The sequence below is a fragment of the Hyla sarda genome, chromosome 9 (genome assembly GCF_029499605.1).
Source record: "Hyla sarda isolate aHylSar1 chromosome 9, aHylSar1.hap1, whole genome shotgun sequence".
Taxonomy (NCBI): domain Eukaryota; kingdom Metazoa; phylum Chordata; class Amphibia; order Anura; family Hylidae; genus Hyla; species Hyla sarda.
Genome location: NC_079197.1, coordinates 173,723,228 through 173,862,836, shown reverse-complemented (window position 1 = coordinate 173,862,836; position 139,609 = coordinate 173,723,228). Strand labels below are relative to the sequence as shown.

General features: G+C 44.2%; 3 protein-coding genes across 22 annotated transcripts; 2 read left to right on the top strand and 1 right to left on the bottom strand.

Annotated features, from left to right (window-relative positions):
* Nucleotides 1–26,866: 26,866 nt before the first annotated feature.
* Nucleotides 26,867–36,430, bottom strand: POLR1G (RNA polymerase I subunit G). The gene is made up of 3 exons (XM_056540747.1): nucleotides 36,293–36,430; nucleotides 31,648–31,777; nucleotides 26,867–28,328 (listed from the first exon to the last, which is right to left on the bottom strand). The coding sequence occupies exons 1-3, from the start codon at nucleotides 36,297–36,299 to the stop codon at nucleotides 27,950–27,952; spliced, it is 516 nt and encodes a 171-aa protein (XP_056396722.1). The 5' UTR covers nucleotides 36,300–36,430; the 3' UTR covers nucleotides 26,867–27,949.
* Nucleotides 36,431–36,464: 34 nt separating this feature from the next.
* Nucleotides 36,465–66,239, top strand: LOC130291659 (HAUS augmin-like complex subunit 3). Of its 14 annotated transcripts, none has more exons than XM_056540698.1 (8): nucleotides 36,564–36,683; nucleotides 44,060–44,177; nucleotides 49,602–49,716; nucleotides 50,568–50,613; nucleotides 50,693–51,586; nucleotides 52,326–52,753; nucleotides 64,870–65,086; nucleotides 65,978–66,239. In XM_056540698.1, exons 4-8 carry the CDS (start codon nucleotides 50,599–50,601, stop codon nucleotides 66,191–66,193), a joined length of 1,770 nt encoding a protein of 589 aa, XP_056396673.1. In that variant the 5' UTR covers nucleotides 36,564–36,683; nucleotides 44,060–44,177; nucleotides 49,602–49,716; nucleotides 50,568–50,598; the 3' UTR covers nucleotides 66,194–66,239. The 14 variants fall into 14 exon arrangements, with proteins under 14 accessions (XP_056396666.1, XP_056396677.1, XP_056396663.1 ...); XM_056540699.1 differs by lacking the exon at nucleotides 36,564–36,683 and adding an exon at nucleotides 40,919–41,145; XM_056540691.1 differs by lacking the exon at nucleotides 49,602–49,716 and having other exon boundaries at nucleotides 36,465–36,598.
* Nucleotides 66,240–71,151: 4,912 nt separating this feature from the next.
* PPP1R13L (protein phosphatase 1 regulatory subunit 13 like) lies at nucleotides 71,152–135,282 on the top strand. Of its 7 annotated transcripts, none has more exons than XM_056540677.1 (12): nucleotides 71,152–71,288; nucleotides 118,442–118,533; nucleotides 123,363–123,484; nucleotides 123,635–124,271; nucleotides 124,475–124,567; nucleotides 124,648–124,733; nucleotides 129,487–130,359; nucleotides 130,668–130,805; nucleotides 133,723–133,856; nucleotides 133,932–134,098; nucleotides 134,182–134,378; nucleotides 135,080–135,282. In XM_056540677.1, exons 2-12 carry the CDS (start codon nucleotides 118,479–118,481, stop codon nucleotides 135,116–135,118), a joined length of 2,541 nt encoding a protein of 846 aa, XP_056396652.1. In that variant the 5' UTR covers nucleotides 71,152–71,288; nucleotides 118,442–118,478; the 3' UTR covers nucleotides 135,119–135,282. The 7 variants fall into 7 exon arrangements, with proteins under 7 accessions (XP_056396652.1, XP_056396654.1, XP_056396653.1 ...); XM_056540679.1 differs by lacking the exon at nucleotides 71,152–71,288 and adding an exon at nucleotides 71,392–71,408; XM_056540678.1 differs by lacking the exon at nucleotides 71,152–71,288 and adding an exon at nucleotides 115,053–115,194.
* Nucleotides 135,283–139,609: the final 4,327 nt, after the last annotated feature.

The following is a 139,609-nucleotide window of genomic DNA, read 5'->3' as shown; positions in this document are numbered from 1 at the left end:
GACAGCTCCTCATGTATATATATATGTATATAGAGAGACGGTATGACAGCTCCTCATGTGTATATATATGTATATAGAGAGAAGGTATGACAGCTCCTCATGTGTATATATATATGTATATAGAGAGAAGGTATGACAGCTCCTCATGTATATATATATGTATATAGAGAGAAGGTATGACAGCTCCTCATGTGTATATATATGTATATAGAGAGAAGGTATGACAGCTCCTCATGTGTATATATATGTATATAGAGAGAAGGTATGACAGCTCCTCATGTGTGTATATATGTATATAGAGAGAAGGTATGACAGCTCCTCATGTGTATATATGTATATATATAGAGAAGGTATGACAGCTCCTCATGTGTATATATATGTATATAGAGAGAAGGTATGACAGCTCCTCATGTGTATATATATGTATATAGAGAGAAGGTATGACAGCTCCTCATGTGTATATATGTATATATAGAGAAGGTATGACAGCTCCTCATGTGTATATATATGTATATAGAGAGAAGGTATGACAGCTCCTCATGTGTATATATATGTATATAGAGAGAAGGTATGACAGCTCCTCATGTGTATATATATGTATATAGAGAGAAGGTATGACAGCTCCTCATGTGTATATATGTATATATAGAGAAGGTATGACAGCTCCTCATGTGTATATATATGTATATAGAGAGAAGGTATGACAACTCCTCATGTGTATATATATGTATATAGAGAGAAGGTATGACAGCTCCTCATGTGTATATATATGTATATAGAGAGAAGGTATGACAGCTCCTCATGTGTATATATGTATATAGAGAGAAGGTATGACAGCTCCTCATGTGTATATATATGTATATAGAGAGAAGGTATGACAGCTCCTCATGTGTATATATGTATATAGAGAGAAGGTATGACAGCTCCTCATGTATATATATATATATATGTATATAGAGAGAAGGTATGACAGCTCCTCATGTGTATATATGTATATAGAGAGAAGGTATGAGAACTCCTCATGTGTATATATGTATATAGAGAGAAGGTATGACAGCTCCTCATGTGTATATATATGTATATAGAGAGAAGGTATGACAGCTCCTCATGTGTATATATATGTATATAGAGAGAAGGTATGACAGCTCCTCATGTGTATATATATGTATATAGAGAGAAGGTATGACAGCTCCTCATGTATATATATATATATATGTATATAGAGAGAAGGTATGACAGCTCCTCATGTGTATATATGTATATAGAGAGAAGGTATGACAGCTCCTCATGTGTATATATGTATATAGAGAGAAGGTATGACAGCTCCTCATGTGTATATATGTATATAGAGAGAAGGTATGACAGCTCCTCATGTGTATATATGTATATAGAGAGAAGGTATGACAGCTCCTCATGTGTGTATATGTATATATAGAGAGAAGGTATGACAGCTCCTCATGTGTATATATATGTATATATAGAGAAGGTATGACAGCTCCTCATGTGTATATATATGTATATAGAGAGAAGGTATGACAGCTCCTCATGTGTATATATGTATATATAGAGAAGGTATGACAGCTCCTCATGTGTATATATGTATATATAGAGAAGGTATGACAGCTCCTCATTTGTGTATATATGTATATAGAGAGAAGGTATGACAGCTCCTCATGTGTGTATATATGTATATATAGAGAAGGTATGAAAGCTCCTCATGTGTGTATATGTATATAGAGAGAAGGTATGACAGCTCCTCATGTGTGTATATATGTATATATAGAGAAGGTATGAAAGCTCCTCATGTGTGTATATGTAGAGAGAAGGTATGACAGCTCCTCATGTGTATATATATATATGTATATAGAGAGAAGGTATGACAGCTCCTCATGTGTATATATATGTATATATAGAGAAGGTATGACAGCTCCTCATGTGTATATATATGTATATAGAGAGAAGGTATGACAACTCCTCATGTGTATATATGTATATATATAGAGAAGGTATGAAAGCTCCTCATGTGTGTATATATGTATATATAGAGAAGGTATGACAGCTCCTCATGTGTATATATGTATATATATAGAGAAGGTATGAAAGCTCCTCATGTGTGTATATATGTATATATAGAGAAGGTATGACAGCTCCTCATGTGTGTATATATGTATATATAGAGAAGGTATGACAGCTCCTCATGTGTATATATGTATATATAGAGAAGGTATGAAAGCTCCTCATGTATATATATATATGTATATAGAGAGAAGGTATGACAGCTTCTCATGTGTATATATATATGTATATAGAGAGAAGGTATGACAGCTCCTCATGTGTATATATGTATATATAGAGAAGGTATGAAAGCTCCTCATGTATATATATATATGTATATAGAGAGAAGGTATGAAAGCTCCTCATGTATATATATATATGTATATAGAGAGAAGGTATGACAGCTCCTCATGTGTATATATATATGTATATAGAGAGAAGGTATGAAAGCTCCTCATGTGTATATATATATGTATATAGAGAGAAGGTATGACAGCTCCTCATGTGTATATATATATGTATATAGAGAGAAGGTATGAAAGCTCCTCATGTGTATATATATATGTATATAGAGAGAAGGTATGAAAGCTCCTCATGTGTGTATATGTATAGAGAGAGAGAATGTATGACCGTTCCTCATGTGTGTATGTATGTATATATATATATATATATATATATATATATATATATATTTAGATAGAGAGAGTGAGAAGGTATGAGACCTAAAACATATATATAAAGAGAGAGAAAGAGAGAGTTATGAGGGAGGAGATATACACTACATGGGGCAGATTTATCATTAGGTGTCTATTGTAGACACAGATCTACCCCTTTACACTGCTTGTCTAATTTACACTCTTGCTCAAAATTTACAAACGTTGCGCACATCCTTTGATAAATTTTGCGCAAATATAGAAACGCCCCCCCCAACCCCCTCGCTCTACCGTGCACTCCTTCTCTACCGCACACTTCACAGAGCTGTGGCATTTTCCCGCGGTACACTGCTGACATACTTAGAAGTGCCGGAGCAGCAGTGTGCGCCAAACAAAACTCTGCACAATAGTAAAATCATAAATCTTTATAAAGTACACAGAATGTCTGGGTTTAAAAAATATGTAATTTTGCTAAAAAATCTGTCCCCTTACCTTTATATCAGTGTTATACCAACGAGAATGCCTCCAAGTGTTGCAAAACTTGGCATGCTGGGAGTTGCAGTTTTACAAAATCTGGAGGCACCCTGGTTGGTAAACACTGTGTACATGTACCAGAGCTGAGTGTGTGGTCATGTACATGTAGCAGAAATTAGTGAGCGGCATGTGTAAGGAACAGAGCTGAATGTGTGATTATGTGTATGCATGACCACGCACATACTCAGCTCTGCTGCATACACACAGTCACACACTCAGCTCTGCTGCATACACACAATCAGCTCTGCTGCATTTACATAATCACACTTTCAGCACTACTACATACACACAATCACACACTCAGCTCTGCTGCATACAGACAATCACACTTTCAGCTCTGCTGCATACACATGTTCACACATATACATAGATCTAACAGCGGTACCTCCTTCTCCCTCCCTGCACATACAGTGTATTCTTACCTGCATGGTCACCATGGTTACACTACACAGTTGCAATCTCCTGCACTCATCATACACAGTTGGAAGTTTGAACATTCCACCTCCTCAGTCCTCATAGCTGATTGGACCACCAGGTTTTACTGCAGTGGTCCCATTCAGCTCCGCTGAGCTGCCGGGAAGTATTTCTGGATATTTTAGACCGGTTATCAGATTTGATTAGCGTGTCTAATGGATTGATACCGGGCATCACCGCGAAGAGTGAGGTCCGGTATTAGCCAGGGGTCACGGCCTCTCCAAAGTGCGGGACATTACAGCTATTACTGGGGTGATCCCGATCCCGAGCGAAGTTTTACGCGACCTCCGTGCAGGTTTAGTTTTGCGTAATTATTTGCGCAAACTTTGAGTGTCTATACTAAAAACACGCAGTTGATAGATTGAGGTACACTGCCAAATTAATATAAAAAATTACGCCTCAAAAAAAAAAAACACGCAAAATGCACAATTTTTTTTAACGCAATATAGAGCCTGAAAACAGTGTATATATAATGATAAATCTCCCCCCATGTGTACATACACGATACCATATGTTTCACAATCTCCACCATAGTTCATCTCATAGATGTTGGATGGGGTTGAGGTCCGGGCTCATGTTCTTCCTCATCAGACTCCCCCTCATGTCTTCATGGACCTCGCTGTGTGCACTGGGGCGCAGTCATGGGGGGAACAGAAAAGGGATGAACCCAAACTGTTCCCACAAAGATGGAGGCATACAACTGTTCAAAGTATCTTGTTATCCTGTAGTACAGTGGGCTTCATACGGTGCATACGGTTTTGAATGGGAAGTCTATGGGCACGGTTTTCTGTACGGTTGAATACGTTTTCTTTATGAAAGCGTATGCCGAAACCGTATAGCAAAATCGTGGTGTGAACCCACCCTTAGTCGGACCCCAATGCTGTATTCTGCTGCAGTTTCGGGACCGTCCTCCGTCTGTTCCTCGGATTGGTTCCGCACATCCTTAAGACCTGGGGCGTACCTAGTGCCTCCCAAAATATTAGATTTTTTAGGCTTCCATCTGTGTATAGCGCATTCTCCTTGAAGTTAAATCAACTGGTGTCAGAAAGTTAAACAGATTTGTAAATGACTTCTATTAAAAATTCTTAATCCTTCCAGTACTTATTAGCTGCTGAATACTACAGAGGAAATTATTTTCTTTTTGGAACACAGTGCTCTCTGCTGACATCATGACCACAGTGCTCTCTGCTGACATCTCTGTCCATTTTAGGAACTGGCCAGAGCAGCATGTGTTTTCTATGGGGTTTTTCTCCTACTCTGGACAGTTCTTAAAATGGACAGAGGTGTCAGCAGAGAGCACTGTGGTCATGGTGTCAGCAGTATCCAGAAAGAAAAAGAAACACGCAAAACAGCGCACACCCATAAATATCAAAAAGTACTCTTTATTAATACATGAATCAAAAAGACAGACAAGATTCTTAAAAACATTTAAAACAGGCCTAAAGCAGCCAAAGCACAAAACAGGGTGAGCTCCCTCAACAAAGGAACCCCACCCAGGGCACCTGCCTATTACAGTACATCAATATCGTCACTATGTCATGCAAATAAGCTACCGCATAACACTATATTCATCACAACAGCCCATATACAACCTGTATTCTCATGTAGCAAGTAGTGGTGAAGTGACACAGGACGGTTAATGGAGGTGTTACCAGGCAAGTGCCCCCCTAAAGACCCCACGCGTTCCGTTGCCCGTCGGCAACTTCCTCAGGGGTGATGTCAGCAGACAGCTCTGTGTTCCAAAAAGAAAAGAATTTCCTCTGTAGTATTCAGCAGCTAATAAGTACTGGAAGGATTAAGATTTTTTAATAGAAGTAATTTACAAATCTGTTTAACTTTCTGGCACCAGTTGATTTAAAAAAAAAAAAGTTTTCCACCGGAGTACCCCTTTAAAAGGCGCAGCCACAGCACAACTGAGCTTGTCGCTCAGCCAACATCGGCTAAATAGATCTAGTTTAGTGGCCAGATCTGTTTGGCGGCCTGTGCCCCTAAACCCCCTGGGGGTGCCGGTTCACCAATCATACCTCTGCTTTGGATACACAATTGAATTATCAGCGGCAGGAATTACTGCTCAGCACTCCAATGATTGATTACGTAATTACGATCCCTATCGTGGGTTCCAGGCCTGGCTAGCCAAGACCAAGGCAGCAACTAGTGCTAATGGCGCAGGAGTGGACACAGTATGGGTAAGTGTGTTTTACACAGTGGGGGCACACTATATAACTAATTCATTTATGGGGGCACAGAGCATAATAATTCCATATTTAGGGGCATATATATATAGTATATATATATAGTATATATGTGGGGGCATAGGGTATTTAAATCATTAATTTTTTCAGCTACAGTATAAAATAAAATTTATTTGTGGGGCAACAGTGTATTATAATGGATTTCAGGGAGCACTGTGTTTATTGAATCGCAGGGCTATGGTGCATATTATAAGAAATCTCTGGGGTGGTACAGTTTCAAGGGCTACAGCATTTGGCAGTATTATATTCAAAGGGTGCAGTATGTGGCAGGGTTATATTAAGGGGGAATAAAGTGTGGCAGTATTATATTGAGAGGGCAGTGTCTGGTAGGGCTATATTGAGATGGCACAGTGTATGGCAGGGTTATATTTAGGAGACAAAGTGTGTGGCAGGATTATGTTCAGAGGGGACAGTGTGTGGGAGGATTATGTTCAGAGGGTACAGTGTGTGGCAGGATTATGTTCAGAGGGGACAGTGTGTGGGAGGGTTATATTCAGAGGGTACAGTGTGTGGGAGGGTTATATTCAGAGAGTACAGTGTGTGGGAGGGTTATATTCAGAGGGTAAATTGTCTGTTAGGGTTATATTCAGAGGGTACAGTGTGTGGGAGGGTTATATTCAGAGAGTACAGTGTGTGGGAGGGTTATATTCAGAGAGTACAGTGTGTGGGAGGGTTATATTCAGAGGGTAAATTGTCTGTTAGGGTTATATTCAGACGGTACAGTGTGTGGCAGGATTATGTTCAGAGGGGACAGTGTGTGGGAGGGTTATATTCAGAGGGTACAGTGTGTGGGAGGGTTATATTCAGAGGGGACAGTGTGAGGCAGGGTTATATTCCTGGGGTACAGTGTGTGGGAGGGTTATATTCAGAGGGTACAGTGTGTGGCAGGATTATGTTCAGAGGGGACAGTGTGTGGGAGGGTTATATTCAGAGGGTACAGTGTGTGGAAGGGTTATATTCAGAGGGTACAGTGTGTGGGAGGGTTATATTCAGAGGGGACAGTGTGAGGCAGGGTTATATTCCTGGGGTACAGTGTGTGGGAGGGTTATATTCAGAGGGTACAGTGTGTGGCAGGATTATGTTTAGAGGGGACAGTGTGTGGGAGGGTTATATTCAGAGGGTACAGTGTGTGGGAGGGTTATATTCAGAGGGTACAGTGTGTGGGAGGGTTATATTCAGAAGGGACAGTGTGAGGCAGGGTTATATTCCTGGGGTACAGTGTGTGGGAGGGTTATATTCAGAGGGTACAGTGTGTGGCAGGATTATGTTCAGAGGGGACAGTGTGTGGGAGGGTTATATTCAGAGGGTACAGTGTGTGGGAGGGTTATATTCAGAGGGTACAGTGTGTGGGAGGGTTATATTCAGAGGGAACAGTGTGAGGCAGGGTTATATTCCTGGGGTACAGTGTGAGGCAGGGTTATATTCAGAGGGTACAGTGTGTGGGAGGGTTATATTCAGAGGGTACAGTGTGTGGGAGGGTTATATTCAGAGGGGACAGTGTGAGGCAGGGTTATATTCCTGGGGTACAGTGTGTGGGAGGGTTATATTCAGAGGGTACAGTGTGTGGCAGGATTATGTTCAGAGGGGACAGTGTGTGGGAGGGTTATATTCAGAGGGTACAGTGTGTGGGAGGGTTATATTCAGAGGGTACAGTGTGTGGGAGGGTTATATTCAGAGGGTACAGTGTGTGGGAGGGTTATATTCAGAGGGTACAGTGTGTGGGAGGGTTATGTTCAGAGGGTACAGTGTGTGGGAGGGTTATATTCAGAGGGTACAGTGTGTGGGAGGGTTATATTCAGAGGGTACAGTGTGTGGGAGGGTTATATTCAGAGGGTACAGTGTGTGGGAGGGTTATATTCACAGGTACAGTGTGTGGGAGGGTTATATTCAGAGGGTACAGTGTGTGGGAGGGTTATATTCAGAGGGGACAGTGTGAGGCAGGGTTATATTCAGAGGGTACAGTGTGTGGGAGGGTTATATTCAGAGGGTACAGTGTGTGGGAGGGTTATATTCAGAGGGTACAGTGTGTGGGAGGGTTATATTCAGAGGGTACAGTGTGTGGGAGGGTTATATTCACAGGGTACAGTGTGTGGGAGCGTTATATTCAGAGGGGACAGTGTGAGGCAGGGTTATATTCCTGGGGTACAGTGTGTGAGACCGTTATATTCATAGGGAAAATTTTGTTATATTCTGTTGTAAAATTCCAACTTCCTGCATGCTCGGACAGCCTTCGGCTGTCCGGGCATGCTGGAAGTTGAAGTTTTGCAACAGCTGGAGGCACCCTGGTTGAGAAACACTGCTTTAGATTCTGCAGTTTGACTTTGTCCCAGGCCTGGCCGGACGCCCAGTAAGGTTCTAGGGTGAAGCTATAGGGCTCCAGTATGAAGCCTTCGGCTGTCCAAGCATGCTGGAAGTTGGAGTTTTGCAACAGCTGGAGGCACCCTGGTTGAGAAACACTGCTTTAGATTCTGCAGTTTGACTTTGTCCTAGGCCTGGCCGGAAGCCCAGTAAGGTAACAGGGTTAAGCTATGGGGTGCTTTACAAAACCTTCAGCTGTCTGGGCATGCTGGGAGTTGGAGTTTTGCAACAGCTGGAGGCACCCTGGTTGGGAAACACTGCTTTAGATTCTGCAGTTTGACTTTGTCCTAGGCCTGGCCGGAATAAGGTCCTAGGGTGAAGGTATAGGGTTCCAGTACAAAGCCTTCAGCTGTCCGGGCATGCTGAGAGTTGTAGTTTTGAAACAGCTGGAGGCACCTTTGTTGGGTAACAACACTGCTTTAGATTCTGCAGTTTGACTTTGTCCCAGGCCTGGCCGGATGTCCAGTAAGGTTCTAGGGTGAAGCTATAGGGCTCCAGTATGAAGCCTTCGGCTGTCCGAGCATGCTGGAAGTTGGAGTTTTGCAACAGCTGGAGGCACCCTGGTTGAGAAACACTGCTTTAGATTCTGCAGTTTGACTTTGTCCTAGGCCTGGCCGGAATAAGGTCCTAGGGTAAAGGTATAGGGTTCCAGTACAAAGCCTTCGGCTGTCCGGGCATGCTGAGAGTTGTAGTTTTGCAACAGCTGGAGGCACCTTGGTTGGGAAAGACTGCTTTAGATTCTGCAGTTTGACTTTGTCCTAGGCCTGGCCAAAAACCCAGTAAGGTCCTATGGTTAAGCTATGGGGTCCTATACAAAGCCTTCAGCTGTCCGGGCATGCAAGAGTTGTAGTTTTGCAACAGCTGGAGGCACCCTGGATGGGAAGCACTTGGTTAGTTCTTGATAGGGACAGTTACTGTCCTCTCATTGTTGCCATATAACCTGATGCCCATCCACACCGGACTATAATCTGTTCAGACCCATAATAGTGGTGTCATTGTATTTTTCTTTTCGTTGGCTTTTTAGGTGAATTTATAAGTGAAGATTTAGGTTGATAAATCGGTTTCGTGGTTACTCACAGGGAAAGAGGACAAGACACATGGTGAGAAGGCTACATGCCTGGAGCTGGTGGTGGAAGAACAGGGCTGGTAGTACACACGCTCGGCTCCACGTGTGTCGGGTACAGGAGGAGCGGCACAGTGAGTACAGTACAGAGTATTAGTCATAACATCCTCGGGGAGAACTGTACTTTGTGTACTGTACATCCAGAGGTGGAGCCTCCGCACTGTACTCTCACACACCACACAAACACCCTGCCAGAGCGAGCGGGACGCGGAGAGACTGCGGCTCACAACTGGTAACTATACTCCTTGTATTCAGACTATATACGAAACTATACAGCCGCCATGTACTGATCTTATACACCAGGGCACCGCCGCTGTATACTCTTCTCCTCGTTCCCTGGTGGTAAAGGGAACGACGTACTCGCAAAGTCGTTTCTGGTATTTAATCCAGTTTTCTAGGACCGGTTCTTTGGCAGCTTTCCACGTTGTAAAGATGATTGTTTGTCAGAAGGTTCACCCGATGACTGTGACCTCTAGTGATCTGTCGGGTTGCCTAGTAGCGTTGCTCGCGAATATTCGCAATGCGAATTTTATTTGCGAATATCGCATATTCACGAATTCGCGAATATAGCACTATATATTCGTAATTACGAATATTCGTTTTATTTTTTTGTTTGTTTCTTTTTTTTCACAGTACACGTCACAGTGATCATCCCTCTCTGCTTCCAGCTTGAGTGGTGTAAAGAAGACTGTAATACTACTGTAGACTGGTGTGCATATTCTCGCATATGCGAATTTTCGCTTACGTTAATTTTGTCTATGTTAATTTTCGCATATGCTAATTTTCACACACGCGAAATTTTCACATATGCGAAAATAAATCGAGAATATTATGAATATGCGAATATTCGTCCATATATTCGCGAATTCGAATATGGCCTATGCCGCTCAACACTATTGCCTAGTAGCAAGCATTCAGACCACCCCCTCAGCACCATCACAGGTGACCCCAGACATGTCCTCCAGACCTAAACCGCCATACCATACACCTGGGGCTCAGGGTAACAGTGTAGAGCGGAGAGGTGAAGGTTTCGGAAGAGTTAGGGTAGTAGGGTATATTGGTGGTCCCCAACCCAGTGTCCAAGGACCACTGATATTTTTAAGGTTTTATCACTTACTCCATTGGAATAGAACAGTTTTCCACCGGAGTACCCCCTTAAGTTACTCCATTGGGACAAAACAGGTAAAAATTCAAAACCTGGAACGTTGGTGGCCTTGAGGACAAGGTTGGGGACGTCTGCTCTGTAATCCCTATGCCAGTGTTTCCCAACCAGGGTGCCTCCAGCTGTTGCAAAACTACAACTCCCAGCATGCCAAGACAGCCTTCGGCTGTCCGGGCATGCTGGGAGTTGTAGTTTTGCAACAGCTTGAGGCACCCTGGTTGGGAAACACTGCCCTATGCCATGGAGACCACTATGGATGGATCCAGTTTTCGAGTGTCCCAGTGATCCCCAACCTAGTCCTCAGGGCCCACCAATATTCCAGCTTTGAGGACTGTGTCAGGGACCTTTAGTGTAGATGAGAGGTGAGGGTAGGTAGACACAGAGATCTCTGTTAGTCACATGTTCTGTAATATTCGGGGGGTTCTTGATATCTCCTAAATTGACACATCATCCTCTCAGCTTCCCATCTGCAGACATGAAGTCCCCTCCACCAGGGAACGGACCTCCGAATGGGAAGGAAGAGAAAAGTGTTGAGCCGACAGCAGAGCAGACACAGAGCGAAAAGGACTCAGGATACTATGGTAGGTGGCCATTTTATCTTCTACATCAGTGGTCTCAAACTGTGGCCCTCCAGATGTTGCAAAACTTCAACTCCCAGCATGCTCGGACAGCCAACGGCTGACCGGGCATGCCGGGAGTTGAAGTTTTGCAACATCTGGAGGGCCACAGTTTGAGACCACTGTTCTACTTGATCCACTGCACCTGATCACCTGTTAACCAACTATCTAGATCGGTGGTCTCCAAACTGTAGCCTTCGCAAAACTACAACTGTCTGGTTGCCCGGGCTTGCTGGTAGTTGTAGTTTTGCAACATCTGGAGGTCCACAGTTTAGAGACCACCGATGTAGATAGTTGGTTGACAGGTAATCAGCCATTTTTGCCATGTTTGTAACTCTTCTTCTTCCTAGAGCAGTGTTTTCCAACCAGGGTGCCTCCAGCTGTTGCAAAACTACAACTCCCAGCATGCCCGGACAGCCTTCGGCTGTCCGGGCATGCTGGGAGTTGTAGTTTTGCAACAGCTGGAGGCACCCTGGTTGTGAAACACTGTCCTAGAGCCATAACCCTTTTATTATTATTCCCACATACAGGTCATATGATGGCTTGTTTTTTTCAGGACCAATTGTACTTTTTAAAGACGCCCTTCATTTTACCATATTTGTGGATTGAAATTGACAAACAGTTTTTCAGATTCTGAGGGATTTCATTTTTGCGCCATTCATTTCGCAATGACCATGATATGTTTTCTTTACTCTGCAGATCAGTACGATTACAGCAATATCTAACAATATAGGTTTCGTTCAAGGGGTTATCCAGAAATAGAAAAACAGAGCAAATTTCTTTCAAAAACCGCTCCCCGTCTGTCTCCATGTTTGGCGTGGTTCTGCAGCTCAGTTCCATTGACGTGACTGGAGCTAAGTTGTAACACCACACACAACCTGGAGACAGATGGGAGCAGTTTTGAAAGAAATTAGCTCCGTTTTTCTATTCCTGGATAACCCCGTTAAGTTTTACTGCTTAACCCCTTAAGGACTCAGCCCATTTACGTTTTTTGCACTTTCGTTTTTTCCTCCTCACCTTCTAGCGCATTCAATTTTGCACTTGTTTAATGCGTCACCAATTATACTTTGTAATGACATCACTTACTTTATAACATAATTTGCGTAGAAACAAAAAAAATTATTTGTGGGGGGAAATGAAAAAAAAAAAAAAAGCCATTTCGCAACTTTTTAGGGCTTCCGTTTCTACGCAGTGCACTTTTTGGTAATACCACCTTATCTTTATTCTGTAGGTCCATACGGTTACCCAATTTATGTAGGTTTTATTTATTTTACTACCTTAAAAAAATTATTACTACATGCACCAAAATTGATACGTTTAAAATTGTCATTTTTTTACCCCTATAACTTTTTTTATTTTTCCGCGTATGGGGCTATATGAGGGCTCATTTTTCGCACCGTGGTCTGTAGTTTTTATTGGTACGATTTTTGTTTTGACAGGACTTGATGATGTATATGAAGTGACCAAAAATGCACAATTTTGGACTTTGGTATTTTTTAACGTGTACGCCATCGACCGTGCGGTCTAGCTAACCTTATAATTTAATAGTGCGGCAATACCACATATGATTATTTTTATTCTTTATTACATTATTTTATTTCAAAAATGGGAAAAGGGGGTGATTTAATCTTTTAATAGGGAAAGGGTTCATTAACTTTAACCATGTAATCTTCTGATTGCATATACTGATCAATGCTATTCCATAGCATAGCACTGATCAGTGTTCTCGACGCTCTGCTGCTCTAGCCTGCTGAGCAGGCCTGGTCAGTAAATTGCCGATCAGACAACGGAGAGGCAGATGAGGACCCTCTCGTGGTCCGGTAAGCTGATCGGGACATCGTGATTTTGTCGCAATAGTCCCAATCAGCTCCGCTGAGCTGCCGGGATTCTTTCACTTTGGTTTTAGACGCGGCGACCAACTTTGATTGCGGCGTCTAAAGGGTTAATGCCGGGCATTGGCCCGATTGGCGGTACCCAGCATTAGCCGTGGGTCCTGGCTGCCCGTAGCAACCGGGACCCACCGGGTTTAACCCGTTCTCTGCTGGTGAGAACGGTTTAAACCCAGTAAACTTGACCAGGGCGTACAGGTACGCCCTGATTCCTTAAGTACCAGGACGGCAGGGCGTACCTGTACGCCCTGCATTCTTAAGGGGTTAGACCCCTAATGTATGCCCTGCACCCACTGTATAAAGCACACTCAGCTCCGGAGCATGCTTAATATTCGGTGGATCCCGGCTGCTATCAGCAACCAGGACCCACCTCTTATACCAGACATCGCTGATTGGACCGATGTCTGGCATTAACTCTTTAGACGTAATAATCAATGTTGGTCGTGGCGTCCAATTGAAGGAAAAATCATTCATGGCTAGTTCAGGCAGCTGATCAGGAGCTCCACTTAGCGGAGAGGATTGGAGGAGGTCCTTTACAGTGTTCCGCCCCATCCGATCGGCAATCCAACACTTCAGGCAGCCTGTAGTAATGGAGTGCTGATAACACTGATCAATGCTGTTCTATGGCACAACATTGTTTAGTAAATGCAATCTATGGATTACATGTAATAGTCTCCTAGACTATACTAAAATATTGTGGAAAAGAAATATAAAAATAAATGAATAAACCCCTCCCCTAAAAAAAAAGATTGAATCATCCCTCTTTTTCAATAAAATAATGTAAACAAAAATAAACAAACATATAGGGTATCGCCGCGTGGGGTAATGTCTGAACTATTAAAATATGTTACTGAAACTGCACAGTCAATGGCGAATACTTTAAAAAAAAGTCCAGAATTTCTGATTTGTGGTCACTTCATATACCATAGAAAATAATAAAAAGTGATCAAAAAGTCCCATCAAAACAAAAATGGTCCTAAAGAAAAATTGAAGATCACAGCGCAAAAAGTGATCCCTCACACATCACCCGTATATGGAAAAGTAAAGGAGTTATAGGGGTCAGAAGAGGACAATTTCAAGCATACAAATTTTCTCACAAAAAGTCATAATTTTTTCTTTAAAGTAGTAAAATAAAACCTGTATAAATATAAAATATAATTAAAATCGTATAGACCTGCAGAATACAGATAGAGTAATTTTTACCAAAAAGTGCAATGCGCGGAAACGAACCCCCCAAATAATTTTTTTTTTTTTTTTACCGTAGATTTTGTGGTACAATGAGTGATGTCATTATAAAGTTCAATTGGTGGCAAAAAAAAAAGCCTCATATGGGTCTGTAGGTGGAAATTTAAAAGCGATATAGCTATTAGAAGGAGAGGAGGAAAAAAACAAAGTGCAAAAATGTCTTTAAGGAGTTAATAAAATTGTATATATATATATATATATATATATATATATTATTCTTGCAACCACCCTATTCTGACCCTAGTCCTTATTCTTCTAGGATGGGATGTGACAAAAAAAAAAAAAGATGAATTCTTAATTTTTTTTTAATGTTTACTAATGTTATGTTTTAATAGTTTGGGTATTATTGCATTGTGATATATGCTAAATAAATACAGTCATGGCTGTAAATGTTTGCACCCCTGACAAAAAGCTGGTTAAATATTGGTGATGGAACGTGATCATGGAGGCAGCTGGTTACATATTGGTGATGGAACGTGATCATGGAGGCCGCTGGTTACATATTGGTGATGGAACTTGATCATGGAGGCAGCTGGTTACATATTGGTGATGGAACGTGATCATGGAGGCCGCTGGTTACATATTGGTGATGGAACGTGATCATGGAGGCCGCTGGTTACATATTGGTGATGGAACGTGATCATGGAGGCAGCTGGTTATATATTGGTGATGGAACGTGATCATGGAGGCAGCTGGTTATATATTGGTGATGGAACGTGATCTACAAGGCAGCTGGTTACATATTGGTGATGGAACGTGATCATGGAGGCAGCTGGTTATATATTGGTGATGGAACGTGATCATGGAGGCAGCTGGTTATATATTGGTGATGGAACGTGATCATGGAGGCAGCTGACTACTTATGGTGATGGAACGTGATTATGGAGGCCGCTGGTTACATATTGGTGATGGAACTCTATCATGGAGGCAGCTGGTTACATATTGGTGATGGAACGTGATCATGGAGGCAGCTGGTTACATATTGGTGATGGAACGTGATCATGGAGGCAGCTGGTTATATATTGGTGATGGAACGTGATCATGGAGGCAGCTGACTACTTATGGTGATGGAACGTGATTATGGAGGCCGCTGGTTACATATTGGTGATGGAACTCTATCATGGAGGCAGCTGGTTACATATTGGTGATGGAACGTGATCATGGAGGCAGCTGGTTACATATTGGTGATGGAACGTGATCATGGAGGCAGCTGGTTACATATTGGTGATGGAACGTGATCATGGAGGCAGCTGGTTACATATTGGTGATGGAACTTTATCATGGAGGCTGCTGGTTACATATTGGTGATGGAACGTGATCATGGAGGCAGCTGGTTACATATTGGTGATGGAACCTGATCATGGAGGCAGCTGACTACACATTTTTCAAGAAAATGAAATATATCTCACAGAAAAGGATTGCAGTAACACATGTTTTGCTATACACATGTTTATTCCCTTTGTGTGTATTGGAACTAAACCAAAAAAGGAGGAAAAAAAAGCAAATTGGACATAATGTCACCAAACTCCAAAAATGGTCTGGGCAAAATGATTGGCACTCAACTTAATATTTGGTTGCACACCCTTTGGAAAAAATGACTAAAATCAGTCGCTTCTTATAACCATAAATAAGCTTCTTACACCTCTCAGTCGGAATGTTGGACCACTCTTCCTTTACAAACTGCTCCAGGTCTCTTATTGGAAGGCGCCTTTTCCCAACAGTAATTTTAAGATCTCTCCACAAGTGATCAATGGGATTTAGATCTGGACTCATTGCTGCCACTTCAGAACTCTCCAGCGCTTTGTTGCCATCCATTTCTGGGGGATTTTTGACGTATGTTTGGGGTCATTGTCCTGCTGGAAGACTCAAGATCTCGGACGCAAACCCAGCTTTCTGACACTGGGCTGTACAGTGCGACCCAAAATCCATTGGTAATCCTCAGATTTCATGATGTCTTGTACACATTCAAGGCCCCCAGTGCCAGAGGCAGCAAAACAAATGCAAAACATCATTGAACCTCCACCATATTTCACTGTAGGTTCTGTGTTCTTTTCTTTGTAGGCCTCATTCCGTTTTCGGTAAACAGTAGAATGATGGGCTTTACCAAAAAGCTCTATCTTGGTCTCATCTGTCCACAAGACGTTGTCCCAGAAGGATTTTGGATACTCAAGTTTTTTTAGGCAAAATGTAGTCTTGCTTTTTTATGTCTCTGTGTCAGCAGTGGGGTCCTCCTGGGTCTCCTCCATAGTGGGGTCCTCCTGGGTCTCCTCCATAGTGGGGTCCTCCCTGGTCTCCTGCCATAGTGGGGTCTTCCTGGGTCTCCTCCATAGTGGGGTCCTCCCTGGTCTCCTGCCATAGTGGGGTCCTCCTGGGTCTCCTCCATAGTGGGGTCCTCCTGGGTCTCCTCCATAGTGGGGTCCTCCTGGGTCTCCTGCCATAGCGTTTTATTTCATTTAAATGTGGACGCATAGTTCACGCTGACACTGATGCTCCCTGAACCTGCAGGACAGCTTGAATACCTTTGGAACTTGTTTGGGGCTGCTTATTCACCATCCAGACTATCCTATGTTGACACCTTTCATAAATTTTTCTCTTCCATCCAAACCCAGGGAGATTAGCTATAGTGCCATGGGTTGTAAACTTCTTGATAATGTTGCGCACTGTGGACAAAGGCAAATCTAGATTTCTGGAGATGGACTTGTAACCTTCAGATTGTTGATATTTTCCGCAATTTAGGTTCTCGTCTCCTCTTTCTGTTGTCCATGCTTAGTGTGGCACACACAGACACACAATGCAAAGACTAAGTGAACTTCTCTCCTTTTTATCTGCTTTCAGGTGTGATTTTTATATTGCCCACACCTGTTACTTGCCCCAGGTGAGTTTAAAGGAGCATCACATGCTTGAAACAATCTTTTTCTCTCCTTTTTCCACAATTTTGAAAGGGTGCCAATAATTTTGTCCAGACCATTTTTGGAGTTTGGTGACATTATGTCTAATTTGCTTTTTTTCCTCCCTTTTTTGGTTTAGTTCCAATACACAAAGGGAATAAACATGTGTATAGTAAAACCTGTGTTACTGCAATCCTTTTCTGTGAGAAATACTTCATTTTTTTGAAAAATGTCAGGGGTGCCAACAATCACGGCCATGACTGTATATACATTTAAACTGATCTACATTTATTTTTAAACAATTTTTTTTACACTACTTGAATTCCTCCAGAAGACATTTATAAGCAATCTTTAGATTGATTTTACAGTTCACTGCCATACTATTGTATGTATGGCTATACTTAGGATAGGGGATAAGTTGTACATCCCAGAGTTATCCTTTAAAGGGTAGCTCTCATCAAAAAAACTTTTGATATATTATAGATTAATGTATGCAGAATAACTTTACAATTGCATGTTATTAAAAAATATGCTTCTTTCTATTTAATTTTCCACTTTGAAGAAATGACCACTAGGGGTCTCCCTACCAGTCCTGGCAGCAAGCATTTCAGACTCATGCTGGAGTCCTAAACACTACGAGCTGCCAGTCTGCTTTGTTCGCAAAGGAGAACACTCAGAGCTGCCAGCCTGCTTTGTTCACGGCCTGTTTGGCTGTGAACAAAGCAGGCTGGCAGCTCTGAGTGTTTAGGACTCCAGCATGAGTCAGAAATGCTTGCTGACAGGACTGATCAGGAAAAATACAATAGAAAGAAGCATATTTTTCATTAACATGTTATTGGAAAGTTATTCAACATTCATTAATCTAAAATATATCAAAAGTTTATTTGATAAGAGGTACCCTTTAAAGAGTACCTGTCATGATCTCGTTAAATGTTATAATCCTCCCAGGTCACTGCCCCCATCATGATAAACCAACCCCCGCCTTTATTTTTATTATTTTTTAGTTTTCTGCCTTGATATTGCTCTGTATTTTTTGCTCAGTCTCAGTAAGATTCATAGACTGGGAAGGGGCGTTCCCCAGCAGGCATGACATCATCTGAAGCCATACAGGGGAGAACTTCCTCCCTCACTCTGCTACACACAGCCCAGAGCAGTTCAGTGTGAGATGAGCTATGATTGGCTAAGGCTGCAAACTACTGTATGGCTGTAAATTGATAAAGAGTAGCTCCCACCATCTGTTTTTCTTTCTGTCCCTACCTATTGGTAATCTATCCCTAACCCCCTCCCGGCCTTTAAAAAAATTTGTTATACCTTACAAATGGGTCTTCTTGGGCTCTTCTGCTTTCCTCTACCGGAAGCCGACTACCCCAGCAGGCGCGATGTCACTGACCCTTGCTGGGCGCCGACTTCCGCCCTCACATCATCTATGCTGCGCTCCTGTCGGAAGCGCGCATAGATGAACAGCGAATAGCACGGCAGGCTGCTCTGGGGTCTCCTCCCTGTTTAGCAGTACATGTGTTATCCAGGGAGGAGTATAGGAGTAACCTGTCGTGCAATATACAACTGCCGAGATCCAGGACCGTACTAATGGAGCCTCAGCACGGCACTGATATAGTGTGCATGTGCTGTCTCCATTTCACTTTTCATGCCGGGGGCGGGGACGGGCTGCGCACGAATCCAGGGAGCCAATGCGCACAGCCCCGGCCTTCACTGCGCAGGCTGACTGAATTAGGACCGATTGCCCAGCTGGCATTGGTCCTAATTCACTCGTGATTTCATGGCTGCAGCCGGCCACTAGGAGGGAGACCCCTAGTGGCCGGTTTTCAAATGTAAATTAAACCATTTTAAGCCAAGAATTTTTTTTTAATCTATATTAGAGATATGTTGTAGTACATAAGTACTACAACATATCAAAAAAAAAGTCGATAACAGTGCCCATTTAATTCGGCGATCTGCAAGTAGAGTCTGCCTGAGGCAGGCAGTACAAGATGATCTCCTTATGACAGGCAGGCCAAGGCCTGCCTGTCATAAGGAGATCATCTTGTACTGCCTGCCTCAGGCAGACTCTACCAGCGGATCACTGATTTAAGTTTTTACAGCCATACAGTAGTACAGATAGAAGGCCTTAGTTTACTCTGCATGCAAAACTGCCCGGGTCAGACTAAAGCTCGATGGTAGCGCGCGAAAGATACAACTGATACCGGTCACATATAGATAGCGCTCAGCTCCTGGGGCATGCAGAGGGTTAAAACTTCAGATGGGGCCATCATAAGAGGTCCCAACTGGGGCAGCTCATGTGGATAGTGCCAATGGCTCCTCTGGGCTGACACCTGAAGCTCGCAGGGTTGTCGAATAATCTTGGGTTACAAATCCATGGAATCTTTCAAAGAAGCACTCTGAATTGTTTCTGCTTATATAGTGCAGTACAGGTTATTATTAGACAATAATGTAGAGGTTCTTGTGTATGCCTTGTGCCTACCTGTTTTAGCTGATGTAGCAGGCATGAGAGACTTAATACTGGATGTAAATCTATCACTGAAATTATTTCCTAATGCTGCCTAAATTTCCCACAAATCCTCTGGCTTTGCAGAGAGAGAGGGTAGAGTCTTATCACTGCTATTCACCTAATGAGATCTTCCTAATCATCTGGCTAGAGTCCAACAATCAGAAGCCTAAACTGCGGAGTCATAAAAGGGTTGGGGTCAGTTCACACTGTGTAGTTTTGATGCACTCTCTTTTTCAAAGTGTGTATATATATATATATATATATATATATATATATATATATATATATATATTATATATATTCCCAAGAGGAGGAAGTAATTTGATCTGTAATCATAAGGGAGGTGTTTTATGAAAACTGGAAGTCTTTAGCCCAGGGCTGGGACCAAAAATAGGCCTCGCCCTTTTGGACTAAGCAGCCCATTTTGGTCATGGGTGTGGCTATGTGAAGGCGGAGCTACAAATGGGAGGGCCTAAAGTCAATCATAGTAGGATACATACCCGGAAAATATATTTATAGTAGTAGATCCCCTTTAGGTGGTAGTAGCAGCAGCCCCCTCTGGGTTGGAGTAGGAGTAGCACCCCCCCCCTTTAAGGTAGTAGAAGTATCAGCCAACTTTAGTTAGTACTAGCAACAGCCCCCTTTAGGTAGCAGTAGTAGCCCCCCTTAGGTGGTAGTAGATATGGCAGCTCCCTTTAGGTAGTTGTGTCAGATCTCTTTAGGAGGTAGTAGTAGCCCCCTTTAGGTAGTAACTAGAGAGGAGCGAAGTTACAGTGATTCGATTTGTCACGAACTTCTCGGCTCAGCGGTTGCTAACTTTATCCTGCATAAATTAGTTCAGCTTTCAGGTGCTCCGGTGGCTGGAAAAGGTGAATACAGTCCTAGGAAAGAGTCTCCAGCCACTGGAGCACCTGAAAGCTGAACTAATTTATGCAGGACAAGTCATCAACTGCCGAGCCGAGAAGTTTGTTACGAATCGAATCACTGTAACTTCACTCATCTCTAGTAGTAGTACTGATGGTGGTAGCATCCTTTAGGTGGTAGTAGTAGTAGTACTGATGGTGGTAACATCCTTTAGGTGGTAGTAGTAGTAGTACTGATGGTGGTAACATCCTTTAGGTGGTAGTAGTAGTAGTACTGATGGTGGTAACATCCTTTAGGTGGTAGTAGTAGTAGTACTGATGGTGGTAACATCCTTTAGGTGGTAGTAGTAGTAGTACTGATGGTGGTAACATCCTTTAGGTGGTAGTAGTAGTAGTACTGATGGTGGTAACATCCTTTAGGTGGTAGTAGTAGTAGTACTGATGGTGGTAACATCCTTTAGGTGGTAGTAGTAGTAGTACTGATGGTGGTAACATCCTTTAGGTGGTAGTAGTAGTAGTACTGATGGTGGTAACATCCTTTAGGTGGTAGTAGTAGTAGTACTGATGGTGATAACATCCTTTAGGTGGTAGTAGTAGTAGTACTGATGGTGGTAACATCCTTTAGGTGGTAGTAGTAGTAGTACTGATGGTGGTAGCATCCTTTAGGTGGTAGTAGTAGTAGTACTGATGGTGGTAGCATCCTTTAGGTGGTGGTAGTAGTAGTACTGATGGTGGTAGCATCCTTTAGGTGGTAGTAGTAGTAGTAGTAGTACAGATGATAGTAGCATCCTTTAGGTAGTAGTAGTACTGATGGTGGTAACATCCTTTAGGTGGTGGTAGTAGTAGTACTGATGGTGGTAGCATCCTTTAGGTGGTAGTAGTAGTAGTAGTAGTACAGATGATAGTAGCATCCTTTAGGTAGTAGTAGTACTGATGGTGGTAACATCCTTTAGGTGGTGGTAGTAGTAGTACTGATGGTGGTAGCATCCTTTAGGTGGTAGTAGTAGTAGTACAGATGATAGTAGCATCCTTTAGGTAGTAGTAGTACTGATGGTGGTAACATCCTTTAGGTGGTAGTAGTAGTACTGATGGTGGTAGCATCCTTTAGGTGGTGGTAGTAGTAGTAGTAGTACAGATGGTGGTAGCATCCTTTAGGTGGTAGTAGTAGTAGTACTGATGGTGGTAGCATCCTTTAGGTGGTAGTAGTAGTACAGATGGTGGTAGCATCCTTTAGGTGGTGGTAGTAGTAGTACTGATGGTGGTAACATCCTTTAGGTGGTAGTAGTAGTAGTAGTACAGATGGTGGTAGCATCCTTTAGGTGGTGGTAGTAGTAGTACAGATTGTGGTAGCATCCTTTAGGTGGTGGTAGTAGTAGTACAGATGGTGGTAGCATCCTTTAGGTGGTAGTAGTAGTACTGATGGTGGTAGCATCCTTTAGGTGGTAGTAGTAGTAGTAGTACAGATGGTGGTAGCATCCTTTAGGTGGTGGTAGTAGTAGTACAGATTGTGGTAGCATCCTTTAGGTGGTGGTAGTAGTAGTACAGATGGTGGTAGCATCCTTTAGGTGGTGGTAGTAGTAGTACTGATGGTGGTAACATCCTTTAGGTGGTGGTAGTCGTAGTACTGATGGTGGTAACATCCTTTAGGTGGTAGTAGTAGTAGTACAGATGATGGTAGCATCCTTTAGGTAGTAGTAGTACTGATGGTGGTAGCATCCTTTAGGTGGTGGTAGTAGTAGTACAGATGGTGGTAACATCCTTTAGGTGGTAGTAGTAGTAGTAGTAGTACAGATGATGGTAGCATCCTTTAGGTGGTGGTAGTAGTAGTACTGATGGTGGTAACATCCTTTAGGTGGTAGTAGTAGTACTGATGGTGGTAACATCCTTTAGGTGGTAGTAGTAGTAGTACTGATGGTGGTAGCATCTTTTAGGTGGTGGTATTAGTACTGATGGTGGTAACATCCTTTAGGTGGTGGTAGTAGTACTGATGGTGGTAACATCCTTTAGGTGGTAGTAGTAGTAGTAGTACTGATGGTGGTAACATCCTTTAGGTGGTAGTAGTAGTACTGATGGTGGTAGCATCCTTTAGGTGGTAGTAGTACAGATGGTGGTAGCATCCTTTAGGTGGTGGTAGTAGTACAGATGGTGGTAACATCCTTTAGGTGGTAGTAGTAGTACTGATGGTGGTAGCATCTTTTAGGTGGTAGTAGTAGTACAGATGGTGGTAACATCCTTTAGGTGGTAGTAGTAGTACTGATGGTGGTAACATCCTTTAGGTGGTAGTAGTAGTACAGATGGCGGTAGCATCCTTTAGGTGGTAGTAGTAGTACAGATGGTGGTAGCATCCTTTAGGTGGTAGTAGTAGTAGTAGTACTGATGGTGGTAACATCCTTTAGGTGATAGTAGTAGTAATGATGGTGGTAGCATCCTTTAGGTGGTAGTAGTAGTAGTACTGATGGTGATAACATCCTTTAGGTGGTAGTAGTAGTAGTACTGATGGTGGTAACATCCTTTAGGTGGTAGTAGTAGTAGTACTGATGGTGGTAGCATCCTTTAGGTGGTAGTAGTAGTAGTACTGATGGTGGTAGCATCCTTTAGGTGGTGGTAGTAGTAGTACTGATGGTGGTAGCATCCTTTAGGTGGTAGTAGTAGTAGTAGTAGTACAGATGATAGTAGCATCCTTTAGGTAGTAGTAGTACTGATGGTGGTAACATCCTTTAGGTGGTGGTAGTAGTAGTACTGATGGTGGTAGCATCCTTTAGGTGGTAGTAGTAGTAGTAGTAGTACAGATGATAGTAGCATCCTTTAGGTAGTAGTAGTACTGATGGTGGTAACATCCTTTAGGTGGTGGTAGTAGTAGTACTGATGGTGGTAGCATCCTTTAGGTGGTAGTAGTAGTAGTACAGATGATAGTAGCATCCTTTAGGTAGTAGTAGTACTGATGGTGGTAACATCCTTTAGGTGGTAGTAGTAGTACTGATGGTGGTAGCATCCTTTAGGTGGTGGTAGTAGTAGTAGTAGTACAGATGGTGGTAGCATCCTTTAGGTGGTAGTAGTAGTAGTACTGATGGTGGTAGCATCCTTTAGGTGGTAGTAGTAGTACAGATGGTGGTAGCATCCTTTAGGTGGTGGTAGTAGTAGTACTGATGGTGGTAACATCCTTTAGGTGGTAGTAGTAGTAGTAGTACAGATGGTGGTAGCATCCTTTAGGTGGTGGTAGTAGTAGTACAGATTGTGGTAGCATCCTTTAGGTGGTGGTAGTAGTAGTACAGATGGTGGTAGCATCCTTTAGGTGGTAGTAGTAGTACTGATGGTGGTAGCATCCTTTAGGTGGTAGTAGTAGTAGTAGTACAGATGGTGGTAGCATCCTTTAGGTGGTGGTAGTAGTAGTACAGATTGTGGTAGCATCCTTTAGGTGGTGGTAGTAGTAGTACAGATGGTGGTAGCATCCTTTAGGTGGTGGTAGTAGTAGTACTGATGGTGGTAACATCCTTTAGGTGGTGGTAGTCGTAGTACTGATGGTGGTAACATCCTTTAGGTGGTAGTAGTAGTAGTACAGATGATGGTAGCATCCTTTAGGTAGTAGTAGTACTGATGGTGGTAGCATCCTTTAGGTGGTGGTAGTAGTAGTACAGATGGTGGTAACATCCTTTAGGTGGTAGTAGTAGTAGTAGTAGTACAGATGATGGTAGCATCCTTTAGGTGGTGGTAGTAGTAGTACTGATGGTGGTAACATCCTTTAGGTGGTAGTAGTAGTACTGATGGTGGTAACATCCTTTAGGTGGTAGTAGTAGTAGTACTGATGGTGGTAGCATCTTTTAGGTGGTGGTATTAGTACTGATGGTGGTAACATCCTTTAGGTGGTGGTAGTAGTACTGATGGTGGTAACATCCTTTAGGTGGTAGTAGTAGTAGTAGTACTGATGGTGGTAACATCCTTTAGGTGGTAGTAGTAGTACTGATGGTGGTAGCATCCTTTAGGTGGTAGTAGTACAGATGGTGGTAGCATCCTTTAGGTGGTGGTAGTAGTACAGATGGTGGTAACATCCTTTAGGTGGTAGTAGTAGTACTGATGGTGGTAGCATCTTTTAGGTGGTAGTAGTAGTACAGATGGTGGTAACATCCTTTAGGTGGTAGTAGTAGTACTGATGGTGGTAACATCCTTTAGGTGGTAGTAGTAGTACAGATGGCGGTAGCATCCTTTAGGTGGTAGTAGTAGTACAGATGGTGGTAGCATCCTTTAGGTGGTAGTAGTAGTAGTAGTACTGATGGTGGTAACATCCTTTAGGTGATAGTAGTAGTAATGATGGTGGTAGCATCCTTTAGGTGGTAGTAGTAGTACTGATGGTGGTAACATCCTTTAGGTGGTAGTAGTAGTAATGATGGTGGTAGCATCCTTTAGGTGGTAGTAGTAGTACTGATGGTGGTAACATCCTTTAGGTGGTAGTAGTAGTACTGATGGTGGTAGCATCCTTTAGGTGGTAGTAGTAGTACTGATGGTGGTAGCATCCTTTAGGTGGTAGTAGTAGTAATGATGGTGGTAGCATCCTTTAGGTGGTGGTAGTAGTACTGATGGTGGTAGCATCCTTTAGGTGGTGGTAGTAGTACTGATGGTGGTAACATCCTTTAGGTGGTGGTAGTAGTAGTACTGATGGTGGTAGCATCCTTTAGGTGGTGGTAGTAGTAGTACTGATGGTGGTAGCATCTTTTATGTGGTGGTAGTAGTAGTAGTACTGATGGTGGTAGCATCTTTTATGTGGTGGTAGTAGTAGTAGTACTGATGGTGGTAGCATCTTTTAGGTGGTGGTAGTAGTACTGATGGTGGTAGCATCTTTTAGGTGGTGGTAGTAGTACTGATGGTGGTAGCATCTTTTATGTGGTGGTAGTAGTCCACAGAAAGCATGGCCTCTTCTCCTCCACTTGGATGTCAATCATCTGTGAACCAGCGTGATATTTGAGGGGGGGGGGGGGAGCGGACGATGGACTTCATTCCCCTGTGTATAGAGGGCAGGAGGGTGATATGTCCTCCCTGCATGGTGGACAGGAGATCACTGTATCTTACAACCACTGACCACACTCTACTTACAGACAGCAGCTCAGAAAGCCTCAGCTCGGAGGAGACACCATCAACAGCCACCAGCATGATCATCACCACCACAACCACCCACCCCCGCTGAAGGCCCTCAGACACAGACGGCGGACGCTCCCGTCTACATCCTCCAGAATGTCGTCCTCAAAGAGGTAAGGAAGAGAAGAGGAAAGAGATGGACAACAGAAAAAAAACAAACCCTGAAAAATGTCCAATATAATTTATTCCATTTCACTCAAAGGCAACAAAACCTGAAGTGTAACTTAGAGGAGGAAAGACGTTCTGCAGAAGCAGCGCCCCTCTCCTGCCCATGACCACATCTTGTATTACAACAGCTGGAGCGGCCTGGATAAGCTGCAGTACTGGAGGAAAAAACAGAGTCTCTAGATCAGTCAACGGCTGTCTGGGAATGCTGGGAGTTGTAGTCTTGCAGAGACTCCGTCTTTTCCTCCTGCTGCAGATTGTCCACACAGTATGAGTCAGGCCACGTTACCCACACAGTACAATCCCCACAGCAGGTAGGCCACGTTCTCTACACAGTTTGGGCCCCGCCAGCATTTAGGCCACAGCAGTCAGTTCTTTATACAGTGTGGGCCACAACAGCATTCAGGCCATGTTGTCCATATAGTGCGGGCCCTATAGCAGTTAGGCCACGCTCTCTGTACAGTATGGGCCCTACAGTATTAAGGCCACGCTCTCTGTACAGTATGGGCCCTACAGTATTAAGGCCACGCTCTCTGTACAGTATGGGCCCTACAGTATTAAGGCCACATTCTCTGTAAAGTGTGGACCCCCAGCAGTCAGGTCAAGTTCTCTGTACAGTGCAGACACCACAGCAGTCAGGCCACGTGCCCCATACAATGCAGACACCACAGCAGTCAGGCCACGTGCCCCATACAATGCAGACACCACAGCAGTCAGGCCACGTGCCCCGTACAATGCAGACACCACAGCAGTCAGGCCACGTGCCCCATACAATGCAGACACCACAGCAGTCAGGCCACGTGCCCCATACAATGCAGACACCACAGCAGTCAGGCCACGTGCCCCATACAATGCAGACACCACAGCAGTCAGGCCACGTGCCCCATACAATGCAGACACCACAGCAGTCAGGCCACGTGCCCCATACAATGCAGACACCACAGCAGTCAGGCCACGTGCCCCATACAATGCAGACACCACAGCAGTCAGGACAGGTTCCCCATACAGTGTTGGCTCCACTATAGTTAGGCCACGTCCACTTAATTCAGGCTTACAGGGACGGTATTCTGTTTTATGATTTTACTGTCGCCCTGGTGGCAATGTCTTCATGGATTGTCTACTAACTTTGTTCATGTTTCCTCCTTTCAGCCTCACGTCGTCCTCCTCCTTCTCCAGCCTCCTCTGAAACGCCATCGAAAAAGAGTCTCCCCTTCCTCCTACCTTCCCATCCTGCGCTCCTACCCCAAGATTGCTCCACGAATAGCCCCTCCGAGCCCCGCACCCGACCCTCCTAAAGACACAGCCCCCGTTCCTTCGGGCTCCTCCAAAGTGTGTAAGCAGCAGGCGCCGCAGCTTCTTGAGGTCTCGCTGCGCTCTTTGGCTCTGCTGCGCCGGACACGAGAGACTCAACGCTCCATCTGTGAACTTAAGGCTCACACTATACTGTACGAGAGGGCACTGCAAGGTGAGGAAGGGGGATGGGAGCGACTGCGGAAGGCCATGGAAATAAGCGGAGGCTACCGGAAAATTCCTCCACCAGTCAGCGCAGACAGAACAGAAGAAGCAGGCGGAGTGCTGCCGGACACAGCCGAGGACTCCGCCATGACCACGGGAGACTCCGCCATGACCACGGACGACACAACTCCTACAGAAGAAAAGCCACAGACAGAGGAGAATGTGACATCACCAAAGAAACCTATGACATCAGAGGAGACCGCGCCATCACCTGACAGTGACACTGAGGAAGCAGCATGACCCTTGACCCCCCCATGGGGCTGTGCCCCTTGCTTTGTACAGTTAAGACTTTTATAGTATATAAACTTTATTTTATGGACGCCCATCGCTCTCTATCGCCCCCTCCCTGGTGCAGGAATGAAGTGCTGGTTACAATCTGTATCTGCTTTGTCTCATCATAACATCAATTTTATCAGAATTGTTTGATTGGGTTTTTTTTGTGCCCATGTGACCTATATAATCTGAAGGATCAACGAGTCCTAGTGGCCAGTTTAGGTAGTGCAGGCTATCTAACAGTCCAGGTTTAGTCCTCCACAGTTTCCTCGTGGCGACGTTTCTTTGCTTTCTTCTTTTTCTTGCTGCTCCCCGATACCTGGGGGTCTTTTCTTTTTGCTTCACTGACACCGAATGGACGATATCGCTGCTTCAGTCCCGGCGGGATGGTTAAAGGTGGCCGATCCGGGACACTGTGAAGAGCCGAGTGGTCTCCATGGGCCTCGGCCAAAGTGATGACACCCTGTAAAGGAGCAGTCGCCACCAGCTGGTCCTCTGAGGGCCGCAGAAAGGCTTGTAGGGGGAGCGCAGTGCCGGGGGAGGACACCATGTGGTAATACTTCTTCACGCCGCCATCTTTGATCTTCTGCATTTTGGAGCCGGATAGTGGGAAACGATGAGAGTCAAATCTGAAGACAGGAAGAAATGACAGTGGTTACTACCCGACAAGGTTATTGACAGCACACCGCCATGATGGCATGTACCCCCCACCCCCCCTAGCATGTCTGCAAGAAAACCATGAGCGCCACCTGCAGGATACAGGGTGTAATGATCAATTATCTGTATAACAGAAGCATCAGCGCCACCTGCAGGACACAAGAGGTGATAGCGAAATGATCAGTATAATAGAACCATCAGCGCCACCTGCAGGACACAGGACATAATACCATAACGATCAGTATATTAGAGCCATCAATTCCACCTGCAGAACACGAGGTAAATGCTTAAAAGGGAATGGGTCAGCCTTTTATTTTTTTAATAAATAAAATTCTATCAAGATAAAGCATTTTAATTATGTATGTTATTTATTAATAAAGTGTGTACAGGGGGCTGCCATTACTGTAGTCTCTTTGTGGTGTGTCACTTCACAACACCTACAGTTGCTTTATGGCAGGCACAGGGCATAAGAAAGTTAAAGGGGTACTCCGGCCCTGAGACATCTTATCCGCTATCCAAAGGATAAGATGTCTCACCGCGGGGGTCCCGCCGCTGGGGACCCCCGCAATCTTGTATTCGCCACCCAACTGTTTGAGATGCACGCCGCGGAGCAGCTCACAAGCAGCCGGGTGTCGACCACGGGGCCGGAGTATCGTGACGTCATGACTCCGCCCCCGTGTGACATCACCCCCCGCTATGCAAGTCTATGGGAGGGGGCATGACGGCCGTCTCGCCCTCTCCCATAGACTTGCATAGCGGGGGCTGGGGGTGACGTCACACGGGGGCGGAGTCATAATGTCACGATACTCCGTCCCCGTGGTCGTCACACGGCTGCTTGTGAGCTGCTCCGCGGCGTGCATCTCAAACAGTTGGGTGGCGAATACAAGATTGCGGGGGTCCCCAGCGGTGAGACATCTTATCCCCTATCCTTTGGCTAGGGGATAAGATGTCTCAGGGCCGGAGTACCCCTTTAAGAGAGTGTCTCATAGAAAAGCATTGACTGCTTACTGCACACGTGCATAGCACAGATTAGGTGAAATGAAATGGGGAGCCAGCACCCGAGGAGCAGTGACCTATCAAGAGACATCTAGTCTGTCTTTACCTCTCTTCAGACACCAACAAATTGGTGACAGTGGAACTGAAAAAACTACAAATCCCCTCCCCCCCCCCCTTTTCTTTTGCACATAGAGGAGTAAGGTAGATGGGCGAGGGCTAATTTGCAGCAGCCAGACAAGTTCCTTGCTTTCACCAGATTCCTCTTGTTAGTTTGCTCTGCTGGTCAACAGTGGGAGATATGACAAATTATTATTACATTTTTCATATTTTGTGACAAATAATATTTTTTTAATACTGCCAAAAATATTTTTAAAAAAATGTTAAAAAAAAAAATATTTAACCTCTAAAAATAAAAATACAAAAATAAAATAATCACATTTGGTGACACATTCCTTTTAATGAATGGTACAGTAAAAGCATCAACGCCACCTACAGGAGGTAATAGTGTAATGATTGGTATAATAAAAGCATCAGCGCCACCTACAGGACACAGGATGTAATAGCATAATGATCAATGATTGGTATAATAACCATCAATCAGCGCCACCTGCAGTACACAAGAGGTAATTGCATTATAACCTGTATAATAAAAGCATCAGCGCCACCTGCAGTACACAAGAGGTAATTGCATTATAACCTGTATAATAAAAGCATCAGCGCCACCTGCAGTACAGAAGAGGTAATTGCATTATAACCTGTATAATAAAAGCATCAGCGCCACCTGCAGTACACAAGAGGTAATTGCATTATAACCTGTATAACAAAAGCATCAGTGCCACCTGCAGTACACAAGAGGTAATTGCATTATAATCGGTCTCAAAAGCATCAGCGCCACCTGCAGTACAGAAGAGGTAATTGCATTATAATGGGTCTCAAAAGCATCAGCGCCACCTGCAGTACACAAGAGGTAATTGCATTATAATCTGTATAATAAAAGCATCAGCGCCACCTGCAGTACACAAGAGGTAATTGCATTATAATCTGTATAATAAAAGCATCAGCGCCACCTGCAGTACACAAGAGGTAATTGCATTATAATCAGTATAATAAAAGCATCAGCACCACCTGCAGTACACAAGAGGTAATTGCATTATAATCTGTATAATAAAAGCATCAGCACCACCTGCAGTACACAAGAGGTAATTGCATTATAATCTGTCTAATAAAAACATCAGCGCCACCTGCAGTACACAAGAGGTAATTGCACTATAATCTGTCTAATAAAAGCATCAGCGCCACCTGCAGTACACAAGAGGTAATTGCATTATAATCGGTCTAATAACAGCATCAGCGCCTCCTGCAGTACACAAGAGGTAATTGCATTATAATCTGTATAATAAAAGCATCAGCGCCACCTGCAGTACACAAGAGGTAATTGCATTATAATCTGTCTAATAACAGCATCAGCGCCACCTGCAGTACAAAGGAGTCAACAGTATGATAATCAGTAAGGCAGTGTTTCCCAATCTGTGTGCCTCCAGCTGTTGCAAAACAAACTCCCAGCATGCCCGGACAGTCAAATGCTGGGAATTGTAGTCTTGTAACATTGGAATACACTGCGTTACTTGTAGAAAACAAGCACATAATGATAAATTTACCAGGCGGCACGGACAGACCAACAGCAGAAGGTCCATCCCGGGATCCGCTGCAGACTATCTCTATGGGTACACTGCAGGATACATCAGGACACTTACCGATAGGAACACAGCTTTACATGGATTCAGCGCCACCTGCAGGACACAATAGTGAGCGCAGCTCTGGAGTATCACTGCATGTATAATGGTTATGCTCGGTGGACGTACTGGCCCCTAATTTACTATAGTGAAGCTGCTTTCTGTATATTGTGTTCCAGATTTTTAAGTGCACGGCAAAAAAATAAAAAATTTGTATATTTTTTGTAATGCTTCTACCACTCTTTCCCAACCATGGTGCCTCCAGCAGTTGCAAAATTACAAACCCCAGCATGCCCGGACAGCCGAAGGCTGTCCGGGCATGCTGGGGGTTGTAGTTTTGCAACAGCTGGAGGCACTCTGGGCATGCTGGAGGTTGTAGTTTTTCAACAGCTGGAGGCACTCTGGTTGGGAAACACTAACTTGACAAATTCCGGGTACCTGGATGAGGACACTAATGACTGACACCCAAATAATGACGAGCCCCTAAATAACAGATGGGGAAACCCCGAACAGGACTCCGCCATAGCAGACACATCCCCCGCCCCCCCCCCCCCCCCTTCACCTCTCAGGGGTAAAGTCCACCGGGGTCTTGATCAGCCAGAACTCCGTATCTGGTTCCAAGGTCACCGCCCCATCACAGCTCGCCACCGGGGCAAAGTCCAACGGGCACCGGAAGCTGCAACAGCGACCACCTGAGGGACACAAAGATGATCAGTTCAGCGATCAGACACAAAACTCAGTGATTCCCAAACACGGGGTCTCTATCTTTTGTACAACTACTCCCAGGATGTCCAGACTGTCGCTGGCCATCCGGGTATGCTAGGAGTAGTAGTTTTATCACAGCTGGAGGCACACTGGTTGGGGATCACTGCTCACACTACTCACCCCAACAGTTGCCAGCACCATCCTCATCCACAATCACCATCACCACCATCCTCCTCCTCCATGATCACCACCACCATCCCCCTCCTCCTCCTCCTCCATGATCACCAGAACCATCCTCCTCCTCCTCCTCCTCCATGATTCACCACCATCCCCCTCCTCCATGATCACCACCACCATCCTCCTCCTCCTCCATGATTCACCACCATCCTCCTCCTCCATGATTCACCACCATCCTCCTCCTCCTCCATGATTCACCACCATCCTCCTCCTCCTCCATGATTCACCACCATCCTCCTCCTCCTCCATGATTCACCACCATCCTCCTCCTCCTCCTCCATGATTCACCACCATCCTCCTCCTCCTCCTCCATGATTCACCACCATCCTCCTCCTCCTCCATGATTCACCACCATCCTCCTCCTCCTCCATGATTCACCACCATCCTCCTCCTCCTCCATGATTCACCACCATCCCCCTCCTCCATGATCACGACCACCATCCTCCTCCTCCATGATCACCAGAACCATCCTCCTCCTCCATGATCACCACCGTCCTCCTCCTCCTCCTCCATGATTCACCACCATCCCCCTCCTCCATGATCACCACCACCATCCTCCTCCTCCTCCATGATTCACCACCATCCTCCTCCTCCTCCTCCTCCTCCATGATTCACCACCATCCTCCTCCTCCTCCTCCTCCTCCATGATTCACCACCATCCTCCTCCTCCTCCTCCTCCATGATCACCACCACCGTCGTCCTCCTCCTCCTCCTCCATGATCACTACCGTCCTCCTCCTCCTCCATGATCACCATCACCACCACCACCACCACCCCCTCCATGATAACTAGCACCACCCTCCTCCTCCTCCTCCATGATCACCAGCACCCTCCTCCTCCTCCATGATCACCCCCGTCCTCCTCCTCCTCCATGATCACCCTCGTCCTCCTCCTCCTCCATGATCACCCTCGTCCTCCTCCTCCTCCATGATCACCCTCGTCCTCCTCCTCCTCCATGATCACCCTCGTCCTCCTCCTCCTCCATGATCACCCCCGTCCTCCTCCTCCTCCTCCTCCATGATCACCCCCGTCCTCCTCCTCCTCCTCCATGATCACCCCCGTCCTCCTCCTCCTCCTCCATGATCACCCCCGTCCTCCTCCTCCATGATCACCCCCGTCCTCCTCCTCCTCCTCCATGATCACCCCCGTCCTCCTCCTCCTCCTCCTCCTCCATGATCACCCCCGTCCTCCTCCTCCATGATCACCCCCGTCCTCCTCCTCCTCCTCCATGATCACCCCCGTCCTCCTCCTCCTCCTCCATGATCACCCCCGTCCTCCTCCTCCATGATCACCCCCGTCCTCCTCCTCCTCCTCCATGATCACCCCCGTCCTCCTCCTCCATGATCAGCACCGTCCTCCTCCTCCATGATCAGCACCGTCCTCCTCCTCCTCCTCCTGCTCCATGATCACCACCGTCCTCCTCCTCCATGATCACCACCGTCCTCCTCCTCCTCCTCCATGATCACCACCGTCCTCCTCCTCCTCCTCCATGATCACCACCGTCCTCCTCCTCCTCCTCCTCCTCCTCCTCCATGATCACCACCGTCCTCCTCCTCCTCCATGATCACCAGCACCATCCTCCTCCTCCATGATCACCAGCACCATCTTCCTCCTCCATGATCACCAGCACCATCCTCCTCCTCCTCCTCCATGATCACCAGCACCATCCTCCTCCTCCTCCTCCTCCATGATCACCAGCACCATCCTCCTCCTCCTCCTCCATGATCACCAGCACCATCCTCCTCCTCCTCCTCCTCCATGATCACCAGCACCATCCTCCTCCTCCTCCTCCTCCATGATCACCAGCACCATCCTCCTCCTCCTCCATGATCACCAGCACCATCCTCCTCCTCCTCCTCCATGATCACCAGCACCATCCTCCTCCTCCATGATCACCAGCACCATCCTCCTCCTCCATGATCACCAGCACCATCCTCCTCCTCCATGATCACCAGCACCATCCTCCTCCTCCATGATCACCAGCACCATCCTCCTCCTCCATGATCACCAGCACCATCCTCCTCCTCCATGATCACCAGCACCATCCTCCTCCTCCTCCTCCATGATCACCAGCACCATCCTCCTCCTCCTCCTCCATGATCACCAGCACCATCCTCCTCCTCCATGATCACCAGCACCATCCTCCTCCTCCTCCATGATCACAGCACCATCCTCCTCCATGATCACCAGCACCATCCTCCTCCTCCATGATCACCAGCACCATCCTCCTCCTCCTCCATGATCACCAGCACCATCCTCCTCCTCCTCCATGATCACCAGCACCATCCTCCTCCTCCTCCATGATCACCAGCACCATCCTCCTCCTCCTCCTCCATGATCACCAGCACCATCCTCCTCCTCCTCCTCCATGATCACCAGCACCATCCTCCTCCTCCTCCTCCATGATCACCAGCACCATCCTCCTCCTCCTCCTCCATGATCACCAGCACCATCCTCCTCCTCCTCCTCCATGATCACCAGCACCATCCTCCTCCTCCTCCTCCATGATCACCAGCACCATCCTCCTCCTCCTCCTCCATGATCACCAGCACCATCCTCCTCCTCCTCCTCCATGATCACCAGCACCATCCTCCTCCTCCTCCTCCATGATCACCAGCACCATCCTCCTCCTCCTCCTCCATGATCACCAGCACCATCCTCCTCCATGATCACCAGCACCATCCTCCTCCATGATCACCAGCACCATCCTCCTCCATGATCACCAGCACCATCCTCCTCCATGATCACCAGCACCATCCTCCTCCATGATCACCAGCACCATCCTCCTCCATGATCACCAGCACCATCCTCCTCCATGATCACCAGCACCATCCTCCTCCATGATCACCAGCACCATCCTCCCCCTCCTCCTCCATGATCACCAGCACCATCCTCCTCCATGATCACCAGCACCATCCTCCTCCATGATCACCAGCACCATCCTCCTCCTCCTCCATGATCACCAGCACCATCCTCCCCCTCCTCCATGATCACCAGAACCATCCTCCTCCTCCTCCTCCATGATCACCAGCACCATCCTCCCCCTCCTCCATCTCCTCCTCCATGATCACCAGCACCATCCTCCCCCTCCTCCATGATCACCAGAACCATCCTCCTCCTCCTCCTCCATGATCACCAGCACCATCCTCCCCCTCCTCCATGATCACCAGAACCATCCTCCTCCTCCTCCTCCTCCTCCATGATCACCAGCACCATCCTCCCCCTCCTCCTCCTCCTCCTCCTCCTCCTCCTCCTCTATGATCACCAGCACCATCCTCCTCCATGATCACCAGCACCATCCTCCTCCATGATCACCAGCACCATCCTCCCCCTCCTCCTCCATGATCACCAGCACCATCCTCCTCCATGATCACCAGCACCATCCTCCTCCATGATCACCAGCACCATCCTCCTCCTCCTCCATGATCACCAGCACCATCCTCCTCCTCCTCCTCCTCCATGATCACCAGCACCATCCTCCCCCTCCTCCATGATCACCAGAACCATCCTCCTCCTCCTCCTCCATGATCACCAGCACCATCCTCCTCCTCCATGATCACCAGCACCATCCTCCTCCTCCTCCATGATCACCAGCACCATCCTCCTCCTCCTCCATGATCACCAGAACCATCCTCCTCCTCCTCCTCCATGATCACCAGCACCATCCTCCTCCTCCTCCTCCTCCATGATCACCAGCACCATCCTCCTCCTCCTCCTCCTCCATGATCACCAGCACCATCCTCCTCCTCTATGATCACCAGCACCATCCTCCTCCTCCTCCTCCTCCTCCTCCTCCTCCATCATCACCAGCACCATCCTCCCCCTCCTCCTCCATCACCATCCTCCCCCTCCTCCTCCATGATCACCAGCACCATCCTCCCCCTCCTCCTCCATGATCACCAGCACCATCCTCCCCCTCCTCCTCCATGATCACCAGCACCATCCTCCCCCTCCTCGTCCATCATGATCACCAGAACCATCCTCCCCCTCCTCCTCCTCCTCCTCCTCCTCCTCCTCTATGATCACCAGCACCATCCTCCTCCATGATCACCAGCACCATCCTCCTCCATGATCACCAGCACCATCCTCCCCCTCCTCCTCCATGATCACCAGCACCATCCTCCCCCTCCTCCTCCATGATCACCAGCACCATCCTCCCCCTCCTCGTCCATCATGATCACCACTGTCCTCATAATTTCCCCTACAATCACCACCACTCGGGACACACACTCCCCGTCACATGGAGCACGGGCGCCGCCATCTTACCCTCCATCTTTTTCCGCCTGTAATGTCAGGTGACGTCACATCCGCTGACAGCGGCGCTAGAGGAAGTACAAATATCTACCTAACAGAAAAGAAAGCGTCACTGACTGAACCTCTAGTATCCAGAGAAAACCCCGCCCACAAATACGTCACACTCCATCTGTCGCTGCTCCAGATTCATCATACTGCTCCAAACCACGCCCCCAAAAAGTCAGCGAACCAACCGCAGCCCGCGCACGTGTAATACACCTCCCATGAGACACGCCCACAACAGCTCCTCACCAGCAGCGGGACGCGATCTGTTGCTCGGTATAATACAGACTGCAGCGCCACCTGCTGGATTATACCTAGATCTACAGTACCTTGGTGGAAATTTGATTTAGGAAAATATAAGGTGTAATTCCTGTCAGAAATCCCGGAGTGGCCGCAGATTCCCGCATATATATTGGTTACTTATTTTGGCTTTGAACATGGATTTTGTGTTCCTGTGTTATGTTAAATTATGTACAGTACAGTGTATACCAGTGGTCTTCAAACTGTGGACCTCCAGATTTTGCAAAACTACAATTCCCAGCATGCCCAGACAGCCGTTGGCTGTCCGGGCATGCTGGGAGTTGTAGTTTTGCAACAGCTGGAGGGCCACAGTTTGAAGACCACTGCTGTACACTGTACTGTACACTTAAAGAGTAGCTCCCACCATCCTTTTTTATTTATTTTTTATTTTTTGTCTGTCCCTGCCTATTGCCCATCTATCCCTCGCTGCCTTTAAATTTTTTTTACTATATAAAAAATGTCTTTTTGTCTACCTGGTAGTGTGCTCACTTACCAGGCAGACTTCCCCAGCAGGCACAACGTCACTGATGCCTGCTGGGGGGGGCCGACTTCCGCCCTTAGTTCACCTATAGAGTGTGCCTCCAGCTGTTTCACCGCTACAACTCCCCAGCTTGCCCTGACATCTATTGGCTGTCAGGGCATGCTGGGAGTTGTAGTGGGGAAACAACTGGAGGCACCCTGTGGTGAAAACAATACGTGTGTTACGGCAATGGTCACAGCTGCTGCACAACCCGCTCCCCTCCCTTCGCCTGCCCGAAAAAAAAGACTAAAGTGCAGGGGGAAATTCTACCCGTGCGAGGCCAGGGAGCCTGCGCGCATCCTCATAGTTCAGAGCGCTCGCTCCCACCTGTCTGATTGACAGGCAGGGAGCGAGTGCAGCCTGACTGAATTCGAACTGATGCCCGGCCGGGATCGGTCCGCATTCATCTGTGACGTCACAGCAGGCGGCAGCCGGCCACTAGGAGGGAGACCCCTAGTGGCTGGATTTCAAAATTTAAATAAAGTATTTTAATTACAAAAAAAAGAATTAAAGTATATTAGAAATATGTTGTAGTACATCAGCACTACAACATATATATATTTTTATATATATATATATATATATATATATATATAATGTTCATGACAGTGCCCATTTAAAGGGTACCTTTCATCAAAAAAACTTTTGCTATATTATAGATTAATGTATGCACAATAACTTTCTAATAGCATGTTCTTAAAAAATATGCTTCTTTCTATTTAATTTTCCACTTTTAAAAAAGTGACCACTAGGGGTCTCCCTACCAGCCCTTTTTTTTTTAATAGATTTCAGACTCATGCTGGAGTCCTAAATCTCAGACTGTATCCGGAACACACACAAACTCACCACTGCTCACTACCAGGGAGCAGTGCTGAGCTTGTCTGTGTCCCGGATACAGTCTGAGATTTAGGACTCCAGCATGAGTCTGAAATCTATAAAAAAAAAAGGACTTGTAGGGAGACCCCTAGTGGTCACTTTTTCAAAGTGGAAAATTAAATAGAAAGAAGCATATTTTTTAATAACATGCTATTAGAAAGTTATTCTGCATACATTAATCTATAATATATCAAAAGTTTTTTTGATGAAAGGTCCCCTTTAAGGGAATGCTGCAGAGTGACCAGGTGAACCCCCAAACTTTGGCCATTATGTAGTGTAGGGTGGAGGGGCTGTTCAGTTGTATTGAGTGTCTAGTGAGGAGAAGGGGGTAGCGCAGTGCAGTACAGTGCTGTGTGGAGAAGTGTGTGAAGAGGAAGCCTAAGGAGGAGAAATCCAAAATCTGCAGCCACACCAATCTCAGGACACCCCCTCGCTTAGGTGAAAGTCAAAGCCCAGCAGTGAGCATATTATTTCAGGGGAAAACATTCTCCTTAGTCAGTCAGTTTAAAGTCTTCACGTCAGCGGGGGCCGCCATTTAATCTGAAGTCTCCGAATTACAAATCCCAGCAAGGCGACAGGCTGTCCCGGTTCCCTCTGCACCAAAGTCTGTACTGTCACAGATCTTCTAATTCCTGCAACAGTAAAGTTAGTTATCCTTAAAGGGGTTCTCCGCTGCTCTTCCTTCCGGAACTCCGCCCGCAGCATCCGGAGGTTTATTACTCCGAACGCTGTGTGCGGGCTTCCGTGTTCGAGGCCGCCGCCTCGTGACGTCACGCTTGCCCCCTCAACGAAAGTCTATGGGAAGGGGGCGCGACCGCATATGTTTGCTATGGAGAATTTCTCCTACTCTGGACAGTTCCTAAAATGGACAGAGATGTCAGCAGAGAGCACTGTGTTCGTGATGTCAGCAGAGAGCTCTGTGTTCCAAAAAGAAAAGAATTTCCTCTGTAGTATTCAGCAGCTAATAAGTACTGGAAGGATTAAGATATTTTTTTTATATAGAAGTAATTTACAAATCTGTTTAACTTTCTGGCAGCAGTTGATTAAAAAAAAAAAAAAGTTTTCCACCGGAGTACCCCTTTAACAGTGCACTGGCAAAGTTAATTTCCCTCTTTTTGAATTGCCCTCTTTTTGAATTACCCTCCCTATTTTTTCAAATAAAATAATGTCAGCAAAAATAATATGTAGTATCGCCGTGTGTGGAAATTTTTTCAAAACGAAAGTACAAGTGCAATTGGTCGCACCAAAAACGAACCCTCATTTTTGCCTGTGAATGAAAAAATATAAAAAAAAAGGCTCCTAAAAGGTGAGGAGGGAAAAAACTAAATACAAAAATGAAAATTGGCCCAGTCATTAAAGGGTTAAAATCGGTGCCCTAGTTTTTCTGGTAATTGTAGAAATGATGTTGGTGTTGAAAGAAGAATACGTGTTTCACGAATTTCCAGGACTGGGGACGTGACGTCACGCCATGCCCCCTCCATTCATGTCTATGGGAGGGGGCGTGACGGCCGTCACGCCCCCTCCCATAGACATGAATGGAGGGGGTGTGGCGTGTTGTCACGTCCCCAGTCCCGGAAACCCAGAGGTTTCCGAAACTGGAGAAGCAGCCCCGAATAGAATGCAAGTGCTGCAGGGAGATCGCGGGGGGGTCCCAGCGGCGGGCCCCCCCTCAATCAGACATCTTATCCCCTATCCTTTGGATAGGGGATAAGATGTTTTTGCCTGGAATACCCCTTTAAAAGTGCTGTAGTGTAAGTCTCTTTACATTACTGTTGTCTCTGACCATTCCCAGATTTTCATGGGGCCAGAGACGATGCATCATAGGTCACATGGTCTCCAGGGGGCGTGGCTTTGCTGCAGTGGGTGGGTATATAGCAGGGTGCAAAGGGATTTAATCAAGATTTAATCAGATTTTAGCTTTTATTTAAAAAAAAGAAAGAAAAAAGAGTCTCTGAAACATGGAAGCTGGAATCTGATTGGTTGCTATGGGCAACTGCACCACTGTTCCTCTACACAAGGTTTCAAAAATTTCTATATTTGTTGCCCAGAGCGACCAATCAGAGCGCAGCTTTCTTTTCTTGAACCGCTCTGGCAAGATGAAAGATCCACAGTTGCCCCATCACCTCCCCCCACCATCCTCTGGCCACATACCGCTGCTGCCACTACCCCATCGCCGCATGGTATCGCGGACCCCGGGAACAGGTAATTATAACACCGGGGTTGGGGAGAGGCGATGGGGCGGCGGTATGTGGGCAGAGGATGGGGGGCGGCGTTATGTGGCCAGAAGATGGGGGGAGGCAATGGGGCAGTGGCAGCAGTATGTGGGCAGAGGATGGGGGGAGGCAATGGGGCAGTGGCAGCAGTATGTGGGCAGAGGATGGGGGGAGGCAATGGGGCAGTGGCGGCAGTATGTGGGCAGAGGATGGGGGGAGGCAATGGGGCAGTGGCGGCAGTATGTGGGCAGAGGATGGGGGGAGGCAATGGGGCAGTGGCGGCAGTATGTGGGCAGAGGATGGGGGGAGGCAATGGGGCAGTGGCGGCAGTATGTGGGCAGAGGATGGGGGGAGGCAATGGGGCAGTGGAGGCAACGGTTATCTCTGGCCGGGGGCATTATCGGCTAGGCAATTGCCGATACCGATAATGTCCAAAATCGTGATTATCGGCCGATAATATCGGCCAAACCGATAATCGGTCGATCCCTTGTCCCGGCGACTATCAGTCACCAGGACCCGTGTCTAATGCCGGACATCACTGATCGCGGTGACGCCTGGCATTAACCTCTGAGTCTAAAGGGAAACTATACCATTCCTGGCAGCTTAGTCGGGCCCTTCAGGACCACTGCGGTGAAATCACAGCGTTCCGAACAGCTGAGAGGATGGGAGGAGGGTCCCTACCTGCTTCCTCGCAGTCTGATCGTTGCTCTATTGCTCCAAGCCTGAGATCCAGGCTGGAGCAGCAGATCACAGAGAATACTGATCAACGGCTGTCACGCCCCCTCATATAGACTTGCATTGAGGGGGCAGGGCATGACGTCACACGGGGCGGAGTCGTGACGTCACGCTCGTCCGCCATTGTGGTCGGGCTCCGAAGCCTCCATCGATGCCGGTGTGAGGTGGAAGCCATACAGGTGGGTGCAGAAGCCAAGATCCCGGGGGCCCACAGCAGCGGGACCCCGGCGATCTGACATCTTATTCCCTATCCATTGGATAGGGGATAAGATGTCTACGGGTGCGGAGTACCCCTTTAAGGACACAGGATGTAAATGTACGCCCTGCACGCTGTGTATTATGGTAATTAAAATGTCGGAAAATGTAAAGAGTTATAGGGGTCAGAACAGGACAATTTCAAGCATATTAATTATCGTACAAAAAGGTATAATTTTTTTTAAAGGGGTACTCCGGTAGACTGGTGCCAGAAAATTAAACAGATTTGTAAATTACTTCTATTAAAAAATCTTAATCCTTCCAGTACTTATCAGCTGCTGTATGCTCCAGAGAAAGTTGTGTAGTTCTTTTCAGTCTGACCACAGTGCTCTCTGCTGACACCTCTGTCCATGTTAGGAACTGTCCAGAGAAGGAGCAAATCCTCATAGCCAACCTCTCCTGCTCTGGACCGTTCCTGACATTGACAGAGGTGGTAGCAGAGAGCACTGTGGTCAGACAGAAAAGAAATTAAAAAAGAAAAGAATTTCCTGTGGAGCACACAGCAGCTGATAAGTACTGGAAGGATTAAGATTTTTAAATAGAAGTAATTTACAAATCTGTTTAATTTTCTGGCACCAGTTGATTAAAAAAATGTTTTCCACCAGAGTACCCCTTGAAGTAGTAAAATAAAAGAAAACTTATATAATTTGGGTATCATTGTAATTGTACGGACTTACAGAATAAAGATAACATGTTTTTACCAAAAAATGCACTGCATAGAAAGGGAAGCATTTAAAAAAAGAAGCATTTGTTTTTTGTTTTGTTTTTCAATTTTGCCCCACAAAAATTTTGTGTATTTTATTTTTTTTGCAGTAAAATAAGTAAATAAGTAAAATAAGTGATGTCATTACAGGATGCGTTCCCACAGGGCGTATACGCAGCGTGTTTGACGCTGCGCAAAATGTATGGCAGCAGCGGGAAATACGCTGCGTATTCCTTGCTCACTATACACACAGGGCTTTCTGGCGGCAGCCCTATGTGTGTAGTGAGTTTTGGAGGCGGGGCCGTGTGCCGGCGTGTCTGTGATGTGCGGCTCCGCCTCCAAAACTCACTGCACACATAGGGCTGCCGGCGGAAAGCCCTGTTTGGATAGAGAGCGAGGAATACGCAGCGTATTTCCCGCTGCTGCCATAAATTTTGCGCAGCGTCAAATACGCTGCGTATACGCCCTGTGGGAACGCACCCACAAAGTACAATTAGTGGTGCAAAAAACAAGTCCTGACACGGGTCTGTAGGTGGAAAATTGAAAGTGTTATGACTATTTAAAGGAAAAAACTAAAGTGCAAAAATAAAAAATTCCTGCGTCCTTAGGGCCATGTTCTAACGGCAGAATATCTGTGCATAATTCTGCATTGGAATTTTACACTAAAATTAAAATTCCAGTTTTGATTTCAATGGGATTCGGCTGCAGAAGGCAGAATTTCCTGAATTCCGGCATCCACAAAAACACTGAACATGATCAATGTTTCTGCGGAGTCCGCATTGGAAGTGCATTGCCGTCTATTGAGCCTGGTGCATTTCCGAGCGGTGTTAGTGCCGGAATGTTATGTTTCCATGCGGACATTCTGCCGTGTGACACCTCAGTTTTCTACAGTGGAAAATTTGCAATAGACCCGACTGAAGTCAATGGGGGAGATTTATCATAACCTGTGCAGAGGAAGAGTTGCTGAGTTGCCCATAGCAACCAATCAGATCGCTGCTTACATTTTTGAAAAGGCCTGTGAAAAATGAAAGTAGAGATTGGTTGCTATGGGCAACTGGGCATCTTGTACTCTACACAGGTTTTGATAAATCTCCCCTAATGTAATCTTCTGCGTATTGTCCCGGATTGTCCTATAAGGAAATTCCGCTGTGGACGATTGGTCGCAGAAAACCCACCATGGGTTTAAACCGTAGGGGAATATCGTAGAAGATCCAGCCGTGTAAACGTACCCTAAGGATACGATCAGACGAGCAGATTTATAGCATATTTTATGCTGCAGATCCGCTGCTGAAGGACCTCCTATATGCTGCCTTTACATGTGCCTGCTCGGAGCGGCAATACACCGCTAGATGCAGACACACTGAAGCCATGTGCGAGTCGCTGCGCATGCGCGGTGTACTCGCACACATCGCGGTGGTTCCACCTGCTCTATGAGCTAGGCCGAGAGCTGCCGCGATGTGCAAGTATACTGCGCATGCATGCGGTGACTCGCATATCGCAGTGTGTCTGCTCGTAGCGGTGTATTGCCGCTCCGAGCAGGCACATGTAAAGGCAGCATATAGGAGGTCCTTTAGCGGCAGATCTGCAGCGAATAAATATTGGCCGAAAATCCGCTCGTCTGAACGTACCCTAAGGGTAGGTTCCCATGAGCGGATTTTTGCAGCGGATTTAGCTGCGGATATGCTGGTGAAGGCCCTGCTCTATGCTGGCTTTACATGTGCCTGCTCGTAGCACAATATGCCGCTATGAGCAGACACACTGCAGCGATGTGCGCGGCTTACTCGCACATCGCGGCCGCTCTCCCTGCTCTGAGCTAGGCAGAGAGCTCCCACGATGTGCGAGTATACTGCGACTCACACATCGCACTGTGTCGGCTGGCAGCGGCGTATTGCTGCTACCAGCAGGCACATGTACAGCCAGCATAGAGCGGGGCCTTCACCAGCGGATCCACAGCGTAAAATACACTGGAAATCCGCTCGTCTGAACGTACCCTAAAGGTGGTTACACAAACATGCAAGACGTGGGATGTGGTATTACATTCAGGATTAGTGATGTCAGGAAGGGATCATATATGGAGGACATGTAGAAGGGAAGGACTGAATCTCCGCTTCTTTTTAATCCATTCCTGGTTTTAGCTTCAAAAACCCCATCACAAAACCTGAATGTGAGAACAGGTGAGACGGGTCCCTGCAGCCTGGAGGACACTGAGTGCGGCCTGAGACGTCCCGGTAGAGGGAGGCGCAGTCATATAAGGTACTTAGGGCCAATTCATTAATAAGCTTTTTTTGGGTGTAGAAAAGCTGCAAAAATGTGCGACTTTTCAGCAGCTCTAGATCTGAAGTGATTTTTGAAAAAGTGGCTAGAAAAAAAACACTTTAGTCTTTTTACTTTGCTGTGGTTGAGGATTAATGAAATCTGCTTTATGGGGGAAAAAAAGTCTCACATTTTTTGCCCAGTGTCCTCAATTAGCGAGCAGGCACACCACGTTTTGCTATGCAGTTCCCGTATATGGTTTCAAGTTAAAAACCGTACGGAACCGTATAGAAAACCGTATGCATTGACTTAACATTGTAAACCGTATGTCAGACGCATCATCCGGTTTAGTCCGTTTTGCGTCTTATACAGTTTTGTCCGTTTTTTTCCCCTGTACCCAAAACCGTAGTCTACCACGTTTTTTGTCTGGGTGAAAAACTGTATTAAACCGTATACATTTAAAAAAATAAAAATAAAATTTAACATGGGAGTCAATGGGAACCGTACAGAACTGTATGTGCGTACGATTCCATCCGGTTTTCACCATCCGGTTTTTGGCTTTGCACAGTTTTTTTTTTTTTCTTGGAATTTCAATCAAACAAGTGGAACTTTATTCAAAATGGAGTGAAAAGTTAAAACCGTATACGGGTTAAAATTTGTACACACGTTTTGATACAGTTTAGTCAGGTTTTGAGGAATCCGTTTTTCATCAAAAACCTGATACGCGAACTGTATTGCAAAAACGTGGTGTGAATGCACCCTTAAAGGGGTACTCCACCCCTAGACATCTAATCCCCTATCCAAAGGATAGGGAATAAGATGTCTGATCGCAGGGGTCTCGCCGCTGGGGACCCCCACAATATAGCATGCAGCACCCACCTGTATCTGCTTCCGGCAGCGCTGGAGGTTCTGGCTCCCGACCACGGGAACGGAAGATCGTGACGTCACGCCCCGCCCCCTCAATGCAAGTCTATGGGAGGGGGCGTGGCGGCTGCCACGCCCCCTCCCATAGACTTGCATTGAGGGGACGGGGCATGATGACACACGGGGGACGGAGTCGTGATGTCAGGTTCTTCCGTTCCCGTGGTCGGGAGCCAGAACCTCCAGCGCTGCCCGAAGCAGATACAGGTGGGTGCTGCGTGCTATATTGTGGGGGTCCCCAGCAGCGAGACCCCTGCGATCAGACATCTTATCCCCTATCCTATGGGTGGAGTACCCCTTTAAACCACAAACCTACACCAGCCCAGACCTGGCTTACAAAATGGCAGCATTTTTAAAAAGATTTTTGCAGGGCAGGTTAAAAAGTTGCAGATCTTTTGTTCTTCTGTTCTTCAGTGAGTGAACTGTATAAAATGGGATACTGAAGTGTTATTTAAAAAATATCCCACACCAACACTGATAAATCCTCCTCCTTTAAAGGGGTACTCTGGTGGAAAAGTTTTTTTTTTAAATCAACTGGTGCCAGAAAGTTTAACAGATTTGTAAATGACTTCTATTAAAAATTCTTAATCCTTCCAGTACTTTTTAGCGGCTGTATATATACTACAGAGGAAATTCTTTTCCTTTTGGATTTCTTTTCTGTCACGACCACAATGCTCTCTGTTGACACCTCTGTCCATGTCAGGAACTGCCCAGAGCAGGAGAAAATCCCCATGTAAAACCTTTCCTGCTTTGGACAGTTCCTAAAATGGACAGAGGTGTCAGCAGAGAGCACTGTGGTCGTGACAGAAAAGAAATCCAAAAGGAAAATAATTTCCTCTGTAGTATACAGCCGCAAATAAGTACTGGAAGGATTAAGATTTTTTTTTAAATAGAAGTAATTTACAAATCTGTTGAACTTTCTGGCATCAGTTGATTTAAAAAATAAAAAAATTCCACCAGAGTACCCCTTTAACCTAAGGCAGTGTTTCCCAACCAGGGTGCCTCCAGCTGTGGCCAAACTACAACTCTCAGCATGCCTGGACAGCCGAAGGCTGTCCGGGCATGCTGGGAGTTGTAGTTTGGCCACAGCTGGAGGCACCCTGGTTGGGAAACACTGACCTAAGTCTATGTTCACATTAGAGATGAGCGAACTTAGGCTGGGTTCACACTACGTTTTTGCCATACTGTTTTCAATCCGTTTTTCTAAAGAAAACCATATGGCAAAAAAAACGGATGGAACAGTATGGGAAAAAGTAAACCGTATGCGTTTTTTTTAACATGGGCGTCAATGGGAAACGCACATGTATACGGTTCCATACGGGAAAAACGTATACGTTTTTACTTTGCACATGCGCATTTGAATCCTAAAGTCCCCACCCAAGACCCCTCCCATTAAAAATGGACAACATTTTCAAAAACGTATGTTTTTTTTTTTTTTATAAAAACTGACGGAACTGTATGCACTTTTAAAAACAGTATACTGTTTAAAAACGCATACGGTTTACTTTTTTCCATACTGTTCCATCCGTTTTTTGCCATGCGGTTTTCTTTAGAAAAACGGATTGAAAACAGTATGGCAAAAACGTAGTGTGAACCCAGCCTTACAGTAACTTCGATTCGTCACGAACTTCTCGGCAGTTGATGACTTTTCCTGCGTAAATGAGTTCAGCCTTCAGGTGCTCCGGTGGGCTGGAAAAGGTGGATACAGTCCTAGGAGAGAGTCTACTAGGACTGTATCCACCTTTTCCAGCCCACCGGAGCACCTGAAAGCTGAACTAATTTATGCAGGAAAAGTCATCAACTGCCGAGCCGAGAAGTTCGTGACGAATCGAATTTACTGCAAGTTCGCTCATCTCTAGTTCACATGATAGAAATTCCGGATGGATTTCCACATCTAATTACGTATTTAATTTCCGCATAAATTTTGAGTCAATACACTTCAATGGGATTCCGCTTTCCCATTCAGTCTTTCTGCTGCAGAAATTCTGCTTTCCACGTAAAGAAAAGTTCTACCCTAAATTTGTGCAGAATTCTGATGCAGAATCCTATTGAAGTCAATGGAGCTTTTTTCTCTCCACCCAAATGCGGATTTTGTGCCAATTTCATGCGGATTCCGGCATGTAACCAAAGAAATGTAAAGAAAAGCCCCATTTTCCGTACACGGAAAAATCATGCAGAATTCCGCGTCCGCATCATTTAGCTGGAATTCCGCATCTTTATGTGGAAATTCAGACATGTGGACATAGAAGTGGGGGATTTATCATTCTCTGTGGAAGGACATGTTTACGATGCAGAATTTCTGAGCAGAATCCAGTATAAAATGTCAATGTTTTCAATGAGATTCTGCTGCACCATGCATACGGCGGAATTTTCATGACGGAAACATCTGCTGTGGAAATTCCGATTCCAGACTCTGCAGAAAGAATTAACATGAAAGAATAAACATCCATAGCAACCAATCAGATTCCTTCTTTCACTCTTAAAGGGGTACTCCAGTGGAAAACTTTTTTTTTTTATGAACCGGTGCCAGAAAGTTAAACAGATTTGTAAATTACTTGTATTAAAAAATTATTTATCCTTCCAGTACTTTTTGGCAGCTGTATGCTACAGAGGAAATTCTTTTATTTTTGAATTTCTTTTTTTGTCTTGTCCACAGTGCTCTCTGCTGACACCTGATGCCCGTATCAGGAACTGTCCAGAGCAAACCTCTCCTGCTCTGGACAGTTCCTGGCACGGACAGAGGTGTCAGCAGAGAGCACTGTGGACAAGACAAAAAAGAAAAAAGAAATTCAAAAAGAAAATAATTTCCTCTGTAGCATACAGCTGCTAATAAGTACTGGAAGGATAAAGATTTTTTTTTTTTTTTATAGAAGTAATTTACAAATCTGTTTAAAAGTTTTCCAAAAGTTATCCTTTTAAGGGTACGTTCACATGTACAGGATCCTGTGCAGATTGGGATCCGAAGCTACAAGCAATGCCGGTGTGAGGTGGAAGCCATACAGGTGGGTGCTGCAGCCGAGATCCCGGGGGTCCCCAGCAGCAGGACCCCGGTGATCTGACATCTTATCTAGAGATGAGCGAACTTACAGTAAATTCGATTCGTCATGAACTTCTCGGCTCGGCGGTTGCTGACTTTTCCTGCATAAATTAGTTCAGCTTTTCGGTTCTCCCGTGGGCTGGAAAAGGTGGATACAGTCTTTCACCGGAAAGCTGAACTCATTTATGCAGGAAAAGTCAGCAACCACCGAGCCGAGAAGTTCGTGACGAATTGAATTTACTGTAAGTTCGCTCATCTCTAATCTTATCCCCTATCCTTTTGGATAGGGGATAAGATGTCTATGGGTGCCGAGTACCCCTTTAAGAGGCCTGCGAAAAATGAAAGAAGAAATCTGGTTACTATGGGCAACTAAACCAATCGCTGAAAAAAATGGACTATCGAGTCCACTACAGCTAAATTCTACCTCAAATATCCACAAAAATTTGCTAAAACTATATAATCTTTATTGAAAATATGACAAAATTACAAAAAGTCCTATAGTAATAAAACTTATAGAAAAGGATGGATCCAGCGCAGAGCTCGTGCAGTAGAAAACTTTATTCAGGTACCAACAAGGACAGGATAAAAGTGACACGTTTCAGCCATAATAAAACGTATATTATACTTTTATTACTATAGGACTTTTTGTAATTTTGTCATATTTTCAATAAAGATTACACTTTTAGCTCATTTTTGTGGATATTTGTGATTCTGTTATGGGCAACTACACTACTCTTCCTCTGCACGTGTTTTGATGCAATGTCTGGACAGACATTCTGTCGTGTGACCGTAGCCCAAATCAAGTTCTTTTAACCCCTGTTTGCCTGGGTGATCCCTTGGGAATTCTTTGATGTAACTGTCCATACATCATTAGAGCTTCCCCAAACAATGAGTCTTCCTCGTCTCCTCCTAAGCGGGGTTGTACTACTCACAGCCACCTGATAAATATATTTAAAGGGGTATTCCAGGAAAAAACTTTTTTTTATATATCAACTGGCTCCAGAAAGTTAAACAGATTTGTAAATTGCTTCTATTAAAAAAAATCTTAATCCTTTCAGTACTTATGAGCTTCTGAAGTTGAGTTGTTCTTTTCTGTCTAAGTGCTCTCTGATGACACCTGTCTTGGGGAAACGCCCAGTTTAGAAGAGTTTTTCTATGGGGATTTGCTTCTAAACTGGGAGGTTCCCGAGACACGTGTCATCAGAGAGCACTTAGACAGAAAAGAACAACCTTAAGTTCAGAAGCTCATAAGTACTGAAATTTTTTAATAGAAGTAATTTACAAATCTGTTTAACTTTCTGGAGCCAGTTGAGATAGATAGAGATATAGAGAGAGAGAGAGAGAGAGAGAGAGAGAGAGAGAGAGAGAGAGAGAGAGAGAGAGAGAGAGAGAGAGAGAGAGAGATCTATAGATCTCTCAAAGTTTTTTTTTTTTTTTTTCCCTGGATAACCCCTTTAATACAAAAGGTGAGGAAGGAATATCTGCCTCAGGAATCTTCTGAGACAAGGACAATCGTACGGGCCAGAGGAAGCGCCTCAGTGCGTGAAACCGGTTGGATGATGACCGATGATGATGGAACAGGTGAGGCGGATGCGTGACGGAGGGGCGGCAACCAGTTTCACGCACTGATGTGCTTCCTCAGTGCGTGAAACCGGTTGGATGATGACCGATGATGGAACAGGTGAGGCGGGGGCGTGACGGAGGGGCGGCAACCGGTTTCACGCACTGAGGTGCTTCCTCTGGCCCGTACGGGCCAGAGGAAGCACCTCAGTGCGTGAAACCGGTTGGATGATGACCGATGATGGAACAGGTGAGGCGGGGGCGTGATGGAGGGTACTCCGGTGGAAAACTTTTTTTTTTTAAAGTTAAACAGATTTGTAAATTACTTCTTTTAAAAAATATTAATCCTTCCAGTACTTATTAGCTGCTGAATACTGCAGAGGAAATTATTTTCTTTTTGGAACACAGTGCTCTCTGCTGACATCCCGAGCACCGTGCTCTCTGCTGACATCTGTCTATTTTAAGAACTGTCCAGAGCAGCATATGTTTGCTATGGGGATTTTCTCCTACTCTGGACAGTACTTAAATTGGACAGAGGTGTCATCAGAGAGCACTGTGGTCATGATGTCAGCAGAGAGCTCTGTGTTCCAAAAAGAAAATAATATCCTCTGTAGCATTCAGCAGCTAATACATACTGGAAGGATTAAGATTTTTTATAGAAGTAATTTACAAATCTGTTTAACTTTCTGGCACCAGTTGCTAAAAAAAAAAGTTTTCCACCTGAGTACCCCTTTAATGATCAATGGGAAATCTCCATGTATGTGTATTTTTTGGATTAAAGCCTACCAGGATGACTGTTGGGTATAAATATGCTAAACCAAATATTGAAAAATCTCTAAATGTAATATATTATCCACTTACTCTGCATCCAGGACCCTGAAAAATCCAATTCTGAAGAATAAAATGGCAAATCAATTAGTGAGTATTGAACTTTTGGTTTATACTGTGTATACATTTATTTTCCTATTGACTTAAGGTTTAATTTCTGTGTTTGTAGGTTCCAGCACCCAAAAAGAGTCTCTCTCGTAAACGGTCCACATGCTTCCTACCAGAACCCCAACATGTACAAGGGTCAGATTTTGTAGAGATGCTACGCTTGATCGGTTACCCAGGGGCCCAGGATCTGAGGGGCCAAGATTTTGATTGGCTCTGTGACAGCAATGATGAAGTCGGATTCTTCCTAGGATGGCTTTGTGATGTGGTGGATGAACGCAATGCTCTAAGCAATGATCAGCTGGAAGCCTATGATACCCTTTTGGAGTCTGGCCAACCACTTTTGGAAGTGGAAGAACTTCAAAATCTCTTCAAAGGGAGTGATAAGGGAGATGGAGAATGGGAGATGGAAGACATGAAGAGTCTGGAGGAGCTGGAAACAGAGCTTCAGAGTTTGAGAACCCTTAAAACACATCGACTACAATCCCGTAACAAGATAGAGTCCTTGGGGTTGACTTTACTCCATAACCGTCTTTCCTTGGAGAAATCTGAGAAGGAATTGGAGAAAACCTTGAGTTGCACCAAGAACGAACTGTCGACTCTAAACTCGAGGTGTAATTTAACTCTACTGAAACTTAGAGACGTGGTAACAGAGCTTGGGCAAAGTCATTCACCCCAGTCCACAGCTAGCATATTTCTTTCTTCAGTTGACTTGGAGGGGTACATACGACTTGAAGACACATGTTGGGAACAGGTAAAAGAGAATGCCAAAGGAATGTTACCTGTTAAAATGGAGGACATGGAGAAACTAAAAAATACCAAGCAAGAAATGGAGAAAGAAAGTGAGCGGGTACGAACAGCTTGGATATCTCAGAAAATGCATCTGAGCATGGCTCTTGGTACCTTAAATGGTAACATGGAGGCCTTGGCTTGGCTTGATGGGATTTCTGGAGAGCAGGTAGGAGACATGTGGTCTTAGAATGGGTGACAACAGTCATCAAGTTACGTTGTGTGATGAAGAGAGAATAGTCCGGCTCTACAAGACTAAGGCTGCAGTTAGGTGACTGACGTGGGTAGCATACGGATTCCCAGAGTAAGATTGTAGGATAAGGCGGTGCAAAAATCCAATAAGATGCGTGAACAATGGTAGAAAGGAGACAAGGACTGCACTCACCACCCACACAGAGTTTTATTGATAGTAGTCAGGCATAACGAGCTGGTTCAAGAGTGGAGGCGGGGGGCGTAACTGGGACAGACTGTTTCACGCTTAGTAGCGCTTCTTCCAGCCGGTATACCGGCTGGAAGAAGTGCTACTAAGCGTGAAACAGTCTGTCCCGGTTACGTCCCCCGCCTCCGCTCTTGAACTAGCTCGTTATGCCTGACTACTATCAATAAAACTCTGTGTGGGTGGTGAGTGCAGTCCTTGTCTCCTTTCTACCATTAGTCATCAAGTTACCATGTTGGATTATTCGTTTGGCAATCCATAATCCATTTATACTTTTAAATATATATATATGTTGATGCCCACAGCTTACAGTAATTTGATGTATCTAGCTTCTGACTTTCCCAATGAAATGTTTTATTCAGCTGACCTAAGAAATGTAATTTAGTCTTCAGGTTATTTATTTTTTTGATAAATCAAGCACTATACTTGTTATATATAGTCCAATAAGAAATTTTCTTTGTTGCATTGTCAGGTTTGGGATCCCCTCCGTCTGCCAATATTAGAAAGACAAGTACAGTCCTTAGAAGTAGAGGTCGAAGTCCTACAGAGGCAGAGGCTTCCTGGCCTGGTGTGTGAGGCTTCACTTGGATTGTGCTTACCTGCCCATCTGGAATGGGTGCAAACAGAACTGCATAGACTGTCACAGGTAGACCAGAGGCAAGCTCCAGTCGCAGAAGCGATCCTCAATGAGCTGTCCCGTCTCCAGTTGGTGGAGTTCGGCCTACAGGCAGAGATGCGAGAACACCGCCAAACTGAGCAAGAACTCCGAGGGCTTAAAATGGAGATGGTAAAGCAATCGTGTGAGCTTGGAAAAAGGTTACTTGGGTCCAGAGATCTAAGGGTTATACCTCCGTGGCTGACACCCCTACGTGTGGACAGCAAAGACCACACAGCAGTCAGGTGAGACTACTGAATATTGTATCCAGCCAGTCTCAGGCTTACTGGGAAATCAACCTTTGCCCTACGTTCTGTAATGTCTTTCAGATACTTCAGTAGTGTGCCCGCAAGTCAAAACTCAGCCCCTATAAAAATCCTTATAAAAACAATATGTACCCCTAGAGTGCAAACTCTCTTCATCCTGGAGGTGGGATACTTTGCATCGCAGGACATATTCAAAAACTTGCTTCGTTTTATTAAGACTCGGGCTGTTTGAAAATCCGGTGAAGTGTACATTGTGGGGGAGATTTATCAAAACCCGTCCAGAGGAAAAGTTGCTGAGTTGCCCATAGCAACCAATCAGATCGCTTCTTTCATTTTTGAAAAGGCCTCTGAAAAATGAAAGAAATGATCTGATTGGTTGCTATGGGCAACTCAGCAACTCAGCAACTTTCCTCTGGACGGGTTTTGATAAATCTCCCCCTGTGTCCTTAGTCTCCACCACCTCTGAGTTGTTTAACCCCTTAAGGACACATGACGTACTGGAACGTCATGTGTCCACTCCCGATCTATAACGCGGGGCCACGGCGTGGCCCCGCGTCATAGCGGGTCGGGCCCGGCCTCTAACAACGGCCGGGACCCGTGGCTAATAGCGCGCGGCATTGATCGCTGTGCCGCGCGCTATTAACCCTTTAGACGCGGCGTTCAAAGTTGAACGCCGCGTCTAAAGTGAAACCGAAAGCATCCCGGCTAGCTCAGTGGGCTGTTCGGGATAGCCGCGGTGAAATCGCGGCATCCCGAACAGCTGACAGGACAGCGGGAGGGCCCCTTCCTGCCTCCTCGCTGTCCGATCGCCGAATGACTGCTCAGTGCCTGAGATCCAGGCATGAGCAGTCATCCGGCAGAATCGTTGATCACTGGTTTCTTATGAGAAACCAGTGATCAACATAGAAGATCAGTGTGTGCAGTGTTATAGGTCCCTATGGGACCTATAACACTGCAAAAAAAAAGTGAAAAAAAAAAGTGAATAAAGATCATTTAACTCCTCCCCTATTAAAAGTTTGAATCACCCCCCTTTTCCAATAAAAAAAAAAACACAGTGTAAATAAAAATAAAAATAAACATATGTGGTATCACCGCGTGCGGAAATGTCCGAATTATAAAAATATATCATTAATTAAACCGCTCGGTCAATGGCGTGCGCGCAAAAAAATTCCAAAGTCCAAAATAGTGCATTTTTGGTCACTTTTTATATCATTTAAAAATGAATAAAAAGTGATCAATAAGTCCTATCAATGCAAAAATGGTACCGTTAAAAACTTCAGATCACGGCGCAAAAAATGAGCCCTCATACCGCCCCATACACGGAAAAATAAAAAAGTTATAGGGGTCAGAAGATGACAATTTTAAACGTATTAATTTTCCTGCATGTAGTTATGATTTTTTCCAGAAGTCCGACAAAATCAAACCTATATAAGTAGGGGATCATTTTAATCGTATGGACCTACAGAATACATATCAGGTGTCATTTTTACCGAAAAATGTACTACGTAGAAACGGAAGCCCCCAAAAGTTACAAAACAGCGTTTTTTTTTTCAATTTTGTCGCACAATGATTTTTTTTCCCGCTTCACCATAGATTTTTGGGCAAAATGACTGACGTCATTACAAAGTAGAATTGGTGGCGCAAAAAATAAGCCATCATATGGATTTTTAGGTGTAAATTTGAAAGAGTTATGATTTTTTAAAGGCAAGGAGCAAAAAACCAAAATGCAAAAACTGAAAAACCTCCGGTCCTTAAGGGGTTAAGTTAATGGGGTACTCCACTGGAAAACCATTTTTTATTTATTTTTTTGTTAAATCAACTGGTGCCAGAAAGTTAAACAGATTTGTAAATTATATAGAGTAGAACGAAGATAGAAAAATGTCCGCACTCACCAAGCCGTATCAAATGATTTGCTTTATTGGATTCTTCAGATATCCATGAAAAAGCATAAGACAAAAACACCGAGTGCAGGGAGGGGGAGCAGCTCCGAACAGGGAGACTAGGAGCAGCTGTCAGGAACAACAGCACCGTTTCGCGTTATTCACGCTTCTTCCGGTTCCTGGTTCTCTGGAATACCTCACAGGTATATATTGGAGAGGGGGAGGGGAATTGTGCACCCGTCACCAATATACTAAAATCCTATAAAAGTGAAAATAATCTACTTAAGGTAAAAACAGAGATGACAGCATTATATCTTGTGTATAAAAAATACCTATAGTTTGAAGATGTTAATTAATTTTATAAAAACGAACTTAGGTCGTTTCGGTCATTTAGACCCATTGGCCCTAGAGCTTTTAATTTTATTATCCACCTAGCTTCACTTTGAATGAGTTTTAGGTGTCTATCTATACCTTGCGGTTGTATAGGAATGTGTTCTATGCCCGAAAATTTCATGCATTCTGATTTACCTGCGTGTACTTCTTCTATGTGTGTAATTAAACGTGTTGCTCCTATTTTGGATTTAAGGGAATAAATATGTTCCCTGAATCTTGTATTTAAATTTCTTTTAGTCTGACCTATGTAATAGTGTCCACAAGGACACGTTATACAGTAGACTATAAATTGTGATTTTAAGGCAAGACAAAACGCTCCTATTATGCTTATATGACTTCTTTACTGACACAGCAGCAACCATATATTGTATATAATAAAAGAAAAAACGTTTTACATATGTAATGCATATAACCATGAAACCTAGGACGTAACCTAGTATGCTATATGGATCATCCAATCAGTCCACAGCCCAGGTAATAAAGGTAATCCACACACAGGTATCTTCCTCTTCTTTGCTGCTCAGCAGTTCAGATAAGTACTCTCTGTTATTTAAAAAATATTTTGTGCCTCACTTTTTCAAATTTTCTCTAATATTTCATTATTAAAAAATTATTATTTTTCATTACTTCTTAATTTAATTTATTTTATTACTTAATTATTATTTAATTTAATTTATTTAATTTATTTATTTCATTCATTTTATTTTGCTATAATCTTCTTTCAGTTCATACATATAATTGTCTTTTTCAAGACAATTTTTTCATATACTGTAATTCCGCCATTTTCTTCCTTGCTTTCATATTATATACTCAACAGTATAATGTTTCAGCATTAGCCTTCTTCTAAATTGATACATATACTTACCGCTGGGGGTTTTTCCACTAACCCCCGTTCTCTACATCTGGTCACCTTCATCCCGGCTTTGTCCCCTGTTCGTTCCCTCGGCTTGCGCCTTTCCTATTCTTCGCATAGCCGCCGCCATCTTAGGTGCCGCTCGAGCGCGTCTCTCGCGAAATCTCGCGATACCCGGCAGTGAGGTGATCTCCTGTCAGGGTGAACGAGATTTCCGTCATTCTCCTCAGAGCGACGGAGCGAGTAGCAGCGCACAGTGACTTAGCGTTACATTGTTACCTCACAACTGTTCGCCATTATACTTTGTATCCTTTTCACTTTCCATTTTAAAAAATTTCTTTCTAGTTTCTCACCTACTGTGTTAGACTGCCATCTAGTGGCTGTAATATATATTACAAGCTGGGGGAAAAAACTTTTTCCTCAGCGTATTACCCCTCCATAACCAATTGACTTTGCCATAAATACAAGTGTATATATGTATGTATGTGTGTAGGTTTGTATATAGGTATATATACATATGGGCATACGTATATATTAGTTAATTAAATTTTTTTTTTCTCAATTTACAACTGCTTGATAATTATTTATTTAATTAATTAATATACTGGTGGATATTATTCAACATTATTGTTTTTTCCTTCACCCTTTCTCACAGTATATTTCTCTCATTGTATACCTACATTCTCTTTATTCTCAACATGTCTGAGGAAAATAAAACTGTATCTGATCCTTCACAGGATCGTATTCAAGCAATGGTGGACGCATCTGTGTCCAAATCGGTTCAAGCAGCGATTGTCACCTTACAAGACACAATCACAAAATCCATGAACCTGGTTTTGGCAAGTGCCACCCTTCAAAACCCCTCAGATTTACCACCCCAAACTCCATCTGACCAATACTGGTCGCCCAAAGAATCAGTCTCTGAACTGGCTAAGGGCTTTAAAGGACCTGGAAAGTCCAAATCAAAGAGAAAACATTTGTCTGTTGATCCTTATTCCAAACCTACTAGATACACTTTAGAATCTCATGCCCCCTCCAAATCACAGGCAAATGACTCCGTCCCTATAAGGGGAATTAACCAGTCAGATAATACTTCTTCCACCCTAGAAGAGGCTCACTCCTCTAAAGGGAAAAAAGTGGACTTTAGATCCAAACCAGACTCCTTTAGAGAGTCCTCATCTGAAGATTCTGATCACTCAGACATTGAGGATGTGGACGATATTTTATATATCTCTGAGGAAGGTGGCTCAGACCATGACGACCCTGCTCTGCAGGACGACACCAAAACAGGTGATTCTAATGACCCCTTTTTCGATCCCTCATTGATTTATCACCCTCGGTCAGGGGAATGGTTACCTGAACCTAAGGTAGCTGAATATCTGGCTATGTGGGTATTTAAATCTCTGGACAAGGCTTCTAGGAGCAAATTAAAGTCAGAGTGCCCCCGCCCATCTCTCCCGCATAATTCTTCGGCCACCCCTGAGTTGGACCCTTTACTCAATAAATTTTTATTTAAGACGGGAAAGAATCCAAAGAAAGGGATCGACCGCAGCTTCAAGGCTTGCCAGGACAAACTTATGGACCTGCTAGGTCCATTAACCAAAATTCTCAATTTGGCAGAACTGGCTTCTAACTCAAATACTTCGGTGGATACCGAAACTCTGAAGGGATGGGCTCAAAGAGCCATATGCTTATTCGGCAATGCCAATGCCGCTCTCTCTACAGAGAGAAAGAGGTCTATTCTAATAGACCAATTTGGCCTCTACGGAGCCACCTAATCCTACTAAAGGATTACTCTTTGGAGACGAGTTCATAAAAGAAATGAACAAATACGTGGGCCTGTTTTCGTCTTTAAGTAAGGCACAGGTCTCTATGAAGAAGGTCTTCTCTCAGAAGATTTTTGGAAAGGCTGGAAGAGGCAGGGGCCGCTCTTCCAGCCGCTCAACTCAGTATAGACCCCAATATAGAACCACATATAACCCACCACAACCCTCCTTCACTACACCCACCCCGACACCATTCTTCCCATACAGGGGCAGACCTTGGCGCGCACGAGGACAACGGGGTTACCAACGATCCAGACCATCTTCAGGTAAGACATGTCCAGTGTTCTTCCCTTCATATCCCATTAGGAGGGAGACTCCTACATTTTTTAACAAATTGGAGTATGATTACATCAGACTCCTGGATTCTAAACACAGTCAGGGGTTATCAAATAGAATTTGTTTTGCCCCCAATTCAAATGTCTCTCCCTCACCCGATCCAATTCTCCATGACAGACAAAGAACTCATAGATCTAGAAATCAAAGATCTCCTCTCAAAAAGCGCAATCACTCCAATCCCCTATCATTCTACAGGTTATCTCAGCAATCTCTTTTTAGTCAAAAAGAAATATGGCGGTCACAGACCGGTCATCAATCTGAAATCCCTCAACAACCTGGTTGTATATCGTCATTTCAAGATGGAGGGAATTCACCTCCTAAGAGATATTTTAATGAAAGACGATTGGCTCGCCAAAATAGATCTGAAGGACGCTTACCTTACGGTTCCAATCCATCCTTCATCCCAAATTTTCCTTCAGTTCCTATGGAACAACCAAAGGTGGCAGTTCACTTGCCTCCCATTCGGCCTATCATCAGCACCTTGGTGCTTCACAAAACTTCTCAAACCGGTGATTGCATTACTCAGAGGTCGCGGGGTTCGCCTTATAATATACCTCGACGACATTCTTCTTATGGCTCAATCCAAGGAACTTCTATCTCTTCACACGGATTGGACTATATCTCTCTTAACCCATTTGGGTTTCCTCATAAACTTCGAAAAATCAGTTCTTATCCCATCACAAGAAATCGAATTTCTGGGTTTTCTGATCAACACCCAATCAACTACCTTAAGTCTTCCATCCAGGAAATTAAAGACTATCAGGAAGGAGATTCGTCAAGTTCTTCGCAAGGACTTGATCTCCCTGAGAACGATAGCCCGCATAGTGGGTCTTCTGGCTGCTTCCATTCAAGCTATATTTCCAGCCCCCCTCCATTACAGAGCTCTTCAACGGTTGAAAATTCACCATCTAAGAGAGGGGCTGGATTATTCAGACGACATCCGTCTATCTTCCGAAGCCAGAGAGGAACTTCTCTGGTGGCTCGTCCACATAGAATCCTGGAACGGAAAAGCGATCTTCCATCCAAATCCGGATTTAATCATAGAATCCGATGCGAGTCTTTCTGGATGGGGCGCTCATTGTGGACCTCTTTCGACCGGAGGGAAATGGTCTCCCTCGGAATCTACTCTACACATAAATTGCCTGGAACTCCTGGCAGGTTTCTTTGCTTTAAAGAGCTTTGCAAAGAATTCCTCAAATTGTTGCATCCTCCTTCGGATGGACAACATATCTGCTGTCCAATACATCAATCATCTGGGAGGCACGAATTCCAAAATGCTTGCAGATTTTGTCAAAGATTTTTGGCATTTCTGCTTGGACAAAAATATTGTCCTGAAGGCAGAATATATACCAGGGATTTCCAATTCCATAGCGGACTGGTATTCTCGTTATCTTACAGACAACAGCGACTGGAGACTTCATCCCCCAGTCTTTCAGAGGATCAATTCTTTATGGGGTCCTTTACATCTGGATCTCTTTGCATCACGACTCAATACCCAACTTCCTCAATTTTTCAGTTGGCGTCCGGACCCAGAAGCGCTGGGAGTGGACGCTTTCCTTCAATCTTGGCCGAGGAAGATCCTCTACGCCTTTCCACCTTTCAACCTTATCCCTCGGGTTCTATTTCAAGTTTTGATTCAGAAAATCACCCTGGTGTTAGTTACACCTCTATGGCCAACTCAATCCTGGTATCCTCAAATTTTAAGTCTCCTCATCGACTTTCCTCGTCTTCTACCAGCTTTCCCTCATCTTCTCCTAGACCCTCAAGGGAACTTTCATCCTTTGATCTTATCCAACCAACTACCTCTGGTTGATATCAGGCCAAACAGACCTGACTTCCAATTTTCTCAATCAACTAGAGACATATTATCAGATGCCTGGGCCCCGGGTACCAGAAAGGCTTACAGATCAGCCTGGGGATTATGGATTCGTTGGTGCAATCAACGGGATGTGGATCCCTTACATGCATCTATTCCCAATATCTTGAATTTTCTTTCTTTTTCATTTGATGAGGGTAAAGCTTACAGAACGATAAATCTCTACCGTTCTGCTATCTCATCAAATCACCCGCCTATTGACTCCATCCCTATTGGCAAACATCCTTTAGTATGCCAATTACTTAAGGGTATTCGATTCAGACGTCCACCTTTACCCAAATATTCAACAACTTGGGATGTCAATCTTATCCTACAAATGTTCACCACCTGGGAGGATAATGATTCTCTTTCTCTTAAACTCCTATCTTTCAAATTAACAGTTCTCCTTTGCCTTATCTCAATCAAACGCATTTCCGACGTTCGTGCTTTAGACATAACACGTAGACAATTTACTCCTCAAGGGGTTCTTTTCTCTATTTTTCGTCGTACAAAAACCAACCTTCAATCTGTATTCTACCCCTCTTTTCCATATCAAGATAAACTATGCGTTGTCCGTTGTCTGCACTCTTACGAATCTAAAACGGAATCTCTTAGACTTTCTTCTTCATCTCAATTACTTATCTCTTTTTGTAAACCCCACGCTCCAGTTACCTCAACCACACTTGCTAGATGGGTTAGACAGACCATGCAAATGGCGGGTATTGACATCACCAAATTTGGTGCTCATTCTACTAGGGGAGCAGTATCTACAAAAATTTTTCAATCAGGAGCATCCCTTTCAGATTTACTAAAAGCTGCCAATTGGTCCTCCGAGTCTACTTTTAAAACTTTTTATTTCAGACCCGAATCTCATGTTTCTATGGTATTATTATAATGTTATTATCATGCATATTTTATGTTTTTAGACACATGATTGTATTTTATATCTAGCTTTAAACTAGCATAATAGGAGCGTTTTGTCTTGCCTTAAAATTGGGAATTTTCCTATCCATTGTGACGGAAAATTTGGATTTTAATAAAGACAAAACGCGAGTATTATCCCTCCCTTTTTGTAATACACCCATCCCTATAACTATTTTGTTCTTTATTTCCGATAGTGCAACAATAACCCATCAGTATTCTTCATCTGCAACCTCTTCGTATGGTGGATTTGATGAGACTACGTCTTCAACGCCTCCGAACTTCGTTCCCTCGTTGTTTTCAGAAGTTTTCATGTTCATCGTCTTCAGTTCTATCTTTCGTGTCTAAGTTAGTTCTTCTACAGATTATCCAGTTCACAGCAAAGAAGAGGAAGATACCTGTGTGTGGATTACCTTTATTACCTGGGCTGTGGACTGATTGGATGATCCATATAGCATACTAGGTTACGTCCTAGGTTTCATGGTTATATGCATTACATATGTAAAACGTTTTTTCTTTTATTATATACAATATATGGTTGCTGCTGTGTCAGTAAAGAAGTCATATAAGCATAATACTCGCGTTTTGTCTTTATTAAAATCCAAATTTTCCGTCACAATGGATAGGAAAATTCCCAATTTTACAAGAAATGAACTGATTAACATTAATAGTATGTCCTCCTAACTGAAAAGATTTCTTTTTTAACATAAATGTACAGAATTTGCAATGTCCACATGGAAAATTTCCATTAGGTGCTTGTTTATTTAGCCAATTTGACTTATTTGTAGTTTCCTTTGCATTTTTTTTGATTGCATCTGATATTGTTTTATTTTTGCGGAAGGTAACAATTGGTTTATTTTTTGCTATTTCTGCTACAAGTGGATCTTGTTCAAGCATATACCAATTTGACCATATTGATTTTTTGATTGCAATATTCATGGGGCTATTTTCAAAAGAAAAAATAAATTTTTTTGAATTGGAATTACCGTATTTTTTCTTTTTTAATTTATTTGGAATTAATAATTCTTAATAAGAATTATTAATTCCAACTAAATTAAAAAAGAAAAAATACGGTAATTCCAATTCAAAAAAATTTATTTTTTCTTTTGAAAATAGCCCCATGAATATTGCAATCAAAAAATCAATATGGTCAAATTGGTATATGCTTGAACAAGATCCACTTGTAGCAGAAATAGCAAAAAATAAACCAATTGTTACCTTCCGCAAAAATAAAACAATATCAGATGCAATCAAAAAAAATGCAAAGGAAACTACAAATAAGTCAAATTGGCTAAATAAACAAGCACCTAATGGAAATTTTCCATGTGGACATTGCAAATTCTGTACATTTATGTTAAAAAAGAAATCTTTTCAGTTAGGAGGACATACTATTAATGTTAATCAGTTCATTTCTTGTAAATCACAATTTATAGTCTACTGTATAACGTGTCCTTGTGGACACTATTACATAGGTCAGACTAAAAGAAATTTAAATACAAGATTCAGGGAACATATTTATTCCCTTAAATCCAAAATAGGAGCAACACGTTTAATTACACACATAGAAGAAGTACACGCAGGTAAATCAGAATGCATGAAATTTTCGGGCATAGAACACATTCCTATACAACCGCAAGGTATAGATAGACACCTAAAACTCATTCAAAGTGAAGCTAGGTGGATAATAAAATTAAAAGCTCTAGGGCCAATGGGTCTAAATGACCGAAACGACCTAAGTTCGTTTTTATAAAATTAATTAACATCTTCAAACTATAGGTATTTTTTATACACAAGATATAATGCTGTCATCTCTGTTTTTACCTTAAGTAGATTATTTTCACTTTTATAGGATTTTAGTATATTGGTGACGGGTGCACAATTCCCCTCCCCCTCTCCAATATATACCTGTGAGGTATTCCAGAGAACCAGGAACCGGAAGAAGCGTGAATAACGCGAAACGGTGCTGTTGTTCCTGACAGCTGCTCCTAGTCTCCCTGTTCGGAGCTGCTCCCCCTCCCTGCACTCGGGTGTTTTTGTCTTATGCTTTTTCATGGATATCTGAAGAATCCAATAAAGCAAATCATTTGATACGGCTTGGTGAGTGCGGACATTTTTCTATCTTCGTTCTACTATATATGAAAGACTGTCTCTATTATTGTCCAGCACCATATACCAGCCTGACACCCGTATATATTGATTGCTGCACCTGCATAGTGGTTCTCTAGCAGTGCCCACCCTTTTTTTCTATTTCTACATATTAAGATTTGTAAATTACTTCTATTTAAAAATATTACCCTTCCGGTACTTATCAGCTGCTGTATGTTCCAGATTAAGTTCTTTTCTTTCTGACTTTCCTTTCTGTCTGACTACAGTGCTCTCTGGTGACACCTCTGTCCATTTTAGGAACTGTCCAGAGTAGGGGCAAATCCCCATAGCAAACCTATCCTGCTCCGGACAGTTCCTAAAATGGACAGAGGTATCAGCAGAGAGCACTGTGGTCAGACAGAAAGGAAATTCAAAAAGAAATGAACTTCCTCTGGAGCATACAGCAGCTGATAAGTACTGGAAGGATTAAGATTTTTAAATAGAAGTAATTTACAAATCTATTTAACTTTCTGCCGCCAGTTGATTTTAGAAGTGTTTTCCAAGGGAGTACCCCTTTAAAGATTGTTTTTATTGGTTGCAGACAGAATATTCCCCCTGTAGTTTCTCGATAGATCCTTCCAGTATGCATTCTTTGTTCCCCAACCTTTGGTGTCCAGCACTTTATTGCCTTTGAAAATGTAAAAACTCCTGGTCATGAGGGATATGTGCAAAAAAATATTTGTTTATGAAGACGGGGCGACATCTGACCAAAAGGCGGCCGGAGCTATAGACCATCACAGCTCCAAGGCCTCTGACCGACTTATATTCATAGACCTGACTTGCAGTTTATTACCAGTATGAACGACACTTGTAATTCTATTGTTGTTTGCTGGTCGGTGTCCTGGTCCTCTGGGGCAGCCATGAAACTTTTACATTCTTTTATTCACCTCGCATTGTGTTGATTATTTATTATGCAAATTTACATTTTCATCTGTCTCCAAACTGCCCGATCCCGTGAGAATGGGCCTTAGTGCCCTGAGAGGTATGAAAAAGGCTTCCGATTTGTTCTATTAAAGGGGAACTCCGGCGCTAAGACATCTTATCCCCTATCCAAACGATAGGGGATAAGATGCCTGATCGTGGGGGTCCCGCCGCTGGGGACCCCCGTGATCTTGCACGCAGAACCCCGTTAGAATCAGTCCCCGGAGCGTGTTAGCTCCGGGTCTGTTTACTGGCGATCACGGGGACAACATGACAACTGTCACGCCCCCTCCCATAGGCTGGCATTGAGGGGGCGGAGCGTAACGTCACACGGGGGCAGAGCAGTGATGTCACAATGTTCTGTCCCCGTGATCGCCAGAAATCAGACCCGGCGCGAACACGCTCGGGGGACTGATTCTAACTGGGTGCTGCGTGCAAGATCACGGGGGTCCCCAGCGGCGGGACCCCCGCGATCAGGCATGTTATCCCCTATCCTTTGGAGTACCCCTTTAATGACTCTTTTAGTTCACTTAGGCTCATTTGTTCCTTTGAGGGTGTTTGCTATTATAAAGCTCTAAAGTATTTCCCTAAGTGTTCCTGTCTCTTTCTGGTTTCTTATGAAGTGGATTGTTCAGGTAGATCCAAAGAAGCCTTCAACAAAACAATTATCGGTGCTCCATGAGGGTCAATGCCAGCATTACACCCCCCCCCCCCAATTCCACTTTTTAAATTGTTCCTGTCATGATACTTGCATCATCTTATGTGCCAGAGGGGCCTTTGGACCAGCGTCACTTTCAGCCATATGTTGGTCTTGGAATTTGTAGATGGAGCAAAAAAATTTGTAGCATCGCGACTGCTTTTGTAATAATGCGTGGATCTTCTTTATGTATTATTCTACTATTATTCATGCAGCTCTTTATTTTGCTGACTTAATAGTCTGACTTTTCTCCTTCCCATCCCCCAAGGCTCGCAGCGATGCTGGAAAACCCATCAAGGCAAAAGGAACTGTTCCCAAAGTATGAAGCTTTACAGCGCCAGGCGTCATCTCTTGTGCAGGAGTTGGCGTCACTGAGCAGCGTCTTTCACGGTTCCCTACCACAAACTGCGGGTCTAGAACAGGACTGTGAAGAACTTCACCAGGCCTTGAGCCGTGGAACACGGAACCTGCAGCTGAGAGACCCGGTCAGTATATACACTGCTCAAAAAAAATAAAGGGAACACGAAGATAACACATCCTAGATCTGAATGAACTAATCGTATGAAATACTTTCCTCTTTACATAGTTGAATTCGCTGACAACAAAATCACACAAAAATTATCAATGGAAATCAAATGTATTAACCCCTGGAGGTCTGGATATGGAGTCACCCTCAAAATCACAGTGGAAAACCCCACTACAGGCTGATCCAACTTAATACAAGTCACAATGAGGCTCAGTAGCGTATGTGGCCTCCATGTGCCCGTATGACCTCCCTACAACACCTGGGCATGGTCCTGATGAGGTGGAGGATGGTCTCCTGAGGGATGTCCTCCCAGACTTGGACTAAAGCATCCGCCAACTCCTGGACAGTCTGTGGTGGATGGAGCGAGACGTCCCAGATGTGCTCAATCGGATTCAGGGGAACGGGCGGCCAGTCCATAGCATCAATGCCTTCCTCTTGTAGGAACTGCTGACACACTCCAGCCACATGAGGTCTAGCATTGTCTTGTATTAGGAGGAACCCAACCGTACCAGCATATGGTCTCACAAGGGGTCTGAGGATCTCATCTCAGAACCTAATGGCAGTCAGGCTACCTCTGGCAAGCACATGGAGGGCTGTGCGGCCCCCCAAAGAAATGCCACACCACACCATTACTGACCCACCGCCAAACCAGTCATGTTTGAGGATGTTGCAGGCAGCAGAACGTTCTCCACGGTGTCTCCAGACCTCTAAATTTTATATTATATATATATATATATATATTGTAGTTTTGCAACAGCTGGAGGCAACCTGGTTGGGGAACACTGCCTTATGGGGTTAAAAGTACATGATTGTTTTTTTTTTTTTTTTGCTTCCCCCCCCCCCCCTTTAGAACCTGACGCTCGCCCTGGAGAACCTTTCATCCAGCGTCTCTCAGTTTAACCAGTGGTTTCTGGATTGTCACCAGGATCTGGACCGTAAGAAGCAGGCCATCCAGACATCTTACCTGGACCAAGAAAGGCAGCTGTACATCCTCTTCTACCAGGACCCCTGTCTTCTGACCAGTATCGTGCAGGAGGTGGAGCAGCGGGTCAAGGACCTTTGCTGAACCCGATCCCCACTGTGTATTTTGTACTAAAATAATAAACCCAGCATTCACATGTGTCCATTGAGTTTTTTTTTTTCCTAAATGTTCTTAAAATTCCAACAAAGTCCTTGTAAAATCACAGATTTGCCGACATTACAATTTCCAAAGTTCCACTATTTTTCTGAGAGAGTTCTAAATAAGTTTATTTTTGTTTTATTTTAATACAGCATAGTTGTTGTTTTAGGGAAAAAAAGAAACTTGCATGGTGGTGTTATACTAAAGGGGTGCTCCGGCGTTCAACTTTTTTCAAAATCCTGCCCAGGCTGCAGCAGGAATAACGAAATACAAAAAAAAAAAAAAACCTTTACTTACCTCTCGCTGCTCCCCCGGTGCCTCCTGTCTTGCTGCTTTGGCCTCCACTGCCATCCTCTTCCTGGTGCTGGAGGTCGACGCGTCAGACTGCAGATCTGCAAATTGCTGGCCGCCATGTTGTCCCGCTTCGGGCGTATTGGGCCCCGGCACCAGGAAGAAGGCAGAGGCTGAGGCTTAAAGGGGCACTCCACTGGAAAACATTTTTTAAATCAACTGGTGCCAGAAAGTTAAACATATTTGTAAATTACTTCTATTTAAAAATCTTAAATATTCCAGTTCTTATAAGCTGCTATATGCTCCACAGGAAGTTCTTTTCTTTTTTAATTTCTTTCTGTCTGACCACAGTGCTCTCTGCTGACACCTCTGTCCATTTTAGGAACTGTTTCTATGGGGGACTTGCTTGTATTCTGGACAGTTTTTAAAATGGACAGAGGTGTCAGCAGAGAGCACTGTGGTCAGACAGAAAGTAAATTCAAAAAGAAAAGAACTTCCTGTGGAGAATACTGCAGCTGATAAGTACTGGAAGGTATAAGATTTTTAAATAGTAGTAATTTACAAATCTGTTTTAACTTTCTGGCACCAGTTGATTTAAAAAAATTTTTTCCAGTGGAGTACCCCTTTAATGTTGTAGGATCTGGTGGTATTAACCCTTGGTTTGTCGTGACGCCAGGGTGAGGTTTGCTTGGTATAGAAGACCCTGCCGCTAACTGGCCCAAAAACAGCAGGATAATGAACGGAATGTCCACAGCAGAATTTATGAGATAACTGGAACTTTTACTGAACTTCTTATGCAAACAGTCTTTATAAACGTACAGTCTCTCCTGAGGTAACCGGGAAGCAGGTTCCTCGCAGGCTTTGCTGGGACCAATAGTCTTTAGCTTTAAGCAGGCCACTGTGCTACTAATTGTATGAGTTGAGTAGTAGTCACAAGGATTTAGGAAACAGAGCTTTATAACTCACGGTTTTAGTGGCTGTTGGTTCTTTAGGCTTTGGCCTAGTTGAGATGAATTGAGATATGCTGAATGTGCTTGCTTGATAGTCCGGAACAAAGAGCAAGAGAGTGCAGGAACAAGAGCAGGAACCAAGAGAGAGAATTTAGTGGCTACAGCCCCTTATATACAAGGGGGGCTGGACTAATCCCATTGGCTGTAAAGCCTGTAAGTCCTGAACCCAGAGAACTCTGGGTATATCACATGACATTATCACATGACCCCGGAAGGTCCTAAATATATAACCATTATAATATATCACGTGACCTAGGTAGGTCCTTTTACATTTGTAAACTATACAGAAATACATTTCTATGAGGCAACCAAGGGGCAAGCCCTGCAGGAGAGCCCTGTGGAATGGAGGGACTCTAGCTGAGGGGACTAGAGATGAGCGAACTTACAGTAAATTCGATTCATCACGAACTTCTCGGCTCGGCAGTTGCTGACTTTTCCTGCATAAATTAGTTCAGCTTTCCAGTGCTCCGGTGGGCTGGAAAAGGTGGATACAGTCCTAGGAGACTCTTTCCTAGGACTGTATCCACCTTTTCCAGCCCACCGGAGCACCTGAAGGCTGAACTAATTTACGCAGGAAAAGTCATCAACTGCCGAGCCGAGAAGTTCGTGACGAATCAAAAGTTCGCTCATCTCTAGAGGGGACTTTAGAAAGGGACAGGACAAGGTCCTGTACCGGGACACCACATGTAGAACAAAGACGATCCAGTAGAAAACCAGCATGGGAAACTAAGACTGAAATAGCTGTACCCAGTTATCATATCGAGAGGAGAAGAAATGGCATAGATAATTCTCCAGAACCTGCTTCACATGTTCTACCTGCCCATTAGATTAATGAAGAAAAATCTCTCCACCTTGAGAAACCGGAAAAGCACCCTCCAGAATTGCAAGGTAAACTGCAGCCCATGGTCATACAGAAGAAAGATGTGTTCTATAAAGGGATTGGCCAGACGAGCAGCAGAGGACAGATCTGGTAGGGGACAAAATGATCCATCTTGGAGAACATGATCTACAACCATCCACAGACAAGTACGTCAAGCAGAAGGTGGAAGATCGGTTACAGAATCTACAGTGGTCCCTCAACATATGATGGTAATCCGTTCCAAATGGACCATCGTTTGTTGAAACCATCGTATGTTGAGGGATCCATGCAATGTAAAGTATAGGACAGTGGTCTTCAACCTGCGGACCTCCAGATGTTGCAAAACTACAACACCCAGCATGCCCAGACAGCCGTTGGCTGTCTGGGCATGCTGGGTGTTGTAGTTTTGCAACATCTGGAGGTCCGCAGGTTGAAGACCACTGGTATTGGAGGTTATACTCACGTGTCCCCGCCGCCCCGGACCATCACCGCTGCCCTGGATGTCGCCTTCCATCGCTGTCGCAGCGTCCCCGGGGTGTCCCCGAAGCTCCGGCAAGGCCTCTGCTTCCCCGGGCATCCTCGCTCTCTGTCGCCGCCATCACGTCGCTAAACACGCCGCTCCTATTGGTTGACGGGACGGCGTGCGAGGCGACGAAGATGGAGAGCGCCGACGATGCAGGGGATCCCGAAGAGGACGCGCCGGAGGCCCGAGGACAGGTAAGTGATCGTCGGTGTCTAATGCCCCGTACTGGGCCACCACACTTCTATATAAAAAATCTTAATCCTTCCAGTACTTATCAGCTGCTGTATGCTCCACAGGAAGTTGTGTAGTTCTTTCCAGTCTGACCACAGTGATCTCTGCTGCCACCTCTGTCCATGTCACTTGGTCAATTCATATACCATACAAAAAAAATTTATAAAAAAAGCGATCAAAACAAAAATGGCACCAATTAAAACTCGTGCAGCCACATATACGAAAAAATTAAAATTATAAGGGTCTGAAAATGACAATTTTAAACATTATTTATTTAAAAAATATATATAAATAAAAAAAAAACAATATTACTTTTTTTTTTTTAACCCCCTAGATGACATTGGCGCACATGTGCGCTCTGGAGCATTAAGTGACTATAAAGCGTATGCAAGATCGGCGCTTGCTTCATCCGTAGTCAGACACCCGCCATTAACCCTTTGCAAGCCACGATCAATGATGATTACGGTGTCTAAAGCAGTGTTTTCTCAGTGTGTCTCCAGCTGTTGCAAAACTACAAGTCCCAGCATACCCGGACAGCCTTCGGCTGTCCGGGCATGCTGGGAGTTGTAGTTTTGCAACAGCTGGAGGCACACTGTTTGGAAAGCACCGGTACATTTACTTCCTGTACGAGAAGCGACTGCAGGAGCTGCGCTTTCCTCATGCACGACGGGACCCCGCCAGTAATGGCGGACATCAGCGATTGTGCTGAATGTCTATCATTAACCCCTCAGATGCTGTGCTCAATATTAAAGGAAGGATAGGGGATAAGTTTTAGATCGCGGGGGGTCCGAGCGCTGGGCCCCCCCGCGATATCCTGTTTAAAGCCCCGGCTCTCCTATACAGCGGCGCGTCACGACCCCCACTCAAAGATTCGGCTCCCCCATAGAGCTATATGGAGGGGTCGTGACGCGCCGCTGTATAGGAGAGCCGGGGCTCTAAATAGGAGATCGCGGGGGGCCCAGCGCTCAGACCCCCGCGATCTAAAATGTATCCCCTATCCTTTGGATGGGGGATACATTTTATTTTTTTTTTTTACATGATACTTGTCCTTTAATGCGGCGGTCCCGATGGCTGATACGATCACCCGCAGCACGACCGTGGGGTTCAGATCAGACAAGATGGTGGACAGAGGTCCATTTACCTGCCTGCGCTGCCCTCCTGGGGGGTTCTTCCCTGGTTTTGCCTGCCAGCAGACCAGAGAAGTAGATTGCAGAGAACACTGATCGGCGCTACGCCTATGCATAGCACTGAACTGTATTAGCAATCCAAGGATTGCTATAAATAGACACAAAACTTCTAAAAATAATAGTAAAAAAAAATATATATATATATATTATTAATAATTATAAAAAATTTTGTAAGCCCCTCCTCCTTTACAAATTTAAATCAACCCTTTTTCCTATTTTACCCCAAAAAGTGTTAAACTAAATAATTAATAAATATATTATCAGGAATCGGCACGTGCATAAACGTCCGAACTATGAAATGATAACGTTCATGACCCCGTATGGTACGGTCCACAGAATAAAGAGATTGTGCCAGTTTTACCGAAAAGTGCACTGCGTAGAAAGGACCCCCCCCCCCCCCCCCCCAAAAAAAAAAAAAAAGTTGCAGAAATGCGTTGTTTTTTTATTTATTTATATTTTCAGTTTTTTATTTTAGCCCCACAAATAATTTTTTTAGGGTAGATTTTATGGTAAATGACGTCATCATAAAGTATAGTTGGTCCCGCATAAAACAAAAAATAATAGAATAATATTTGTCCGGTTATGAAGGGGTTATACCGGGATACTTGATCTCGGTATTTCTGGTGACACCGGGCAGGGTCACAGACTCAGCTCCACATGAAGACGCCGGACCGTGTCTGACCCCGGAGCTGTCGGGAGCTGGATTGTTCTGTGGGGCGCAGGGTACACCGGGATTTGTAGTTCGCTGCTATCTCTTCTCCCTCAGCACTGAGGGGGCGGGGCAGGGGGTAGAACTACCAGTCCCGGCATTCCGCGCGGCGGCCCCACCTGTGGCCACAGACATACCTGCGTGTCCTGGAATGTGGGGGCGGGGCTTCACCAAGTAACGAGAGAGAAGGAAAGAAGAGGAAAGTCTCGGAGAGAAGAGGTTCTGCGGCAGGTGAGGAGCCCCCGAGCAATACAGAGAGAGGACGTGTAAAGGGGGGATGCTCTGCAGGGAAGGGACATGTGGTGGAATGCTCTGCAGAAAAGTGTAATGTGCGAAATGCTCTGCAAAGAGGTAACATATGGGGGAATGCTCTGCAGAAATGTGTCATGTGGGAAATGATCTGCAGAGATGTGTCATGTGGTAGAATGCTCTGCAGAGAGGTGTCGTGGTGGAATGCACTGCAGCGATGTAATTAGGTGGAATGCTCTGCAGGGAGGTGTCGTGTGGGAATGCTCTGCAGAAAAGTGTGATGCGAAATGATCTGCAAAGAGGTAACATGGGGGAATGCTGTGCAGAAAAGTGTCATGTGGGAAATGCTCTGCAGAGATGTGTCATGTGGGAAATGCTCTGCAGAGATGTGTCATGTGGGAAATGCTCTGCAGAGATGTGTCATGTGGGAAATGCTCTGCAGAGATGTGTCATGTGGTAGAATGCTCTGCAGAGATGTAATTAGGTGGAATGCACTGCAGAGAGGTGTCATGTGGGGTAATGCTCTGCAGAGAGGTGTCATGTGGGGGAATGCTCTGCAGAGAAGGGTCATGTGGTGGAATGCTCTGCAGAGAAGGGTCATGTGGGGTAATGCTCTGCAGAGATGTGTCATATAGGGGAATGCTCTGCAAAAAAGTTGGATTATTACTATATATACAGGTTCTTCTAAAAAAAAATTGCATATTGTGGTAAAGTTCATTATTTTCCATAATGTAATGATAAAAATTAAACTTTCATATATTTTAGATTCATTTCACACCAACTGAAATATTTCGGGGTTCTTATTGTTTTAATACTCATGATTTTGGCCTACAGCTCAGGAAAACCCAAAATTCCTATCTCCCCAAAATTAGCATATTTCATCCGACCAATAAAAGAAAAGTGTTTTTAATACAAAAAAAGTCAAAAGTCAAATAATGATGTTCAGTTATGGACTCAATACTTGGTCGGGATCCTATTGCAGAAATGACTGCGGCGCGGGGGCGATCAGCCTGTGGCACTGCTGAGGTGTTATGGAGGCCCAGGATGCTTCCATAGCGGCCTTAACCCCTTAAGGACCATGGACGTACACGTATGTCTAAGCATCCTGGTAGTTAAGGATCAAGGACGTACGCGTCCGTCCGTGGGAATTTCGGTCCCTGCCGGGCGGGGACCGAACGGGGGTGACTGCTGATATCGATCAGCATTCACCCCGCGCAAATGCCCAGGGGGGTCATCAGACCCCCCCCATGTCGGCGATCGCCGCAAATTGCAATTTGCGGCTATTCCGGGTCTATGGTGACCCGGAATATAACGGGGATCGCGTTTTTTTCCAAGACACCCACGATCCCCCTGACGCGATCCCGTCTAGACGTGACCACCAATAGCAGATCGGGGGTGGGGGGCTTTACTTTCGGTTTCCCCGTTCTGCCCACCCACAATAGGCGGGGCAGAATGGGGAACCGACAGAGGACCGGCGCCGACGTCCACTTACCCCACGGGCGAGGCTGCGGGCGACCATCGGTGGAGGAGATCGGAGTCCGGCGATGTCGTGCGGCTGGCTCCCTGGATCCGTCGGAAGCCGGTGAGTTGCCTAGCAACATCTGGAGGGTACAGTTTGAGACCACTATACGGTGGTCTCTAAACTGTAACCCTTCAGATGTTGCAAAACTACAACTCCCAGCATGCCCAGACAGCTGTTTGGGCATGCAGGGATTTGTAGTTTTGCAACAGCTGGAGGGCCCCAGTTTGGAGATCACTGGCAGTGATCTCTAACTGTGGCCCCCCAGATGTTGCAAAACTGCAACTCCTAGCATGCCCAAACAGCAGTTTGCTGTCTGGGCATGCTGGGATCTGTAGTTTTGCAACAGCTGGAGGTCCACAGTGTGGAGATCTCTAAATTGTAGCCCTACAGATGTTGCAAAACTGCAAATCCCAGCATGCCCAGCTGGGAGTTGTAGTTTTGAAACAGCTGGAGGTTCCCCCCCCATGTGAACGTACAGGGTAAATTTTTCGCCGCAGCGCATACTCCTAGCGGTAAGCTTACTGTAAACCGCCGCCAGTGTGAATTTACCCTAAAAACACTACACTACACTACACTAACACATAATAAAGGGTAAAACACTACATATACACCCCCTTACACTGCCCCCCCCCCCCCCCCAATAAAAATGAAAAACGTATTGTACGGCAGTGTTTCCAAAACGGAGCCTCCAGCTGTTGCAAAACAACAACTCCCAGCATTTCCAGACAGCGACTGACTGTCCAGGCATGATGGGAATTTAACAGCAGCTGGAGGCACCCTGTTTGGGAATCACTGGTGTAGAATACCCCTATGTCCACCCCTATGCAATCCCTAACTTAGTCCTCAAATGCGCATGGAGCTCTCTCACTTCAGAGCCCTGTCATATTTCAAGGAAACAGTTTAGGGCCACATATGGGGTATTTCCGTACTCGGGAGAAATTGCACTACAAATTTTGGGGGGCTTCTTCTCCTTTTACCCCTTATGAAAAAGAAAAGTTGGGGTCTACACCAGCCTGTTAGTGTAAAAAAAAAAAACATTTTTACACTAACATGCTGGTGTTGCCCCATACTTTTTATTTTCACAAGAGGTAAAAGGAAAAAAAGACCCCCAAAATTTGTTACGCAATTTCTCCTGAGTACGGAAATACCCCATATGTGGGTGTAAAATGCTCTGCGGGTGCACAACAAGGCTCAGGAGTGAGGGCGCACCTTGTACATTTGAGGCTTAAATTGGTGATTTGCACAGGGGTGGCTGATTTTACAGCGGTTCTGACATAAACCCAAAAAAATAAATACCCACATGTGACCCCATTTTGGAAACTACACCCCTCACAGAACGTAACAAGGGGTATAGTGAGCATTTACACCCCACAGGTGTTTGAAGAATTTTCATTAAATTTGGATGGGAAAATGAAAAAAAAAAGATTTTTTTTCACTAAAATGCTGGTGTTACCCTAAATTTTTCATTTTCACAAGGGAAAATAGAAAAAAAGCCCCACAAAATTTGTAGCCCCATTTCTTCTGAGTAAGAACATGTGGGGGGGGTCCACTGTTCTGGCACCACGGGGGCTTTGTAAATGCACATGGCCCCTGACTTCCATTCCAAACAAATTCACTCTTCAAAAGCTCAATGGCGCTCCTCCTCTTCTGAGCATTGTAGTTCGACCGCAGAGCACTTTACATCCACATATTGTAACGCCGAGCGCTCCAGGTCCCGCTGCTTCCCCGAAGCGCTCGCGGCGTTACTCTGCTTGCAGCGCTCCCGTCGGCGCTGCTGACCGAGAGCGCTGCTACCCTGTCACCGGAGGGGATGCGATCCGCGGGACGGGACGTGCCCGCTCACGGATCGCATCCTATGTCTCTTCTCACCTGCTCCGTCCTTTCTCTGTCCCTGCCCGGCGCGCGCGGCACCGCTCTCTAGGGCGCGCGCGCACCGGCTCTCTGAAATTTAAAGGGCCAGTGCACCACTAATTGGTGCCTGGCCCAATCTAGTCCAATCACTGTTTTCCCTATAAAACATCACTTCCCCTTCCTGTCCCTGCCGGATCTTGTTGCCTAGTGAAAGCGTTCCAGTGTGTCCTTGCCTGTGTTTCCAGAATCTCTGCTGTTGCCCCTGACTACAAACCTTGCCGCCTGCCCTGACCTTTCTGCTACGTCTGACCTGGCCTTGCCTTGTCCTTTTGTACCGCGCCATCTCAGCCGCCAGAGAGGTTGAGTCGCTACTGGGAGGAACGACCTGGGGGTTACCTGCCGCAGAAAGTCCATCCCGCTTTGCGGCGGGCTCTGGTGAATACCAGTAACCCCTTAGACTCCGTTCCCCTGGTACGGCCCACGCCATCACCTCTCTGGTACAGAGGATCCACTTCCAGTGTCCTCACCCTCCGCCAACCCGGATCCTGACACATATGGGGTATTTCCATACTCAGAAGAAATGGGGTTACAAATTTTGGGGGTAATTTTCTCCTATTACCCCTTGTAAAAATGTAAAATTTGGGGAAAAACCCAAAATTTTGGGTAACACCAGCATTTTAGTGAAAAACATTTTTTTTTTTCATTTTCCCATCCAAATTTAACAAAAAGTCGTGAAATACCTGTGAGGTGTTAAGGCTCACTGTACCCCTTGTTACGTTCCTTGTGGGGTGTAGTTTCCAAAATAGTATGCCATGTGGGTATTTTTGCTGTTCTGGCACCATAGGGGCTTCCTAAATACGACATGCCCCCCCAGAACCATTTCAGCAAAATTTGCTTTCTAAAAGCTAAATGTGACTCCTTCTCTTCTGAGCTTTTGTAGTTCACCCGCAGAGCATTTTTAACAATGGGTATTTCCATACTCAGAAGAGATGGGGTTACAAATTTTGGGGGGCATTTTCTCCCATTACCCTTTATAAAAATGGTAAATTTGGGGGAAAAACTGCACTTTAGTGAATTTATTTTTATTTTTTATTTACACATCCGACTTTAACGAAAAGTCGTCAAACACCTGTGGGGTTTAAAGGCTCACTGGACCCCTTGTTATGTGCCTTGAGGGGTGTAGTTTCCAAAATGGTATGCCATGTGGTTTTTTTTCTGCTGTTCTGGCACCATAGGGGCTTCCTAAATATAACATGCTCCCCAAAAACCATTTCAGCAAAATTCACTTACCAAAATCCCATTGTCGCTCCTTCCCTTCTGAGCCCTCTACTGCGCCCTCCGAACACTTGACATACACATATGAGGTATTTCCTTACTCGAGAGAAATCGGGTTACAAATTTTGAGAGGATTTTTCTCCTTTTACCCCTTGTAAAAATTCAAAAACTGGGTCTACAAGAACACGCGAGTGTAAAAAAATGAAGATTTAGAATTTTCTCCTTCACTTTGCTGCTATTCCTGCGAAACACCTAAAGGGTTAACACACTTACTGAATGTCATTTTGAATACTTTTAGGGGTGCAGTTATTATAATGGGGTAATTTGTGGGGTATTTCGAATAAGAAAGCCCTTCAAATCCACTTCAAACCTGAACTGGTCCATGAAAAATTCTGATTTTGAAAATTTTGTGAAAATTGATGCTGAATTTGAAGCCTTCTGGTGTCTTCCAAAAGTAAAAACTTGTCAACTTTATGATGAAAATATAGACATATTGTATTTGTGAATCAAAATATAATTTATTTAGAATGTCTATTTTCCTTACAAGAAGAGAGCTTCAAAGTTAGAAAAATGCAAAATTTTCAATTTTTCCATCAAATTTTGGAATTTTTCACTAAGAAACGATGCAAGTATCGACAAAATTTTACCAATAACATAAAGTAGAATATGTCACGAAAAAACTCTCTCGGAATCAGAATGATAGGTAAAAGCGTCTTAGTTATTAATGTGAAAGTGGTCATCCAGAGTGTTGGGTCTTGCGTCTCTCAACTTTCTCTTCACAATATCCCACAGATTCTCTATGGGGTTCAGGTCAGGAGAGTTGGCCGGCCAATTGAGCCCAGTAATACCATGGTCAGTAAACCATTTACCAGTGGTTTTGGCACTGTGATCTAGTGCTGGGGGGGTATACCGGTATGAAACGGATACAGTTTTTTTTTCTCCCACGGTATGGATTTTTGCCCATACCACTATACCGGTCAGGCCCCTCCCCCCCCCCCCCCCCACCCTCTGAGTCAATAAAAAAAATTCAACTTACCCGTAATGGAGGTGGTCCGGGCCATCCATCCTTCCTGTAGTGTCTGGCGGCATTCCGGGTGGAGGGTGAATCGGTCCGGGCTGTCCTTCTTCTCCGGGGGTCCTCTTCTCCACTCCGGGCAGGCTCCGGCCTAGTACGCTGCATAGACGCCGCTGCGCCGTGACGTCAGGTGCGTCGCTGCGCACGGACGTCACTGCGCAGCGGCGTCTATGCAGCGTTACTAGGCCGGAGCCTGCCCGGAGTGGAGAAGAGGACCCCCGGAGAAGAAGGACAGCCCGGACCGGTTCACCCTCCACCCGGAATGCCGCCGGACACTACAGGAAGGATGTATGGCCCGGACCACCCTCCCCGGACGGTCCCTGCAGCAACTGGGAAGGAGAGTCAGGGTTCTGGGATGGACAGGGGTCTGTATAATATACTATACCTACAGTAGGCCCTCCAGCTGTTGAGGCCCTCCAGCTGTTGCAAAACTAAAACTCCCAGCATGCCCGGACAGCCAACGGCTGTCCGGGCATGCTGGGAGTAGTAGTTTTGCAACAGCTGGAGGCACCCCTAGTTGGGAAATAGAGATGAGCGAACTTACAGTAAATTCGACTCGTCACAAACTTCTCGGCTCGGCAGTTGTTGACTTTTCCTGCATAAATTAGTTCAGCTTTCAGGTGCTCCCGTGGGCTGGAAAAGGTGGATACAGTCCTAGGAGACTCTTTCCTAGGAATGTATCCACCTTTTCCAGCCCACCGGAGCACCTGAAGGCTGAACTAATTTATGCAGGAAAAGTAATCAACTGCCGAGCCGAGAAGTTTGTGACGATTGGATTTACTGTAAGTTCGCTCATCTCTAGTCTTGACCTGGGGAATGCGGCCCCTGTAGCCCATTTCCTGCACGCGCCTGTGCACGGGGGCTCTGGATGTTTCTACTCCAGACTCAGTCCATTGCTTCCGCAGGTCCCCCAAGGTCTGGAATCGGTCCTTCTCCACAATCTTCCTCAGGGTCCGGTCACCTCTTCTCGTTGTGGAGCGTTTTCTACCACTTTCTTTCCTTCCCATTGAGGCGCCTTGATACAGCTCTCTGGGAACAGCCTATTTGTTCAGAAATCTCTTTCTGGGTCTTACCCTCTCGCTTGAGGGGTCACTGATGACCTTCTGGACAGCGGTCAGGTCGGCGGTCTTACCCTCTCGCTTGAGGGGTCATTGATGACCTTCTGGACAGCAGTCGGGTCGGCGGTCTTACCCTCTCGCTTGAGGGGTCACTGATGACCTTCTGGACAGCGGTCGGGTCGGCGGTCTTACCCTCTCGCTTGAGGGGTCAGTGATGACCTTCTGGACAGCAGTCGGGTCGGCGGTCTTACCCTCTCGCTTGAGGGGTCACTGATGACCTTCTGGACAGCGGTCAGGTTGGCGGTCTTACCCTCTTGCTTGAGGGGTCACTGATGACCTTCTGGACAGCGGTCAGGTCGGCGGTCTTACCCTCTCGCTTGAGGGGTCACTGATGACCTTCTGGACAGCAGTCGGGTCGGCGGTCTTACCCTCTCGCTTGAGGGGTCACTGATGACCTTCTGGACAGCGGTCAGGTCGGCGGTCTTACCCTCTCGCTTGAGGGGTCACTGATGACCTTCTGGACAGCGGTCGGGCCGGCGGTCTTACCCATGATGGCGGTTTTGAGTAATGAACCAGGCCGGAGTTTTTAAAAGCATCAGGAATCTTTTGCAGGTGTTTAGAGTTAATTAGTTGATTCAGATGATTAGATTAATAGCTCGTTTGGAGAACCTTTTCATGATATGATAATTTTTTGGAGATAGGAATTTTGGGTTTTCATGAGCTGTAGGCCAAAATCATCAGTATTAAAACAATAAGAGACCCGAAATATTTCTGTTGGTGCGCAATGAATCTAAAATATATGAAATTTTAATTTTTATCATTACATTATGGAAAATAATGAACTTTAGCACAATATGCTAATTTTTTGAGAAGAACCTGTATGAAGAGATCTGATGTCCTGTACAGTAATGGGATTATTACTATATATATATGTAGAGATCTGATGTCCTGTATAGTAATGGGATTATTACTATATATATATATGTAGAGATCTGATGTCCTGTATAGTAATGGGATTATTACTATATATATATGTAGAGATCTGATGTCCTGTACAGTAATGGGATTATTACTATATATATATATGTATGTAGAGATCTGATGTCCTGTACAGTAATGGGATTATTACTATATATATGTAGAGATCTGATGTCCTGTACAGTAATGGGATTATTACTATATATATGTAGAGATCTGATGTCCTGTACAGTAATGGGATTATTACTATATATATATCGGCGGTCTTACCCTCTCGCTTGAGGGGGTCACTGATGACCTTCTGGACAGCGGTCGGGTCGGCGGTCTTACCCTCTCGCTTGAGGGGTCAGTGATGACCTTCTGGACAGCAGTCGGGTCGGCGGTCTTACCCTCTCGCTTGAGGGGTCACTGATGACCTTCTGGACAGCGGTCGGGTCGGCGGTCTTACCCTCTCGCTTGAGGGGTCAGTGATGACCTTCTGGACAGCAGTCGGGTCGGCGGTCTTACCCTCTCGCTTGAGGGGTCACTGATGACCTTCTGGACAGCGGTCAGGTTGGCGGTCTTACCCTCTTGCTTGAGGGGTCACTGATGACCTTCTGGACAGCGGTCAGGTCGGCGGTCTTACCCTCTCGCTTGAGGGGTCACTGATGACCTTCTGGACAGCGGTCAGGTCGGCGGTCTTACCCTCTCGCTTGAGGGGTCACTGATGACCTTCTGGACAGCGGTCGGGCCGGCGGTCTTACCCATGATGGCGGTTTTGAGTAATGAACCAGGCCGGAGTTTTTAAAAGCATCAGGAATCTTTTGCAGGTGTTTAGAGTTAATTAGTTGATTCAGATGATTAGATTAATAGCTCGTTTGGAGAACCTTTTCATGATATGATAATTTTTTGGAGATAGGAATTTTGGGTTTTCATGAGCTGTAGGCCAAAATCATCAGTATTAAAACAATAAGAGACCCGAAATATTTCTGTTGGTGCGCAATGAATCTAAAATATATGAAATTTTAATTTTTATCATTACATTATGGAAAATAATGAACTTTAGCACAATATGCTAATTTTTTGAGAAGAACCTGTATGAAGAGATCTGATGTCCTGTACAGTAATGGGATTATTACTATATATATATGTAGAGATCTGATGTCCTGTATAGTAATGGGATTATTACTATATATATATATGTAGAGATCTGATGTCCTGTATAGTAATGGGATTATTACTATATATATATGTAGAGATCTGATGTCCTGTACAGTAATGGGATTATTACTATATATATGTAGAGATCTGATGTCCTGTACAGTAATGGGATTATTACTATATATATATATATGTAGAGATCTGATGTCCTGTACAGTAATGGGATTATTACTATATATATGTAGAGATCTGATGTCCTGTACAGTAATGGGATTATTACTATATATATATATATGTAGAGATCTGATGTCCTGTACAGTAATGGGATTATTACTATATATATATATGTATGTAGAGATCTGATGTCCTGTACAGTAATGGGATTATTACTATATATATGTAGAGATCTGATGTCCTGTACAGTAATGGGATTATTACTATATATATATGTAGAGATCTGATGTCCTGTACAGTAATGGGATTATTACTATATATATATATATATATATGTAGAGATCTGATGTCCTGTACAGTAATGGGATTATTACTATATATATGTAGAGATCTGATGTCCTGTACAGTAATGGGATTATTACTATATATATATCGGCGGTCTTACCCTCTCGCTTGAGGGGGTCACTGATGACCTTCTGGACAGCGGTCGGGTCGGCGGTCTTACCCTCTCGCTTGAGGGGTCAGTGATGACCTTCTGGACAGCAGTCGGGTCGGCGGTCTTACCCTCTCGCTTGAGGGGTCACTGATGACCTTCTGGACAGCGGTCGGGTCGGCGGTCTTACCCTCTCGCTTGAGGGGTCAGTGATGACCTTCTGGACAGCAGTCGGGTCGGCGGTCTTACCCTCTCGCTTGAGGGGTCACTGATGACCTTCTGGACAGCGGTCAGGTTGGCGGTCTTACCCTCTTGCTTGAGGGGTCACTGATGACCTTCTGGACAGCGGTCAGGTCGGCGGTCTTACCCTCTCGCTTGAGGGGTCACTGATGACCTTCTGGACAGCGGTCAGGTCGGCGGTCTTACCCTCTCGCTTGAGGGGTCAGTGATGACCTTCTGGACAGCGGTCGGGCCGGCGGTCTTACCCATGATGGCGGTTTTGAGTAATGAACCAGGCCGGAGTTTTTAAAAGCATCAGGAATCTTTTGCAGGTGTTTAGAGTTAATTAGTTGATTCAGATGATTAGATTAATAGCTCGTTTGGAGAACCTTTTCATGATATGATAATTTTTTGGAGATAGGAATTTTGGGTTTTCATGAGCTGTAGGCCAAAATCATCAGTATTAAAACAATAAGAGACCCGAAATATTTCTGTTGGTGCGCAATGAATCTAAAATATATGAAATTTTAATTTTTATCATTACATTATGGAAAATAATGAACTTTAGCACAATATGCTAATTTTTTGAGAAGAACCTGTATGAAGAGATCTGATGTCCTGTACAGTAATGGGATTATTACTATATATATATGTAGAGATCTGATGTCCTGTATAGTAATGGGATTATTACTATATATATATATGTAGAGATCTGATGTCCTGTATAGTAATGGGATTATTACTATATATATATGTAGAGATCTGATGTCCTGTACAGTAATGGGATTATTACTATATATATGTAGAGATCTGATGTCCTGTACAGTAATGGGATTATTACTATATATATATATATGTAGAGATCTGATGTCCTGTACAGTAATGGGATTATTACTATATATATATATGTATGTAGAGATCTGATGTCCTGTACAGTAATGGGATTATTACTATATATATGTAGAGATCTGATGTCCTGTACAGTAATGGGATTATTACTATATATATATGTAGAGATCTGATGTCCTGTACAGTAATGGGATTATTACTATATATATATATATATATATGTAGAGATCTGATGTCCTGTACAGTAATGGGATTATTACTATATATATGTAGAGATCTGATGTCCTGTACAGTAATGGGATTATTACTATATATATATCGGCGGTCTTACCCTCTCGCTTGAGGGGGTCACTGATGACCTTCTGGACAGCGGTCGGGTCGGCGGTCTTACCCTCTCGCTTGAGGGGTCAGTGATGACCTTCTGGACAGCAGTCGGGTCGGCGGTCTTACCCTCTCGCTTGAGGGGTCACTGATGACCTTCTGGACAGCGGTCGGGTCGGCGGTCTTACCCTCTCGCTTGAGGGGTCACTGATGACCTTCTGGACAGCGGTCAGGTCGGCGGTCTTACCCTCTTGCTTGAGGGGTCACTGATGACCTTCTGGACAGCGGTCAGGTCGGCGGTCTTACCCTCTCGCTTGAGGGGTCACTGATGACCTTCTGGACAGCGGTCGGGTCGGCGGTCTTACCCTCTCGCTTGAGGGGTCACTGATGACCTTCTGGACAGCAGTCGGGTCGGCGGTCTTACCCTCTCGCTTGAGGGGTCACTGATGACCTTCTGGACAGCGGTCAGGTCGGCGGTCTTACCCTCTCGCTTGAGGGGTCACTGATGACCTTCTGGACAGCGGTCGGGCCGGCGGTCTTACCCATGATGGCGGTTTTGAGTAATGAACCAGGCCGGAGTTTTTAAAAGCCTCAGGAATCTTTTGCAGGTGTTTAGAGTTAATTAGTTGATTCAGATGATTAGATTAATAGCTCGTTTGGAGAACCTTTTCATGATATGATAATTTTTTGGAGATAGGAATTTTGGGTTTTCATGAGCTGTAGGCCAAAATCATCAGTATTAAAACAATAAAAGACCCGAAATATTTCTGTTGGTGCGCAATGAATCTAAAATATATGAAATTTTAATTTTTATCATTACATTATGGAAAATAATGAACTTTAGCACAATATGCTAATTTTTTGAGAAGAACCTGTATGAAGAGATCTGATGTCCTGTACAGTAATGGGATTATTACTATATATATATATATATATGTAGAGATCTGATGTCCTGTATAGTAATGGGATTATTACTATATATATATGTAGAGATCTGATGTCCTGTACAGTAATGGGATTATTACTATATATATATGTAGAGATCTGATGTCCTGTACAGTAATGGGATTATTACTATATATATATATATATATGTAGAGATCTGATGTCCTGTATAGTAATGGGATTATTACTATATATATATATATGTAGAGATCTGATGTCCTGTACAGTAATGGGATTATTACTATATATATATATATATATATATATATATATATATATATATATATGTAGAGATCTGATGTCCTGTACAGTAATGGGATTATTACTATATATATATATATATGTAGAGATCTGATGTCCTGTACAGTAATGGGATTATTACTATATATATATATGTAGAGATCTGATGTCCTGTATAGTAATGGGATTATTACTATATATATATATATGTAGAGATCTGATGTCCTGTATAGTAATGGGATTATTACTATATATATATGTAGAGATCTGATGTCCTGTATAGTAATGGGATTATTACTATATATATATATATGTAGAGATCTGATGTCCTGTACAGTAATGGGATTATTACTATATATATATATGTATGTAGAGATCTGATGTCCTGTACAGTAATGGGATTATTACTATATATATATATATATATATATATATATATATGTAGAGATCTGATGTCCTGTATAGTAATGGGATTATTACTATATATATATATGTAGAGATCTGATGTCCTGTACAGTAATGGGATTATTACTATATATATATATATATATATGTAGAGATCTGATGTCCTGTACAGTAATGGGATTATTACTATATATATATGTAGAGATCTGATGTCCTGTACAGTAATGGGATTATTACTATATATATATATATGTAGAGATCTGATGTCCTGTATAGTAATGGGATTATTACTATATATATATGTAGAGATCTGATGTCCTGTACAGTAATGGGATTATTACTATATATATGTAGAGATCTGATGTCCTGTACAGTAATGGGATTATTACTATATATATATATGTATGTAGAGATCTGATGTCCTGTACAGTAATGGGATTATTACTATATATATATGTAGAGATCTGATGTCCTGTACAGTAATGGGATTATTACTATATATATATATGTAGAGATCTGATGTCCTGTACAGTAATGGGATTATTACTATATATATATATATATATATGTAGAGATCTGATGTCCTGTACAGTAATGGGATTATTACTATATATATATATATATATATGTAGAGATCTGATGTCCTGTACAGTAATGGGATTATTACTATATATATATATATGTAGAGATCTGATGTCCTGTACAGTAATGGGATTATTACTATATATATATATATATATGTAGAGATCTGATGTCCTGTACAGTAATGGGATTATTACTATATATATATATATGTAGAGATCTGATGTCCTGTATAGTAATGGGATTATTACTATATATATATGTAGAGATCTGATGTCCTGTACAGTAATGGGATTATTACTATATATATGTAGAGATCTGATGTCCTGTACAGTAATGGGATTATTACTATATATATATATGTATGTAGAGATCTGATGTCCTGTACAGTAATGGGATTATTACTATATATATATGTAGAGATCTGATGTCCTGTACAGTAATGGGATTATTACTATATATATATATGTAGAGATCTGATGTCCTGTACAGTAATGGGATTATTACTATATATATATATATATGTAGAGATCTGATGTCCTGTACAGTAATGGGATTATTACTATATATATATATATGTAGAGATCTGATGTCCTGTACAGTAATGGGATTATTACTATATATATATATATATATGTAGAGATCTGATGTCCTGTATAGTAATGGGATTATTACTATATATATATGTAGAGATCTGATGTCCTGTACAGTAATGGGATTATTACTATATATATATATGTAGAGATCTGATGTCCTGTACAGTAATGGGATTATTACTATATATATATATATATATGTAGAGATCTGATGTCCTGTATAGTAATGGGATTATTACTATATATATATGTAGAGATCTGATGTCCTGTACAGTAATGGGATTATTACTATATATATGTAGAGATCTGATGTCCTGTACAGTAATGGGATTATTACTATATATATATATATATGTATGTAGAGATCTGATGTCCTGTACAGTAATGGTATTATTACTATATATATATATATATATGTAGAGATCTGATGTCCTGTATAGTAATGGGATTATTACTATATATATATGTAGAGATCTGATGTCCTGTATAGTAATGGGATTATTACTATATATATATATGTATGTAGAGATCTGATGTCCTGTACAGTAATGGGATTATTACTATATATATATGTAGAGATCTGATGTCCTGTATAGTAATGGGATTATTACTATATATATATATATATATGTAGAGATCTGATGTCCTGTACAGTAATGGGATTATTACTATATATATATATATATGTAGAGATCTGATGTCCTGTATAGTAATGGGATTATTACTATATATATATATATATGTAGAGATCTGATGTCCTGTATAGTAATGGGATTATTACTATATATATATATATATATGTAGAGATCTGATGTCCTGTACAGTAATGGGATTATTACTATATATATATATGTAGAGATCTGATGTCCTGTATAGTAATGGGATTATTACTATATATATATATATGTAGAGATCTGATGTCCTGTATAGTAATGGGATTATTACTAAATATATATATGTAGAGATCTGATGTCCTGTACAGTAATGGGATTATTACTATATATATATATATATATATATATATATATATATATATATATATGTAGAGATCTGATGTCCTGTATAGTAATGGGATTATTACTATATATATATATATGTAGAGATCTGATGTCCTGTATAGTAATGGGATTATTACTAAATATATATATATGTAGAGATCTGATGTCCTGTATAGTAATGGGATTATTACTATATATATATATGTAGAGATCTGATGTCCTGTATAGTAATGGGATTATTACTATATATATATATATGTAGAGATCTGATGTCCTGTATAGTAATGGGATTATTACTAAATATATATATGTAGAGATCTGATGTCCTGTACAGTAATGGGATTATTACTATATATATATATATATATATATATATATATATATATATATATATGTAGAGATCTGATGTCCTGTACAGTAATGGGATTATTACTATATATATATGTAGAGATCTGTAATCCAGTGTTTCCCAACCAGAGCGCCTCCAGCTGTTGCAAAACTACGGCTTCCAGCATGTCCGGACAGCTAGTGGCACCCTGGTTGGGAAACAGAGCCACAAACAGTATATTATACGCTCCCTGGTGGACGGGGGGTCGGAGATTATATAGGTTTCCCTGGTTGGGGACGTCTGGGATTATTTGGATTCCTGAGAGATCAGTCGCTGGATTATTACATAACCTCTGGTCCCGTCTGTTTTCGGCTGCTGGATTACATAAGAGTTTCTCTATATAATGAAGGATTGTGGCCCCACCCCAGTGATGTCAGGAGCCCGGCGCTGCGGTACAGCAACACCCCACACAATCCAATCCAAGCATAACACAGTAACCTGCAGTCCTATGTAACACCACAGATAACAGTGATAACTCTCTGAGTACAGATAATATAGTAGATGTGACCTGCAGTCCTATGTAACACCACAGATAACACAGTGATAACTCTCTGAGTACAGATAATGTAGTAGATGTGACCTGCAGTCCTATGTAACACCACAGATAACACAGTGATAACTCTCTGAGTACAGATAATATAGTAGATGGGACCTGCAGTCCTATGTAACACCACAGATAACAGTGATAACTCTCTGAGTACAGATAATGTATATATGTCACCTGCAGTCCTATGTAACACCACAGATAACACAGTGATAACTCTCTGAGTACAGATAATGTAGTAGATGTGACCTGCAGTCCTATGTAACACTACAGATAACAGTGATAACTCTCTGAGTACAGATAATGTAGTAGATGTGACCTGCAGTCCTATGTAACACCACAGATAACACAGTGATAACTCTCTGAGTACAGATAATGTATAGATGTGACCTGCAGTCCTATGTAACACCACAGATAACAGTGATAACTCTCTGAGTACAGATAATGTATAGATGTGACCTGCAGTCCTATGTAACACCACAGATAACACAGTGATAACTCTCTGAGTACAGATAATGTATATATGTCACCTGCAGTCCTATGTAACACCACAGATAACACAGTGATAACTCTCTGAGTACAGATAATGTAGTAGATGTGACCTGCAGTCCTATGTAACACCACAGATAACTGTGATAACTCTCTGAGGACAGATAATGTAGTAGATGTGACCTGCAGTCCCATGTAACACCACAGATAACAGTGATAACTCTCTGAGTACAGATAATGTAGTAGATGTGACCTGCAGTCCTATGTAACACCACAGATAACACAGTGATAACTCTCTGAGGACAGATAATGTAGTAGATGAGATGTGACCTGCAGTCCTATGTAACACCACAGATAACAGTGATAACTCTCTGAGTACAGATAATGTATAGATGTGACCTGCAGTCCTATGTAACACCACAGATAACACAGTGATAACTCTCTGAGTACAGATAATGTATAGATGTGACCTGCAGTCCTATGTAACACCACAGATAACACAGTGATAACTCTCTGAGTACAGATAATGTATAGATGTGACCTGCAGTCCTATGTAACACTATAGATAACAGTGATAACTCTCTGAGTACAGATAATGTAGTAGATGTGACCTGCAGTCCTATGTAACACCACAGATAACACAGTGATAACTCTCTGAGTACAGATAATGTAGTAGATGTGACCTGCAGTCCTATGTAACACCACAGATAACACAGTGATAACTCTCTGAGTACAGATAATGTAGTAGATGTGACCTGCAGTCCTATGTAACACCACAGATAACAGTGATAACTCCCTGAGTACAGATAATGTATATATGTCACCTGCAGTCCTATGTAACACCACAGATAACACAGTGATAACTCTCTGAGTACAGATAATGTAGTAGATGTGACCTGCAGTCCTATGTAACATCACAGATAACACAGTGATAACTCTCTGAGGACAGATAATGTAGTAGATGTGACCTGCAGTCCCATGTAACACCACAGATAACAGTGATAACTCTCTGAGTACAGATAATGTAGTAGATGTGACCTGCAGTCCTATGTAACACCACAGATAACACAGTAATAACTCTCTGAGTATAGATAATACAGTAGATGTGACCTGCAGTCCTATGTAACACCACAGATAACAGTGATAACTCTCTGAGTACAGATAATGTAGTAGATGAGATGTGAACTGCAGTCCTATGTAACACCACAGATAACACAGTGATCACTCTCTGATTACAGATAATGTATAGATGTGACCTGCAGTCCTATGTAACACCACAGATAACACAGTGATAACTCTCTGAGTACAGATAATGTATAGATGTGACCTGCAGTCCTATGTAACACCACAGATAACAGTGATAACTCTCTGAGTACAGATAATGTATAGATGTGACCTGCAGTCCTATGTAACACTACAGATAACACAGTGATAACTCTCTGAGTACAGATAATGTATAGATGTGACCTGCAGTCCTATGTAACACTACAGATAACACAGTGATAACTCTCTGAGTACAGATAATGTATAGATGTGACCTGCAGTCCTATGTAACACCACAGATAACACAGTGATAACTCTCTGAGGACAGATAATGTAGTAGATGAGATGTGACCTGCAGTCCTATGTAACACCACAGATAACAGTGATAACACTCTGAGTACAGATAATGTAGATGTGACCTGCAGTCCTATGTAACACCACAGATAACACAGTGATAACTCTCTGAGTACAGATAATATATAGATGTGACCTGCAGTCCTATGTAACACCACAGATAACACAGTGATAACTCTTTGAGTACAGATAATGTATAGATGTGACCTGCAGTCCTATGTAACACCACAGATAACACAGTGATAACTCTCTGAGTACAGATAATGTAGTAGATGTGACCTGCAGTCCTATGTAACACCACAGATAACACAGTGATAACTCTCTGAGTACAGATAATGTAGTAGATGTGACCTGCAGTCCTATGTAACACCACAGATAACACAGTGATCACTCTCTGAGTACAGATAATGTATAGATGTGACCTGCAGTCCTATGTAACACCACAGATAACACAGTGATAACTCTTTGAGTACAGATAATGTATAGATGTGACCTGCAGTCCTATGTAACACCACAGATAACACAGTGATATCTCTGAGTACAGATAATGTATAGATGTGACCTGCAGTCCCATGTAACACCACAGATAACAGTGATAACTCTCTGAGTACAGATAATGTAGTAGATGTGACCTGCAGTCCTATGTAACACCACAGATAACACAGTGATAACTCTCTGAGTACAGATAATGTATAGATGTGACCTGCAGTCCTATGTAACACCACAGATAACACAGTGATAACTCTCTGAGTACAGATAATGTATAGATGTGACCTGCAGTCCTATGTAACACCACAGATAACACAGTGATAACTCTCTGAGTACAGATAATGTATAGATGTTCCCTGCAGTCCTATGTAACACCACAGATAACAGTGATAACTCTCTGAGTACAGATAATGTATAGATGTGACCTGCAGTCCTATGTAACACCACAGATAACACAGTGATAACTCTCTGAGTACAGATAATGTATAGATGTGACCTGCAGTCCTATGTAACACCACAGATAACACAGTGATAACTCTCTGAGTACAGATAATGTATAGATGTTCCCTGCAGTCCTATGTAACACCACAGATAACAGTGATAACTCTCTGATTACAGATAATGTATAGATGTGACCTGCAGTCCTATGTAACACCACAGATAACACAGTGATAACTCTCTGAGTACAGATAATGTATAGATGTGACCTGCAGTCCTATGTAACACCACAGATAACAGTGATAACTCTCTGAGTACAGATAATGTAGTAGATGTGACCTGCAGTCCTATGTAACACCACAGATAACACAGTGATAACTCTCTGAGTACAGATAATGTATATATGTCACCTGCAGTCCTATGTAACACCACAGATAACACAGTGATAACTCTCTGAGTACAGATAATGTAGTAGATGTGACCTGCAGTCCTATGTAACACCACAGATAACACAGTGATAACTCTCTGAGTACAGATAATGTATATATGTCACCTGCAGTCCTATGTAACACCACAGATAACACAGTGATAACTCTCTGAGTACAGATAATGTAGTAGATGTGACCTGCAGTCCTATGTAACACCACAGATAACTGTGATAACTCTCTGAGGACAGATAATGTAGTAGATGTGACCTGCAGTCCCATGTAACACCACAGATAACAGTGATAACTCTCTGAGTACAGATAATGTAGTAGATGTGACCTGCAGTCCTATGTAACACCACAGATAACACAGTGATAACTCTCTGAGTACAGATAATGTATAGATGTGACCTGCAGTCCTATGTAACACCACAGATAACAGTGATAACTCCCTGAGTACAGATAATGTATATATGTCACCTGCAGTCCTATGTAACACCACAGATAACACAGTGATAACTCTCTGAGTACAGATAATGTAGTAGATGTGACCTGCAGTCCTATGTAACATCACAGATAACACAGTGATAACTCTCTGAGGACAGATAATGTAGTAGATGTGACCTGCAGTCCCATGTAACACCACAGATAACAGTGATAACTCTCTGAGTACAGATAATGTAGTAGATGTGACCTGCAGTCCTATGTAACACCACAGATAACAGTGATAACTCTCTGAGTACAGATAATGTATAGATGTGACCTGCAGTCCTATGTAACACCACAGATAACAGTGATAACTCTCTGAGTACAGATAATGTATAGATGTGACCTGCAGTCCCATGTAACACCACAGATAACAGTGATAACTCTCTGAGTACAGATAATGTATAGATGTGACCTGCAGTCCTATGTAACACCACAGATAATACAGTGATAACTCTCTGAGTACAGATAATGTATAGATGACACCTGCAGTCCTATGTAACACCACAGATAACAGTGATAACTCTTTGAGTACAGATAATGTATAGATGTGACCTGCAGTCCTATGTAACACCACAGATAACACAGTGATAACTCTCTGAGTACAGATAATGTATAGATGTGACCTGCAGTCCTATGTAACACCACAGATAACAGTGATAACTCTCTGAGTACAGATAATGTATAGATGTGACCTGCAGTCCTATGTAACACCACAGATAACACAGTGATAACTCTCTGAGTACAGATAATGTATAGATGTGACCTGCAGTCCTATGTAACACCACAGATAACAGTGATAACTCTCTGAGTACAGATAATGTAGTAGATGTGACCTGCAGTCCTATGTAACACCACAGATAACACAGTGATAACTCTCTGAGGACAGATAATGTAGTAGATGTGACCTGCAGTCCCATGTAACACCACAGATAACAGTGATAACTCTCTGAGTACAGATAATGTATAGATGTGACCTGCAGTCCTATGTAACACCACAGATAACACAGTGATAACTCTCTGAGTACAGTTAATGTAGTAGATGTGACCTGCAGTCCCATGTAACACCACAGATAACAGTGATAACTCTCTGAGTATAGATAATACAGTAGATGTGACCTGCAGTCCTATGTAACACCACAGATAACACAGTGATAACTCTCTGAGTACAGATAATGTAGTAGATGTGACCTGTAGTCCTATGTAACACCACAGATAACACAGTGATAACTCTCTGAGTACAGATAATGTAGTAGATGTGACCTGCAGTCCTATGTAACACCACAGATAACACAGTGATAACTCTCGGAGTACAGATAATGTAGTAGATGTGACCTGTAGTCCTATGTAACACCACAGATAACACAGTGATAACTCTCTGAGTACAGATAATGTATAGATGTGACCTGCAGTCCTATGTAACACCACAGATAACACAGTGATAACTCTCTGAGTACAGATAATGTATAGATGTGACCTGCAGTCCTATGTAACACCACAGATAACACAGTGATCACTCTCTGAGTACAGATAATGTATAGATGTGACCTGCAGTCCTATGTAACACCACAGATAACACAGTGATAACTCTCTGAGTACAGATAATGTATAGATGTGACCTGCAGTCCTATGTAACACCACAGATAACACAGTGATAACTCTCTGAGTACAGATAATGTATAGATGTGACCTGCAGTCCTATGTAACACCACAGATAACAGTGATAACTCTCTGAGTACAGATAATGTAGTAGATGTGACCTGCAGTCCTATGTAACACCACAGATAACACAGTGATAACTCTCTGAGGACAGATAATGTAGTAGATGTGACCTGCAGTCCCATGTAACACCACAGATAACAGTGATAACTCTCTGAGTACAGATAATGTATAGATGACACCTGCAGTCCTATGTAACACCACAGATAACACAGTGATAACTCTCTGAGTACAGTTAATGTAGTAGATGTGACCTGCAGTCCCATGTAACACCACAGATAACAGTGATAACTCTCTGAGTATAAATAATACAGTAGATGTGACCTGCAGTCCTATGTAACACCACAGATAACACAGTGATAACTCTCTGAGTACAGATAATGTAGTAGATGTGACCTGTAGTCCTATGTAACACCACAGATAACACAGTGATAACTCTCTGAGTACAGATAATGTAGTAGATGTGACCTGCAGTCCTATGTAACACCACAGATAACACAGTACAGATAATGTAGTAGATGAGATGTGACCTGCAGTCCTATGTAACACCACAGATAACACAGTGATCACTCTCTGAGTACAGATAATGTATAGATGTGACCTGCAGTCCTATGTAACACCACAGATAACACAGTGATAACTCTCTGAGTACAGATAATGTATAGATGTGACCTGCAGTCCTATGTAACACCACAGATAACACAGTGATCACTCTCTGAGTACAGATAATGTATAGATGTGACCTGCAGTCCTATGTAACACCACAGATAACACAGTGATAACTCTCTGAGTACAGATAATGTATAGATGTGACCTGCAGTCCTATGTAACACCACAGATAACAGTGATAACTCTCTGAGTACAGATAATGTATAGATGTGACCTGCAGTCCTATGTAACACTACAGATAACACAGTGATAACTCTCTGAGTACAGATAATGTATAGATGTGACCTGCAGTCCTATGTAACACCACAGGTAACAGTGATAACTCTCTGAGTACAGATAATGTAGTAGATGAGATGTGACCTGCAGTCCTATGTAACACCACAGATAACACAGTGATCACTCTCTGAGTACAGATAATGTATAGATGTGACCTGCAGTCCTATGTAACACCACAGATAACACAGTGATAACTCTCTGAGTACAGATAATGTATAGATGTGACCTGCAGTCCTATGTAACACCACAGATAACACAGTGATAACTCTCTGAGTACAGATAATGTAGTAGATGTGACCTGCAGTCCTATGTAACACCACAGATAACACAGTGATAACTCTCTGAGTACAGATAATGTAGTAGATGTGACCTGCAGTCCTATGTAACACCACAGATAACACAGTGATCACTCTCTGAGTACAGATAATGTATAGATGTGACCTGCAGTCCTATGTAACACCACAGATAACACAGTGATAACTCTCTGAGTACAGATAATGTATAGATGTGACCTGCAGTCCTATGTAACACCACAGATAACACAGTGATAACTCTCTGAGTACAGATAATGTAGTAGATGTGACCTGCAGTCCTATGTAACACCACAGATAACACAGTGATAACTCTCTGAGTACAGATAATGTAGTAGATGTGACCTGCAGTCCTATGTAACACCACAGATAACACAGTGATCACTCTCTGAGTACAGATAATGTATAGATGTGACCTGCAGTCCTATGTAACACCACAGATAACACAGTGATAACTCTCTGAGTACAGATAATGTAGTAGATGTGACCTGCAGTCCTATGTAACACCACAGATAACACAGTGATAACTCTCTGAGTACAGATAATGTAGTAGATGTGACCTGCAGTCCCATGTAACACCACAGATAACAGTGATAACTCTCTGAGTATAGATAATACAGTAGATGTGACCTGCAGTCCTATGTAACACCACAGATAACACAGTGATAACTCTCGGAGTACAGATAATGTATAGATGTGACCTGCAGTCCTATGTAACACCACAGATAACAGTGATAACTCTCTGAGTACAGATAATGTATAGATGTGACCTGCAGTCCTATGTAACACCACAGATAACACAGTGATCACTCTCTGAGTACAGATAATGTATAGATGTGACCTGCAGTCCTATGTAACACCACAGATAACACAGTGATAACTCTCTGAGTACAGATAATGTATAGATGTGACCTGCAGTCCTATGTAACACCACAGATAACAGTGATAACTCTCTGAGTACAGATAATGTAGTAGATGTGACCTGCAGTCCTATGTAACACCACAGATAACACAGTGATAACTCTTTGAGTACAGATAATGTATAGATGTGACCTGCAGTCCTATGTAACACCACAGATAACACAGTGATAACTCTCTGAGTACAGATAATGTAGTAGATGTTACCTGCAGTCCTATGTAACACCACAGTTTATTAACATATACCCAACAGGTTACCTATAAAAACATAAACACAAGACATGATTAAAAAAGCGATGGGGGAGACAGAAATTCATATAAGGTAGATGGTCATTACAATCAAAATAAATATTATAAATGCAATAAAGGTGACCAGCGCCTGTATATGCTGGATAGATTACACTGTTATACCGCCATATAGTTACATATGTCTGTACAGATAGGATAATCATTAATAAGGCCAAAATGGTAAATTAATATATCCTATATACAGTTTACCATGTGCAAATTACAGCTTAATAGCAGCAAAATATAAATAAAGTGCAATAATACATAAGCGCAATAGTAGGGTAATAGTATGAAATCCAGAAAATTATGGATCACGCCCCCCCCCCCCCCCCCCCCACCGACGTGTTTCGCCTCTGCTTTATCCAGGACATCATACTATTGCCCTACTATTGCTCTTATGAATTATTGCACTTTATTTATATTTTGCTGTTGTTTTGATATTTTGCTGCTATTATGCTGTTATTTGCACATAGTAAACTGTATATATAGCAGTGGTCTTCAGCCTGCGGACCTCCAGATGTTGCAAAACTACAACTCCCAGCATGCTGGGAGTTGTAGTTTTGCAACATCTGGGGGTTCGCAGGTTGAAGACCACTGGTATTTAGGATATATGAATTTACCATTTTGGCCTTATTAAAGAGTAGCTCCCACCATCCTTTTTTTTTTTTTTTCCTGTCCCTGCCTATTGCCCATCTATCCCTAACCCCCTCGCTGCCTTAACATTTTTTTTTTACGATCTTAGAAATGTCTTTTTGTCTACCTGGTAGTGTGCTCACTTACCAGGCAGAGTTCCCCAGCAGGCGCAATGTCACTGATGCCTGCTGGTGGGGGGCCGACTTCCGCCCTTAGCTCATCTATACAGTGTGCCTCCAACTGTTTCACCACTACAACTCCCAGTTTGCCCTGACATCTATTGACTGTCAGGGAATGCTGAGAGTTGTAGTGGTGAAACAACTGGAGGCACCCTTTGTTCAAAACAATATCTTTGTTACGGCTGCGCAACCCGAACCCCCCCGAACCCCGCTCCACCCAACCCCGCCGCGCAACCCGCTACCCCAAACCCTGCTGAAAAACCACCCACCCACCCCGAAAATGATATACCCAAGTGCAGTAGTGGAGTGCAGGACTTAGCAGCAGCGGCGTGTGTATACAGGGAGGCGGGGCCGGCGTGCGAGCCAATGCGCGCATACTCTGTGTTCTAAGCGCTCGCTCCCCCCTGTCTGATTGACAGGCAGGGAGCGAGCGCAGGCTAACTGAATTAGGACCGATTGCTCGGCCGGCATCGGTCCTAATTCAGTCGTGACGTCGTGAGGCTGCAGCCGGACACTAGGAGGGAGACCCCTAGTGGCCGGTTTTCAAATGTAAAATAATCTATTTTTTAATAAAAATAAATAAAAAATAAATAATGAAACTATATTAGAGATATGTTGTAGTACATATGCTGCATCTGTAGATTTAAATCAATTTAAATACATAGTGGTATAACAGTGCAATCTATCCAGCATATACAAGCACTTGTCACCTTTATTCTATTTGCGCTGTTGCATTTATAATATTTATTTTGATTGTAATGACCGTCTACTTTATATGAATTTCTGGCTCCCCCATCGCTTTTTCAATCATGTCTTATGTTTATGTTTTTATGGGTAACCTGTTGGGTATATGTTAATACAGTCATGGCCATAAATGTTGGCACCCCTGAGATTTTTTAAGAAAATGAAGTATATCTCACAGAAAGGGATTGCAGTAACACATGTTTTGCTATACACATGTTTATTCCCTTTGTGTGTATTGGAACTAAACCAAAAAAGCAGGAAAAAAAGCAAATTGGACATAATGTCACCAAACTCCAAAAATGGGCTCGACAAAATTATTGGCACCTTAACTTAATATTTGGTTGCACAACCTTTGGAAAAAATTACTGAAATCCGTCACTTCCTATAACCATCAATAAGCTTCTTACACCTCTCAGCCGGAATGTTGGACTCTTCCTTTACAAACTACTCCAGGTCTCTTATTGGAAGGCGCCTTTTCCCAGCAGTAATTATAAGATCTCTCCACAGGTGATCAATGGGATTTAGATCTGGACTCATTGCTGACACTTCAGAACTCTCCAGCACTTTGTTGCCATCCATTTCTGGGGGCTTTTTGACATATGTTTGGGGTCATTGTCCTGCCGGAAGACCCAAGATCTTGGACGCAAACCCAACTTTCTGACACTGGGCTGTACAGTGCGACCCAAAATCCATTGGTAATCCTCAGATTTCATGATGTCTTGTACACATTCAAGGCCCCCAGTGCCAGAGGCAGCAAAACAACCCAAAACATCACTGACCTCCCCCATATGTCACTGTAGGTACTGTGCTCTTTTCTTTGTAGGCCTCATTCCGCTTTCGGTAAACAGTAGAATGATGTGCGTTACCAAAAAGCTCTATCTTGGTCTCATCTGTCCACAAGACGTTTTCCCAGAAGGATTTTGGTTACTCAAGTTCATTTTAGCAAAATAGTCTTGCTTTTTTATGTCTCTGTGTCAGCAGTGGGGTCCTCCTGGGTCTCCTCCATAGTGGGGTCCTCCTGGGTCTCCTCCATAGTGGGGTCCTCCTGGGTCTCCTCCATAGTAGGGTCCTCCTGGGTCTCCTCCATAGTGGGGTCCTCCTGGGTCTCCTCCATAGTGGGGTCCTCCTGGGTCTCCTCCATAGTAGGGTCCTCCTAGGTCTCCTCCATAGTGGGGTCCTCCTGGGTCTCCTCCATAGTGGGGTCCTCCTGGGTCTCCTTCATTGTGGGGTCCTCCTGGGTCTCCTCCATAGCGTTTCATTTCATTTAAATGTCGACGGATCGTTTGCGCTGACACTGATGCTCCCTGAGCCTGCAGGACAGCTTGAATATCTTTGGAACTTGTTTGGGGCTGCTTATCCACCATCCGGACTATCCTGCGTTGACACCTTTCATCAATTTTTTTCTTCTGTCCACGCCCAGGGAGATTATCTACAGTGCCATGGGTTGCAAACTTCTTGATAATGTTGCGCACAGTGGACAAAGAAAAATCTAGATCTCTGGAGATGGACTTGTAACCTTGAGATTGTTGATATTTTTCCACCATTTTGGTTCTCAAGTCCTCAGACAGTTCTCTTCTCCTCTTTCTGTTGTTCATGCTTAGTGTGGAACACACAGACACACAATGCAAAGACTAAGTGAACATCTCTCCTTTTTATCTGCTTTCAGGTGTGATTTTTACATTGCCCACACCTGTTATTTGCCCCAGGTGAGTTTAACCTGTTGGGGACGGAGGGCGTACCTGTACGCCCTTCACCCACTCCTTTTCTCTAACGCGGGGCTCCTTTTCTCATAGCGGGCTGGGCCCAGCCTCTAGCAATGGCCGAGACCCGTGGCTAATAGCGCACGGCACTGATCGCGGTGCCGCACGCTATTAACTATTTAGACGCGGCGTTCAACTTTTAAAGTGAAAGTAAACTAATGCCAGTTAACTGAGGGGGCTGTTCGGGATCGATGCGGCGAAATCGCGGCATCCCTAACAGCTATAGGACAGTAGGAGGGTCCCTACCTTCCTCTTTGCTGTCCGATCGCCTAATGACTGCTGAGTGCCTGAGATCCGGGCATGAGCAGTCAAGTGGCAGAATCATTGATCAATGGATTCCTATGAGAAACCATTGATCAATGTAAGAGATCAGTGTGTGCATTGTCTGTCTCCTATGGGAGCTATAACATTGCAAAAAAAAAGTGGAAAAAAAAGTGAATAAAGATCATTAACCCCTTCCCTAATAAAAATTTGAATCACCCCCCTTTTTCCATAAAAAGAAAAAAAACTGTGTAAATTAAAATAAAAATGAACATATGTGGTATCACCACGTGCGGAAATGTCAGAATTATAAAGATATATCATTAACTCCTTCAGGACGAAGGGCGTACCTGTATGCCCCTCGCCCGGTCCCGGTGTTTAAAACGGGGTCAGACCGGGTCGGTCCCGGCTCCTAACGATAGCCTGGACCCTGGGCTAATAGCGTGCGGCACCGATCGTTGTGCCGCGCGCTATTAACCCTTTAGACGCGGTGATCAAAGTTGATCGCCGTGTCTAAAAATGAAAGTAAACGCTTCCCGACAGCTCAGTCGGGCTGATCGCGAAGCCCCGATCAGCTAGGACCTTGCTCCGTCATGTCCGATCGGCGTTTGATTGCTCCAAGCCTGAGCTACAGGTTTGAGAAATCGAGCCCCTATCTCGCTGATCCATGCAAAGCTATAGCTTTGCAGGGATCAGGGTAAAAGATCCAGTGCAGTGTTATAGGTCCCTATGGGATAACTATGATCAGTGTGTGCAGTGTTATAGGTCCCTATGGGATAACAATGATCAGTGTGTGCAGTGTTATAGGTCCCTATGGGAGCTATAACACTGCAAAAAAAAAAAGTGAAAAAAAAAAAAGTTAATAAACCCCTTCCCTAATAAAAAAAAAAAACTGTGTAAATAAAAATAAACATATGTGGTATCGCCGCGTGCGGAAATGTCCGAACTATAAAATATATTGTTACTTAAACCGCACGTTCGATGGCGTATGTGCAAAAAAATTCCAAAGTCCAAAATAGTGTATTTTTGGTCACTTTTTATAGCATGAAAAAATGAATAAAAAGCGATCAAAAAGTCCGATCAATACAATTTCCCATACGTGGAAAAATAAAGTTATAGGGGTTAGAAGATGAACATTTTTTACGTATAAATTTTCCTCCATGTAGTTATGATTTTTTTCCGTTGTACGATAAAATCAAACCTATATAAGTAGGGGATCATTTTAACCGTATGGACCTACAGAATAATGATAAGGTGTCATTTTTACCAAAAAATGTACTGCGTAGAAACGGAAGCCCCCAAAAGTTACAAAATGACATTTGTTTTTCAATTTTGTCGAACAATTATTTTTTTTTCTGTTTGGCCGTGCATATTTTGGTAAAATGACTGATGTCACTGAAAGTAGAATTGGTGGCGCAAAAAAATAAACCATAATATGGATTTTTAGGTGGAAAATTTAAAGAGTTATGATTTTTAGAAGGTGATGAGGAAAAAATGAAAATGCAAAAACTATTAAAAAGTCCGATCACTACAAAAATGATACCACTAAAAACTTCAGATCACGGCGCAAAAAATGAGTCCTCATACCGCCCCATACGCGGAAAAATAAAAAAGTTATAGGGGTCAGAAAATTACAATTTTAAACGTATAAATTTTCCTGCATGTAGTTATGATTTTTTCCAGAAGTCCGACAAAATCAAACCTATATAAGTAGGGGATCATTTTAATCGTATGGACCTACAGAATAAATATCAGGTGTCATTTTTACCGAAAAATTTACTACGTAGAAACGGAAGCCCCCAAAAGTTACAAAATTGTGTTTTTTCTTCAATTTTGTCGCACAATTATTTTTTTCGCCGTAGATTTTTGGGTAAAATGACTGATGTCATTACAAAGTAGAATTGGTGGCGCAAAAAATAAGCCATAATATGGATTTTTAGGTGCAAAATTTAAAGGGTTATGATTTTTTAAAGGTAAGGAGGAAAAAACGAAAGTGCAAAAAACGGAAAAACCCTCCGTCCCCAAGGGGTTAAAGGAGCATCACATGCTTGACACAATTTTATTTATCCACAATTTTGAAAGGGGCCAATAATTTTGTCCAGACCATTTTTGGAGTTTGGTGACATTGTGTCCAATTTGCTTTTTTTCCTCCTTTTTTGGTTTAGTTCCAATACACACAAAGGGAATAAACATGTGAATAGCAAAACATGTGTTACTGCAATCCTTTTCTGTGAGAAATACTTCATTTTCTAGAAAAATTTCAGGGGGGGCCAACATTTACGGCCATGACTGTATGTTTAACCCCTTAAGGACCAAGGACGTACCGGTACGTCCTTGGTCCTGCTCTTCTGATATAACGCGGGGTTACACAGTAACCCCGCGTCATATCATGGCGGGCCCGGCGTCATAGTGAAGCCGGGACCCGCCTCTAATAGCACGCAGCGCCGATCGCGGCGCCGCGCACTATTAACCCTTTAGCCGCGCGCTCAAAGCTGAGCCGTGCGGCTAAAAGTGAAAGTGAAAGTTCCCGGCTAGCTCAGTCGGGCTGTTCGGGATAGCCGCGGCTAATCGCGGCATCCCGAACAGCTGACAGGACAGCGGGAGGGCCCCTTCCTGCCTCCTCGCTGTCCGATCGCCGAATGACTGCTCAGTGCCTGAGATCCAGACATGAGCAGTCATGCGGCAGAATCGTTGATCACTGGTTTCTTATGAGAAACCAGTGATCAACATAGAAGATCAGTGTGTGCAGTGTTATAGGTCCCTATGGGATAACAATGATCAGTGTGTGCAGTGTTATAGGTCCCTATGGGATAACAATGATCAGTGTGTGCAGTGTTATAGGTCCCTATGGGATAACAATGATCAGTATAAGAGATCAGTGTGTGCAGTGTTATAGGTCCCTATGGGATAACAATGATCAGTATAAGAGATCAGTGTGTGCAGTGTTATGGGTCCCTATGGGATAACAATGATCAGTGTGTGCAGTGTTATAGGTCCCTATGGGACCTATAACACTGCAAAAAAAAAGTGAGAAAAAAAAGTGAATAAAGATCATTTAACTCCTCCCCTATTAAAAGTTTGAATCACCCCCCTTTTCCAATAAAAAAAAAAACACAGTGTAAATAAAAATAAACATATGTGGTATCACCGCGTGCGGAAATGTCCGAATTATAAAAATATATCATTAATTAAACCGCTCGGTCAATGGGGTGCGCGCAAAAAAATTCCAAAGTCCAAAATAGTGCATTTTTGGTCACTTTTTATATCATTTAAAAATGAATAAAAAGTGATCAATAAGTCCTATCAATGCAAAAATGGTACCGTTAAAAACTTCAGATCACGGCGCAAAAAATGAGCGCTCATACCGCCCCATACACGGAAAAATAAAAAAGTTATAGGGGTCAGAAGATGACAATTTTAAACGTATTAATTTTCCTGCATGTAGTTATGATTTTTTCCAGAAGTCCGACAAAATCAAACCTATATAAGTAGGGGATCATTTTAATCGTATGGACCTACAGAATACATATCAGGTGTCATTTTTACCGAAAAATTTACTACGTAGAAACGGAAGCCCCCAAAAGTTACAAAACAGCGGTTTTTTTTTCAATTTTGTCGCACAATGATTTTTTTTCCCGCTTCACCATAGATTTTTGGGCAAAATGACTGACGTCATTACAAAGTAGAATTGGTGGCGCAAAAAATAAGCCATCATATGGATTTTTAGGTGTAAATTTGAAAGAGTTATGATTTTTTAAAGGCAAGGAGCAAAAAACGAAAATGCAAAAACGGAAAAACCTCCGGTCCTTAAGGGGTTAATAAACTTTGATTTAATTCTCTACAAATATGTTTGTCTCTAATGTTGTGGCTTATGATTTTTGGTAATGTATATAGTACATAAGCTGTATCTTTTGACAATTTGAGGTATTTTGACCTACTTTTAATTGGATCTAATGTAGTAAAGGGACCTGCAGTCCTATGTAACACCACAGATAACAGTGATAACTCTCTGAGTACAGATAATGTAGTAGATGATACTTGCAGTCCCATGTAACACCACAGATTAGTGTTTCATCATAGCACATTATGTCAGTTGACCTACTATATTTGTCCTTCCTTATGTAACTCCCTGAGAACAAATAATGCAGTAGATGTGACCTGCAGTCCTATGTAACACCACAGATAACAGTGATAACTCCCTGAGAACAGATAATGTATAGATGTGACCTGCAGTCCTATGTAACACCACAGATAACACAGTGATAACTCTCTGAGTACAGATAATGTAGGAGATGTGACCTGCAGTCCTATGTAACACCACAGATAACACAGTGATAACTCCCTGAGAACAGATAATGTATAGATGTGACCTGCAGTCCTATGTAACACCACAGATAACACAGTGATAACTCTCTGAGTACAGATAATGTAGGAGATGTGACCTGCAGTCCTATGTAACACCACAGATAACACAGTGATAACTCCCTGAGAACAGATAATGTATAGATGTGACCTGCAGTCCTATGTAACACCACAGATAACACAGTGATAACTCTCTGAGTACAGATAATGTAGTAGATGGGACCTGCAGTCCTATGTAACACCACAGATAACACAGCGATAACTCTCTGAGTACAGATAATGTATGAATGTGACCTGCAGTCCTATGTAACACCATAGATAACACAGTGATAACTCTCTGAGTACAGATAATGTATAGATGTGACCTGCAGTCCTATGTAACACCATAGATAACACAGTGATAACTCTCTGAGTACAGATAATGTATAGATGTGACCTGCAGTCCTATGTAACACCACAGATAACATAGTGATAACTCTCTGAGTACAGATAATGTGGGAGATGATACTTGCAGTCCTATGTAACACCACAGATAACACAGTGATAACTCTCTGAGTACAGATAATGTAGATGTGTCCTGCAGTCCTATGTAACACCACAGATAACGCAGTGATAACTCTCTGAGTACAGATAATGTATAGATGTGACCTGCAGTCCTATGTAACACCACAGATAACAGTGATAACTCTCTGAGTACAGATAATGTATAGATGTGACCTGCAGTCCTATGTAACACCACAGATAACACAGTGATAACTCTCTGAGTACAGATAATGTAGTAGATGATACTTGCAGTCCTATGTAACACCACAGATAACACAGTGATAACTCTCTGAGTACAGATAATGTATGGATGTGACCTGCAGTCCTATGTAACACCATAGATAACACAGTGATAACTCTCTGAGTACAGATAATGTATAGATGTGACCTGCAGTCCTATGTAACACCATAGATAACACAGTGATAACTCTCTGAGTACAGATAATGTATAGATGTGACCTGCAGTCCTATGTAACACCACAGATAACACAGTGATAACTCTCTGAGTACAGATAATGTAGTAGATGATACTTGCAGTCCCATGTAACACCACAGATTAGTGTTTCATCATAGCACATTATGTCAGTTGACCTACTATATTTGTCCTTCCTTATGTGTTACTACATGTTTGGATAGATATGTCACCCACCTGTCCAGCTCCTCCCTCTCCCAGTATAATTCTCATCCCAGTTCGCACCTTCACATCCAGACCAGAGCATCATGGTGCAGACACGGCAGCGACAGAAACTTGCACGATTTGGGAGCGTGCTGTCATTATCTGGAGGACGGAGCCTGCGCAGCCGCATATGGTGGGTGCACGTCCAGCTCTGCGCTGTGTATAAAGGGGGCACCCAGCAGACTCCTCAGCGGAGAGTATAGTGCTTCAGAGGTGTAAGGAGAACAGGGTGGGAAGATTCAGAGTTGTAAGGAGGACAGGATGGGAAGATTCAGAGGTGTAAGGAGAACAGGGTGGGAAGATTGAGAGGTGTATGGAGGACAGGATGGGAAGATTCAGAGGTGTAAGGAGAACAGGGTGGGAAGATTCAGAGGTGTATGTATGGAGGACAGAGTGGGAAGATTCAGAGGTGTATGGAGGACAGAGTGGGAAGATTCAGAGGTGTATGGAGGACAGGGTGAGAAGATTCTGAGGTGTATGGAGGACAGGGTGGGAAGATTCAGAGGTGTATGGAGGACAGAGTGGGAAGATTCAGAGGTGTATGGAGGACAGGGTGAGAAGATTCTGAGGTGTATGGAGGACAGGGTGGGAAGATTCAGAGGTGTATGGAGGACAGGGTGGGAAGATTCAGAGGTGTATGTATGGAGGATAGGGTGGGAAGATTCAGAGGTGTATGTATGGAGGACAGAGTGGGAAGATTCAGAGGTGTATGTATGGAGGACAGGGTGGGAAGATTCAGAGGTGTATGGAGGACAGGGTGGGAAGATTCAGAGGTGTATGTATAGAGGACAGGGTGGGAAGATTCAGAGGTGTAAGGAACAGGGTGGGAAGATTCAGAGTTGTAAGGAGGACAGGGTGGGAAGATTCAGAGGTGTAAGGAGAACAGGGTGGGAAGATTCAGAGGTGTATGTATGGAGGACAGAGTGGGAAGATTCAGAGGTGTATGTATGTAGGACAGAGTGGGAAGATTCAGAGGTGTATGTATGTAGGACAGGGTGGGAAGATTCTGAGGTGTAAGGAGGACAGGGTGGGAAGATTCAGAGGTGTATGTATGGAGGACAGAGTGGGAAGATTCAGAGGTGTATGTATGGAGGATAGGGTGGGAAGATTCTGAGGTGTATGGAGGACAGGGTGGGAAGATTCAGAGGTGTATGGAGGACAGGGTGGGAAGATTCAGAGGTGTATGTATGGAGGACAGAGTGGGAAGATTCAGAGGTGTATGTATGTAGGACAGGGTGGGAAGATTCAGAGGTGTAAGGAGGACAGGGTGGGAAGATTCAGAGGTGTATGTATGGAGGACAGGGTGGGAAGATTCAGAGGTGTATGTATGGAGGACAGGGTGGGAAGATTCAGAGGTGTATGGAGGACAGGGTGGGAAGATTCAGAGGTGTAAGGAGGACAGGGTGGGAAGATTCAGAGGTGTAAGGAGGACAGGGTGGGAAGATTCAGAGGTGTATGGAGGACAGGGTGGGAAGCTTCAGAGGTGTATGGAGGACAGGGTGGGAAGATTCAGAGGTGTATGTATGGAGGACAGGGTGGGAAGATTCAGAGGTGTATGGAGGACAGGGTGGGAAGCTTCAGAGGTGTATTGAGGACAGGGTGGGAAGATTCAGAGGTGTATGGAGGACAGGGTGGGAAGATTCAGAGGTGTATTGAGGACAGGGTGGGAAGATTCAGAGGTGTATGGAGGACAGGGTGGGAAGCTTCAGAGGTGTAAGGAGGACAGGGTGGGAAGATTCAGAGGTGTATGGAGGACAGGGTGGGAAGATTGAGAGGTGTATGGAGGACAGGGTGAGAAGCTTCAGAGGTGTATGGAGGACAGGGTGGGAAGATTGAGAGGTGTATGGAGGACAGGGTGAGAAGCTTCAGAGGTGTATGGAGGACAGGGTGGGAAGATTCAGAGGTGTATGGAGGACAGGGTGAGAAGATTCAGAGGTTTATGGAGGACAGTGTGGGAAGCTTCAGAGGTGTATGGTGGGCAGCGTGGGAAGATTCAGAGGTGTATGAAGGACAGGGTGGGAAGATTCAGAGGTGTATGAAGGACAGGGAGGGAAGATTCAGAGGTGTATGGAGGACAGGGTGGGAAGCTTCAGAGGTGTATGGAGGACAGGCTGGGGAGATTCAGAGGTGTATGTATGGAGGACAGGGTGGGAAGATTCAGAGGTGTATGTATGGAGGACAGAGTGGGAAGATTCAGAGGTGTATGTATGGAGGACAGGGTGGGAAGATTCAGAGGTGTATGTATGGAGGACAGGGTGAGAAGCTTCAGAGGTGTATGTATGGAGGACAGGGTGGGAAGATTCAGAGGTGTATGTATGGAGGACAGGGTGGGAAGATTCAGAGGTGTATGGAGGACAGGGTGGGAAGATTCAGAGGTGTAAGGAGGACAGGGTGGGAAGCTTCAGAGGTGTATGTATGGAGGACAGGGTGGGAAGATTCAGAGGTGTATGGAGGACAGGGTGGGAAGCTTCAGAGGTGTATGGAGGACAGGGTGGGAAGATTCAGAGGTGTATGTATGGAGGACAGGGTGGGAAGATACAGAGGTGTATGGAGGACAGGGTGGGAAGCTTCAGAGGTGTATGGAGGACAGGGTGGGAAGATTCAGAGGTGTATTGAGGACAGGGTGGGAAGATTCAGAGGTGTATGGAGGACAGGGTGGGAAGCTTCAGAGGTGTAAGGAGGACAGGGTGGGAAGATTCAGAGGTGTATGGAGGACAGGGTGGGAAGATTGAGAGGTGTATGGAGGACAGGGTGAGAAGCTTCAGAGGTGTATGGAGGACAGGGTGGGAAGATTGAGAGGTGTATGGAGGACAGGGTGAGAAGCTTCAGAGGTGTATGGAGGACAGGGTGGGAAGATTCAGAGGTGTATGGAGGACAGGGTGAGAAGATTCAGAGGTTTATGGAGGACAGTGTGGGAAGCTTCAGAGGTGTATGGTGGGCAGCGTGGGAAGATTCAGAGGTGTATGAAGGACAGGGTGGGAAGATTCAGAGGTGTATGAAGGACAGGGAGGGAAGATTCAGAGGTGTATGGAGGACAGGGTGGGAAGCTTCAGAGGTGTATGGAGGACAGGCTGGGAAGATTCAGAGGTGTATGTATGGAGAACAGGGTGGGAAGATTCAGAGGTGTATGTATGGAGGACAGGGTGAGAAGATTCAGAGGTGTATGTATGGAGGACAGGGTGGGAAGCTTCAGAGGTGTATGGAGGACAGGGTGAGAAGATTCAGAGGTGTATGGAGGACAGGGTGAGAAGATTCAGAGGTGTATGTATCGAGGACAGGGTGGGAAGCTTCAGAGGTGTATGGTGGGCAGCGTGGGAAGATTCAGAGGTGTATGGAGGACAGGGTGGGAAGATTCAGAGGTGTATGAAGGATAGGGTGGGAAGATTCTGAGGTGTATGGAGGACAGGGTGGGAAGCTTCAGAGGTGTATGGAGGACAGGGTGGGAAGCTTCAGAGGTGTATGGAGGACAGGGTGAGAAGCTTTAGAGGTGTATGGAGGACAGGGTGAGAAGATTCAGAGGTGTATGTATAAAGGACAGGGTGAGAAGCTTCAGAGGTGTATGGAGGACAGGGTGAGAAGATTCAGAGGTGTATGTATAAAGGACAGGGTGAGAAGATTCAGAGGTGTATGTATGGAGGACAGGGTGGGAAGCTTCAGAGGTGTATGTATGGAGGACAGGGTGGGAAGATTCAGCGGTGTATGGAAGACAGGGTGAGAAGCTTTAGAGGTGTATGAAGGACAGGGTGAGAAGCTTTAGAGGTGTGTGGAGGACAGGATGGGAAGATTCAGAGATGTATGTAGGACAGGGTGGGAAGATTGAGAGGTGTATGGAGGACAGGGTGAGAAGATTCAGAGGTGTATGAAGGACAGGATGGGAAGCTTCAGAGGTGTATGTAGGACAGGGTGAGAAGCTTTAGAGGTGTATGGAGGACAGGGTGAGAAGCTTTTGAGGTGTATGGAGGACAGGGTGAGAAGCTTTTGAGGTGTGTGGAGGACAGGGTGGGAAGCTTTTGAGGTGTGTGGAGGACAGGGTGGGAAGATTCAGAGATGTATGTAGGACAGGGTGGGAAGATTGAGAGGTGTATGGAGGACAGGGTGAGAAGTACCCTTTTTTCACTTTAGGCCCTGCCCCCCAAAATGTCTGTGCAGATCCCTGGTGAGAAGCTATAGAGGTGTATGGAGGACAGGGTGGGAAGCGTTATAGGTGTATGGAGGACAGGTAGTTCCATCATCAGAAAAGGGTGAGAAGCTATAGAGGTGTATGGAGGACAGGTTGTTCCATCATCAGTAGTGACTGAGTGCCTTCTTCTGGATCTACACCAAAGGGTAATAGGCTGAACTGGATGGATGCAATTCAGTTTTTCTCAGCCTTACAAACTATGTAATTAGGTTCTATCATCAGTAGAAGATGAGGGGCTTTTTAGATATATGGAGGCCAGGGGGGCTTGATCAGTAGAGGTTGACAAGCTTTGGTTCTATCATCAGGAGAAGCTTTGGTGGTGTATGGAGGACCAGCGTTCTATCAGTAGAGGATGAGGGGCTTCTTTGTTCTATGGAGGACAGGTGTTTTAAACTCTTCCTTGTTCTCATCTTAAAATGTGCCTCCACTCGGGATTATGTCTACATACTGGCAGTGTATCCTACCTATACTGTGGCGTACCTGCAGCATAGCAGTAGAGTTGAATATACTGAACATTGGCTCTATGTGACTATGTCTGACCTGCCTTACAGCGGTTTGTTGTTTTTTGTGTGTGACAGAATGGTGTGGTGGACTAACCTACTCTAGAGGGTCCTGCCCTGGTATCTGCTGGGTAAATGTGCTGTGTGACTCATATAGTATCTGGTCATCATGTGGTAGAAGTTGGTAAAGTAATCCCCCCCCCCCCCATGCAGAGGAGGAAGACGGCTTGTACCTTCATGTGCTGCCAAAAGGAAGTGCACAGATGAGGAAGGTGATACCAGTTATGATGCCAGGCACTTGCTTCATAACCCTGACCTAGATACCTTCTACTATTACATAATGTTAGTTATTTTTGTATCAGTGATCAGGAGTCAGTGATCAGGAACTCAGCCAATACATATAGTAGTTACCTCCCCTATTGGTTTTTTACACCATCGCTTTGGACTCTGTTGGATGCGTTCACTTGTCCTCAGTTGGACACTATTGGATGTCCTCAGTTGGATGTGGTCACTTGTCCTCAGTTGGACACTATTGGATGTGGTCACTTGTCCTCAGTTGGACACTATTGGATGTGGTCACTTGTCCTCAGTTGGACACTATTGGATGTGGTCACTTGTCCTCAGTTGGACACTATTGGATGTGGTCACTTGTCCTCAGTTGGACACTGTTGGATGTGGTCACTTGTCCTCAGTTGGACACTGTTGGATGCGGTCACTTGTCTTCAGTTGGACACTGTTGGATGCAGTCACTTGTCCTCAGTTGGACACTATTGGGTGCGGTCACTTGTCTTCAGTTGGACACTGTTGGATGTGGTCACTTGTCCTCAGTTGGACACTGTTGGATGTGGTCACTTGTCCTCAGTTGGACACTGTTGGATGTGGTCACTTGTCCTCAGTTGGACACTATTGGGTGCGGTCACTCTTCTTCAGTTAGACACTGTTTGATGTGGTCACTTTTCCACCATTGAACCCTGTTGGGTGTGTTTGCTCATCATCAGTTTGACACTGTTGGGTACAGTCGTGTGTCCTCAGTTGGCCACTGTTGCTCAGTTGGACAATTTTGGATGTGTTCACTCTTCCACATTTGGTTTTTCTGGACACTCTTTGGAATAGTCACTCTTTCTCATTTGGACACTGTTGTTGTAGGAACTAATCTTCAATTGGACACTGTTACTCAGGGCACAGTTGTAGTTACTGGTCCTCAGTTGGACACTGTTGGGTTTAGTCACTTGTTCTCAGATGGACACTATTGGGTGTGGTCAGTCGTCACTTTTGGGAAATGTGAAGTCACTCTTCCTCAGTTAGACACTGTTGGGTGCGTTACTTATCCTCACTTGGACACTTTTACTCGGGAAACAGTTGGGTGAAGTTACTTGTCCTTAGATGGACACTGTTAGGTGTAGTTACCTGTCCTCAGATGGACATTGGTGGGTTTGCTCACTCATACTCAGTTGGACACTTTTGGGTATGTTTGCTTGTCCTTAGTTGGACACTGTTCCTCAGCACTTAGTTGGGCGTAGTCACTCTTCCTCAGTTGGACACTGTTGGTCACTCGTCCTTGGGCTGGGGTCACTGTAGTTATTTGGTCAGTGTTGAAACTAACACAGAGAAAAACGATTATAAAAAGAATTGCACATTTTTCTCTGCTTTGGACCCACTCCCAGTTTTGGTTAAAAATACTGACCACAATAATGGCCCTCATTTACTATTGCAAACCCGAAATGTTTTGTCGGGTTGTGCGCCAGATTCTAGCCATTGCGCCATGCGCCAGAATTGAAAAAAACCTGACTAACTCTCCATTTTACTAAGAAAACCTGAAAAAGGGGTGTGGCCATCAGGAAAAGGGGGCGTAGTGACCAAAAAGGGGCATGTTTCCAACATTTTCACAAAAACCCAACATATTTAGTAAGGTTTCCACAGAAAATGTGGTGGATTTCAGCTGAGAAAAACAGATCAGAGCATGTGTAAAAAAAAAAAAAAAAAAAAGCAAAATGTAGGGAAAGTGGAAAATGTAGGGAAACCTTAGTAAAAAACATGGAAAATAAATTGTAGGGAATTAAAACCCACAAAGAAACCTACACATCAGGGCCAATATGTGTGAACCCAGCCTTTGTTCGACATTGTTGTTCAGGACTTTGTTGGGTGTAGTCTCGTGGCCTCATTCCTGCATCCCTGGCTTCAGGGATTATGGGAGTGATATGTTGTGGGGGAGATAAATAAAAACTTAGATAAGACAGTCTAAGGCCCCTATTACATGGGATGACTATCCTCTGAACAGGCCCCTATTACATGGGATGAATATCCTCTGAACAGGCCCCTAATACATGGGATGCCTATCCTCTGAACAGGTCCCTAATACATGGGATGACTATCCTCTGAACAGGCCCCTAATACATGGGATGACTATCCTCTGAACAGGCCCCTAATACATGGGATGACTATCCTCTGAACAGGCCCCTAATACATGGGATGACTATCCTCTGAACAGGCCCCTAATACATGGGATGACTATCCTCTGAACAGGCCCCTAATACATGGGATGGCTATCCTCTGAACAGGCCCCTAATACATGGGATGACTATCCTCTGAACAGGCCCCTAATACATGGGATGACTATCCTCTGAACAGGCCCCTAATACATGGGATGACTATCCTCTGAACAGGCCCCTAATACATGGGATGACTATCCTCTGAACAGGCCCCTAATACATGGGATGACTATCCTCTGAACAGGCCCCTAATACATGGGATGACTATCCTCTGAACAGGCCCCTAATACATGGGGCGATTATCAGCTGAACAGGCAAATATCTTCTTGTGTAATAGGGCCAACAATCATTGTCAGATTGCTCGCTGGTTGTCTGATTGCTCGCTGGTTGTCTGATTGCTCGCTGGTTGTCTGATTGCTCGCTGGTTGTCTAATGGCTCGTTGGTTGTCTGATGGCTCGCTCGTTGTCTGATGGCTCGCTCGTTGTCTGATGGCTCGCTCGCTGTCTGATGGCTCGCTCGCTGTCTGATGGCTCGCTCGCTGTCTGATGGCTCGCTCGTTGTCTGATGGCTCGCTCGTTGTCTGATGGCTCGCCCGTTGTCTGATGGCTCGCTGGTTGTCTAATGGCTCGTTGGTTGTCTGATGGCTTGCTTGTTGTCTGATGGCTCGTTGGTTGTCTGATGGCTCGCTCGTTGTCTGATGGCTCGCTCGTTGTCTGATGGCTCCCACGTTGTCTGATGGCTCGCTCGTTGTCTGATGGCTCGCTCGTTGTCTGATGGCTCGCTCGCTGTCTGATGGCTCGCTCGCTGTCTGATGGCTCGCTCGCTGTCTGATGGCTCGCTGGTTGTCTGATTGCTCGCTGGTTGTCTGATTGCTCGCTGGTTGTCTGATTGCTCGCTGGTTGTCTGATTGCTCGTTGGTTGTCTATTGGCTCGTTGGTTGTCTGATGGCTTGCTCGTTGTCTGATGGCTCGTTGGTTGTCTGATGGCTCGTTGGTTCTCTGATGGCTCGCTCGTTGTCTGATGGCTCGCTCGTTGTCTGATGGCTCGCTCGCTGTCTGATGGCTCGCTCGTTGTCTGATGGCTCGTTGGTTGTCTGATGGCTCGCTCGCTGTCTGATGGCTCGCTAGTTGTCTGATGGCTCGCTAGTTGTCTGATGACTCGCTAGTTGTCTGATGACTCGCTCGCTGTCTGATGGCTCGCTCGTTGTCTGATGGCTCGCTCGTTGTCTGATGGCTCGCTCATTGTCTGATGGCTCGCTCCTACTCCTAACACCCCTCCTGCCCTTAAAAAAGATTTCCAAGCTTAAAAAACCTCTGTATCATACCTTTAGCCTGTATCAAACATTGTGTGAGCTCTCAGCAGCAGAAAGTGGCCGTTTCCCAGCAGGCATGACATCACTGAAGTCTGTGAGAGCTGTGCCTCACCATGCCCCGCACGCACTTCCTGAGTTTAGTCTCCTGCCAGGCTGGGAGGAGACCAAACTAACTGTTTGACTTGCAGCAGGGAACAGAACAGAGCCACCTAGTGGCCATTTTTTCAATCACATTTTCAATCACAGCAATTTTAACAGCAAGTAAATAGCAAAGTGTCTTATAATTACATAAGAAACAATATATTAAAAGTTAAGTTTGGTGACGGGTTCTCTTTAAAACCATAAGCGAGCCATCAGACAACCAGCGAGCCATCAGACGAGTGAGCAATCAGACAGCGAGCGAGTCATCAGACAACCAGCGAGCAATCAGTAAACGACCTTTTCATCTAAACCACTCCCACGTTTCATTAAACAATGTCTTTAATTTGATTTAAATATCTGGCTAATAATACTTGTGTCAGGTTTGCTTTTGCTTTTGTTTTTTTCACAATTTTGATAAAAGAAGAAGTAAGGGGGCGGCGCTACTGTGAAAATGTAGCAATATGCACAACAGCAGAGGGTTTGCTGCAATGTGATGGGGGTGCAGCTCTAAGTCCACACAAATACGAACGTAAAAACAGAGATTGTCGCGGCACCTGTAAAACTGCAAAACGTTATTGTTCAATCCATTAAAAGCGAGGCGGGGGAGGGGAGGAGAGTGTTCAGCCGGTGCTGACTGAGCGGGACGCATAGCGCGCATACTTTTATTTATCTCCCTCAAGTATATTGTGAAGGGTCCAGGGATGATAAAGTCCTAGAGGAGACAAATAAATCTGCCTGCTCCTAAAATCTGGTCTGGCTCTGGTTTTTCGGCCAGGAATGTGAACTTGGCCTTAGATGCACCAAATATTCTTGCACACATTTTTGGCGAAAAATAATCGTCTTAAAGGTCCATTTACATAGGTGGAGTATTTGCTGCCAAAAAATCTGCAGTGGATTTTGCCTTCATCGCCTCCAATGGGTCTGCGGCAAATCCGCAAGTCTGCCACTATTGCGCATTTTCTGCGGACCCATTAAAGTAAAGTAAATAGTAGGAATGACGCGGTGAAAAATCCGCAGGAAATCTGCCCTTGTGAATGGACCATTAGGCTTTGTTCACACAGCGGGATTTCCGAGTGGAATTCCAGGGGAATACTCAGCTCGGAAATTGTGCTGCAGCAGAGTCCTATTGATTTTAATCTGCTCACAGCAGAAGTTCTGTCACGGAAATCCCGATTCCGGCATCCGCAGAAACATTAAACCTTTGCAATGTTTCCTTGGATTTTGTTTGGAAATGCATTACGATTTACGGAGACGGCACACTTCCGAGTCATCGTAGTGCCGCCGCATTAAAGGAGTACTCCGGTGAAAAACTTTTTTTTAAATCAGCTGGTGGCAGAAAGTTAAACATATTTGTAAATTACTTCTATTAAAAAATCTTAATCCTTCCTATACTTATTAGCTGCTGAATACTACAGCGGAAATTCTTTTCTTTTTGAAACACGAGAACAGTGCTCTCTGCTGACATCTCTGTCCATTTTAGGAACTGTCCAGAACAGCATATGTTTGCTATGGGGATTTCCTTTTACTCTGGACAGTTCCTAAAATGGACAGAGATGTCAGCAGAGAGCACTGTGCTCATGTTGTCAGCAGAGAGCTCTGTGTTTCAAACGGAAAAGAATTTCCTCTGTAGTATTCAGCAGCTAATAAGTACAGGAAGGATTAAGATTTTTTTTATAGAAGTAATTTACAAATCTGTTTAACTTTCTGGCACCAGTTGATAAAAAAAAAAAAAAAGTTTTTCACCGGAGTACCCCTTTAAGTAACTGTGCAGAATGTCCGCCCGGCATTTTCGGCCTTTTTGCTGCAGTTTTTTCACAGAGGAGCTACCAAATCTTAGGCTTTGTTCACACCCCATTTTTTTGGAGCCTAATTTTGAGCCTTAAAGGGATACTCCGCCCCTAGACATCTTATCCCCTATTCAAAGGATAGGGAATAAGATGTTTGATCGCAGGGGTTCCGCTGCTGGGGTCCCCCGCTATCTCCCTGCTGCACCCGGCATTCGTTTAGAGAGTCGGGTGCAGCGCCGGAGGCTCGTGACGCCACAGTCACTCCCTGTTTATGATGTCACGGTCACGCCCCCTCAATGCAAGTCTATGGGAGGGGGCGTGACGGACGTCACGCCCCCTCCCATACACTTGCTTTGAGGGGACGTGGCCGTGACATCACGAACGGGCGTGGCTGCGACGTCACGAGCCTCCACCCCGCATCGCTTCGTGCATCGGATGTCTGGGGTGACGCAGCCAGAGACTCCGCCCCTAGACATCTTATCCCCTATCCAAAGGAGTGTTTGTTTGCTCATTTATAGATGATCCCTAATCCTATTACAATGGCTATAATTGAATAGGGCCCTACGGCTACCACACACACACGTCTGACAAATACCGCCAACGTATGTACCAAAATAATACCAAATACCATACGCCCATAGCAACAATTCAGATGGCTTCTTTCATATTTTCATTTTTAAAATGAAAGTAGCAGTCTGATTGGTTGCTATGGGCAACTGTTGCGCTTCTCCTCTGCACAGGTTGTGATGAATCTCCCCCCACAGACCTGTACCACCCCAGACGTCACTTATATACTTTTGTGGGGAAAAAATACATATAGGTTCGTATAGATCATTTTTCTTGTGGTACAGTAAAGTGAAGTGCGCAGAACTTTTTTTTTTTATATACCACTTAAAAAATCGTAGCTAATTGTACAGGGGATAAAACTTGACCAAAAATGACATAATGGAGGTATGAAAAAAAAAAAAAGACAAAAACCGTCTTATAGATGCAATTTTTTTTTAAAAACGCATTCAATTTTACCCTTTGATTTTAGGCCTTCTGGGAGTGATACATTGTGGTTGTGGGGATTAGATTGTGAGCTCCTGGGGTCAGGGATGATGGGAGTGATACATTGTATGTGATAGGAGATTAGATTGTGAGCTCCTGGGGTCAGGGATGATGGGAGTGATACATTGTATGTGATAGGAGATTAGATTGTGAGCTCCTGGGGTCAGGGATGATGGGAGTGATACATTGTATGTGATAGGAGATTAGATTGTGAGCTCCTGGGGTCAGGGATGATGGGAGTGATACATTGTATGTGATAGGAGATTAGATTGTGAGCTCCTGGGGTCAGGGATGATGGGAGTGATACATTGTATGTGATAGGAGATTAGATTGTGAGCTCCTGGGGTCAGGGATGATGGGAGTGATACATTGTATGTGATAGGAGATTAGATTGTGAGCTCCTGGGGTCAGGGATGATGGGAGTGATACATTGTATGTGATAGGAGATTAGATTGTGAGCTCCTGGGGTCAGGGATGATGGGAGTGATACATTGTATGTGATAGGAGATTAGATTGTGAGCTCCTGGGGTCAGGGATGATGGGAGTGATACATTGTATGTGATAGGAGATTAGATTGTGAGCTCCTGGGGTCAGGGATGATGGGAGTGATACACTGTGTGAGATAGGAGATTAGATTGTGAGCTCCTGGGGTCAGGGATGATGGGAGTGATACATTGTATGATAGGAGATTAGATTGTGAGCTCCTGGGGTCAGGGATGATGGGAGTGATACATTGTATGATAGGAGATTAGATTGTGAGCTCCTGGGGTCAGGGATGATGGGAGTGATACATTGTATGTGATAGGAGATTAGATTGTGAGCTCCTGGGGTCAGGGATGATGGGAGTGATACATTGTATGTGATAGGAGATTAGATTGTGAGCTCCTGGGGTCAGGGATGATGGGAGTGATACATTGTATGTGATAGATTAGATTGTGAGCTCCTGGGGTCAGGGATGATGGGAGTGATACATTGTGGTTATGGGGATTAGATTGTGAGCTCCTGGGGTCAGGGATGATGGGAGTGATACATTGTATGTGATAGGAGATTAGATTGTGAGCTCCTGGGGTCAGGGATGATGGGAGTGATACATTGTATGATAGGAGATTAGATTGTGAGCTCCTGGGGTCAGGGATGATGGGAGTGATACATTGTATGATAGGAGATTAGATTGTGAGCTCCTGGGGTCAGGGATGATGGGAGTGATACATTGTATGTGATAGGAGATTAGATTGTGAGCTCCTGGGGTCAGGGATGATGGGAGTGATACATTGTATGTGATAGGAGATTAGATTGTGAGCTCCTGGGGTCAGGGATGATGGGAGTGATACATTGTATGTGATAGATTAGATTGTGAGCTCCTGGGGTCAGGGATGATGGGAGTGATACATTGTGGTTATGGGGATTAGATTGTGAGCTCCTGGGGTCAGGGATGATGGGAGTGATACATTGTATGTGATAGGAGATTAGATTGTGAGCTCCTGGGGTCAGGGATGATGGGAGTGATACATTGTATGATAGGAGATTAGATTGTGAGCTCCTGGGGTAGGGAGGGATTGGGAGTGATACATTGTATGTGATAGATTAGATTGTGAGCTCCTGGGGTCAGGGATGATGGGAGTGATACATTGTATGTGATAGGAGATTAGATTGTGAGCTCCTGGGGTCAGGGATGATGGTTGTGATACATTGTGGTTGTGGGGATTAGATAGTGAGCTCCTGGGGTCAGGGATGATGGGAGTGATACATTGTATGATAGGAGATTAGATTGTGAGCTCCTGGGGTCAGGGATGATGGTTGTGATACATTGTGGTTGTGGGGATTAGATAGTGAGCTCCTGGGGTCAGGGATGATGGGAGTGATACATTGTATGATAGGAGATTAGATTGTGAGCTCCTGGGGTCAGGGATGATGGTTGTGATACATTGTGGTTGTGGGGATTCGATTGTGAGCTCCTGGGGTCAGGGATGATGGGAGTGATACATTGTATGTGATAGATTAGATTGTGAGCTCCTGGGGTCGGGGATGATGGGAGTGATACATTGTATGATAGGAGATTAGATAGTGAGCTCCTGGGGTCAGGGATGATGGTTGTGATACATTGTATGATAGGAGATTAGATTGTGAGCTCCTGGGGTCAGGGATGATGGGAGTGATACATTGTATGATAGGAGATTAGATTGTGAGCTCCTGGGGTCAGGGATGATGGGAGTGATACATTGTGGTTGTGGGGATTAGATAGTGAGCTCCTGGGGTCAGGGATGATGGTTGTGATACATTGTGGTTGTGGGGATTAGATAGTGAGCTCTTGGGGTCAGGGATGATGGGAGTGATACATTGTATGATAGGAGATTAGATTGTGAGCTCCTGGGGTCAGGGATGATGGGAGTGATACATTGTGGTTGTGGGGATTAGATAGTGAGCTCCTGGGGTCAGGGATGATGGTTGTGATACATTGTATGATAGGTGATTAGATTGTGAGCTCCTGGGGTCAGGGATGATGGTTGTGATACATTGTGGTTGTGGGGATTAGATAGTGAGCTCCTGGGGTCAGGGCCATGTTTTGTGTGCTCCCTGTGTATTTACAGACACTCCCTCCTGTCTCGGGGATGAAGCCACCTCCATACAGTCCTGGTTCACATGAGTCTATCACATTCCTGGTGTCTCTCCACCCCGAGCCTGACTCACTGGCTGTTCTTATTGTGCCTCGCGCCTCCTCCTGCCTCACAGTGTCTCCTCGGCTCATGCTCCCTCCTCTGCTTGCTCCTCCACTTCTCTAATGGAAGTTCTTCTTCCTAGGACCAAGCTGTTTGGCTGGAGGGACTCGGTCAGCAAGATGGCAAGCGACAACGTCAAGTCCCCGCACTCCCTGCTGGACCTGGACTTCCAGTGTAAGTGATGCTTCCCCTATAACCCTCACCAGATACAGAGACCACCCTATAGGGTCCTGTGATGTATAAAGTTGTGTATAGGACCGTACAATACCCTTCCTAGGATAGGACTGGATTAGTTTTAATAACTTTGTATGGGTCAGCGTGTTGGTGTGGTGTGTGTATATACTGTGTATGTGTATATATATATATATATATATATATATATATATATATAATGTGTGTGTATAGGGAGATTTATCAAAACCTGTGCAGAGGAAAAGTAGAGCAGTTGCTCATAGCAACCAATCTTGTTGCTATGGGAACTGGTCAGATTTTTCTCTGCACAATTTTAGAGAAATCTCCCCAATAGAGTGATATATATTGTCCAGTATGCTGTAATGCCTAGTATATATTGTGTATAGGGTGATGTGTAGAGCTCAGTATATATTGTGTATAGGGTGATGTATAGAGCCTAGTATATACTGTGTATAGTGTGATGTATAGAGCCTAGTATATACTGTGTATAGTGTGCTGTATAGAGCTCAGTATATATTGTGTATAGGGAGATGTATAGAGCCCAGTATATATTGTGTATAGGGTGATGTATAGAGCCCAGTATATATTGTGTATAGGGTGATGTATAGAGCCCAGTATATATTGTGTATAGGGTGATGTATAGAGCCTAGTATATACTGTGTATAGTGTGCTGTATAGAGCTCAGTATATATTGTGTATAGGGAGATGTATAGAGCCCAGTATATCTTGTGTATAGGGTGATGTATAGAGCCCAGTATATATTGTGTATAGGGTGATGTATAGAGCCTAGTATATACTGTGTATAGTGTGCTGTATAGAGCTCAGTATATATTGTGTATAGGGTGATGTATAGAGCCCAGTATATCTTGTGTATAGGGTGATGTATAGTATGCTGCATAGAGCTCAGTATATGTTGTGTATAGGATGATGTATAGAGCTCAGTATATATTGTGTATAGGGTGATGTATAGAGCTCAGTATATATTGTGTATAGGGTGATGTATAGAGCCCAGTATATGTTGTGTATAGGGTGATGTATAGAGCCCAGTATATATTGTGTATAGGGTGATGTATAGAGCCCAGTATATATTGTGTATAGGGTGATGTATAGAGCCCAGTATATATTGTGTATAGGGTGATGTATAGAGCCTAGTATATACTGTGTATAGTGTGCTGTATAGAGCTCAGTATATATTGTGTAGGGTGATGTATAGAGCCCAGTATATATTGTGTATAGGGTGATGTATAGAGCCCAGTATATATTGTGTATAGGGTGATGTATAGAGCCCAGTATATATTGTGTATAGGGTGATGTATATAGCCCAGTATATATTGTGTATAGGGTGATGTATAGAGCCCAGTATATGTTGTGTATAGGGTGATGTATAGAGCCCAGTATATATTGTGTAGGGTGATGTATAGTATGCTGTATAGAGCTCAGTATATATTGTGTATAGGGGGATGTATAGAGCTCAGTATATATTGTGTATAGGGTGATGTATAGTATGCTGTATAGAGCCCAGTATATATTGTGTATAGGGTGATGTATAGAGCTCAGTATATATTGTGTATAGGGTGATGTATAGAGCCCAGTATATATTGTGTAGGGTGATGTATAGAGCCCAGTATATATTGTGTATAGGGTGATGTATAGTATGCTGCATAGAGCTCAGTATATATTGTGTATAGGGTGATGTATAGAGCCCAGTATATATTGTGTATAGGGCGATGTATAGAGCCCAGTATATATTGTGTATAGGGTGATGTATAGAGCCCAGTATATATTGTGTATAGGGTGATGTATAGAGCCCAGTATATATTGTGTATAGGGTGATGTATAGAGCCCAGTATATGTTGTGTATAGGGTGATGTATAGAGCCCAGTATATATTGTGTATAGGGTGATGTATAGAGCCCAGTATATGTTGTGTATAGGGTGATGTATAGAGCCCAGTATATATTGTGTAGGGTGATGTATAGTATGCTGTATAGAGCTCAGTATATATTGTGTATAGGGGGATGTATAGAGCCCAGTATATATTGTGTATAGGGTGATGTATAGTATGCTGTATAGAGCCCAGTATATATTGTGTATAGGGTGATGTATAGAGCTCAGTATATATTGTGTATAGGATGATGTATAGAGCTCAGTATATATTGTGTATAGGGTGATGTATAGAGCTCAGTATATGTTGTGTATAGGATGATGTATAGAGCTCAGTATATATTGTGTATAGGGTGATGTATAGAGCCCAGTATATATTGTGTAGGGTGATGTATAGAGCCCAGTAAATATTGTGTATAGGGTGATGTATAGTATGCTGCATAGAGCTCAGTATATATTGTGTATAGGGTGATGTATAGAGCCCAGTATATATTGTGTATAGGGTGATGTATAGAGCCCAGTATATATTGTGTATAGGGTGATGTATAGAGCCCAGTATATGTTGTGTATAGGGTGATGTATAGAGCCCAGTATATATTGTGTAGGGTGATGTATAGTATGCTGTATAGAGCTCAGTATATATTGTGTATAGGGGGATGTATAGAGCCCAGTATATATTGTGTATAGGGTGATGTATAGAGCCCTGTATATGTTGTGTATAGGGTGATGTATAGAGCTCAGTATATATTGTGTATAGGGTTATGTATAGAGCCCAGTATATGTTGTGTATAGGGTGATGTATAGATCTCAGTATATATTGTGTATAGGGTGATGTATAGAGCCCTGTATATATTGTGTATAGGGTTATGTATAGAGCCCAGTATATATTGTGTATAGGGTGATGTATAGAGCCCAGTATATGTTGTGTATAGGGTGATGTATAGAGCCCAGTATATATTGTGTATAGTGTGCTGTATAGAGCCCAGTATATGTTGTGTATAGGGTGATGTATAGAGCCCAGTATATATTGTGTATAGGGTGATGTATAGAGCCCAGTATATCTTGTGTATAGGGTGATGTATAGAGCCCTGTATATATTGTGTATAGGGTTATGTATAGAGCCCAGTATATATTGTGTATAGGGTGATGTATAGAGCCCAGTATATGTTGTGTATAGGGTGATGTATAGAGCCCAGTATATATTGTGTATAGTGTGCTGTATAGAGCCCAGTATATGTTGTGTATAGGGTGATGTATAGAGCCCAGTATATATTGTGTATAGGGTGATGTATAGAGCCCAGTATATCTTGTGTATAGGGTGATGTATAGTATGCTGCATAGAGCTCAGTATATGTTGTGTATAGGATGATGTATAGAGCTCAGTATATATTGTGTATAGGGTGATGTATAGAGCTCAGTATATATTGTGTATAGGGTGATGTATAGAGCCCAGTATATGTTGTGTATAGGGTGATGTGTAGAGCTCAGTATATATTGAGTATAGGGTGATGTATAGAGCCCAGTATATATTGTGTATAGGGTGATGTATAGAGCCCAGTATATATTGTGTATAGGGTGATGTATAGAGCCCAGTATATATTGTGTATAGGGTGCTGTATAGTATGCTGTATAGAGCTCAGTATATGTTGTGTATAGGGTGATGTATAGTATGCTGTATAGAGCCCAGTATATGTTGTGTATAGGGTGATGTATATAGTTTTGTAAAGTGTGCTGCCTAGAGACTACTATAGGTTGTGTATGGAGTAATGTATAGAGTCCAGTATAGGTTTTGTATAGGATAATATGTGTAGTGCCCACTATAGGTTGTGTATGGAGTAATGTATAGGGTCCAGTATAGGTTTTGTATAGGATGATATGTGTAGTGAGCTGTATGGAGCCCACTATAGGTTGTGTATGGAGTAATGTATAGGTTTTGTATAGGATGATATGTGTAGTGCCCACTATAGGTTGTGTATGGAGTAATGTATAGGTTTTGTATAGGATGATATGTGTAGTGCCCACTATAGGTTGTGTATGGAGTAATGTATAGGGTCCAGTATAGGTTTTGTATAGGATGATATGTGTAGTGCCCACTATAGGTTGTGTATGGAGTAATGTATAGGGTCCAGTATAGGTTTTGTATAGGATGATATGTGTAGTGCCCACTATAGGTTGTGTATGGAGTAATGTATAGGGTCCAGTATAGGTTTTGTATAGGATGATATGTGTAGTGTGCTGTGTAGAGCCCACTATAGGTTGTGTATGTGTGATAAATATGGCTGTTTATGTGGTGCCATAGATGCTCATGTATACGGTATCTGTTCTCGTACACACTGTACCTTGTGTTCGTCCCGAGCAGTAGGCGATATTTAATACGATGATTGCAGGGTGGAGTATACAGGGAAGGGATCGGCACATTGGGCAACAGATACTGAGCAGGTCCTCCCTATGTGTACACACATGTGCAGGACAGCAGAGGAGTCTCCCATCATTTCTTTCTTCATCCTTTAATGGTGGTCGAATAGATAATCAGGCTGTGTGTGTGGAAAATTATCATAGACAAGAAATGTTGTCATGTGGATACAGGCAGAGACCCCCTAAGAATGCAGCACAGGGCCCCCTCTATCCAAAACCATAAATCAGGGCCTTTATAAGGCTGGATCAGGGCCTTTATAAGGGTCGGATGTTTTCATGGAGCTTAAGGTTCACGGTGTGCCCCCCGGCTGCACGAGCCCGTCTTACCACAATTACTAACAGATGAGGCCGTTCCTGAGCCGTGTCCTCACCCATAGCCTGGAGGGTGAGACGTCTCCGCAGGATCAGGTTTCTGGCCTGTTTAGGTTGCTAGAGCTGTAATTTTTGGGGAGGGTCCATGGTGCCTGATTTCCCCCCGATGGTGGATGATGGGTTTTCTTCTTTTTTCTGTAGCTTTGGCAGCTCAGGAGCTGAATATGAAGCAGATGGAATTGGACTCTGCCACAGCCAAACTGGATCAACTGCGATGGGAACTGGAAAAGGGAAAGCCATCCAATTCCCCCAGCAAGGCGGAGGTGAGATGAGCAGCAAAGCCATCGACCCTGGAGTCAGGGGGATCTACCATTGCTTGTCCCAAGACTCCAGCCACATATTGGATTTGGTCAGACAGCTGAGTAAAAGACACCTCTACATATATGTCTAATCTGTCATCTGTCTCTCCACAGGGGGCAGAAACTTTCAACCGTCAAAACTCAAACCCCAACCAGTCACCGTCCCTCACCCTCTGGTCTGTGGCACCACAGTCCCCATCATCGCTCAACCTGACACCTCAAATACAGGGTACACAGGGTTCTGAAGCTTTCATCCGTCAGAACTCCAACCCCAGCCTGTCACCCTCCCTCACCCGCCGCTCTGTGGTGGCACCTCAATCCCCATCCTCGCTCAGCCTGACTCCTCAACTGCATTCCACCAGGTCCAGACAAGAGTCTACCCTGGCGGCCCCAATGTCACTGTCTATGACCATGAACTCCACGTCCACTGTGCCTTCTGTATCCTTCAGCTCCTCCCCGAACTTTACCCGCAGGTCCCTGCCAGCCGATGGTGGTGACACATATATGACTGTCCCATCCCGACCATCATGGGGTCGCCCCACCTCCCCTCGTCTCCAGTACTTTGAGCGCCCTGCATCTTCCTCACCAGCCCGTCTGTCTTCTGGTTCCTATGATTATGGCTTTGTGCCCAGGTCAGTCTCTCCTGCCCCCGATGGACCTCCCATGGGCATGTACACAGAATGGGCTCCACCTCACAGACCCCCTCCAGCCTACGAGGCTCCTCTGGGATTCTCTGCACCTCGCTACTCAGGTGAATGTGGGGAAATATTATTTCAATGACTATAGGAGATGATTTTCCAAAACCCCCATAACTAGTCAGATGGGAGTTGTAGTTATGTACCGTATGTTCTGACGAGGGGTGAGGCACTGCCATTGTTGTCACTGTCTAATAAGGGTCAGGGGATCTATGGGGCAAGCATCTTACAGATCTTTGTGTTGTTTTCTTCACCACAGATAATGTCGGCTCCCTCCAGCGCCGCCCTCCCCAGCGCAGCTGGAATGAGTCAGATCTGGACACCGTTTTTGACAAGAAGACCCATCAAGAAAGTGAGTGAATCCTCCGGAGAGCAGCTGTGACCCCCCCCAACTGAACGTTCTCATCTCTTATCATACATTTCCTTCCACAGGGTCTGATCGGGTGTCTCTGGGTGGAGTCCCTGTCATGAAGGCCTGGAGGGAGAGCAGTCTGGACCCGGCCCCGGTGAAGGGCAAGGTGAGGGAGGATGATCATACAGTCTGTGCATGGAAGGTGCCAGACCTCACAGAGTACATGGGGAGGGGGTACTTGTCATATGTGAAGAATGTAGGGTCACAGGTATTTCACACATACACCACTGGTGTAAGCTGATCCCACCGCCCCAGGCATCTGCTCTAAAGATGGGATCTGGTTGGAAGATTAGCCACAGGTTGTCGCTGATCTGGTAACTGCTAGACGGTTGTGAGTCATTGTGTGCAGCGCCTCAGGCACCGAGTGACACAGGACCTTCTACTGGCAGCGGCTGAAATGTTCCAAGAGCACAAGAACAGCTGCTCCCAGATACATTGTACAATAATAAATACATACAGTGGTCCCTCAACATACGATGGTAATCCATTCCAAATGGACCATCATTTGTTGAAACCATCGCATGTTGAGGGATCCGTGCAATGTAAAGTATAGGAGAGTGGTCTACAACCTGCGGACCTCCAGATGTTGCAAAACTACAACACCCAGCACGCCCGGACAGCCGTTGGCTGTCCGGGCATGCTGGGTGTTGTAGTTTTGCAACATCTGGAGGTCTGCAGGTTGAAGACCACTGTTAGAGGAAGTTGTACTCACCTGTCCCCGCCACTCCAGACCGTCACCGCTCGTCACCGCTGCCCAGGATGTCGCCGTCCATCGCTGTCGCCGCCTCCTCGAGGTGTCCCTGACGCTCCGGCAAGGCCTCTGCTTCCCTGGCATCCGTCCGCTCCGTCGCCGCCATCACCTTGTTACGCACGCCGCTCCTATTGGATGACGGGACGGCGTGCGCAGCGATGTGATGACGACGATGGAGAGCGCCGACGATGGAGGGGATCCCGAAGAGGGCACGCCGGAGCCCCGAGGACAGGTAAGAAACATCACCGGAGCACACGGGGCACCGTAAACGGCTATCCGGCGGCAGCTGAAGCAGTCTGCGCTCCCGGATAGCCGTTTATGCGTTGGCCCCGACATAAAAAAGCATCATATGTTGATGCTGCCTCTGAGAGGCCATCGTATGTTGAAATTATCGTATGTCGGGGCCATCGTAGTCACTGTATACATATAGTGCATATGGAAAGTGTTCAGAAATAATTCAAGCATTTCTCCATCATTCTGCCCTCAATCCTCCATAATGAGAAAGTTATAACAAAATGTTACAAATCTTTACTAATTTATTGAAAAGGAAAAACTATAATCCTGCAGTGACATAAGTATTCATACCCTTTACTCATGACTGAGGTGAAGCCCCTTTGGCAGTGATTTCAGCCTCCAGTCTTCTGGGGATGAGGCCACAAGGTTTACACACCTGGATTTGGGGATTTTCTTCCATTCTTCTCTGCAGATCCTCTCAGCTCTGTCAGGTTGGATGGGGACCGTCGGTGGAAGCCATTTTCAGGTCTCTCATTGGGTTTGATCTTTGGCTCGAACCGAATGAGAGTTGTCACTAAGTAACTCCTGTGTTGTCTTGGCTGTTTGCTTATGGTCTTGTAGAAAGGTGAATCTTCTGCCCAGTCTGAGGTCCAGTGCCTGGTTTCCCCCAGACATGATGCTGCCCCCCACCATGATCACTGTAGGGATGGTATTGGGCAGGGGATGGGCAGTGCCTGGTTTCCTCCAGACATGATGCTGTCCCCACCATGATCACTGTAGGGATGGTATTGGGCAGGTGATGGGCAGTGCCTGGTTTCCCCCAGACATGATGCTGTCCCCACCATGATCACTGTAGGGATGGTATTGGGCAGGTGATGGGCAGTGCCTGGTTTCCTCCAGACATGATGCTGCCCTCACCATGATCACTGTAGGGATGGTATTGGGCAGGTGATGGGCAGTGCCTGGTTTCCTCCAGACATGATGCTGCCCCCACCATGATCACTGTAGGGATAGTATTGGGAAGGTGATGGGCAGTGCCTAGTTTCCTCCAGACATGATGCTGCCCCCACCATGATCACTGTAGGGATGGTATTGGGCAGGTGATGGGCAGTACCTGGTTTCCTCCAGACATGATGCTGCCCCCACCATGATCACTGTAGGGATGGTATTGGGCAGGTGATGGGCAGTGCCTGGTTTCCCCCAGACATGATGCTGCCCCCACCATGATCACTGTAGGGATGGTATTGGCCAGGTGATGGGCAGTACCTGGTTTCCCCCAGACATGATGCTGTCCCCACCATGATCACTGTAGGGATGGTATTGGCCAGGTGATGGTCAGTGCCTGGTTTCCTCCAGACATGATGCTGCCCCCACCATGATCACTGTAGGGATAGTATTGGGAAGGTGATGGGCAGTGCCTAGTTTCCTCCAGACATGAGGCTTAGAAATTAGGCAAAAAACTTCCATCTTTGTTTCATCAGACCAAAGAATCTGGTTTCTCACAGTCTGATCTTTAGATGCTTTTTTGTAAACTCCAGGTGGCATGTGTTATTACTGAGGAGGCTTCATTCTGGATTACTTCTGGACCATAAAGCCCAGATGGTGGAGGCTGCATTGAAGGTTCTGGACCTTCTAGAAGCTTCTCCCATCTGCACTCAGGATCTTTGGGGCTCAGCCAGAGTGACCATTTGGTTCCTGGTCCCTTCTTGCCAGGGCCCTTTCCCCCGATTACTTAGTTTGGTGGGCGGCAGCTCTAGGAAGAGTCCTGGTTCTTCCTTCTTCCATAAAAGAATTATGGAGGCCTCTGAGCTCTTTGGAACTTTCAGTGCAACAGAAATGTTTTGTCCCCTTCTCCAGATCTGTGCCTCTACACAATTCCGTCTGCTCTACAGGCAGTTCTTTCCTCCTCATGGCATGGTTTTTGCTTTGATATGTATTGTCAGCTGTGAGACCCTATATAGACAGGGCTACGTCTTTCCAAATCCTGTCCAATCAGATGAAATTACCACAGGTGACTCCAATCAAGGTGGAAAACATCAGATTTAAATTTTAGAGTCATAGGATAGGGTCTGAATACTTATGTTTATGTAAAACTTTAATTCTTCAGTTTTAAATTAATGTGAAGAAATTAACATCATAACTAGTTGAAGACTGATATAGTGGTTATATAAGATTCAGCATTGACACCTGGTTTTTAGAATAGCCCCAGATGACACAGAGAATCGACTGTAAATGACAGCTCCAGGCACTACAGTCACTATTGATGAATATTTATAGAGGAATCAAAGCTGTCTCAAAATGATGTGTTCTTAGAGCTACATTTATTATTTTCCTCACGTATTATTACAATAAACATTATTTCTAAAATTCTACTTAAAGTTGTTTTCGGCCTCTGGAAATTAGGGATATTCTGTCCACATAAATCCTATACGGTGGCTTTAGGGCAAATAACTTGTTAGTTTACACAGAATTTATCAAACTGTGTCCCTCCCCACCAGCTATGAGTTATTATAGTGAAGAAACTGCTGTCATAGCTGGTGGGGAGAAGCTTGCATAGACTGTATCTGACTTGTCTTGCTAACAGCTATGATTAACTAAAATAAAGAATGAAGCGACCAGAGGAAGAAGCTAAAATTGTAAATCCCCCCTCTGCGTCTTTCTGTCACCACCAGCCATGACGGTTGTTTCTTCACTATGGTTGATCATAGATGTTGGCGAGAGGAGTCCCTAGACAGTGCAAACTTAGATGAACAGTGGCTCAGGCTGTCTGATAAATCTGTTTAGCACATCTGTAGACTGTCTAGAATATTTTTGTTTGGACCAAGTTTAGACCAAGTCTACTATATGCCAGAACTCAGAATTTTAGAGCATTTGCAATTTGCCCTAATATGTGTGTGTATATGCAGTCCATAACTCCACAGTAAGTAGAGGAGACCCTCATGAGTCTACAGTTAGTAGAGGAGACCCTCATGAGTCCACAGTTAGTAGAGGAGGCGCTAGTGAGTCCACAGTTAGTAGAGGAGACCCTCATGAGTCCACAGTTAGTAGAGGAGACCCTCATGAGTCCACAGTTAGTAGAGGAGGCGCTAGTGAGTCCACAGTTAGTAGAGGAGACCCTCATGAGTCCACAGTTAGTAGAGGAGACCCTCATGAGTCCACAGTTAGTAGAGGAGACCCTCATGAGTCCACAGTTAGTAGAGGAGGAGCTCATGAGTCCACAGTTAGTAGAGGAGACTCTCATGAGTCCACAGTTAGTAGAGGAGGCGCTAGTGAGTCCACAGTTAGTAGAGGAGACCCTCATGAGTCCACAGTTAGTAGAGGAGACCCTCATGAGTCCACAGTTAGTAGAGGAGGCGCTAGTGAGTCCACAGTTAGTAGAGGAGACCCTCATGAGTCCACAGTTAGTAGAGGAGACCCTCATGAGTCCACAGTTAGTAGAGGAGACCCTCATGAGTCCACAGTTAGTAGAGGAGGAGCTCATGAGTCCACAGTTAGTAGAGGAGACTCTCATGAGTCCACAGTTAGTAGAGGAGGAGCTCATGAGTCCACAGTTAGTAGAGGAGACTCTCATGAGTCCACAGTTAGTAGAGGAGGAGCTCATGAGTCCACAGTTAGTAGAGGAGACCCTCATGAGTCCACAGTTAGTAGAGGAGACTCATGAGTCCACAGTTAGTAGAGGAGGAGCTCATGAGTCCACAGTTAGTAGAGGAGACCCTCATGAGTCCACAGTTAGTAGAGGAGGAGCTCATGAGTCCACAGTTAGTAGAGGAGGAGCTCATGAGTCCACACTTCCTGGGTTATTTATGAGCAATGCTTACAATTCATGGCTTTGAATCATGTAATGTAATTACACTTTCTATTCTCTCCCCCTCAGGGCGAGGTCACTGTCTCCTCCACCCTTCCTCGGGGCTACAAGTTCTCTTCAATGGACCGTGGTCCTCAAGGGCCGGATCCTGGTTGGAAGACTGGTTCAGGAACCTTGCCCAGATCTCTTCCTTCTCAGCAACCCATCTCTCGCATTCCTGTTCCTCCTCCTGGAGGCCGGGGCCAGCCACACAGACCACTGCCCCTCTCAATGATCTTCCGTCTTCAGAATGCATTCTGGGAGCACCAGGCACCACCCCAAATGTATTCATCCACTCAAATGAATATGCCACCTGCAGCACCAGTGTCAATTCCTGTCGTGCCTGAATTTCCCATGCCAGCTGCAACACCTGTGACCCCAGCTCCAAATGAAGAGGTCCCTAGGCCTCTAAGCCCCACCCGCCTTCAGCCACAGCTGCCCCCTTCCTTAGCAGAGGTACAGAGGGTTCTGGAAGATATTCCTCGACCACTGAGAAGACGAGGCTCCCAGGAACACACTGCACTGACCCAGCCACATTCTTCAGATCGGAGACAATATCGGCAAATCATGGGGCGACTCTTTGGAAGGGCGGCTCCTAAACCCTCTTTTGTTCCGGAACAGACAAAAACTGAGGAGAAACTTCAAGGATCTGGAAATAAAGCCGCTCTATCTTTAGAGGAACAAGTAGCAGAGGCTGAGATTATCTCCAGGATGAACCCCATCCCTGAGGAGCCAAAGACTGAAGACAAGCCTCAAAACTCCACCATCAAGTCTAGCATTAGCCCAGAGGATCCCATGTGCATCATCCTGGAAGCATCTGAGTCCAGGGTGGGAGCAACAGCTCCTGTACAACTAGATCTGGAGTTCAGTGTTCCAGTTGTGGTCAGCAGAGGCCAAAACCCGGTAAGACAATGTTATGACACATAACATAAGTAACTTACCCCCTTCACACCAGTGTCCTCACAAATATCCAGCCTTCACTGCCCTCACTCACTGCCACCATCCACCTGTGTATTCACTGGTATTAGAAGTGGAGGTAATATCTGGTGATATCTTATTTTTTATCTTGTTTATCTTATTCTTCTATTAAAAGATGACACAAGATAGTGACATGAAGTCTGACCACCACTCTCTTCCTGCAGGACGTCTTCACAAATATTGATGAGGTATATTGGTTTTAGGGATTGACCCTGATCTCTGCTTTGTTTTAGGAACTTCGTTCAGCCTTGAGAGGTCGTAATTCTCCTCGCAGGGGTCAGCCCCGACGTGCCCGGCTGGACCCCCTGATTCTGCTGCTCGATGGGGCACTAACTGGAGAGCTGGATGTGGTCACTCAGGCTTTGAGAGAGGTAGGTTGTGTGGAGTGACCAACAAGTGGGAATAGCAGGAACAAAAAGAGTTGAGTTATCTGTGACAAATGACAACAGTGTAATCGGCGACCACAAGTGAGTTTGGCAATGCAGTGGAGATCGACTGACCACTAAGGTGGTTGGATGGTAAGGTCGTAGTCCTCCATTTATGACCTGGTATGATGATGCTGCTGACAGGAGTTTCTCTGTACCTGACCACAGTGTCTTCTCCTTGGACATCTGATACTTAACCATTATCTTCAGGAGCAGATAACTACATCAGAGACCAGGCCATGTTTCTCCAGAGAGATCTGGATCCATCTGACCAGGCCATGTTTCTCTATAGAGATCTGGATCCATCTGACCAGGCCATGTTTCTCTATAGAGATCTGGATCCATCTGACCAGGGCATGTTTCTCCACAGAGATCTGAATCCATCTGACCAGGCCATGTTTCTCTATAGAGATCTGGATCCATCTGACCAGGCCATGTTTCTCTATAGAGATCTGGATCCATCTGACCAGGTCATGTTTCTCTATAGAGATCTGGATCCATCTGACCAGGCCATGTTTTTATACAGAGCTCTGGATCCATCTGACAAGGCCATGTTTCTCTATAGAGATCTGGATCCATCTGACCAGGACATGTTTCTCTATAGAGATCTGGATCCATCTGACCAGGCCATGTTTCTCCACAGAGATCTGGATCCATCTGACCAGGACATGTTTCTCTATAGAGATCTGGATCCATCTGACCAGGCCATGTTTCTCCACAGAGATCTGGATCCATCTGACCAGGACATGTTTCTCTATAGAGACCTGGATCCATCTGACCAGGCCATGTTTTTATACAGAGCTCTGGATCCATCTGACCAGGCCATGTTTCTCTATAGAGATCTGGATCCATCTGACCCGGCCATGTTTCTCTATAGAGATCTGGTTCCATCTGACCAGGCCATGTTTCTCTATAGAGATCTGGATCCATCTGACCAGGTCATGTTTCTCTATAGAGATCTGGATCCATCTGACCAGGCCATGTTTCTCTATAGAGATCTGGATCCATCTGACCAGGACATGTTTCTCTATAGAGATCTGGATCCATCTGACCAGGACATGTTTCTCTATAGAGATTTGGATCCATCTGACCAGGCCATGTTTCTCTATAGAGATCTGGATCCATCTGACCAGACTATGTTTCTCTATAGAGATCTGGATCCATCTGACCAGGACATGTTTCTCTATAGAGATCTGGATCCATCTGACCAGGACAGGTTTCTCTATAGAGATCTGGATCCCTCTGATTCACTGATGCTTTTCCACAGCTCAGTGATACAATTGTTTTGCCTTTTTTGCCCTCTGGAGTCTCAACTTTCTGTTTCCTTTATAATCAAGAAAAGATAAAAACGCTATAACAGATGCACACCCAATAACAAATATAAAGAATCAAAATAAAATGTTATTGAACAGAAATGAGATACATGATTATCAAAAAGACACACAAATTAAACACTTAAAAAAGGCTCCATAGAGCCACACTACAGCAGGCAGACCAAGTAATGGTCGCCCAAGGACATGAGTGAAAAAATCTGGTATTACCCCCTATCCTGTACAAAGTGCCAATACAATCCTCTGTCAATGTGAATACTAAGTCCTCAATAATACAATAACCACATACAGGATAATAAATGATCCATAAAAGAACCACACTTGTTATTACATCATCATAGGAGGCACCATGTTTCCAAAATATAATCACAATAAGGTGCAGTAAATACTCTTTAGTGAAATAAAGTAAATAAATGTAAACAAGGTAACCGGAATATCACCACATGGTACGGAGATCACAGATAGAGGAAGGAAGGGAGGAACAATAAACCCAGTCAGACCATGTCCAGGGAAAGAACCCCACGCGTTCCGTCACCGAATGTGACTTCCTCAGGGGTGTACTACTACACTGATGATGTAATAACAAGTGTGGTTCTTTTATGGATCATTTATTATCCTGTATGTGGTTATTGTATTATTGAGGACTTAGTATTCACATTGACAGAGGATTGTATTGGCACTTTGTACAGGATAGGGGGTAATACCAGATTTTTTCACCCATGTCCTTGGGCGACCATTACTTGGTCTCCCTGCTGTAGTGTGGCTCTATGGAGCCTTTAAGTGTTTTTAACTTGTGTGTCTTTTTGATAATCATGTATCTCATTTCTGTTCAATAAAATTCTATTTTGGTTCTTTATATTTGTTTTTGGGTGTGCATCTGTTATAGCCTTTTTTGTCTTTTCTTGATTACATTGGTCTATCTTTATTCTAGATAGCAGCCCAGGTTATGCAGCATTACATTATGCTTGAGCCCCCCGCTTTATTCTTTTTATGATTTCTGTTTCCTTTAAACACAATGGTGCTGGACTGGTTGTCCGCTGTTATAGCCCATCTGTACTTAAGAAGTGAGTTGTGGGTTTGGACATGTTAGTTGGACACCAGCGTTGTATTTTCCTGACTGTGTTCCACCTGTTTATCAGAACGATTCCTGACATCCATCTCTGACCCATTATACCGAACCATTCTCCATATTCTCTCCACACCGCTACATGAGGAAACCCCACAAGGTTGGAGGTGAAATCCTGGCTAGTTAAGCCCCAATGTCCAGGCCTCCCTCCCAAGTTGCTCCAATCACTGGATTTTCCCATCTAATGTGGATTTACACTGAAACTATTGCCTAGAAAACCGATCACTAGATTTTATACTTCGCTTCAGGGTAATGGGTCTGATCTCCATAAAGTGCCAAATGTGAAAGAGCAACGGGCTGTAATGAAGTGGCCATTCTGTGTATATCTGCACATACATTAGGTCACAGTATATGATTTTGGTTGTATATTTGATTCCTGAACCTTACATTTCTTCTTGTCTCTTAGGTAAAAGATCCAAGTCAACCAAATGAGGAAGGAATCACTGCCCTTCACAACGCTATCTGTGGCGCCAATTTCCATATAGTCAACCTGCTTATTACCAGTGGTGCCAATGTGAACGCAGCGGACAGCCATGGATGGTAAGGGGAGACAGACACCTGAAGTGACGGGTCTTTTAAAGGAGAACATGATGCTGATAAACTTTTTCCCTTCAGGACTCCTCTTCATTGTGCCGCTTCCTGCAATGACCTCCAGATCTGCCATACTTTGGTACGACATGGAGCCGCCATTTTTGCCACAACCTTTAGTGATGGCAGCTTAGCTGTGGATAAATGTGATCCCTACAGGGAAGGCTACAAGGAATGCCTCACCTATCTGACAGGTAAGGCTTCTCTCCTCCTCTGTCTGCTTGGTCCTCCCTTCACATGGCTGCTCTTACACTGATCTTTGTCTTGCTTCTTTCAGAGGTTGAGCAATGTATGGGGGAGACGCAGAGCGGAGTGGTCTACGCCGTATGGGATTACACCGCAGAGTTTGCTGATGAACTGTCTGTACGTGAGGGTGACTCCGTGACTGTTCTCCGAAAAGACGAGGAAGGCGGCAACTGGTGGTGGGCAGCACTGTGTGGGCGGGAAGGCTACGTGCCCCGCAACTATTTTGGGGTAAGAACATTTGAATAAAACTCGATCATTCTATAAGTCAGGCTACTTTCTGTTTGACTTTAACCCCATGACAACAAGCCAACGTTAATTAATGGGCCAAAAGCCATTTTTGGGTTGATATTAAATGAATAAACTTCATTAAAGTGGTACTCCGGAGAGAAAAATGTTTTCTAATCAACTGGTGCCAGAAAGTTATACAGATTTGTAAATTAATTCTATATAAAAATCTTCATCCTTCCAGTACTTATCAGCTGCTGTATACTACAGAGGAAGATGCAAAATAGTAAATAAAAGCTTTATTGACATGGTTCTGCACTGGTCCTCTAATATTAAAGGGGTTATCCAACATAAGATTATTTTACTACTTACCTGCCAGACAGTTATGGACATGCTTAGGAAGCATCCGTAGTTGTGTTGTCCACCATAACACTGCTGCTTTCTTTTTGTGAAATGGCTATTTCCTGTTGGTGTTAATTCCCTCAAACTACAAGTCCCATAGTTCCTTGTTTGTAAGTTTTTTTCTTCCTCCCACACATCAGCCACCCCACCCATTACAGCACAGCTAGGCTCCCTTCCATGTGTGCTGTGCTTGAAACTACAAATCCCTGCAGTGTTGTGGTGTTATAGCTGTGTGTTCCTCTGGGGGGCGCTCTCAGCTGTCATTTTTCGAGTTGTCCTAACAGATCACTCTTCTATTACAGATGTACCCGAGGCTCCGTCCCCAGCGCAGTCCCCTGTGATGGCGTTAGAAGACATGTAGAGGACTTGTGTATGCGTGTGTGTGTGTTGTTTACAGGCGGCTGCATGATGGTGTGCGTGTGAATTGTCACTTTCTTCCTGTTGCTTCTTTTAGACTTTGTATAAAAAAGAAAAAATTTTTTTTTGTAATAAAATGATGATCATTGAAGGATTCGGTGGGCGTGGTTGTTATTCTCGTGTATAAATGGTGCTCGTGTTATCATTCGGGTTTGATCATGTGACTAAATTAAAGAGTACCTATCATCAACTAAGCTGTCCCTAATCCCTCCCCCCAATCTGTCCCTGACTATCGCTGACTCTATCCCTGTCTATATTTTTACCCAAAACCCCATATAAATACCTTTTTTAGATCCCCTGTGGCTGCTCAGGCTCCTGCCGTGAGCGAGGGAGGAAGGGGGTGTGCCCCGTCAGGCTTGACGTCATCTGAAGCCTGTCAGTCCTCACTTCCGCCCTTCTCCCTCTTCAACATCAGAGTGTAATAGATCTCCCCGGCAAGGTGAGTGAGCGCAGCAGCATTGCGGGACTTGTACGCTCTGTGTCCCGAAGCAGTCATTCATTGTCCCGTTGTAGCGCGGCAGCACGTCGGGACTGATGTGCTCTGTGTCCTGACGTGCTGCCTTGCTACTACGGGACAATGAATGACTGCTTCGGGACACAGAGTGCACAAGACCCGATCCTCTTCTGTGCTGCCCTGCGCTACACTGACATTTGGCCAGATGAAGCGGCTGGCCATGTCAGGAGCACCCGTGCTGCAGGCACAGCGCTCGCTCCTGCCTGTCTGATTGACAGGCGGGGAGCTGCGCTGTGCTCTTCAGTATCCGGCTTCACTGAGATTTCGGACTCATGCTGCCATGCATGAGTCCGAACTCTATGAGCTGGTACATGTAGGGAGACCCCTAGTGGTCGTTTTTTAAAAGTAAAAAAAATATATATAAAGATACATTTTTGTTAATCACATGTAATTAGAAAGTTGTTTCTAATACATTGATTAACAAAATATAAAAAGTTTTTTTGGCGACAGGTACGCTTTAAATTACCTAAAACAAAAAGGTAGTGAAGTCTAAGGGGGAGATTCAACAAAAGTTTTGCAGAGGAAAAGTCGAGCAGTTGCCCATAGCAACCAATCAGATTGCTTCTTTCATTTTTTTTTTTAAAAGCCTCTGAAAATTAAAAGAAGTGATCTGATTAGTTGCTATGGGAAACTGGTCAACTTTTCCTCAGCAAAGGCCTTGATGAATCCCCTCCTAAATAACTGCCTTATCCTGGGACCTGAGGAGGTCATGTGATGACCTGTTTGACCCCAACAAAGTGCCGTCCCGTGGATATCCCAGCTGTTGGTATAATAATGTAAAGCCCAGGACCACACCAAATGGTAAACAGTAGGGAAGGACCATCATGAGGGAAAAGACTGTGTTACTATACCACTTAAAAGGCATGGTGCAAAATTATGGCCTTGGCATTGTCTATCCAGGTATTATCTATACAATACAAATGTTCAGTGGTTGTCATTGGTGACATGGCAGACACCAAGGTGGTAGGCCAACATCTCCTTAGATATGGACTCCACTGACAGGATGGTGTTCAATGATAAGGCCCATTTTCACCTCACTGGGAAAGTCCATCGCCACAATGTTGGAACTCCTGCTTTCCTAGCGATGTCCCACCGAAAGCTGCTGCCGCCTCCCCACGTGGTAGAGAACTGGGGGGATGGGGGGCAGGAGGTGGTTGTGGGATGGGGAATTAGAGAAGGAGCATGGAGGATTACAAAGGGGATTGGAGGGTTAGAGGAGGAGGAGGAACGGCGTCTGGGAGGGGACAAAGGCGTCTGGTAGGGGGGGGGGGGAATTAGGGTTCTAAAGGAGGACTAAGTGGTCTGGGGGGACTAAGGAGTCTGAAGGAGGAGGGGAAACATGGGTCTGGAGGAGGACTAAGGTGTCTGGGGGGACATAGACCTTGTCCACACTGCGGACATTGTTTTCAATGGGATTGTGCTTCTCTATGCACACTGTGGAATCGCCACAGCAGAATTCTGCTGGCGGAATAGACGTCCGCCCGAAGAATGAATATGAAAATTCTTTGGGCAAAATTCCGCCGGACTGCATTGCCACTGGCTCAATGTCCACAGGGTGGACAAGCCCTTAGGGGTCTGAAGGAGGAAGGGAAAGATGGGTTTGGGGGTGGACAGTACAGGTGTGGGACTCAAAACAGCGTGTGGCAGTATTATTTTCAGGGGGCATGATGTCTTACAGGGTTATATTTAGGCTGCATAGTGTGTGGCAGGGTTATATTTAGGGGACGTAGTGTGTGGCAGGGTTATATTTAGGGGACGTAGTGTGTGGCAGGGTTATATTTAGGCTGCATAGTGTGTGGCAGGGTTATATTTAGGGGACGTAGTGTGTGACAGGGTTATATTTAAGGGATGTAGTGTGTGGCAGGGTTATATTTAGGCTGCATAGTGTGTGGCAGAGTTATATTTAGGGGACGTAGTGTGTGGCAGGGTTATATTTAGGGGATGTAATGTGTGGCAGGGTTATACTTGGGGGATGTAGTGTGTGGCAGGGTTATATTTAGGGGATGTAATGTGTGGCAGGTTTATAGTTAGGGGACGTAGTGTGTGGAAGGGTTATATTTAGGGGATGTAGTGTGTGGCAGGGTTATATTTAGGGGATGTAGTGTGTGGCAGGTTTATAGTTAGAGAACGTAGTGTGTGGCAGGTTATGAGGATATGAACTTATAAACTGTCCTGTAAGTAGTCGACTGGGCGGGGAGCTCCTCTCACCTAGTCCAGTGTCCTTGGCCGGCAGTGGCGCCGCCTCTGCTTGATTGACGGGCCATGTCATCGCTCTGCTCCGTCTGTTCAGTGAGCAGAGCGATGACACGGTCCATGAATAAAGCAGAGAGGACGTCACTGCCGAATGAAGACACAGAACGAACAGACCCTGAACGGGATGGAAGACACGGTCAATGTGAACCGAGCCTTAGATACCGCAGAGGAGAGAGAAACGGTAAAGCTGCACTGCTTCTGGAATGGAGGTCTCCGGTATAGCCCAAAGGCAATAGTCACTGATGTGAAACGTTAACCCCCCCCCCTAACCCGGACCCGGCCTCTGCATTGGAACGTGTACTTGGCCTCTATCAATTTGCATTAAAGGGGTATTCCGCTTCTAGACATCTTATCCCCTATCCAAAGGATAGAGGATAAGATGTCTGATTTTGGGGGTCCTGCTGATGAAGCCCCCCTGCGATCTCCCCCAGCACCCGGTGTTCTAGAATGCTGGGTTCCTGCAGCAGTGGTCGTGACATCACGGCCACATCCCTCATGGTGTCACGCCACGCCCCCTCCATTCATGTCTATGGGAGGGGGGTGTCGGCTGACACGCCCCCTTCCACAGACATGAATGGAGGGGTCGTGGCATGACATCATGAGGGGGTGTGGCCTCCAACTCAGAGAATTCTGAACAAAATGTTCAGAACACTGGAACACCAGATTACCCCTTTAAATCCCTTTACTTCCTTTCTTCCATCCTCCCAGGGTATTGATTTTCTTCAATTTGTTTCACATGTTTCCAACTAACATTTCACAACAATAACAATTCTAGAACAACTAACAATTCCCTCAATAACTAAGGATACGAAACCTTGAGGTTGTAATCTTATTACAGGAGGCACGTCTTGAATTTCCTTTCTGCTCTGGCTCCTCTGGAATCTTTGTAAACAGAAAATGTTACCTTAAAGGGGTACTCCGGTGGAAAACTATTTATTTTTATTTATTTTTTTTATCAACTGGCTTCAGAAAGTTATACAGATTTGTAAATTACTTCTATTAAAAAATCTTAATCCTTCCAGTACTTATCAGTTTCTGTATCAGAGGAAGTTGTTCTTTTCTGTTTAAGCACAGTGCTCTCTTCTGACACCTATGTCCATGTCAGGAACTGTCCAGAGTAGAAGCAAATCCCCATAGCAAACTTCTTCTACTCTGGACAGTTCTTGACATACAGAGGTGTCAGCAGAGAGCATTGTGACCAGACAAAGAAGAACAACTCTACTTCCTCTGGTGCATACAGACGCTGATAAGTACTGGAAGGGTTAAGATTTTTTAATAGAAGTAATTTGCAAATCTGTATAACTTTCTGGCACAAGTTTATTTGAATTTTTTCCCCCTGTATTCCCTGTAATTGCATTATGCTCTCAGCACAAGATAAAACAAAACATAACCCTTACCCAATATATATAACGCATCACATAAGGCCTTGTGTATGGCTTTATAGTTTGTCCACTGTCTATAAATAGTGCAAATAAACATCTTTGGAATAACACTAGCACATCTCTGACCCCAGATCGAAAAAAAAATCCTGAACCCCCTAACCAGTTTTGGTGAGTAGTAGAAGTGGTTCGGCCCGACACATTTCCTCCAGTGGTTTATACTGAATTCATCACGGAGGGATAATTAGATACAGTAGTCATTCCCACCC

Coding starts and splice junctions, on each gene's coding strand:
- POLR1G (XM_056540747.1), bottom strand. Junction 28,329..31,647: donor GTGGACTTTACCCCTGAGAG/GTGAAGGGGGGG, acceptor TCCTGTCTTCAG/ATTTGACTCTCATCGTTTCC.
- LOC130291659 (XM_056540687.1), top strand. CDS start 40,004: ATGGGCAACTGCACCACTGTTCCTCTACACAAGGTTTCAAAAATTTCT. Junction 40,221..44,059: donor ATCGCGGACCCCGGGAACAG/GTAATTATAACA, acceptor TCCTGGTTTTAG/CTTCAAAAACCCCATCACAA. Junction 52,754..64,869: donor AAAGACCACACAGCAGTCAG/GTGAGACTACTG, acceptor CCATCCCCCAAG/GCTCGCAGCGATGCTGGAAA.
- PPP1R13L (XM_056540675.1), top strand. CDS start 115,339: ATGAATCTCCCCCCACAGACCTGTACCACCCCAGACGTCACTTATATA. Junction 124,272..124,474: donor CTCTGCACCTCGCTACTCAG/GTGAATGTGGGG, acceptor TCTTCACCACAG/ATAATGTCGGCTCCCTCCAG. Junction 130,360..130,667: donor TCAGCAGAGGCCAAAACCCG/GTAAGACAATGT, acceptor GCTTTGTTTTAG/GAACTTCGTTCAGCCTTGAG.